Raw genomic sequence first — 137,365 nt, 5'->3', positions numbered from 1 at the left:
CACAGAAACGAAGACCCAACACAGCCATAAATAAATAAATAAATAAATTAAAAAAAAAAAAAAAAAAAAAAGAACCATCATGTTTTTGTTTTTTGTTTTAATCTTTTGTGTGACTTTACAAGGCCTGGAAAACACCTAGGTGTGAATTAACCAGATCATGTAATGAAATATTTTGTTCAGAGAAATAAAATCCTAATTTTATCAAAGTATGAGGAACTTGGTTTCTACTGATAGAAACCTATTTCAAGTACTTTTCAAGAATATTTTGCAAATCCAGCTACACTTGGAATGTATCACCATTTGGGGGGGGACAACTGTTAAAAGCAAGAAGTTGTGCTCTGCATTTTAAAAAAATGGTGGCAATGGGCTTCCCTGGTGGCGCAGTGGTTGAGAGTCCGCCTGCCGATGCAGGGGACACGGGTTCGTGCCCCGGTCCGGGAAGATCCCACATGCCGCGGAGCAGCTGGGCCCGTGAGCCATGGCCGCTGAGCCTGCGCGTCCAGAGCCTGTGCTCCGCAACGGGGGAAGCCACAACAGTGAGAGGCCCGCGTACCGCATTAAAAAAAAAAAATGGTGGCAATGGCTTTAAGATATCAATCACAAATGAGATGAACAATCTAAAGAGAATGGTTCTTACATATGAAGAGACTAGTGGGAGACAGTAGGTGAGAGGTCAAATATACATGCCAGCCGGTTAATGTGTACTTGGTTCTATTAGCTGTGTAAGAGCCCTAAGAGAGCAGGGACAATTACTTTGGTGGCTATGCGGAGAATAGATTTAAGGGAGTGTCTGAAATACAGCACTGAGGGTTGGCACGAAGAGAAAGGGAGAGATTCTGTAAGTATTGGGGAGGTAAACATTGTGTTTGAGTGGAAAAGAAGGGAGAAGCAGGGAGGATTCAATCCCGTTTCCTTACTGTAGGTGCTCGAGGTAGTTGCTATTAATCAATGACTACATTTCCCATAGCCCTTAGGGCAGCGCCATCTGCATTTCCCAGAGGGCTGTGCGATGCTCACGATGGCCCTGAGCGTTGGTGGAAACAAAGTTAAACAGGAGGGAGTGTACTCTTTATGTTGCTTTAAAACAAATTTCCCATCGTCATTCTCTCTTCTATCCCTCTTCTCTGTCTCCAACTCCTCCGTCCACGGGCTTCAGGGGCCCAAATACCCCGGGACTGGTCTCCTTGTCAACAACTCGATGTTACCTTTTCTGTGCCCCGCGCGAGCGTGCCCGGAGGCTCCTGGAAAATGTAGTTCAGCCTCCCGGCGGCCCAGACCCAGCCAAATGGCTGTGCCTCCTCGGGCTCCAGAATCAAGGGCTGGGTGGCGGGCGCGCGTGGCCGGCCCGTTTGGAAGCCGTGGGCGTAGAGGCTGTTCTGCATACGGCCACCCGGAGGCCCAGGCCACGGACAGTCTCAGAGCCGACTATCCCGGCCCGTCTCCGTGGTAACTGGCTGGCTGCAGAGGGCTGTGGGAAGTGTAGTTGGGCGGGGCCGGCCCGTGCGCAAGGTCTCTGCCTTTACAGCTCGCTGCCTCGGTCAGAGCGATTTTCCGGCGTCCGGGCGAGCTCCTCCCGCTTTATCTCGACCTCCGAACACCCCGACAGGTGGGCGGCCACCCAGAGAGGTAGGGTGTCGGCCCGGCCTGTCCCCACCGGCCCCGCTCGGTAGGGTCAAGGCGAGGGTTCCCTGGGAGTAAGTTTGACTGCGGTTCGCGTAGACTCACACAGTGGATCCCAGTGATGAGATGGGGATCCGAGTGAATCAGAGTGGAGCCTTTAGAGAGCATCTAGTCCAATCCTCTTCTGTTAGAGAAGCGGGTACTGAAGCCCAGAGAGAGTCAGTGATTTGCCTCAGATCTGCTCACGCCTTTATTTCCAGCACAAAACACAGTGCCTGGCACAGAACTGGCGCTCGAGCATTGTGTCATTCCGTTCTAAGGACAAACTGTTGAAATACTTCAACAAATTACTATATTAAAAAAAATTTTTTTTAAAGAGGGAAGTGGACCTGAAGAGACTAAACCAAATGCAACCTGTAGACCTTATTTGGATTATGATTCTAACAGCCAATTGTGAAATTTTTTAAAATCAGGAAAATGTGAACATGGACGATATTAAGGAATTACTGTTTAAAATTTTTAGTTGTGATAATGATATTGGGGTTATGCTTTAAAAAGGAAAAGCGTTTTAGAGACACATATTGCCGATTTTATTGGTGAAATGATGTCTGAGATTCGCTTGAAAAATATCCATTGTGGTGGGAGAGGGGAGAGCAGATGAAAGGAGATTGGCTGGGTGTCTACTGGAGGTGGAGATGGGTACAGGAGATCACTAAACTATTCTGTTATCATACATATTCCCCCAAAACGTCAAGTGTAATTTAATTATCTGCTAGAGATACATACTGAGTTACCTATCAGAAAAAAGATACACTGTCTGAGATTTACTTTAAAATACTCGACAGACACATACACACACAAAATGCGGTGAGGTGTGTTGGAAACAGGAATGGCAGTAAATGAATAGCTATGGAGGTTAGGTGATGGGAACATGAGAGTTCGTTGTATTATTATATTCTCTTTAGTGGGATTGAAAATTTCTATAATGAAGGGGTTTTATTTGATTTTTTAAAAAACATATTTTATATATTTCAGAACGTTTCTGAAATTAAGCTCATGAGGAGTTTCTTTGAAATGTAACCCTCCCACGGCACAAGTGAGCCTCCTTGGAAACTTCTCCAGTCAAGAATGACCCTAGCAATGATGGGGGCTGTGTCCTTGGCCCTCCAGATCCAGTCCCTTAGACCAGCATCAGGGAACTTCCCAGAGGGGAGGCCGAGGAGCTGCCCTGCCCCAGAGAAGAGTTTCAAGCAAGAGAGGGAAGAGAGAAGCTGGGAAGGTGACCAGAGTGACCAGAACTGCTGGCCAGGTGAGCTACTTATCCCCAGCCAGAAAAGTTGTCCAGGCAGAGACCCCATGGATGGAACACGCGTGGCTGTAGTTTCTGAGCAGACCCAGCCCTCATTACAAATCAGAGACCACGCAGAAGAGAACCCTCCAGTGTGAGCGTGTGGAATACACTTCCAGGTCACCCAGAACCTGGCGGTTGGGGCCACTGCGAGACCAGGTCAGGAGTGTGCTACTCTGATGGGAGAAGGATGAGCACATGAGAGAAAGGCAGAGGGGCAGGGACCCTGAGGCTGGGTGTGTGTGAGCTGAAGGACGCAGCTAGAGAGAAATGGCCAGGAGGGCAGCCTCCAGGAAGCCTGGTCCCCAGCACGGACCTTCTCAGCGTGGCTCATGCTCCGCAGGTGTGAAATGCCCAGGGCTGCCTGGGCAGCAGCTCCTCACCAAGCCACTCAGCTCTCACACTAGCCACCTGGCCTCCACTTCAGTACCCCCTTGGGGCACTTTTCTGTCACTTCTGCTCTTTTAAAAAAATAAAATAAAATACATTTTTTTCTCTTATCAACAAAAGTAATACATGACCAAGTTTTAAAATACGTATAAACGCATTGAAAAATTTAGTCACCTATTCCAGAGCCTATACCAGAATCACTGGTAACACTGAGTGTCTTTCTAGCATTTTCTTTCTAAGCATATATATACATTTTATCCGCTGTTCAGGTTTCTAAAAAAACAAACACAAAAACAGGTGGGAACCTCCTGGGATCCACAGCTCCTTGCAGCCCCAGCTTCATTTCACTGGGCTTCCCCAGCCCAGCGAGAACCTAGAGTCCGGCCTGTTTGGGAAACACGGGTGCAGTACCTCTTTCGGCCACAAGAGGGGGGTGCCTGCCCACGCACGTCCATCCCAAAGCTCTCGTGGGGCCCTTCAGGTCTGCCCTTCACGCACCAGATGTTTCCTCCTTGGGATCAAGGCAGCCGCACTCTGCCCTAGCTTTATTGCTCACTCAGCTCACTGCACCTGTTGGAAACCTCCTTGGTTCACGAGGAAAAACGACAGAACTCACAGGCTCTCTCTGACCACATCTGCCCTAATTAGACGAATCCTCGGACAACTCTCTCCTGGCAGTTGCAGCCCTGGGCTTCCGAGGGAAAGGATAAACTGCAGACCGCTTGGGGCCTCCCCGCGATTAACATTCTTCAGGGCTTCCCGTTTTTCTCAGGGTCCAGTCTGGGCTCCTTCTAAGGGCCCTGGGTGACCTGGTCCCTCCTCGCGCCCCTCCGTGTCTCGCGCTAGTTTCCTCATGTACATGACACTGGCCCTCTTTCGGCTGCGGCTCCTCCCGCCCTGCTCGTCACCCACAGCCCTGCCGGCGCGGTTCTCTCTGGAAGGCGCTTCCCAGCACACACCAGGCTGATGCTTATTCTTTCGGCTCTTACCTGACGTGTCAGCCCTTCCCAGAAGTCAGCCTTAGCGGTGCAGGTTGAGGTTAGGGTTCTCCTCTGGCTTCCCCTTCAAAACGCATAGCTTCCTGGATCGCCCGCCTCCTTCTAGAATAGAAGTCCCGTGTCCGTCTTCCTCACTCACATCCCCAGCACTGAAGCACAGCGCCTGGCCCTCCGTAGGGCTCTGTAGAGATTTGCCTAGTGGATAAAGGGAGGAGTGAATGAATGAGTGTGCCTTTCTCTGCTCCCTAAAGTAGAGTCTACCAAAGCCAGTCCCCTTCTCCCCTTCCATCCCCTTTCCTCCCGCTTCACCAGAGGCCTCCCACTGTCCCCGAGACCTCTGGCAACATCGCCCAAGGAACGGTGGCACTAGAGGACCCATTCTCTCTCTGTGGTGATGGGAAGACATTGGGATCAGGAGTGAGACAGACGTAGACCAGCTGTGCCACTTGCTAGCTATGCATATGCACCTGATTTCCTTTATTTACAAAGTGGAGACCATGGATGCCACGCACGCAGGGGGCTCAGAGACAGCACCTGCTAGCCTGTCACCTGGGAGGCAGTCATTAGATCAGAGTTCTTCCACCCTCCCTCCCCAGCGCTCTCTCCAAAGCCCAACTCTGAAACCAGGGACACAGACACCCCTGCAGTCTCGAAGGTGCTCCTGGTTTCCTGATTCCCCTCTCTCTTCCCCAGGGTGGCCTGAGCCCCTTGTGGCTGACACCTCCTTTTCCCCTGTCCTTTATCCCAACACAAACAATGTGCCAGCTACAGAGTAGAGGAGATGCTTGAAAGATATTTGTTGAATGAATGAATGAATGAAGGGACAGGTCACAGCAGCATCCCTTGCGGTGTGTTCGCAAGTTGTCAGATGTAATGGTGGTCATCACCCTCTTGGTGGGCAGATGGCCTCCTGCCCCCTGGGCAGCACCAGTGACAGGTGGGCACATGGCAGACACAAGGCTAGGACTTTACTGAGGGGAGAGGAAGGAGGAGGGACCGTGAAGAAACATCGACATCGAGGCCCTGCGGAAAAGGAAATTGCTGAGAGCTCCGGAGCCTGGCTTCTTCTCCCCTGCACAGCACTAGGTCCCTGGGCAAGTGGACCCCACGGGCTGCAAGCGAATGACCGTGTCCCCAGAGCAGACTCTCTCCCAAGGGGTGTCTGCATCCCTTCCAGCCCAAGTCTGTCGTTCCATTACAGGTGCTAAAAGTGCAAGTTCCAACAAAACCGTTTTCTAAATTTGCCCTTTCATCATGTTTTCCTCTTCCATGACCATTTGATACGATGTGTGCTCTGAGGCCCCTCTGACAGTCCTCCTGGGGCCCTGCATGGTCTCCGTGTTTCCTGAGGCCAGAGAACCCCCAAGAGCCCCCTCATTTAAGACAAGCATCTGCCCTCTCTCCAGTTGAAACCTTCGGGTGATGAATGAGGGCTGATTTCTCTTGAAATGATCACCACCCCTGATTCATTACACAAATGAATCTGCAGAAGGGCTTAGCCATTGTTGGGTGAGGGTTGTGTTTTCTCGGAGCGCCGTTGTGCTCATGAGGATGTAGGTTTTCTCCCGTGTGATGGGCTCCAGGCTGAGCTCTTTGTTTGCGCTGTCTTTGCTTCCCGTGCCCCCAGCCCTCCCCCTGTGAGTTCTCAACTGTGATAGCGGCTGCCTCGCTCAGAGGATTTTCCTACATTGGCGCCATTCATAGGGAATCTCTCTAGTATGAATTACGAGATGAATGGAAATTTCCCCTTATTCAGAATATCCAAAGATTTCCTCTGCCGAATGAATTCTTTGATCTTCTGCCAGAATCCGGTCCAAGTGTTTGGCCACGTGTGTCATGCCGGCGGAGCGAGGTTTGGGCTTAGAGTCTGTGGTTTCCCAGAATGATACCTTCAGCATAAAGGCTCCAGATCCTGGCCCCTGAGGAGCAGCAGTCCCCCACATGGCCCCCACCGTGCTGCTTTGGCAGAAAGGCTGAGCACAGGTGCTGACAGCATGTCCTTGGCCCTGGCCTCACGCTGTGATGACACCATAGGAAATGAGAGTGTCACAGGCCCCCACTTCGGCCACACAAAGCTCTGTGCCTGCGCGAACCCTCTAGCCTCTGGCTGTTGTGATTACAGCAGCGAGAAGAGGAACCACTGGCTGAATCCTCTGTTTCACAAGGGGGTGATGAGGGAACCATGTTCTGAGCACCCATGGTCATGGCTCCCCACTCCCCACCATGAGGGGCCCCAGCAGAGCTCCCCGTCAGAACCGCCACGCCAGCTCTTTCGATGGGGACTGGCAAGCGGCCTCTCCCTGCTGGGGCTCAGCCCCACTCACCGAGTGGGTGAGAGGCTCTGACTGTAGCAGTAACTCACGTGCGTTTAGTGTAGCAGTAACTCACGTGCATTTAGTGCTTCACGTGCAGCATCTCATTTAATCCTCCCAACAACCCTTAAAATGGGACGTTTCTGTCCTCAGATTGCAAATGAAGAAACTGTCTCCTGGAGAGGTGACGTAACTTGCCCAAGGTCATGCAACTAAGAAGTAAAGGAGCAAAGGTTCAAATCCAGGTCTGCCCATTATCCATGCTCTTGGAAGTTCTCATTTTCCCATTGCGGGCTTTTTAATTCCCTTTGCTGGAATCACCGGTCCATTTTCTGTCCCTGTTACATGGTCATCTTGAATTAGTCCTGCTTCTCCAGTCAGTCTCTTCTGTGGCCTGTCAAAGCCACAAAAGGGTTTCTAAGATACAAGTCCAGTAAAGTACCAAATGCTTCCAAGCCCGATTAAAGCCATGTTCATGAGAATGCCTGGCTTCCTACTAGCAGTCACTGGAATTTCTGCAGTAGGAGTTTGGGGAGATTCCAGGTGGTGGCAGACTCAAGAATCTGTGATTTATGCTCTCAATTCTGTAAGTCAGGTAACAGGCAGAGTGAAGCAGGAACGTCTTATTTCTGCTCCACCATGTCTGGACCTTAAATAGGGTGACCCGAATATCTGGATTCGGCTGGGCAGGTTCAACTGCGGCCATAAGTCAAGGGCCTTGGTTCTGTCTGCCAGCCAGGTTTCTCTCCTCTTCTCCACATGGCATCCACTAAAATGGGGCCGAAATGTCCAAAAATGGCTTTTTCCCTCCTGTGCCTGGTGCCTCCGTGTTCTGCCCTGTGGCGTCTCTCTGTGTAGAGTGGCCTGATCTTATCTTGTTTCCCTGGGCTCCAGGAACCCACTGTCTCTGCTCTTCTCCACTCCATTACACCTGCCCCCCCACACACACACAGCCCCTCCTGTGGGGAGCGGCCACCGCCAGGTGGCTGTGTTGTATCACATGACCCCCTCTCTGTCACCCTCCCCACACCACACACACAGGCAGGTCAGGGGACCAGGATCTCTATAGGCTGGCCAACAACTTTTGAAGCTACCCGACTCAAAAATGTAAAGGAAGCCAGTCAGGCCAGGCAGTTTCCCCTTTCAGGAAATTTGAACCCCCAAATCAGACCGTATAGGCAGCAGTGTGTGACACGATGTCGTGAGGGCAAGTAGGGCCATGTGCTGGCCAGAATTACACTGAGGAGGAAAATTGGAGACTGAAGAAAAGCAAAACAAGCTGTGACAGGGAGAAAATGCATTTAGAGTTGGGGGAAGAATGAGCCTCTTGTGGAAGAAGATAAAGGAGGGAATAACCTGAGCAGAGCTGGGACTCCGTGAAAAAGGCAGAGAGAGGAGCCAGCCCTGGAGCCGCCCTGCTGCCCGGGCTCACCAGGCCTGCCTTGCCCCGCTCCCCCACCCATGTGTTGCACTGCAGCAAGCTCATAACTTCTTCCCTTTGCTGTCTGTTGGCTTAGAAGTGGGCACATGACTTAGTTCTGCCAACAAAACTTACAGGGAAATGGCTGGGGGACCTTCTGGGAAGATTTTGCTTTCTGATTAAAGAAGAGAGTGAAGAGGCCTGTCCCGTCTTCCTGCTTTGAACAGGGATGTTTGAGACGTGATACTTGGAGCTGTAGCAGCCATCTTGAGACCAGGAGGCAACAAAACCAAGGGAAAAAGCCAATATACCAAGGTTGCCCAAGTAGACAGACAAAAAAAGCCTGGGTCCTTGATGATACCGTTGAGCCACTATACCTATCCTGGAACCACCTACTTCCAGTCTTATTGATCGCTAAATTGAATGTCTTTATTTTCTAAGCAGATTTCTGCTATTTGCAGCCTTTGGCATTCTTAACCAGTACAGCACTCCTCTGAACCTCTCTGTCATCAACTCCTTAGAGCCCCATGGCTCTTGGTGTAGCTCCAAATGGAAAACCAGCCCAAGTTTAGACATTGGAAATCTTACTTGTATGGTAGGAAATGCAAGTCAAGATTGGTCACAGCCTACATAGGCAAGCAACTTTAGCACTTAGTTCCGACTCCTAGGGCCTACAGTGCACCGACAAGGAAGGAAAGATTCAGGAAAGTTCAGGCATGTGAGCATGTCTTCTAAAATGGGGGTCATCTTCTAAAATGGGGCTTAATGATGAATTTTAGAACAAATCAGTGGGATAGTGGTAGGGGGGTATGAATCTCTGGGATGCAGAGCCTAAGCAAGGGCCAGAAGGCCATGGAAGGCACACGGAAGGAGCAGCAAGTTGGAATGGGCAAGTGGTGGGTTGGGTTGGATGAATTCTAGAGAAGGAGGCCAGTCTCACGTAGCAGGATTTTAAGAGCCCCACGTACTAGCTGGAAGAAATGTATGGCAGCTAGAACTAAACTGGTGCAAAACTAAGCCCTTTAGTTACTCTCCAGCCAGCCTTAGTGACATTGCATATCCTCTTAGGAATAAGGTGCCATGAGTTGTGGCCACTCCCCACTTTCTCCATTCTTTGTCCCTTCTCCACCTGTCCCTTTTTTCTCAACCTTTTCTTCCTGTCTTCTCTATGCAAAGCCAGGAGCTAGAAATGCACACGAACTGAATCTCTTCTCCCTCAACTGGGGAATGGATATAGTGGTGAGCAAGGATGTCTTCTAGGAGATTCAGAATACTAGGCTAGGGATAAGGAGTTAGGTTGGGAGGAGAGAACACAGTCGGTGGATAAGAACTAGATGAAGCTTTCTTCTGATCCAGCTTCCATCAAGCAATGTGGTTTTCGTGTTGCTTCAACACAAGAAAATGTGCCTGACCCTTCCCTCATGAAATGAGAAGTTGAACTCAAGAACTGTAGCCCTTCCTCTTTAAATGTCTAGTTTTAGATACAAAACAAAGAGAAACTGGCATCCTCCTAATGTAGCCTTCAAATACAAATGATTCCATTACATTTAAAACTTGAGAAAAATCACCACCCCCTTTTCCCATCACAAAATAGTCTTCAGCAGTAAAGAGATGTGGCCCGTAGAAGTTTCTCGAGTTAATGGGGCCTGAACATGGATATGTTGCAGTCATAGTAGAATTTGTAACCTCCAGATCCTGCCAGCAAGCCTCGCCCCCTCAACGCAGTCCTTACACGCCCCGCCCTACATGATTTATGGAGTCCTGACCCCAAAGGCCCAAGCCAGGCCGACTCTGCTGTTTACCTATTGCATTACTTCATTCATTCAGCAGAAATGTACTGAATACCTACTAGAATTAGAAGTTAAGCTTATAAAAGCAAGCTTATCTTCCTTACCTTCCTTAAGGAAGGTAAGTCATTAGAGACAAAAAAAAAACGTCTATGAGATAATCAGGGACAGAAATGAAAGCTTTGGTTGCAGTGGAAGAAGCAAAAAGTTTAAACCCCTTCTTAATGCAATTAATGCTTTAATGCGATACTTAATAAACCCTGAATCCCCGCCACCCCACCCTGGCAAAGTTTCCCCATATATCACTAAGGATTCTCTGAAATCCAATAAGGAAAAGAACTGAAGGCTTTTCCTCAGTCTCCACAATCAAGGTTTTTCTCCAGAATGAATTAGCCTGATTACTGACTAAAAGCTCTCCCACAATCTTTACAACGAGAGTGTTTGTTTCCTGTGAATTCTCCAAAGATGCGAAAGGGCTGCGCTATCCCCAAATGACGCTCCACGTTGGTTGTACTCACAGGCTTCTCTCCAGCATGAATGATCTGACACGTTCAGCATACTCCACGCTTCCCCTAGACAGCTTTCCACATTCACACACGCCCGCTTCACATCCCAAATGAATTAGCTGACACTGTCTAAGGCTAGAACTCCGATTGAAGGTTCTTCCTCATCCATTCTGCTCCCAGGGCTCCTATCCGCTCTGAAATCCCAGATGTCTAATTAGCTCTGAGCACTGTCTAAAAGCATTTTCACAGCCATTACGTGAATGTGGTTTTTCTCCAGTGTGAATTCTCTGACGTTGAATGAGCTTTACTTTTCCTGAAAGCCCTCACATTTATCGCATTTGTAGCATTTCTACTGCAAGCGAATTAGCTGATGCTGTGTGGTGTCGGAATGCTGCCAGATGCCTCCTGCAAACAGGGATTCTCTCCGAGATGAATGTTAGAATGTTCAGTAGGCTGGGAGCCCTGAGAAAAGTGGCCTCTGTACATAACAAAGATGTTCTCTCCAATATGCATACTGTAATATTGAATAAATTCTGAATTCTGTTCTAAGAGTTGGCCACATCTATCTTACTTGTGGGTTTTCTCACTCCTAAAAAACATGTGTATAGAATTGCAGATTTTCCCATTCATGGGACGGGGTCCCTCAGGGTTCTCTAGGATGTCTCTGTATTTACAGACCTCTCGAAACTCAGATCTGGTCAGTATCCCACAGGTACTTTCTCAATGCATCCACCTATGAATCTACGGCTGCAGAAAGTTCCTGTTCAGGCCAGATCGTTGTTCTTGGTCCCAGGCTCGCAATATGAAATTACAGAAAATGTAAATTTCAACTGTTGTCTCTTAAGATAAAATTTCTTGGACTGAGAATGAAAGATTTGGGGAAACTGATGATAAGAGTGCCTTTGGGCGAATATATAAAGCGATGGGTGTGACAGACTGCTGGTTTCTGATATTCTCTTTTTCTTTCTTAACCCGATTTTGGCCACAGTAAGAAGGCACCCATTAAAAATGCTCACCTTCTCCAGTGACTGGGAAGGAGCACGTGGGCAGTTGCAAGGAGGTGGTTCCCACTGTTTCTTGATCTGGGTGCGGGTCAGATGGGTGTGTTCACTTTGTGAAAATCCCTAAGTGGTATACTTTTTACTTTGAAAAGTTTTTTTTAAAATCACTTCCCCATCCTCCCAGGCAGCCCCAGGACAGTTCTAGCAGATGAGATGGGATCAGAATTGGGCTTCCAAGAAAACTGTGACAGGGAGCGAACTCTGGAGCAGAAACCTTTTGCCTTTCCCCTACCTGCCCCCTTCTTTCTGCTGGATCCTGGTCATGATGCCTGGAGGTGCAGCAGCCATCTTGTGAGCACATGCAGGAGGGCCACATGCAAAAGAAGGCAGTGAGCCTAAGGAAGGTACCCAGTCCTGGTGGCCTTAAATTTCTCATCTCCGGACTTTTCATTGTTTGTATTCTAGTGGAAGAGAAATGATTTACATTTGATTGTGAGTAAGGTTAGGCATCTTTTCCTATGTTTTCTGCCTCTTGTTTTATTTTCTGTTTGTCTTTCCCTTTCTTCCTTGCAAAACGTCTGTACTTATTGAAAATGTTAGCCCTTTGTGTGTCAAATGTGTTACGGATAGCCTTCCAAATGTGGCATTTGTTTTTTGAGTTTGTGTGTGTGTGTGTCTTTAAACCAGAGGTTATTGCATTTTTATTTTATGGCTTCTGAATTTTGCATAATTTTTATACTCTTCCCATTCCAGAACTGTTAAAATGCCAACTCTTTTTAATAGTACCTTTATGGTTTCATTTTATTATGTTTAAATCTTGGATCCAAGTGGAATTCAATACAATGTAAAGAATTAGGTCAAGATCCAGGTTTCTACTCCCATCACCTCGCAACACTGTCTAGGGAATAACTATCTTTTCCCAACTATTTTGAAATGCTACCTTTATCATGTGTTAAATTCCATTTGAATTTGGGTCTTTCCTTGAATCTCTGTTTATCGGTCTGTACCTCGACCAATACATCATTATCTTAATTATTTTACTTTATAAGTTGTTTCAATATCTGATAAGGTTACTTCCCTCATTGCTCTTCTTTTTCAAAATGCTCATGGGTGAAAATAAGGTGGGTCAGTTGGAGCTGGTGAGTGTCAGAGATGGAACACTGTCCTCGAGAGACTCAATGTGGCCAGTCGTGTGTATGACCAAGACATTCAATCAAACGGAAAAGGATGAAAGGAGAATAATGTAACATCCTCACAAAATATTCTGTTTATTATGACATCAGGGATTGCACAAAGGTTCTTTAACACAGGTAGCATTTTAACAATATCCTTATTTTAAGCACTTATCCTTTTCCTCTACAATGTATTCCTGGAACTGTTTTGTAAAAAAGTCATATTTTCTCTTAATAACTCCTCATATCCAGAAACTCAACATCAAACAGGTTATGGTTCTAATAAATAGGTCATGAGAGCCGAAACAGAAAACTTCGGATGGTCTTTAGTAATATAAAAGGGTAACATTATGTTTCAAGTCCTATTATATGGCCACGTGTGTACTCAAGATGATTCTTCTACGGGCTTCAATGTACTGTGAAGTCTACATAAAGCACAGACCATTCTATCTAGTCTAAAAATAGCCCCATCTATGACAAAAGGACAAATATAACATTAACAATTGTGCTTCCCTTTTTGGAATTTCGGAGAGTCATGAGGAAATTATATGTAAGATCCAAGACTCTTTTTAAAATAAGCTTTCCAAAGAAAACTGAAATGGCTCTATTTCTTCTGATAACTTTCCTTGAGATAAACAGAAGCATTCAGAATAATTCCACTGGTCTTATGGCTGCATATGGTTTTAGGTTTTTCCTAAAAATGGCTATTATAGTATTTAAAGACTTCCTTAGGACATTAGTTTTGAGTGCCCAGAAGTATTAAGAGAACTAGTCTCTCAAATCATGCCTTTTATTTTTCATCTTTTCTGTGTAAGTGCTTGATATTGGTGTAATGAATGTTAAAATGAAATGTTTGGGAAAATATGGGCCCAGTAAAAAAAAAATTTTTTTTTTTGGCTGCATTGGGTCTTCATTGCTGCGCATGGGCTTTCTCTAGTCGTGGCGAGCAGGGGCTACTCTTCGTTGCAGTGTGCGGGCTTCTCATTGTGGTGGCTTCTTTTGTTGTGGAGCATGGGCTCTAGGCACGCAGGCTTCAGTAGTTGCAGCACGCGGCTCAGTAGTTGTGGCGCACGGGCTTAGTTGCTCCGTGGCATGTGGGATCTTCCCGAACCAGGGATCGAACACATGTCCCCTGCGTTGGCAGGCAGATTCTTAACCACTGCACCACCAGGGAAGTCCAGACCCAGTAAAAATTAATGCCTCTAATAAGTCAGAATTTGTAAGAGGAAAACAAGATCTGATGTAAGTGTAAAAAATGATATTATAATGGCTGCACATAGTGACTTCCTTCCAAAAAGCACAATATGGAAACAGGAGGAGGGGAGAACTTCACAGTGGAGAAGACTGACAAACACTGCCTCTGCCAGGTGACGGTCAACATCACCAGTGATTAGACATGTTGATAGTAGGTACCCTTGATATGATGTGATGACAGCAGCACTTCGCCTCTGTCTGTGGTCTTTATCCCCCAAACCCATAACCCCAGTCTCATCATGAGAAAAACATCAGACAGATCCCAGTTGAGGGACGTTCTACAAAATGCCCGAGTCCTCAAACTGTCAAGGTCATCAAAAACAAGGAAGTCAGAAACTGTCATATCCAAGAAGAGTGTGAGAAACATGACAAAATGTAATGTTGTATTCTGGAGGGCATCTTAGAACACTGGGTAAAAACTAAGGAAATCTAGATAAAGTATGAACTTTAATAATATATTAGTATTGGTTCATGAATATGACAAATGTACCATAAAATGTTAGTAATAGGAGAAACTAGGTATGGGGTATATGGGAATTCTCTATCTTTGCAACTTTTCTGTAAACCTAAAACTATTCTAAAATTAAAAGTTTATTTAAAAATAACCTAAAAGTATTAAAAGAGGTCAATGATGGTTACAGACAAGATGACATAGACACAGTTTCCTCTATCCCTCCCACCAAGTACAGCTAAAACCCTGGACATAATGCATAACGTTATAGGAAGAGTCTGAAAGGTAGAGGGAAGAAGGCGACTATCTAGGAAACTTGAAACTCAGGTGATGACACAGCAATGAGTTACCAGATTTTCTTTTTGCTCCCTAGTCCTTCTGGACTAGCACAGAAGAAGCCTGCAACCCAGAAAAGCCAATATGTACAGAAAAAGAAAGAAAGAAAAAAAGCCCCAATCAAAGCCTGCTCTAACTAAAGGACCAGGAAAGGAGCAGCCTATCAAGACAAACTTATTTTGACAACGTCCACCCTACTCCAGACCACCGCCATGGGAAAAAACCCCACCCCACCCACCCCAGAACAAACAGAGAAGGAGTGTGCGTCTAGACGCCCCCCCTCACTTGGTACTGATGGGGAGCTCCTCCCCCCACCACCGTGCCATCAGTGGGGAGCCTAAGCTTTCATCTCTGCCCGGTGATACTGAGGCAGCATCCACTCTGCTTCACCACTATGGTGTCAGCAGAGCCACTAAGATGGAAGATTTAAATGAGATTCAGAGTCTTGTGATACCCCAATTGTCCAGGATGCAATAGAAAGTCACTCATAATACCAAGAATCAGAAAAAAGTCTTCAAAATAGCTATATTATTTCTTAAAAGAAACAGTGTACTACCTGTAGGTATCAAAATTTGTGGGACACAGCTAAAGCAGTCTGAGAGGGAAATTGATAACACTAAATGTTCACAAAAAGATCTCAAATCAATAATTTAAGCGACCACCACAAGAAACGAGAAAAAGAAGAGTAAAATAAGGGGACTTCTCTGGCGGTCCAGTGGTTAGGACTCTACACTTCCACTGCCCGGGGGCCCAGGTTTGATCCCTGGTCGGGGAACTAAGATCCTGCAAGCTTCAGGATGGGGGAAAGAAAGAAAGGAAAGGAGGAAAGGAGGAAGGAAAGAAGGAAGGAAGAGAGGGAGGGAGGGAGGGAGGGAGGAAAAGAAGGGGAGGGGAGGGGAGGGGAGAGGAGGGGGAGGGGAGGGGAAAGGGAGGGGAGGGGAGGGGAGGGGAGGAGAGGGGAAAGGGAGGGGAGGGGAGGGGAAAGGGAGGGGAGGGGAGGAGAGGGGAAAGGGGAGGGGAGGAGAGGGGAAAGGGAGGGGAGGGAGGGGAGGGAAGGGAAGGGAAAAGAAAAATAAGCCTGAAACAAACAGAAGGAAGGAAATAATGAAGAGCCAAAATCAATGAAGTGAAAAAGATAAAAACAACAGAAAGGCATTTAAACAAACAAAAAACTGGTTCTTAAAAAAACAACAAAAAAACTGGCTCTTTCAAAGACCAATAAACCTCTGGTAAGACTGATAAAAGAAAAGGAAGACACAAATTGCCAATATCAAGAATAAAACACTGAATGGCTGTGAACTGGTGAATCTAGGACGAGCAAGCAGGCACGTGAGGGTCCAGGCAGGAAACCTCACACTAACTCTATTCCAGGTTGCATGACGTTCCTAAGTTCCTAAGCCCAGGCCTGCCTACCAGGGAAATGGAAGTCCTCATCAGAAGAGACTGGTGGTGAGAATGATGTCCCACACCCAATGTTCATCTCCGATCTGCCAAAAGAAGTGGCTGAACACATAGCCAGAGAAGCAGCAGGTTGGGGCATACAAGACGGTGCCAAGTTAATGGCCCCACAAGGATGCACACAACACACCACGCAGCACCATGGTAATAATGCCTGCAGGGTAGTAGCGGAAAGTCTGTGTTAGGTCCCACCTATCATCCTTCTAGCAATTTCAGAGGAATTAGCCGCTTCTTCCAGACCCAGGGCCTCCAGCAAAACATTCTCCCCCATCTGCTGTCCAGAAAACCTACAATAAAATATACGCATCATCGCTAAAGCTCCTTAGGTCTTAGGTCTACCCCTTAAGTCTGCCCCTCACCTTGGATAGAAGAGAAGATCCACAAAACTTTTCTGAACAAACTACCTACTTAGTTCTACCCCGTAAGAGAAATTCCTGATAATTCTCATCACTTCACCAGTGCCAAGGCCAGGAAATCAATGTCCCACATTTCTGGGCACCCACGCCAAGCACAGCACAGAGCAGACCAAAGTATGGAGGAAAGTGGAAGACATCTGTATGGGTAGTTTTCCAGCCATTGTCACCCTGGTCAATCATCATCCCATCCAAGTTGTACTGAACCGGGTCATTTCCAAAGCACACACATGAGAATCACAGCCACAAACCCACCAGTAAAAACATAAGCACCATGGAGCTGATGCTGGAAAACCAATAGATTTCCAATGTTTGGGGAAAAAAACCACCACCGGCATAACCAAAACACCTGTTACTCCAACACTCCACTGAAGCCTCAGACCAGCACATGCTGTAAGTGTGGGTGAGGCAGTGACCCACCCAGGCTGTTGGGTTTGACGTCCCACACCGAGATACTGGCAAATGTAATTCAGTATCTGTGGAATTCTAAGTGGAAGTCCAAGAGGTCCAAAGCCCTATCTTGTGGTTGTGTGGCAGGAAACCACTCCCCTCCATGTAGCCCACAAAGCCATGGATTGTCAAGTCATTCACCACAAATTCAAAGCAATACAGCCTTGAAGGCCTGGCACAGCTGTGCCACCTCAAAGAGCCGGTCAGGAGTCAGACAAGGTCTCCTGAGGCATAGGCTTAAAGTAGGGTTGCTTAACCTCGGCACTGCTGACACTGTGGGCTGGATAATTCCCTGTTGCAGAAGGCTGTCTTGTGCATGGTAGGATATTTAGCAGCATCCCTGGCCTCTTCCCACTAAATGCCAGTAACCACCCCCAGTGTGACAGTCAAGAATGTCTCCAGGGGCTTCCCTGGTGGCGCAGTTGTTAAGAATCCTCCTGCCAATGGGACATGGGTTTGATCCCTGGTCTGGGAAGATCCCACGTGCCGTGGAGCAACTAAGCCCGTGAGCCACAACTACTGAGCCTGTGCTCTAGAGCCCACGAGCCACAACTACTGAAGCCCACACACCTAGAGTCTGTGCTCCGCAAGAGAAGCCACCACAATGAGAAGCCTGCGCACCACAATGAAGAGGAGCCCCCGCTCCCCACAACTAGAGAAAGTCCGCGCACAGCAACAAAGACCCAACATAGCCAAAAGAAAAGAAAAGAAAAGAAAATAATTTAAAAAAATAAATAATGTCTCCAGACATTGCCCAATGTCTCTTGGGGGACAAAATTTCCTCCTGTTGAGAACCACTGGGTTAGACTTTATTATGCTGGAGTCTCCAAAAGAGCAAGTATGATTTGACCTAGAGAAAGGAGAGAGGCCAGGAATAAGAAGGTCTGGAGAAAAATAAGCAAAAGATCTCTAAGATAGGATTTGCTTTAAAAAAACAAAACAAAAACAAAAACAAGCATGACATGGAAGGTTAGGTGGAGAATAAGACAGCCAGTTAAGAAAGAGCTGAGAGATAGGTATAGAATGAAACAGAACTACCTAGGAGTGATATCTGGGACCTTATTATCAACAGAGAAGCTTGAAGTCAGGAACCCTGGGCTCTAATATCAGCTCTGCAATTCCCTATACATGTAGTCTTCCTACAGAAACAGACTCATAGATACAGGGAACAAACTGGTGGTTGTCACAGGAGAGGAGTTTAGAGGGTTGGGCAAAATAGGTGACAGGGATTAAGAGATACCAACTTCCAGTTTTAAAATAAGTCACAGGGAAGTAATGTATAGCATAAGGAATATAATCAATAATACTATAATAACTGTATGGTGACAGATGGTTACTAGACTTATCATGGTGATCATTTTTTATTTAATGTATTTAAATGTTGAATCATTATGTTTTACACCTAAAACTAACATAATATTTTATGTCAACTACGCTTCAGTTTTTTTGAAAAAGTATGTTTCTTTCTCAACTCAATGTAAATAATACCACTTGTCTTGCCTGCCACATAGGGTTATAGTTAGAATTCCAGTCAGGTAGTTTTTCCATAAACGTGCTTTGAAAACAAAAAGAATAAAATATTGGCTATCACTACAGGCTCTGTAGAACATAAAAGGATAATAAGGGAATACTATAAACAACTCTACCCATATAAATTCAACAACTTGGATGAAATTAACCAATACCTTGAAAACCACAAACTACCTAAACTCACTCAATATGAAACAGATAATATAAAAAATTGATTTGGGCTTCCCTGGTGGCACAGTGGTTGCGCGTCCGCCTGCCGATGCAGGGGACACGGGTTCGTGCCCTGGTCCGGGAAGATCCCACATGCCACGGAGCGGCTGGGCCCGTGAGCCATGGCCGCTGAGCCTGCGCGTCCGGAGCCTGTGCTCCGCAACGGGAGAGGCCACAACAGTGAGAGGCCCGCAGAAATCCACAGGAGAGACGCCTCACTGAGACCAAGAGGGTCTCAGAGAAGATGCTTGAGCTGAATCTATGAGTTAATGGGCTAAAGAGGGAATTAGCCCTCAGAAAAGGGAGCTATCTGTGCAAAGGTCCAGAAGTATGAGAGATCCTGGTGTAAGTAGAACAGTTACGAGAGGTGAGACAGGACCAAGAAAACCTTAAACTGAGGAGTGTCAGGAACTGGTCTGCTGTTGAGAAGGTTCTTCTGGTAGCAGGGAGCAGACAGCCCGTGCGGTGCGGAAGGTAGTGACCCAAGACGAAGAGCAAGTCGACAACAGAAGTGCTGTTGAAGTTATTAATCATCTCTGTCCTGTATGTCAGTCTCTCCTCTGCTGGCACTTTCCCCACTGGTACTTGACCATGTGCACGTCTCTTTCAACTAATTATTAATGATAATAATCAACTAACTATAATAAATACATATATAAATCTGTACCCATGTGTCCTCCTCTATCTGTCACCTATCTCGTTTCTCCAAATGACTTCCTCCGTTCTGTCTAACTGAACCGCCACAGCACTTCCCTTTTTGCTAAATCCAAGCCATCCTTTTCTTACGTGACTTTTCAGCAGCCTGTGATAATAGGAACCCTTCCCTTCTTAAAACTCTCTTTCCTTGGCTTAGGCATACATATTCCTGGTTCTCCTCCCATCTCTTGGGCTACTCTTCAACCTTCACTTAAATGGGTTTCCGACTGTTTCCCTAAGCTCACCTCCTTCTCACTCTCCAGTCCAAGGGAGCAACTGCTTTCTTCCCATCCTGATGCTGATGCCGCTTGGATCCCCACACCCTGCACAGCACATCCTCCTGATTTTTAAGCCCATCATCCCCAGCATGTGGGTGTCTACTCTTCCTCCGCCACACATCCTGCCCCCTCGCTCTCTGCACCTGCTCTACTTAGCAGACCTGGCGATCCTACCATCAAATATCTCTGGCATCCATTCTCCACCCTCTCTGCTTAATCCAGACCCTCCCTAAATCACTCCTCACAGCATCAATGCATCGCCCCATCTTTCCCTCAATATCATTCTCCCTTGTGCTGCCAGAGTGATTTTGTTAAGACATAAATCTGATCATGTAAGACAAATACCGTATGCTAACACATATATATGGAATTTTTTTAAAATGTCATGAAGAACCTAGGGGTAAAACGGGAATAAAGACACAGACCTCCTTGAGAATGGACTTGAGGATATGGGGAGGGGGAAGGGTAAGCTGTGACAAAGCGAAAGAGAGGCATGGACATATATACACTACCAAACGAAAGGTAGATAGATAGTGGGAAGCAGCCGCAGAGCACAGGGAGATCAGCTCGGTGCTTTGTGAACGCCTGGAGGGGTGGGATGGGGAGGGTGGGAGGGAGGGAGATGCATGAGGGAAGGGATGTGGGAACAGATGTGTATGTATGACTGATTCACTTTGTTATAAAGCAGAAACTAATAAAAAAAAAAAGGAAAAAAAAAGAATCAAGCAAGTAGGGAGGGTGGGAGGGAGACGCAAGAGGGAGGAGATATGGGGATAACTGTTATGTATAGCTGATTCACTTTGTTACACAGCAGAAACTAAAACTAAGACACCATTGTAAAACAATTATACTCCAATAAAGATGTTAAAAAAAAAAAGAAAAAGAAGTCTGATCATGTTAGTCTCCTGCTTAGAACTTTCAACAGCTCCTTATTGCCCACAGGATGACGGCCCAGCTCCTTTAACGTAGCACACAGGCCCTGCATCATCTGGACCCTGCTGCTTCTCTAGCCTCATCCCTCATCCCCTGCCATTCCCTGATAACAGTCCTTTATGGAAACCCTTTATGATTTATTGAGCACCTATTTTTTTTCAGGTAGTGTGCATTATCTCATTTGATCCTCAAAACAACAGTATGAAATGGTTATTATTATTTCCATCTTAAAAATGATAAAAATGAGGCTAAGAGATGTTGAGAAACTCACTCGAGGTCATTCAGCTATTAGGTACTGGACCCGGATCCAACTGGGAGCAGGACTCCAAAGTCATATTCTTAGCTTTCACCCTAAACTGTGCTTGATCCCTTTCTATGCCTGGCCAGCTACTCCTCAGCTTTCAAAACTCAGTTCTGCCATCACCTCTTCAAAACTTGGCTTTAACTTTCTTGCATTCAAGACCCCTCCCCTCTGTGCTCTCATCATCAGCATAACTGAATGAGAACACTCTGCCCATCATATTGTAATAATTGCTTTACCATTTTCCCTCACTAAACAATGACTTTGTGTTGAAAAGGGTCTGGGTTTTTCCTTATCCTTGTAGTTCTCGCACTTGACATTATACCAGGCACGTAGTGGGTCCTAAATAAAGTTTTGTTGGGGGGGGTTTGCCTGCGTTGGGTCTTCGTTGCTGTGTGAAGGCTTTCTCTAATTGAGGTGAGTGGGGGTTACTCTTTGTTGCAGTGCACGGGCTTCTCATTGTAGTAGCTTCTCTTGTTGTGGAGCACGGGCTCTAGGTGCGTGGGCTTCAGTAGTTGTGGCACGCGGGCTCAGGAGTTGTGGCTCATGGGTTTAGTTGCTCCGTGGCACGTGGGATCTTCCCGGACCAGGGCTCGAACCCGTGTCCCCTACATTGGCAGGCGGGTTCTTAACCACTGCGCTACCAGGGAAGTCCCCTGAATAAAGTTTTACTGTATGGAATTCCTGGCTCTGCTACTTGCTAGCCTGTGGAAACCTAGCAAAGTTATTTCACCTCTTTGTGCCTCAATGTTCTCACCTGAGCTTATGTCTTTATCTGGAAAATGGGTATAATAATAGCCACCATGGAGAGTTGCTGGAAGGATGAAGGGAGAATTTATCTGCAGGCCGGTATCAGTAAGTGCTCAAAAAGTGATGCCTGTTATTAGATGGTAATATACACTTTCATGAAGGTTGGCTTCTCTACCCCACCCTTAGGGCTAAACACCTTTATTAACATTTCATGCGAATCATCTGGGACTGGGCTCCTGCCCCACCAGCCCTGTGAGGCTGCAGGGGGTGTGGTCAGAGGAAGGACCCTTCCCCACACCCAGAGCTCCCTGCAGGGCTGTCAGGGCCAGCTAAGGGGGCCGCTCTGGATGGTGAGAGCTGAGGGGAAGTGGGGTGACCCAGGTCTGGCCAGAGCAGGGGAGGAAAGTGCACTGGGGCTCACAGGTCTCCAAGTCTAGCCCCTCACTGAGCACAAGAACTACCACCCCGCGTGCTTCAGAAAGGACACGGAATGAAGCCCATCTCTGTGCTCCTCCCTCCAGCCCCTCCAGACTCACCAAGTGAGGGAGCTCCCCACCCCCTGTCCCCCGCAAATCCCTGCAGCGGAACACCAAGTAGAGTTTTTGGAATGGTGAGGGGCCACAGACCCCTGGCGATCATAGGAGGTGTGCAAAGACCTTTGTTTTAGTGCCTTCTGGAGTTAAGCTCCATTATCTGAAAAACTCTCTCTGCATTCCACACTCAGAGTGAATGGCAGAAGCCATCAGAGAGGCCAGGAGTGCACAAGGCTTGCCTGGGAATCAGGTCCAGAAAGCTCTGGAACAGAACCCAAGGGAGGATTGCATTGTGCACTTACCAAGGCTTCGTAAAGAATATTTTTGTGTAATTAGAAAAAGAAACGAGTTTTCTCATGCAAAATGACTTTTGCATGTTGTATTAGTTTGCCAAGGCTGCCCTAACAAAGTACCACGAACTGGGAAGGGTTCCCAGTTCTGGAGGCTAGAAGCCCAAGATCAAGGTGCTGCAGGGTTAGTTCCTTCTGAGGCCCCTCTCCTTGAGTTATACGTGGCCATCTTCTCGCTGTGTCCTCACACTTCCGCTCTGTGTGTCCATGTCCTAATTTCCTCATCTTCTGAGGACACCAGTCATATCGGCTAATGGCCTCATCGTAACTTAATTACTTCTTTAAAGATCCTATCTCCAAATACAGTCATCCTGGGAGACTGGAGGTTAGGATTTCAACACATGAATTTGGGGGCTCACAATTCAGCCCATAAAGCTCAGGCAATTCCACATTGAACAAAAAGCTTCCAAGCACATACAGATTTATCTAAACTTCAAATTTCTTTGGGCTTTTCCACTGCTTTCATCTTCTCTCAGCTGTTAAATCAGTAAAAGTCCCAACGTTTTAAAAATACCTTCACAATTTTGACATTTAGGAAGGTTCAATGCCTTAGCTGGCTCTCAGATTTGCCCAGCTTGATATGATCTCATTTTTTTTTCAGAAGAAGCAGCCTCTGTTCAGCTTTTAGTCACAGCTGGCCTTCTGGAACATCCTTTCTAGCATCTAAACACTTCCAAGTGGTGGGAGGGGATGTTTTTGAGACTGGAACATTTTGAGTAATCTAGCTCACGCAGACATTCTTCTTCAAGAATGACTTAGCTACCTAACTTTTTACCAGAAACAGATGATTGTGCATCAGAATTACTTTTTTAAAAAGCTGATCTACCACATATCAAAAGAAATATTAGTGCATAGGAAAACTGCTGTGGACCGAGAACCAGGAGACCTAGGAGCTCTGAGAACGTTACTTCACCTCTTCAATCTTGTTTTTTCACTTAAAACACGAGTGGCTGGATTAAAGGTCTTCAGCTCATTCCTGCTATAAAATTCTAAACGTTAGATATAAAACAAACATGCAGCTTTCATCACACCGGCATCCTCCCAATTCACCCTAAAACTACAGATTAAATTCTGACCTTCGGCAGAGTTACCCAGCTACTACTCATCTCAAATATTCCTTAGCAATGCAGAGATGTAGCCCACGGGAGGGGCCAGGTTTATAGGGCACAACCATGACCACGCTGCAGTGATTTAGAGTCAGCAGCCACAATTCTGTCATGAGGCCTCCCCAATTAACCAAAACAGATTCTTCTGACTTGGCCCTCATGCTTTCTCAGTGTCTTATGGAGCCCTGCCCCATGTCTTACAAAGGTCCTTGCTTTCCTATATTTATTAGTTTTAGGCTCTTTTGAAAACTATGAACACATTCTTCTCCCCCAAATGTATTTGCATATATGTGTATACATTTTTTCCCACATACAATTTTGTGGAGTTCACGAACTCTTTCAAAGCCCAAGTGTAGATACTGTAACCTACCCCCAGGTCAAGGACCCTGGATGTCTACTGGACTGTTAGGGAGCAAAGAGGATGGTGTGTTCAGTGACCAACTTCATTCTACTCTTATAAAAACAGAGCTCAGTTCAAAACAGATAACAAACTATTCTAACTATTAGAAGCATGGCTATTTCTTTGTCAAGCAATTTATGAAATTTTAAAAAATATTTTGGTTTTCAAACTATTGTACTTGTGTTATTTATTTATTTATTTATTTATTTATTTATTTATTTGGCCAAGTGGCCTGTAGGATCTTAGTTCCGCGACCAGGGACCAAACCCAGGCCTCGGCAGTGAAAGCACCGAATCCTAACCACTGGACTGCCCAGGAACTCCTTGTACTTGTGTTTTAAAAGGTGTTTTACAAATGAAATTTCACTTAACAAGAATACTGATTGTGGCTATTTAGCTCAGGGTATGAATAATTCCTGCAGTTCTTGGCAGATTATGGTTAGAAATCTTTTACCTACCCCTGCACTGCAATAAATATTTTTGCTTTCTTCAACAGTAGGTGTCAAAGCAGCTAATTTTGTTGCTCTATCATTGTGTAAGTTCATACTTATGAGGAGGAAATCACTGAAAAAGACTTGAAACTAACAATCATTTTCATGAATCATGCATAGTTTATTGAATAAATAAAATCTAAAAAAATAAAAGGTGTTTTATACTTTTGAATAATGTCTATAGAACAATGAATGTGTGAATACATGTGTAAAAACAATGACTGCTTTAATGAAAAACATTTACATTTAAAAATATACTTTGCATCATGTTTTGTTTAATCACTATCTTAAAGTAAATGTGACCTATGTCACCTCCTCCTATTTCCCCAGGGAATCAGAAATTGATGGTGCCTTCTCACTATACTACACAGGTTTCAAGGGAATAATTAAATTATTTAAGTGAGCTGACAACTTCCAAGCATCTTTTTTCATACTGATTTATCTACAAATAGTCACTACTTTAGTAAAGAACATTCCTATTACAAAATGACCCTCAAGGGTTTTTATTAATTAATACTAACCCAGGTCAATTTACAGTACTTGAAAGTGATAAAACTACACACTTTAAAAAAAAAGAAAAAAACTCACAACTTTTAGTGAAAGACCTACCATAATACTCTCCTCATACACTAATTAGTTTGAATTCATGTGTGAAATTAAAGTGTAGCAACCAGGAAAATAAAGCAATGTAAGTGAGAAATCGGAATAATAATCTAGAATATTAAATAAACTGGATTATTTTTAATATCATGCTAGTATTGTTTAGGGGAGTGTGAAATAATAGAAAATAAATGTATCGGTCTCTGCCCCCTATTCCTGGCACAGAGCTCCTAAAACCCTTGTAATTTCTTAATAAAAGCACTAGGAGCAGGCTTCCCTGGTGGCGCAGTGGTTGACAGTCCGCCTGCCGATGCAGGGGACACGGGTTCGTGCCCCGGTTTGGGAGGATCCCACATGCCGCGGAGCGGCTAGGCCCGTGAGCCATGGCCGCTGAGCCTGCGCGTGCGGAGCCTGTGCTCCGCAACGGGAGAGACCACAGCAGTGAGAGGCCTGCGTACCGCAAAAAAAAAAAAAAGCACTAGGAGCATAGGAGCTCGTTCTGATGTTTGGTGTTCGGCCCTGGTTCCTGACACAGGGTTCCTAAATCCCTTGGAATTTCCTGAGTGATAGAAGCGTCTTTTTTTCTAATAGGATGACTCTTGGTGGGTTCCTGAAGGAGAGGTTTGTTACCAGAAAGACCAAGACATGATGAGAAGCTTAGAATTTTCAGCCCCACCCTCATTCTCCAGAGAGGGGAGATGGGCTGGAAGCGGAGTTAATGATCCATCATGCCTACATGAGGAAGCATCCCTAAAAACCCCAAATGTTTGGGATTCAGAGAGGTTCTGGGTTAATGAACAAGTCCATGTGCCAGGAGGGTGGTGCACCCCCAACTCAAAGGGAACAGAAACTCCTGAGCTCAGGACCCTTCCAGACCTCAACTTACGTATCCTCTCATCTGGCTGTATTCTTTATTATATAATAAACCGGTAAACGTGTTTGCCTGTGTTCTGTGAGCTGTTCTAGCAGAGTCGAATCCAAGGAGGGATGCTCATGGGAACCTTCAATTTGTAACCAAGTCAGACAGGAGTTACAGGTAAACTGGGGAACTATCACTTGAGACTGGCATCTAAAGTTTGGGGGGCCAGTCTTGTGGGACTGAGCCTGTCGCCTGCGGGGTCTGTGCTAACTCTAGTGTCAGAACTGAATTGAATGGTAGGACACCCAGCTGGTGTCACAGAGAATTGCTCGGTGTGGGAAAACCCCACACATCTGGTGTCATAAGTGCTGCGATTGTGGTTGTAGCATAAGAGTAAAGGAGAGACCCAACAGGAAGAGTGAGTTTTACACAGGTTGTGAGCCTGGGACTGAGATTATAGAAGAAATAGATGACATAAGATATGAGGAAGTTATACTCTAGGTCTTCAGCAGGCAGAGAGTGATTCAAAAGTTTAGTGAAAATATTATTTCTCAACTACCCTAATGAAAGCATTATAATTTTAAAACAAATTCCATGCTAACAAGATAGGTCCTCTGATAATTGACCTGATTTCTTTGAAAACAAATGCCCTATGTCCAGACTGGGGCTTCCCATCTTTAGAGAGGTGCAGCCCTTTTATTTTCCCTATAACCGTGTAAGCTCGGTGGCATGTTGTCGGTCAAGATCAAGAGAATAGAGATAAGGGTTTAATGATTTAAATGTATAAAACGTTTTCACTCCTATAATGTGCCAATTTGTTACACTCCCTGCTGTTCAGATAATCCTGGCAAACTATACAGAAAAAGGCAGTACAGCAGTTGTGAGCCTGGAAATAGACAAAGTAAAGCCTTCAGATGACCATAAAGGGTCCTACTGATGAGAATATGTGGACAGTGTATCTTTCTTTTTATATATGACTGACTTATTTCACTTAGCATGCCTTCAATGTCCATCTATGTTGTCGAAAATGGCAGGATTTCATTCTTTTTTTTACAGCTGGTAGTATTCCATTGTGTATTTATCACATCTTCTTTATCCATTCCCCCATATCTTGGCTATTGTAAATAGTGCTGCAATGAACACAGAGGTGCAGATAGCATTTTGAATTAGTGTTTTTGTATTCTTCAGATAAATACCCAGAAGTGGAGATAGAAGGGTCACATGGTACTTCTATTCCTAATTTTTTTGAGGAATCTCCATACCATTGAATAAAAGTGGCCAAAGTGGACTTGTCTTATTCCTGATCTTAGAAAACAAGTTTTCAGAGACTTCCCTGGTGGCACAGTGGTTAAGACTCTGTGCTCCCAATGCAGGGGGCCTGAGTTCGATCCCTGGTCAGGGAACTAGATCCCACTGCCACAATTAAGAGTTTGCATGCCACAACTAAGGAGCCCGCCTGCTGCAACTAAGACCCGGCGCAACCAAATAAATAAATTAAATAAATATATTTTAAAAAATAAAAACCATTCGCTTTAAAAAAAGAAAAAGAAAACAAGCTTTCAGCTTTTCACCATTGAGTTTGGTTTTAGCTGTGGGTTTTTCATATATACAGGCTTTCTTATGTTGAGGTATGTTCCCTCAATACTCACTCTGTTAGAGTTTTATCATAAATGGGTGTTGAACTTTGTCAAATGCTTTCTCTGCATCTATTGAGATGATGATATGATTTTTATCCTTCATTTTGTTAATGTGATGTATCATGTTGATTGATTTCTGGATGTTGAACCGTCTTTGCATCCCTGGAATAAATCCCTCTTGATCATGGTCTATGATCCTTTTAATGTATTGCTGGCTTCAGTTTACTAATATTTTGTTGAGGATTTTAGAATCTATGTTCATCAAGGATATTGGCCTGTAGTTTTCTTTTTTTGTGGTGTCCTTGGCTGGTTTTGGTATCAGGGTAATGCTGATAAAATGTGCTGATGAAATGTAAAATGTGTTGGGAAGGTTTCCCTCCAACTAGATATTCCAGTTCTTCTTCCGGCATCTGGAATTCATTGCTGAATAAAAACTCACTGATCCAGAAATTTCTCTTGCCTCTTTCTGATTTTTGCCTCCTTCCCTTTTCCAAATCCTAAGACCAAAGTGGTAAACAGCAAAGGCAATGTGATTCCCAGAACAGACAAGTAGGAAAATCACACCTAAATAGTTTAAGGTACACCTGTTGTTTGGTGCGGGGGAACCTTTTGTCTGTTATTGCCCTCTGAAACTCACTCGTTTGGAAGAGGCACTCCAAATAAATTAAATGAAATTATTCATTGTCTAAATGAATGGCTTTATGGATAATCACCATGGCTGAGAGGTAACATTGCTGTGGTAACTACCACTGCAGCCCTGTCTTTTCCGCTTTAGTGGCCTGAAAGAGTAAAGTCATTTCTCCATATGCTTACCACACCTCCCCCCATTCCTCATTCCTTTTAAAGTCTTTTTCTGCCCCTGTCACACTAGTGAAATTACTCTAAGCTCTCTAGGCTCTGATAACTACTATAAAATGTTTACTATGTGTGCCAAGTGCTTTACAATCATTATCTCATGTTCCCTCCTCATAACAGATTCACTAGGAAGGCATTAGTATTTTCATCCTGGTTTTTCAGCTGATGAAACTGAAGCTTAACTAGATAAGGCAAATTGATCACAGTCACAAGTCTATAGAGAAATGAGGCTCAATTTGATTTTTCCGCTGTCCAGTGGTTCTCAAACTCCAGCGTGCATCGGAACCACCTACAGCATTTGTAAAAATACCGACTGCTGGCCTCCATCCCTAGATATCCTAATTCCACAGGTATGGAGCCGGGCTCAATAATTCGCATTTCTAAAGAATTCTCAGGTGATGCCCATGCTGCTAATCTGGGGACCGCATTTAAGTACCACTGTTTCGGGGGTTTCCCTGGTGGCGCAGTGGTTGAGAGTCCGCCTGCCGATGTAGGGGACGCGGGTTCGTGCCCCGGTCCGGGAAGATCCCACATGCCGCGGAGCGGCTGGGCCCGTGAGCCATGGCCGCTGAGCCTGCACGTCCAGAGCTTGTGCTCCGCAACGGGAGAGGCCAAAACAGTGAGAGGCCCGCGTACCGCAAAAAAAAAAAAAAAAAAAAAAAAAAAGAACCACTGTTTCGGGACTTCCCTGGTGGCACAGCGGTTAAGAATCTGCCTGCCGATTCAGGGGACATGGGTTCGATCCCTGGTCGGGGAGGATCCCACGTGCCAAGGAGCAACTAAGTCCGTGAGCCACAATTACTGAGCCTGCGCTCTAAAGCCCGCGAGCCACAACTACTGAGCTCCCGCGCCACAACTACTGAAGCCCATGCACCTAGAGACCCGTGCTCCGCAACGAGAAGCCACCGCAATGAGAAGGCCATGCATCGCAAGGAAGAGTAGCCCCCGCTCGCAGCAACTAGAGAAAGCCCGCGCGCAGCAACGAAGACCCAATGCAGCCAAAAAAAACCCCAAAAACAAAAAAACCCACTGTTTCACACCTTTGCTCCTCAAAGTGTGGTGGAGAATCCACAGCAACGTCCTCTGGGAGCTTATTAGAAACCCAACATCTTGGGCCTTACCCTAGACCTCCTGAATCAGACTCTGCACTTTTAACAAGATCCCAGGTGATTCATGGGCACGTTGTGTGCACTCATCACATACTTTCGAGCCAAGACAGACTCTAAAGGAGGCAACAGGTAAATTTTAATTTACAGTGAGCCTCGCTGGGGCATGGGTTAGCAAGTAGGACTTCATTCAGCCCGGGGCACAAGGGCGAGTTGTGACGTTCGGGGATCCCAGGCCTCGGCACCGCCCCCTCCACCTCTCAGTCGCGCCCCGCCCCAGGCTTCTCTCGGCTCCGCCTCCCTGCGGAGGGCGACTACTGCGCAGAGGCAGGCGCCGCGCTCTTCCCCCACGAGGCTCCCCGGGTCCTCCGGATCACCGAGCACTTCTCCTAGAGCAGCCCCTGAGGAGGTACCTGTACCCACTTCTCCCATCTAAACCGCTACCCGGAAGTGCAAACGTCTCCGAGGTTCTTAGCGTCTTTTTTAGAACGCCTGCCGTTACTCTTTCATTCACCCCACGAACGATTCTTGGGTGCCTGCCCTTTGGCAGAGAAATGAACAAGACACGGCCCCTGTCCACATAAAGGATTGTAGGACTGGGTGATAAATACTGTACCTCCTAGGGGCTGGAGGCGCGGGGGCCGGATAGAAGAAAGATGTCCCGGAGGGTAACGGCCCTGAGCCCGGCTGCTAGTTGCGGGCCATGTAGGGACTCAGGTGTTTGGTGGATGGAGATCTCCGGTTGGAGGACATTCCGGGTGGAAGAAAGGTGGCCGTCTCACAAAAACTCTCCGTGTGTAGGGCGCGTGGGTGCCTGGAGATGAAGCTGGAGAGGTAAGCAGAGGCGATCCTGAAGGGCTTCGTATGCATAAGAAATTTAAACAATGTCCTGAGTAGTCTAGATGGTATTTTAATCAGGAGGCGTGAAGTCTGATTTGAACTTTAAAATGCAGCTGGCAGCCAGGCTGGGTTGGAGGAGGAGAACACGTTTAGGCTGTTAGAGAATGACGACAGAACGGAGGCAGAGGTGATCTGACGTCATGTATTTATTCGTTAGCTGTCTTTTCTCTTCCACTAAGATGTAACTTACATGGGGGAAAGACTATGTCAGTTTAGTTCATTTCTCTTACCCAGCACTTAGAAGGGTGCCTGGTACACAGTAGACCCTTAACAAATGTTGGTTGGATGGATGAATAAATCAATTTGCGGTTGATAGGACTTCCTAACTAATTAAACAGTAGATGAAAGTGGGAAGTAGAAGAGACAGATCACTGAAGATTGGAAGAACAACAAGTAGTAGAACCCTGTTTAGTGGGTGTTTGCTGAGAATTTCTCCTGGGCTGACCACTGACAAGATGCTGTAAGGCAGAAGTCCAGAACAAGCTCCAATTTCTGGTATAGTCAAGGGAGGGAATCTGCCACCAAGTACCACTTCTAGGTTTTAGTTCCACCAACAAAAAATGTCCATTTCTTTTCTGCCCACTCACAGGACTGAATTTGAGAAGTACATACTTCTTTGTTTTGTTTTGAGTATTATCAGCCACATGCCTAGAATCCAGATGACTATGACTTTAAGGCTGTTTATTATTATATTGATGTAACGTAATATTGATGTGCCATCATTTAATAAAACCATTCCCTGGTGCTTTTTTTGTTTGTTTACCTTCGCAGATATGTAGGAATGAATATCTTTTTTTAAAATACATTTTCTTTATTCAGCATTACATTTTTTTAGATTTACCATGTTGACAAATGTGTCTGTACTTCATTTTCAATGTTCTATATTCAATTCTATGTGTATATACCATAAAGTACTCATTCTTAAATTCATATAAAAGGTATTTGGGTTGTTTCCAGTTTGAGGGGTTTTTTTCTGTTACTAAAAATGATCCTATAAACATTCTTAGACATGCTTTTTGCCCATGTGCAAGTTTCTCACTAATGAATAGCTGGCAGTGGAATTCCTAGATTAGAGGTATTCATATCTTTTTTTGAATTTTATTTTTTTATACAGCAGGTTCTTATTAGTTACCTATTTTACACATATTAGTGTATACATATCAATCCCAATCTCCCAATTCATCACACCACCACCCCAACCCCCCCGCCACTTTCCCCCCTTGGTGTCCATACATTTGTTCTCTACATCTGTGTCTCTATTTCTGCCTTGCAGAAGTTCATCTGTACCATTTTTCTAGATTCCACATATTCTAGATTCCACATATATGTGTTAATATACGATATTTTTCTCTTTCTGACTTACTCTATATGACAGTCTCCAGGTCCATCCACGTCACTACAAATGACCCAATTTCGTTCCTTTTTATGGCTGAGTAATATTCCGTTGTATATATATACCACATCTTCTTTAAGGAATAAATATCTTCATGTCTTTTCTTTCTTTCTTTCTTTCTTTTGGCTTTTGTTGAATGTTTTTTCCTCACAGGAGTAGATTACTAGTTAAATAATATTTTATCTTATAGCTCTTACTATATATATTGCCTGATTCTCTTCCAAAAAGTTAGTCCTGGCAACAGCAATATCCATTTATACAACAGTTACAAATTGAGTATCTGCTGGCGCTAGGCATTGAGCTCTAGGAGCATAAGAAGAGCAAGATAGACAGACCCTGCCCTCCTGTCGCTTCCAGTCTAGTACAGGAAGGTGGCTCATCACACAATAATTAGAAACTAACACATAGTGTGAACTAAAAATACAGGCCGCTTGCCAAGAGGCAGAAACCAGTTTTACAACAATCTCAGCAGCACTGGTGGTGGTTTGGGGGGTTTTGTTTTCAATTTTACTACCTTATTTTACTAAAAAAAAAATGGTTTGTCAGGATTGTTTTGCCTGTTTTGAATTAATCTGAAGTTTTCCTTCCTCATTCATCTACTGCTTAAGGGAAGTCCTCTACCGTGCAAAACCAAAAAATTACAAATTTACACCTACATTTTTTAAAGATGAAAAACTAGAGAGTACTTACAAACTTGTCATATCCTTTCTTTCTATTTATTCTTTAACTGACTCTTCATCTCTGAAGCTGAAGCAGCACTCGGGTTTGAATCCCAGCTCCTCCACTTATAGCTCTGTGACCTTGGGCAGGTGACTTAAGCTTTTTGAGCCTCTGTTTCCTTATGGATCAAATGGAGCTCATACCTTCCTGGTATGATTTTGGACCACAGGTCATGTGTGAGCATTCCTTTATGGGGGAAAAGAAGAGACGAGAGCAGGATAAAGTCTCTGGCTCCTGGCAGATGTTATTACCATACCCAAACCAGTACTTGTGTGGCTCACAAAAACACAGGGCAAACTAAGAAAGGAATGAGCGGGTTATAGTTTTATATTCTGAAAATGTAGGACTGGTAATGCTCTGCCTCTCTACAGGAGACCTCACCTAGTCTGGATGCCAGGGAAGGCCTTCCCTAAGGAAGAGCCTTAGAGCTTAGAACTGAGGGTCAGTAGGAGCTCACCAGGTCACTCAGGGCACAAACCTATCTGTCACCCTACCTCCCTCTCACACATCTGATCCATCAGCAGACCCTGCTGACTCTCCCTTCTGACCATATACCCTGAACCCCTTCACCCCCACTGCTGCCACAGTAGACCAGGTCACCACTGCCTCTTGCCTGGGCCGCCACAGCAGCTGCCAGAGGGATTCCTTTATGATGGATCATTTCACTGGGTTGCCCAAAACCCTCCAGTGCTTTCCCATCACTCATCAAATTAAATCCAGATTCCTTCCCAGAGTCTACAAGGCCCTACATGATCTGCCCCTGGCTACCTCTCTGCCCTCATTTTCTAAACAACTTGTGTGCGTTCCTTCCTTAAGCCTTTTGCACTTGCCCATTTGTCTGCTTGGAATGTTCTTCCACCATTTACCTGCATGGCTCATTCACGCCCTTCAGTTCTCTGCCCAGGTGTCTGTCACCTCTGCAGGGTGGGCTTCTTTGAGCTCTCCTCCAATAGTATCCTCTTCTCTCACAATCCTTTTCCCCTGCTTTATTTGTTTTCAGAGCATTTTCAACTCCTGCCATTATTGTGTTTTTAGTTATTTACTTGTTCAAGTATTTTTTCTGTTTTCCCCACTAAAACGCAAGCTCCATGAGAACAAGAACTTTATTCAGCACTGATCCCTGGCACTTAAACAGTGCCTGGCACATAGCAGGCGCTCAACGAGTATTTGTTGATTGAATTAAATCATGAATGAATGGATGAATGAATGAGCCATATAAACAAAGGGGGAGGGGAAAGATGTTCCAGATAGAGGGGACTGCATATGCAGAGGGCCTGTGGCCACTGGGGGTTTCAGAACTGAAAAAAGGCCTAACAGGGAGAGGCAGTGATGGAGAGATGAGGCAGAAAGGTAAGCACAGACCAGACTAGAGAAGACCTTCTAGGCTTTGCTACAAGATTTTGGCCTTTGTTCTAAGGACAATGAGAAGGCATTAAAGGGTTCCAGATAAATTGAGAATTGTGTTTTTATAAGGTCCCTCTGACTGCTGGGTGGTAAATTGACAGTAATGGGGCAAGAATGGATGCAGGGAACCAGTGAGCTGGCTGTCAGTGTCTCCCAAGGCAGAGATGACAATGGTTTGCATTTGGATGCTGCTTGAAGAAGACGGAGGAACATAATTTGGATGTAAAATGAACAGGCACTACTTCTTATCCCTGTGATCCAGGGTGGATGGCTATGCTAACTAGACCAGAGAAACACAAACTCAGACTTAGGATCTCTTCACTGGCACAGAATTGAGCCATGTGAGTAAGGCATTCCTTTTCCCCCCACAAATATACATTTAACAAACCCTGATGGAGCTTTTGCCACGTGCCAGGCCTGTGCCAAGAGCTGCAACAGATACAACACGGATAAGGGGCAGCAGGCCACCCGAAGGAAGTAACATCCTGATAGAAATAATGCCCTTTTGGCTTTCTTATATTCCCTGCCTTGCTAGTAGTTGCCCTTTGTGCTCGGTCCTGTTTTCACCCATCTGCTTCGTATTCTGTACATCTTTTTACCCTCTCTGCTTACCTCAAAGCCCAGCCAAAATTAGAAGCTCAATACATCTTTGAATGAATGTGAATTTTTCTCCTTGACTATTATGGGGCCAGTTCCCTAAACTGAGGTTTCTCTCAAAGTTTACTGAGCTCATATCACAATCATTTCAACTGTCCAAGCCAAATAGAGAAGAATAACTTGCCAACTTAACTCACAAGGCTATTATGAGGAAAGAAAAAAAAAATCAAGGGGTCTTGCAAATGTGAAAGGTGTTTGGATGATAATCCCCTGCACTTGCACTGCCGTCATTACTATTGTCGGCTTTATTTCCTGTTTATTCAACGAATATTTCTCGAACATTTACCTTGTGCTCGGAGCTGGAGATGCACGGATAAACAAGATACAGTCTCTGCTCTCATGGAACTTACATTCACATGTGTACTGGAGCACTGTGGGTCAAGGTAAAAAGAAATTTGAAAATCACTACCTACCCAGTCCCATCACTGCACAGAGCACAGATGCCAGAGTGGCATGCAGCATTTCCCCTTTCCATGCTTTGTTGCTTCACACTGCCAAGCTCCTTACTGGCCATGACCCCACATTGCAGGCCTTTCCCCCTTGGGTACACCCAGAGGATGCTTTATTAAATAATATTTAGAAGACTGGACCCTCTCTGCAAGCATTGGCAACTGCTTTTCTTTAAATTCCCATTGATAGCATCCCCCAGTCCTGGGTGTATGTATTCCAGTCCTGGGTGTATGGTTAACAGATCAGTTTTCTTTCCTCTTGCATTATAAGAGTCAGCCGGGGCCCTGGAAACCCTGGTACCAGTTATGATTTTCTTGCAGGCACTGAAAAATCACGTAGCGTCTAGGGTCCTAGCTATCTGGGAGGGGAGAACTGGTGGCGGGGGGAGCGAGGGAGGGTTACACTGGTCCCTAAAATTATGTGATTCATGCCCAGTTCCCCACCTTCTCTTTCCGCTGTTTTCAGTCTGGGGGCTAACCACCAAGACATAGTCTCAGAGTTTAGGGAGGCAGCCTCCGTACACGGAGGCACACGCAGGGTACCCAGGAAGATGAAGACGGGATTGAAGACAGGTCTGGCACCGTGTGCAGCCTGCGAACCGTGGGAAAACGAGAAGGACTTGGAGCATGCGCATCAGTGATCCCCGCTGCTTCGCGGCGGCGGCGCGGGGGACGGGGTGGGGGCAGGCTCACGGCGGCTACGTGAAGCGATTGGCTCTGCGCAGCGGAGGGCGATCCCGCTTCCGCCGGACGCCGGAAGTGACTCTCCGCCCCGGTCAGTGGGCCATGGAGAAGGTGGCACAGTAGCGTCTGAGTTGTGAGCATTGCGGGGCCGGCGGCCATGGAGGCCGTGCTGAACGAGTTGGTGTCTGTGGAGGACCTACTGGTGAGGCCCGGCCTTGAGGGAGGGAAAAGGAAGATTCGGAAGGGCGGGCCCTGAGGAGAGCCCGGGTAGGGGCCAAACCCTCTTCCCAGCATCAGCTTTACCTAGGGAAGTCGAACTACGGCTCCCGGCAGGCCCTGCAGCGCCCGGCTCCTGCCTAGGGGTTCCACTTTGCCCCAAACGCTAATGGGAGATGTAGTTTCCTGCGCCACCACGCCTCAGCTTGGGGGCCTGGAGTTTGACGGGTGCTGAGTGCATGCAGGAGCTAGGAGGTCAGGGTGAGGGCACCCGATTTTGAGTGCTCCTTCAGTGGCAAGGGGAACACAGTGACCACCTTAAACTTTCATATATTAGTCACAATCCGGCACGGTGCTAAGTACCTTTCAGGGGAGATCTCAATCTTTGTAGCTCTAGTAGGAGGTAGGCACTATTTTTATTCCCGTTTTTCAGATAAGAAAGGGTCCAGACCGGCAGGGTGGGGATGGGAGAAGCAGTCTCCGACGAGGGACCGCGTGGGCTGTTGTTGAGCAGTTCTGACAGCGTGTTTACTGTTCAGCCTCTCGGGGTCAGCTGCTCCGGGCGCGGTGCCTGGATCCGCCAGCAGGTGGCATCTCCAGTCGGTACCACTAGGGGGAGGGAAGCAGAGGGGGGCCAAGACAGCCCGCCACTAAGAAGCAGAAAGCCTGGGTCCCAGCGATGGAGGTGGCAGAACCTGGGGTACCAGACCCCAAGACCCAAAAGGGAAATGTGGCAGAGGGGAAGATGCAGAGTAACGGGGAAAGGGACACCCAGGTCCTGCTACAGTATGGCTTGCCCCCTTCACCTCTAAATGACTCCTCTCCTCTCCTATGGCAGAAGTTTGAAAGGAAATTTCAGTCTGAGACGGCAGCAGGCTCAGTGTCCAAGAGCACGCAGTTTGAATATGCCTGGTGCCTGGTGCGAAGCAAATACAACGATGACATCCGTAAAGGCCTTGCTCTGCTGGAGGGTGAGGTGCTAGGCTGGCTCCCCAGCTCTCCCCTTCCCAACTGCCATCGTCCTCAACCACCGTTGGCCTGGCTCACTCCATCCATCTCAAGTTCGCGGATCCTTTTTCAACATGGGACCTCATAGTGCAGTCACCTCACAGTTATTTACCAGTAAACACACTGCAAAATAAGGGCTATACTTAGCCTGACTTCTCCCACTGTGCTTTTGGCTACTTGCCACCTCATCGATGGTTGTTTTGCCAGACAGAGTCATAGCATGTCAGTCCCCACAGAACTTCGGCGTTCTGGTAGTCTAGACATAAGGAAAGTGACTTGTCTCAGGTCACACAGCTGGTTGATTTTTGGCTGAATTGGGACTAGAAGCTCCTGCTTGTGTGTCCCAGTCCCATGCTCTTTGCCCCCCACCCCCACCGTGTTGCTTATTTAGCAGCTGTTGTTGAAAACCTTTTGTGGGGGTGGGTGTGGAAGAAGTACAGAAAATGGTTCCCAAAACCTGTGAGCACATGGTGCTGGTTTTGGATGGGTCTGGTTTTGGATGGTGCTGGTTTTTCAGAGGCCATAATACTTGACCTTTAAATTTCTCTGTACCCCCTTTCTCTTGGTTAAGTAATGGTGTATAAGCAATCACTGTACTAGCCAAGGATGCCTGTTGTAAATCCATAAAAGTAAGACTCTTCCTTAGTGCAAATCATCTCTGCCTCCATTTGTCTATTTCTCAGGTTTCCTCTACAGCAGGGCACAGCTGTAGAATTGGTCTCTAAACATTGCCAGTCTAGTTGAGGAGGCAGTACAGACACGTGGGAAGATGTGTAAACACCTGCAAAACCACTTAGCAGCAAATTCGAATGCAGAGTGCAACTGAACACATGAGCCTCTGGGAAGTCACTGAACTAAGAAAGTCAGGTGGGGTTTTTCAGGGAGGGGTAACTGAAGGTGAGTTTGGAGCTGTTTTTTTAAAGGGGAAAAGAGTGCAAACTGATTTTGAACACTATTCTGGTCAGCAAGCTGCTATAGTTAAAATACACAGCAGATGCCACAGCTGAGTAGAGATGCCTTTTGGCTTCTCCAGTGCCTTGATTTCCTTTCAGTTCACTTGGATGAACCAAAGTTGACTGTAGTGTTGATACCGGGGTGTGGATCACTGGGGCATTGGGGCAGCTGGGGTTCATGCTGCCCCAGAGCTCTGGCTGGGAAACCCGGAGTGACCGGAGCCGAAATGGAGGCTCAGGACAGTGACTTTCTCCCAGGATCTTATAGGTATTCAGGGAGTGGAGGGGGTCTCTGGGACACAGGCACTGGGAAGGGAGAGAAGGGGTTTTTACCCTCTTCCCTCCCCCCCTCCCTAGAGCTGCTGCCCAAAGGGAGCAAAGAGGAGCAGCGGGATTATGTCTTCTACCTGGCTGTGGGGAACTACCGGCTCAAGGTAAGGCGGGGAGCCCCTCCACCCCGCCTGGTGGCCAAGCTCCCTCGCGTCTCTCTCCTCCATCACAGAGCCCAGGCCCTCTGGAAGGCTGAAGAGGGCGGTAAGCAGGGGGTGGTGTTGGGTACCGAGGTGCAGGGTGATAGCAGGACGCTGAGGGAAGGTGAGAGACAGAGGATCCGGGCGCTGAGGGTGTGGGGAGCAGTGTGACATCAGCAGTGGGGTGCAGCCCCGAGCCTTGGGCTGTTATCTCCCTCGGCTTATCAACCCCACACAGTTGGGGTGGTTTGTGGACTCTGCTCCACTGGGTCGGGCTGGAGGGAGGGAGGGGGTGGAGGTGGAGGGAAGAGCCCTGGGGCCCGCGGAGGGAAGGCCCTTCTGATGGGTAGGAGGAGGGATAGAATTCTGAGGGGCTGTGTCATTCTCTCTGAGTGTAGGAATATGAAAAAGCCCTAAAGTATGTGCGAGGGCTGCTGCAGACAGAACCGCAGAACACCCAGGCCCAGGAACTGGAACAGCTCATTGACAAGGCCATGAAGAAAGGTGAAGGCCGTCCTGTCCGCCCTTCTCCCTCCGTCTCCGTCCACTCCCCACCCTCGTGTCTCCCTGGGCCCCAGCATCCCCGGGTCCCTCTCAACTCTTTTAAGTCCTCCTCCTTCCCTCGTGCCTGGGCCCTCTGGTCTCTCTTCAGATGGTGCCCTCCAAGCAGTTCCTCCCCAAACCCCCTTCTTTCTCCATCCCTCAGGGGTCCCTCACCCCGTGACTCCAGATAAAGAGGCACATCCTCTGTTGAGGAGCAGCGGGCAGCAAGATGGTGGCCGAGGTCCCTGCAGGGACTAGGGTTTTGGACTCATGACGGTCTCCCTTTTCCTCTCCCCAGATGGTCTAGTGGGCATGGCCATTGTTGGAGGCATGGCCCTGGGCGTGGCGGGACTGGCTGGACTCATCGGACTTGCTGTATCCAAGTCCAAATCCTGAACGAGATGGCATCTCTGCCTCTGCCTGGGGACAGACACGTGGAGCCCATGGAGGACACTGGAAGAGAGGCCCACCCGTCCTCACCGTCCCTTTCTTCTTCTGCACCTGTCACTGTCCTCTGTGACCTTCAACCTCCTCTCCCCTGAGACCTGTCCCCTAGCCCCAAATCATGTGTTTTGGGATGAGTGTAAATAAAATTGGGCTTTGGCTTGGGAACCTCTGTGTCTATGTTGAGGAAGGGGCAGGTTCTGTTGGGCCCAGGGGTGGGGGTCGTGCATGGGCCTTCCCTGCTCTGTGCCCTCCTACTTCTGCCCCCCAGGCTGTGGGGTTCTCCTTTGTCCGCTGAGCTGCTCAGACCCTACACCCTTCCTTCCTCCCCCACCAGCCCAGCCACGTCCTTGAGCAGTGGCAGGCAGCATAGGGACATGCCCTTTGCACGGCCGTAGAATCCTGAGAAAAAGCAGTGACCAGAGGCGGAAAGGGCAGAGCTGAAGGGACAGGCAAGAATTGACGTCTCCCATCTCCTCTGACCCACTCAGCTGCCTCTCAGCGTGTGGAGTTTTCCACACCAGGGGGGCCCCCACTCAGTTTCCTCCAAAACCTCCACCCTTCCCTCCCTTTGTCTTCCTGCGCCCTCCCCTTCCTCCCCACCATCCCACTCCTTAGGGGAGGGGGGCCACTAGTGGGGGGAAGGAAATGGGCATTTGGCATGGAGTCGGCAGAGGTCTTGGGAGAGGTCAGGAACCCAGGACATCCCAGTTGCAGAAGAAAGGTCGGGACCCAGTCCCCACACAGCCTGCTTTGCCCAACACCCGGCCCGTGCCAGGCTCAGCGTGGGCCTGCCTTACTTCACTGCATACTTCTCGTTCCTCAGCCCAGCTTGCGGGGGGGATTGGGGCAGAGGCGCCTGGGGGAGCACAGAGGAGCCTGACACGGCGAGGAGGGGATGGGGGACCACCTCAGCGCAGTGATGCCCATGTGACCGCCTGGGTGTAGGACGGGCCCCTTGGACTGAGCCCCAGCCTCACCTGCCAGAAGAGAACCGGAGCTGCCCCAGCCGTGGCCTTGGGGCGGGAACTGAGACCGTCTGTGCCGGGACAGGTGCTCAGCTTCAGTTTGGGGTGGGGCAAACCCAGAAGTTTCTAATCTCTCATAATTAATAGAGCTGGTGACAGTTCTGATAACTCTTTGCTTCTTAGTTTATCAGAGGATCATATCCTGGGCTTGTGATTTATTCCCCTTGAGGCCCCTTAGCAGCAAGATCAAGCTTTTTGCCGAGAGTCAAAGATCATCCCAACAAGGGGGGGAATTCAAGTTCAGGAAGTTGAAGTTTGGGGGAAAGCAACCTCCTTTGGCCTCACCCTGGCCCTTGGGCGTCCAGACCCAGGGCATTCACCAAGTATTGAGCAATTCATACTTGCAGGGAGCTTTGATCTGTAGTCACAACTCTCATGAAGTGAGGAGTCGTAGTTCTAGTTCACAGAACCGGAAACAAGCTCAAGGGGCTCAAACTTCATGCCCACATCCCTTTGGTAAATGATGGGACCTGGTTTGAATCCAGGTTGGTTGGATTCCAGAGCCATGGGTTTCTCCCAGATTCCCCATTCCCTTTTTCAACCTTCATCTTCCTTGGAGACTCAATGCCTCAACCCCTAGCTCTTTGAGTTTCTTGAATTGTTCTCACCAACATTCAGAGAGGGTGGCTCCGCTCCCTTGGTCCTTCCCCACTGAAAGGTGCAGGGGACCTGTCTGGGGTCAGTCTCCATCTCTGTCTCTTGTCCCTCTTACTCCATTCTCTGGCCCCCGATTAAAGCTGAGTCAGAGGCGGATGCTTCCCCTCGGTTCCCAGTGCCTCCCGTGGGAGCCCTTCCTTGGCGGCATCCGTTAGTCCCTCCCTGGTAAGTCCTCTCCCCACACCCTCGCGGGGCGGGGAGCCCAGGGCAGCCCAGAGACTGGCGGGGAGGGGGTGGACTTTTGGCCCGTTTCGTTTATTCCGTCCATCGCCTCTTCAACAGCTGCCGTGCACACTTGTCTCACTCCTCTGACCGACCTGCAGGGAAGCGGAGAGACCCGGAGAGAGGGAAGAGACCAACCAGAGACAGACCTGGGCCAAGAAAGAGGCAGAGGCTGCAGCCTGCCTCCCGCTCTCTCCCCAGCCTGCCTTAACCGCCCTCCTTAGCCAAAGCCCCTTCAAGTTCCCCTGTGGCTCAGCCCCTCCCCTCCTCTGGGGCCCCAGTCTCCCCTCGGGGCCTGTGTCCCACCATGTCGGTGGCTGTGGAGATCTTCGGCTTCTTCATCTCAGCCCTGGGACTGCTGATGCTAGGGGTGACCCTGACACACAGCAGCTGGCGAGTGTCCACCGTGCACGGGAACGTCATCACCACCAGCACCGTCTTCGAGAACCTCTGGTATAGCTGTGCCACCGACTCCCTTGGAGTCTACAACTGCTGGGAGTTCCCGTCCATGCTGGCCCTCTCTGGTACGGGGTGGGGAGAGCTGAGGGGAGCAGAGGGAGGCGGGAGGTTGGAGAGACCTTGGGCACCACACAGATATGGGAGGCCCAATCCAGCTGGGAGACCTGGGTTTCTGAAGCCGGGAGTGCTGGGGGCAGCCCTCTGGAACTGCGGTGGAGGCCTCACCACACGTGGCACCCTGCTCTGACTTGACCCTCTGTCTTTGTGGCTACAAGTGCAGGCACTGGGGCCAGAGTGCCGGCTTCAGCACCTGCCTTTGACTAGCTCTGTGCCCCGGGCAGGTGACAAAATGAGCTGCATTTGACCCATCTGTAAGATTACGGTCATAACAGCACTGGTTCACCAGGTGGTCGTGAGGATTATATGAGATAAAATGTGCAAAATGTTAATGTGATGTGAGCATCTATATTCGCTCAATCAAATTCAGCATTTTAGTTTCAGGGTGGGAGTGCTGGGGCTCGTGGGATGAAGAGGAAACCTCGTCTTGGATTCTTGGGGGTTGAGATACTTAAAAGTCTCAGTAGCTTCGCCAGGCTTCCACTGGGGCATTGGTTTCACCACTATGGTGAGTCCTAAAGGACTGTTTTAAAGGGAGTCCTACTTGCACATCTCAGTGTCCACTGTAAGCAGGGGTGTGTGTGTGTATGTGTTTGGGGTTCTCGGGTCAACGTACTTTTTTGAGGTTCTTGGCGGGCTGGAGCCTACAGCTCTTTTGGCCCAGAAAGTTTCTCCCTGGTGGCTGAAGCATCATCCTGCTCCCTGCCCACCTATGAGTAGCACCCCCATTATTCCCCAGGAGAGTCCTTCAGTCGGCCCCTCACCAGGCCAAGAGGGGATGACAAGAAACCCTATGCAGTGCAGCTCCCATGCCCTCACTGGGTGCTCACGGAGCCGTCATGCTTTTCCAGGCCCCCTGCTGCAGGGGCCAGAGGGTAGGGGAAAGAGCCGAGGTCAGCATGCCATGAAATCGCCCCCGTGTATGTCAAAGATGCTCTGAGCCATTAGGGAGTCCAGGTGGGTCTCTCGTGCCCCCACTATTCCCAGAATCTCCTGAGGCAGCTGCAGGGGCTTCATGCTCTCATCCCATCCAGGATGCTGCCCCCCCCGAAAAAAGCCCTCTGTAAAAGTTGAGTACAGTCTGGGCTAGACATCCAGAATGCTGGGTGGCCAGAACGGACATTGGCGGCAGCCACTCAGCAGCCCTGGCCACCCCCTTCTGACTTACCCCTCAACCACACCATGGTGTAAGGAGGGGCCCCAACTTGGACTGCTGCTTGAAACCTCTCGTGAGTGTGCACGAAAGACAATGAAAGACGGGGGTGCGAGGGCGTGCTGAGGGGGAGAGCAGAGAGTGCAGCTGCCCAGGTTGAGGTTCCAGGCATTGTGCTGCATGCTTCACATGCACCATTTCAGTGCTGATAACAGCCCCGCTGTTGGCGGTGTTAGTAACCTCATCTTCCAGAAGCTGGAAAACTGCAAGGTGGCCTGCCCAGAGCCACGCAGGTGGTAGGGGGCTGGAATCCAGACTCGTGTGTATCACGAGCCAGCTGATACTTCCTTCCCAGGCTGGTTCTGGTCCTGGGAAGGTTCCTATCAATTATCCACCTCGCAGCCACCCCGCCCATGCTCTTATGGGCCCTTCAATAATCTCTCTTTGTCTACGAGAGCTACCTGAGGATCCGGAGCTGGTCTGCCCCAGGTGGGGATGGCTGGATGGCTGGATGGGGAGAGGGTGGGAACTCCGGAAGGAGTGGCTGGGAATAAGAGAATGCTCCCAGAGAACTTGGTCGGTCTTCCCTGCCCACCAACTCTGGGCCGCTTCACATCCTCCTGGCAGGGACCCAGCCTTTCCCCTTCAACACAGGTGGCACTGCCCCACCTGGTAAAAGGGTGCAAGGTCCTTGGGAGTGCTTGGCAACTATCAAAGACAGAGAAGGAGGAAGGGGGGCCAGAAAGGGAGTTTGAGAAAGGGGAAACAGGCACTGAAAGCATATGAGCTAGACTGACCTGGATTGGTCCTAGGCCCAGGTATCCCACGTTCCAGATAAGAACCTGCCCTTTACCCAGTGACCCATAGGCCACTGCTGCCCCCTATCGGTCACTCCAGGAAGAGGCTCAGTTCAGGATGTCAGGCCCTGCGCTGGGCAGTAAATGGGACCTAGTAGATGTGGGGAAAGGGAGGGGGTGCTTGGGTGCAGTGTCTGTAATACCCGGCAGAGCACGGCGGTTCTCAACCAGGGGTGATTTTTTGACGATGTCTAAACGTTTTGATTGTCCTGTGTGGGGGGACTGCTACTGACGTCTAGTGGGCAGAGGCCAAGGATGCTGCTAAACATCCTACAATGCAGAGAATGCCCCCCAGAACAAAGCATTATCCGGCCAAAGTGTCAGTGGCTCCGAGGAGAAGCCCTGTAACGGAGGTAGAGGCGAAGTGCGCCTGCGCAGGCGGGGGGGTCAGGCGGCGCTGAGCCTCGTTGGCACCGAGGTGAGCTCCTGGGATGGAGGGGGGTGTGACCCCTCAGCCTGACCCTTTAGGCTGGATGGGGCCTGAAGGACAGGGAGAGGACTTGAGGGCTTTTAGGGACTGAGACCTGAGCAGGTTGTATAAGGGGCTGACTGTCGTAGCCGGGCGAGCAGATGGAGGGGAAGGGGCCGGCTCCGGGACCCATGGCTGCCTCCCACCTCCCTAGGGTACATCCAGGCCTGCCGGGCGCTCATGATCACCGCCATCCTCCTGGGCTTCCTGGGCCTCTCCCTAGGCATGGTGGGGCTGCGCTGCACGAACATTGGAGGTCTGGAGCCCTCCAGGAAAGCCAAGCTGGCGGCCACCGCAGGGGCCCTACACATACTGGCTGGTAATTGGGGCAAGTGATGGGGGGACGCTGTGCCGTGGTGGGGGTGGGGTGGCCCGTGGCCCAGACTGCAGGGTTGCCTCACCTTCCCCTTTGCATTGACACCTGCCCTCTCTCCCTGCTCACCCCACTCTCACCCATACTCACCAGATCCCTTGGTTACAAATCAGTCCATCAGCAATATTTCTTGAGCCCGCACTAGGAGCCAGGCAGGAGTGAGGTGTGGGAGGGACTCCAAAGGTGAGAGTTTCTGCCTTCCAGAGCTTACATCCTGGATGGGAAGCCCAGAGTTAGGACATGTGCACACACACAGACACACACACACACACACACACACTGTACACAATAACAGTACCATGTGACTCACCACCCCTTTTCAATTTGCAAAACATTTCTGCACGCATCACCTCACAAAAAGCCTGTTGGCAGGGCAGGTCTTGTCCTGTTCTCCAGATGTGGAAACAGGCTCAGAAAGGCCAGGTGGCTTGCTGGAAGACAAGCCCCAGGGGGCGGCCAGGCTGGACCCGTAGTCCGGGGGCCCGGCTGGCTTCAGGCCTTCATGCACCGACTGGTGAAGACCTGGCACAGCGCTGAGGGCTCTAGGAGGCCAAGGAAAGGGGAGTCAGAGCAGGCAAGGATGATGGGGAAGACTGCTTGGGCTTTTGAGGATGGGTAGGACTTGGATGAGCAGATTCCCAGCGAGGAAACTGTGGTCCAGGCGCTAGAGGTAGGAATGCCAGGGCAGGTCGGGGATAAACAGGGGGAAGAGGGGCTGATGAGCAGAGTGGAGACAGACAGGAGAGGTGGGCGCGGTAGGGTCCTGGGGGCTGGATCGAGCAGCCTGCAGTTGACGTAGGAAACAGAAGAGTCATGAGCTGGAGAGGGGAAGCGAAAGGGATCCAGTGAAACTTGCTCTTGGACTTCATGCCCACGTCCTGCTCTCTGGGCCGCCCTTCCTCCGCAGGGCCTAGTGCGGTTCTCCTCTCCCTCCCCCAGGTGTCTGTGGGATTGTGGCCATCTCCTGGTACGCCTTCAACATCACCCGGGACTTCTTCGACCCCTTGTACCCCGGAACCAAGTGAGTGTGGGAGCCCCACCCACGGGGGTAGTGGGTGGGCCTCTGCCCCACCCTGAGCTAGCACCACCTGCTCATCGTTCTTGTCCCCAGGTACGAGCTGGGCCCCGCCCTCTACCTGGGCTGGAGCGCCTCCCTGCTCGCCATCCTGGGTGGCATCTGCCTCTTCTCCAACTGCTGCGGCTCTCGGGACGAGGACCACGGCGCCAGGTAAGGGAGGGCGTGCCGCGAGGGGCGGGGCGCGGGGCGAGGGCCGAGGGCCGCATCTCCCTCTGACCCAGGTTCTCTCCCCTGCCAGCATCCGGCTTCCGTACAAGGCCCCGGCAATGCCCGCCAAAAGCCTCGCTGCCCGCCTGCCCACCTCGGCCTCGGATGAAGAAGGCGACAGCAGCTTTGGCAAGTACGGGAAAAACGCTTACGTGTAGGTGGCCTGGCCTGTGGACCCCATTCCCTTCCCACTGCCCCCAGTGGAGAGGGGTGCCCGTAAACCCGGGGCTGCAGGCGCAGGCCCCTACTCGCGGTAACAAGCTGAGGGCCAAACCACGCTTCAGGCTCCGCCCCGTGCCCGGAAGCCGCGCCCAGCTCTGACCTCAGGCCCCGCCTTCCCCGTCGGAGCTCCGCCCTGGTCACGCCTCTTTCGTCTGGCCCCCTGGATCTTCTCAGGCCAAGAAACTGCTTCCTGAGAACTCACCTCTGGCCCCTGAGGCTGGAAGCCTCTTAACCTTCTGAGTCTGGGTTCTGGGCCGTTAAGGGGGCGGAGGCATCCCCGAGTGTTTGTGGTCTGTATAAATACTTGCATAAATAAATTTGTATTGCGAACTGTTCAGGGGTTGAAGGGGTCATGAGGCAGTTGGCCCAGCAAGGGACCCTGGGTGCCGCCTCAGTTCCTGGACCCCAGGCTGTCACCTGTTCTCCTCTCCATCGCCTTTGGGCTGTCCCATCCAGCAGACGAGGAGAGGAGTGGCAGGTGATTTCTAGAGTGTGGCACTGTTACAACTAACCGATAAGGGCCATCAAAGAGCAGATAAGGAATATCCAGCTCTAGGAACCGGAATAGCTACCCTCTGGCCAGACTGATAACAGGTCACTCCTTTTACTCTGGACCTTTCTCACAGCTGTACAAGGAGACAGTTGGTCTAGAGCAGAGTTTCTTTACCTGGGCCTGAGAGTGGATATCAGAAACTGAAAAGCCCTTTGAAACTGTGTCAAATCAACCAGACCTGGTGCAAGTACAGTTTTCTGGGGATGGTTCAATAACTTCCAGAGGGACTTCCCTGGTGGTGCAGTTAAGAATCCACCTGCCAGTGCAGGGGACACGGGTTCAAGCCACAGTCCGGGAAGATCCCACATGCCGCGGAGCAGCTAAGCCTGTGCGCCACCACCACTAAGCCTGAGCTCTACAGCCCACGAGCCACAACTACTGAAGCCCGCGTGCCTAGAGCCGTGCTCCACAAGAGAAGCCACCGCAGTGAGAAGCCCGCACACCACAATGAAGAGTAGCCCCCACTCGCCGCAACTAGAGAAAGCCCGTGCCCAGCAACAAAGACCCAACACACAGCCATAAATAAATAAATAAATAAATTTATTTTAGAAAATAATAACTTCCAGAAAAGGCACTGGAGTTCTGTTCAGAGAGGCTTGCGTGTTGATGGTGTGTGTGTGACTCAGTATCCAGCTCGGGTGTGGCACGGGGTCATGGGCATGCCTGGCACAGGCCCAGTGAGTACTGAACAGAGCAGTCAGTACCCACTTGAGACAGGAGACTGAGGCCGTGAGAAAGAAGTCTGGCATCCAGTGGAAGGAGGGGGGACCAGGGCCCTGTCCTGGCACCTATCCCCTGCCGTGCTGAATACAGCGACCAGTCACTTGGGGGTGGCTTGGGTTCTGAACTTGGCCCCCTCCCCTTTCTCTTTCATCCATCTGCTCACCTGCACCCACTTTCTCCTGGGTTGTAGGGACCTCCCACATCTGCATTCTAACTGGGTTCTCTCTCCGGAGCTTCAGAAGTCATGCACCCCCTGTGTGTTTTCACCAGGCTAGGTAAATGCATCACTTTCCCCCAGAGCCACAGTTCCTGTCATGCCAAGCTCTGAGTCTCACAGACTGACATCCTCAGTCATCTCTGGCTTCTCCCTTCACTTCCTCTTTGCCACGTCCCCTCAGTGGGCTGCCAAATCCTATCAATTCTCCTTCCACAGAGTTCTTCCACATCCACCTAGTTCTCCCCCTTGACCGCCTGGTGTTGGGTCCGGCCCTCATCCTCTCTTGCCTGGACTCATTACAGAATTCCCCTAAGTAAGCTTCTCATCCCATCTTTGTGACTCAGTCCCCATTCCTCTACTGGAGCCCTGTTCATTGCCCTGCCCTGGCAGCTCCCCGGTGCCTCAGAAAAAACAGAACAAAAAAGACAGTTATACCTTGACACACTGCCTGGCCCTAGCCTGCCTTTCTGTCCCCATTTCTTACTATTCCTCCATACAACCGTGCTCTCTCAGCAAGCTGGACTGCTCACTTGGACACACATTTGAATCAGGGCTTCCTACTGGGCTCCACCCAGAAACACTTATGCTTTTTGCGCTGCTCCCTACATAAAGGGTTCCGTGGCCTATCCCTGCCCCTCCACCACCAATACTCTGCTTTCGTACCATTTGCGGATGTCCCCTGGCCAAGTCCAAAGTCCACGTGGAATGGACTCTCCAGGAGCGTAGACACTGGCAAGTGTATTTCATGCAGGCCCTTAGTGTAACAATCTACCAGGAGCCCTGGGCCACGTGATGCTGACCTGCCTCTTCTCGTCCCTTCCCCCCTTTTAGGAAAACGAACCAGAGCCGAGTTTCATATTCGAGCATTTACTATGTGCCTGAATATGATCATGGGGTTAAATTTTGATTCCTTTGTCCATTGCACCAGGGTCACATGGCTATAAAGAGCTATCGACACATGTACCTTTTTTTTGTAGTTTTTAAAAAATTGAAGTATAGTTGATTTACAATGTTGTGTCAATCTCTGCTGTATAGCAAAGTGACTCAGTTATACACATATATACATTCTTTATATCCTTTTCCATTATGGTTTATCACAGGATATTGAATATAGTTCCCTGTGCTATACATTAGGACCTTGTTGTTTACCCATTCTAAATGTAATAGTTTGCATCTACCAACTATGAGGAATCTAAAATAAGGCACAAATGAACTATCTACAAAATAGAAACAGACTCATAGACACATGTACCCTTTTCAACACTATTTTCTTCTTTGCTAGAAGCTACAGCAGCAAGACCGGGCCCCTGCCCTCAGAGAACTCACAGGCTGGGAGCAGAAATGCAGACAGCTAGTTACCATGTAATAGGCAAGGTGCTAAGGCTACTCCAGGAATCTTCCAGTTTTTGAGGAACTAGCTATGAGAAAGCTCAGCAACAAACTGCTTTAGGTCTTGGGCAATGATATCAACAGCTGAGTACTTACCAGATGCCAGGCACTGGGCTTGGTACAGTCTCATTTAATCCTCACAATTTCTGGGAAGTGGCTGTAACAGAGTCAAAGAGGCAAAGTGACCTGTCCAAGCTAGTAATAATTGGTAGTAAAGTAATTAGTAAGTAGGCCCAAGGTTTGAGACTGAAGACCCAAATGGCCTGTTTCCCAGAATCCCTGGTTCTCCAAACTAATCCATGTCAATTATTATTATTATTAATATTTTATTTATTTAGTTAGTTAGTTAGTTGTACCAGGTCTTAGTTGCAGCAAGTGGGCTCCTTAGTTGCAGCTCGTGGGCTCCTTAGTTGCAGCACATGGGCTCCTTAGTTGCGGCACATGGGCTCCTTAGTTGTGGCATGCAAACTCTTAGTTGTGGCATGCATGTGGGATCTAGTTCCCTAACCAGGGACTGAACCCAGGCCCCCTGCTTTGGGAGTGCGGAGTCTTAACCACCGCACCACCAGGGAAGTCCCTAATCCATGTCAATTAAACTTAAAGCTCATTGAGGTCTTTAGGTGGGAGCGCCCCGGTCTTCAGCCTTCCAGATCCTAGCATTAACCTCTTCTGCCCCTGTGGGCCCAGGAAGGGTCTGTACTGCCCTATCACATGACACTGGATCTAGAAGCTTCTGGCCTCTAGAAGCTTTGGCATAGTGTAGATTTCCCAAAGACCAAGGTGTTTCCCAAGGTGGGGACCAAGTCTCCACTAGTACACAGGAAGCTGGCAAAAATTGCTCAAAGTTTTCCTTGAGGAGTTAAGGTTTCAAATGGGGGTCTGGAGATCTTTCCTAGAGAACATCAGTGAATGACTTGGGGACCCAATCAGCATCAGAGCATCAGGAGCCCCTGGCATCTGGCTATGTCCTATCAAGGTCAGTTGGGGAAGACTGAGTGTGTCACTGAGTAGACAAATCTTATAGCAAGCAGAACCTCTGTGATTCTTTTTATAGCAACAAAATAGGAAACAAAGTCAGTAAATTTAGGGAAAAACCAAAGAGATTGTGCTGACTCAGTGGAAATCTGACAGGAATTCCGACACAGGTGATCACAGTGAAGCACAGGTTTCTCAGCCCAGAAATGGTCTTTTTTTTTTTTTTTTTTTGCCATGCCTGTGGCTTGTGGGATCTTAGTTCCCCAACTAGGGATCGAACCCAGGGCCCCGGCAGTAAAAGCACCGAGTCCTAACCATGGCACCACCAGGGAATTCTATTTACTTTCTTGAGTATACTTCTTGGTGGAGAGAAAAATAGAAAGGTTAGGATCTAGGAAAGTTTTCGTTCCTGAGAGCAAGGTAATTAATCTAGGCCAAGAGTTAGCAGCCAGCAGACTGAATTCCTGATGTCCCAGTTACTATTGCTGTATAACCAACCATCCCAAGACTCAAAGGCATAAACCATTTTATTATACACAGAGATTCTGAAGGTCAGGAATTTAGACAGGACACAGCAGAGATGGCCAGTGTCTGCTCCACGATGTTAAGGACACGGCTAGGAAGACTCAGATGGCTGAGGGTAACTTGATGTCTGGGGGTTGGAGTCATCAGGAAGCATCTTCACTCCTGTGATGGAAGCCTGGGCTGGGATGGCTTGAAGGCTTGGCTCAGCCGGACCTGTCAATGGGAGGACCTGCACGTGGCCTCTGGGTGTAGCCTGGGCTTCCTCACAGCATGGCAGCTTCAGGATGGTTGGATTTCTCACATGGTAGCTGAAGGCTCCAAAAGCAAGTGTCCTGGGGACAAGGCAGAAGCTGCACTGCCTTTTACCACCTCGCCTTGAGTGTCATGTGATCGCTCTTCTACCATTTTCTACTGGTCCAAGTAGTCATAAGCCTGCCCAGATCCCAGGGGAAGGGGACCAAGCACCACCTTTTGATGGAAGGATAGTAAAAAATTTTACAGCCATTTTTCAAAACCACCACACTGAGGATTGTCTCTAAACGCTGTCCTCAACACGAAGATGTCACCAACACCACTTGCCCAACCAAGTCTCCAGAGAAAGAGCAGGAAGCTCCTCAGGAAGACACTGGGAATATTTGGGCCAACCCCAGGAAAGTCCCCAAGAGCCTAAGAAGTTCCCTAACACCAACTTGGCTGGATCTCATTAATATCTTACTGAAGTAATTTGTGCAACAAATATTTCCTAAGCACCTGGTCTGCTACATTGCAACAGGGTACAGGGTCTTAAGACAGCAACTCCAAGGCACTTAAGAGCTCACAGCTTGCAATCCACTTAGAGAAGGTGTGGGTGTAAGAAGCTCTAGTACCACAGAAGTTACAGCATCCAGGGACACCAAGAACAGGAGCCTCTACACCGTGAACTTCCTGACGCTTCCCAGAAATTTCTGGGTTCTCTCTGCTGCTAATAATTTCACACACCACAGCCCCTGGTAAGAGGGGCTTCCTAAGGACAAGTGCTCCCTCAGACGGGCAGCACCAAGAATGAGGTCCCAGTCTCTCTCGTTTGGTTAAGAACCAGAGGACAAAGACAGGGCTGGTGCCTTCTGTGGTGCCCTTCTATACCCCCAGCCCCACCCCTCCCCTCACTCCACTTCCCCATCACCAGTCCTGGGAGCCAGCGGTACTCAAAAGATACCCAGAGTAACTATAGAAACAAAATTAAAAAAAAAAAAAAAAGAACTAGATCAATAACCCAAATAGCGACATAAAGCAGCCAAGGGACTTCCCTGGTGGCGCAGTGGTTAAGAATCCGCTTGCCAATGCAGGGGACACAAGTTCAACCCCTGGTCTGGGAAGATCCCACATGCTGCAGAGCGACTAAGCCCGTGTGCCACAACTACTGAGCCTGCGCTCTAGAGCCCTCGAGCCACAACTACTGAGCCTGCGTGCCTAGAGCCCATGCTCTGCAATAAGAGAAGCCACCGCAACGAAGAATAACCCGTACTCACTGCAACTAGAGAAAGCCTGTGCACAGCAATGAAGACCCAACACGGCCATAAATAAATACATAAATAAATGTATTAAAAAAAAAAAAGAAGCAGCCAAGAAATGCAAAGACCTGGGGATGGCAGGAGAATGGGACATAACCTTTCACAGTCAGGGACCATGAGGGGCAGACAGCAGGAGTAGGAAAAGACACAGAGCAGTGAGTTCGAGAGACAGGAGACCCCTCAGCGTCACCCCCAAAACCCCACAGGACCACACAGGCAGGCTCCTCCTCACGAGACCTTTTATTACAACAGCACTCTGAGGGCTCAGCCCACTGCCCTGCCACAATCCCTGGGAGTAAGACTGGTCTTCCCTGGAGGACAGGACACGAGCTTTGTTGGGCTCCTCTATTGACCCAGGGGGAGCGCCCTTCCTTTCGGTGATGCCCTCTCCAAGGCCAGGTGATGCACGGAAGGCCTTCCTCTCTGGGGACGCCTAGGGTCATACAGTCCACTTCAGGCACCTGCAAGGCAGAGGAAGCCCAGGATGAGCAGAGGGTCCAGGAGGCTGTGGGGGGAGGAGGGGGAGGGTGTGGACCCGGGGGAGGCCCCTCTCACCTGGTCTCCTGGTGGGTGCCCAGGCAGCGCACAGTACAGTACCGGGCGCCGCAGCTGACACAGGTGTAGGGGGAGGGGAAGCCACAGACAGCACAGAAGGGGCGCTGGGGCCGGGATGGGGGTCCTGCACAGGCCGTCAGGTAGTTGGGGCCCTCAGCCACACTCAGGTTCTGCAGAGACAAGGGAGCTGGTCCTATGACCCCTCTGTCCCCTCCCAGGAACACGCGCCGGGGCCAAGGATCTCTGCAGGTGCATCCCTGCCCTGTGAGGTCCTCCCCAGCCAGCTCCTCTCACCTGCTCCTCCAGCAAGGCCTGAAAGTTTTTTCGGAAACGAAGTTTAAAATGATCACCTCGAGTTTTCTTCTTTTTCTTTCCTAGAGGTCAAGAGCATTGAGTTACTTGGCACGTGCCAAGGAAGACACTGGTTCTTTGCTTCACCGTTCCGATCCCCCGTGTCCATTCATTGCCCAGGTGCCCACCTGGGTTCTAAGCCGGCCTCTCTCTACCACCCTTCCCCGCCCCCCACTTCTCCAAGCCAAGCCTTCCTCCATCTCCACCCTCCCTATATCTAGAGCTTTGTGTCCGAGCTCAAGGGATCTCAGAGCTCATCGGCTCCAGCTTCTTCATTCTATTGATACATACAGGAAAGGAAACTGAAGCACAGAAAGGGAGAGCAGCTGGCTCAAAGGAGCCAGAGGAGCTCCTGGATCACCCATCCCCCAGCCCGGTGTCCTTACACACCCTGACCAGGGCAGGCTCTTCCCTCCTCCTGCAGCCTTGTCTCCTGGCACCTGGCCCCCGCCTCCTCCTCCACCCGACTCACCAGTGTCTGCATCATCATCAAACTGAGGCAGCCGCTTGCCGAGCTGTGGGAGCCCTGCGTGGGGGTCGTCCTGGAAGTTGTCATTCTCCAAGGCCTCGAGCTGCCTGTTGATGCGGCGTTGCCGGGCCGCCCGGTCCAGCACCCGCCGCTGTCCAGGATCCTGGGAGCGAACTAGATGGGACGGGGCCAGAAGAGTTATGGGGTCAGAGAAGAGAGAAGCTGGGGCGGCCTTGGCTCTGGGCCGCGTGTGGAAGACGTCCAGGGGTTGGGGAGGCACAGTTCTCTGATCTCATCCTAGTCCCCAAGCCCTTGGCCCCTGCATCTTCTCCCAATATATCACCCACTCTGGCTGCTTCCTTCCCAGCTACCTAAGACTGCCGATTCAGTCACTCATGCCTGTTTTCTTTTCTTTTTTAAAAATATTTATTTATTTACTTATTTATTTATTCGGCTGCGCTGGGTCTCAGCTGTGGCACGCAGGATCTTCATTGTTGCATGTGGGATCTTTAGTTGTGGCATGCGGGATTCTTAGTTGCGGCACGTGAACTCTTAGTTGCGGCATGCAGGATCCAGTTCCCTGACCAGGGAACGAACCTGGGCCCCCTGAACTGGGAGCGTGGACTCTTAGCCACTGGACCACCAGGTAAGTCCCCATTCATGCCTGTTTTCTATCCTTTTGGCCCCAGACTTTCCTCCTAATCCCAGACCCAGGCAATGAAATGCCTCCTGGAGACCTCTCACTGCTGGCCAAAATCACACAACCATGCTGACAGAGACCACGGTACACTCGGGGCTTCCAGGCTCCACTGGGACCTTGATGCACTCAGCCTTTACACTCAGCAATCTCATTTCCCACCTAAAAGGAAATGAGCCACCATGGAGAGATGCTCATCCATCAAGTGGATGCATCCCCAAGTCCCACTGCTAAACCCAAACCCTTTACCTCTAGCTCGAGTCCTCCCCGCCTCTTGCATCTTCAACCCCTCCCACTCAACTGGTACTTTCCCCTCCATAGAAAAACGTGCTAAATTCTCACGTGTCTACCCAACTTCATACCTACTCTGCTTTGAGAGCACAGTCCATGGTAAGTTTTATTTCCTTACCTCCCATCCACTCCTAACCAACCCCCGGCAAACCAACTTCCATTCAATGGGAACCACTCACACTCAGGACACCAGTGACCATCTAGGGCCAAATCCAGTGTGTTTGCTTGAGTTCTCCATAGCCTGAGACTGTGCCTATATGTCACATTTTAGTAATTCTTGCAATATTTCACACGTTTGCATTATTATCATCTTTGTTATGGTGATCGGTGACCAGTGATCTTTGATGTTACTATTGTAATTTTTTCGGGCTCACAAGTTGCACCCATACAAGACGGCAAACGTGACTGATAAATGTGTGTGTGTTCTGACTGCTCCAGCAGTCAGCTGTCCCAAGTCTCTCTCCCTGTCCTCGGGCTTCCCAATTCCCTGAGACACAACAATATTGAAATTAGGCCAATTAATAACCTTAACAGTGGCCTCTAAGTGTTCAAGTGAAAGGAAGAGCTACATGTCTCTCACTTTAAATCAAAAGCTAGAAATGATCATGCTTAGTGAGGAAGGCATGTCAGAAGCTGAGACAGGCCAAAAGCTCAGCCTCTTGCACCAAACAGTTAGCTAAGTTGTGAATGCAAAGGAAAGGTTCTTGAAGAAAATTAAAAGTGCTAGTTCAGTCAACACCTGAATGACAAGAAAGCAAAACAGACTTACTGCTCATATGGAGAAAGATTTAGTGGTCTGGATAGAAGATCAAACCAGCCACAACATTCCCTTAATCCAAAGCCTAATAAAGAGCAAGGCCCTAACTCTCTTCAATTCTACAAAGGTTGAGAGAGGTTAGGAAGCAGCAGAAACAAAGTGTGAAGCAAGCAGAGGTTGGTTCATGAGGTTTAAGCAAAGAAGCCAGGGACTTCCCTGGTGGTGCAGTGGTTAAGAATCCACCTGCCAATGCAGGGGACATGGGTTCAATCCCTGGTCCGGGAAGATCCCACATGCCGCGGAGCAACTAAGCCCGTGCGCCGCAACTACTGAGCTTGTGCTCTAGAGCCCGCGAGCCACAACTACTGAGCCTGCACGCTACAACTACTGAAGCCCGTGTGCCTAGAGCCCGTGCTCCACAACAAGAGAAGCCACCTCAATGAGAAGCCCGCACACCGCGATGAAGAGTAGCCCCCGCTCGCTGCAACCAGAGAAAGCCCGTGCGCAGCAACAAAGACCCAACGCAGCCAAAAATAAGTAAATAAATAAGTAAATTAAAAAAAAACTTAAAAAAAAAAGGAAAGAAGCCGTCTCCATAACATAAAAGTGCAAGTTGAAGCAGCAAGTGCTGAGGTAGAGGGACTTCCCCAGCATCCTATGGCTAAGACTCCACACTCCCAATGCAGGGAGCCTGGGTTCGATCCCTGGTCAGGGAACTAGATCCCACATGCTGCAACTAAGAGTTTGCATGCTGCAACTAAAGACCCGGCACAGCCAAATAAATAAATAAATATATTTTTTAAAAGTGCTGTTGTAGGAGCTACAGTAAGTTATTCAGAAGCTCTAAGGGAATTCCCTGGTGGTCCAGTGGTTGGGACTGTGCGCTTTCACTGCTGTGGGCCCGGGTTCGATCCCTGATTGGGGAACTAAGATCCCGCAAGCTGCATAGCATGGCCAAAAAAAAAAAAAAAAATCAGAAGATCTAGCTAAGATAATTAATGAAGGTGGCAACACTAAACAACAGACTTCCAATGTAGACAAAACTGCCTTCTATTAGAAGAAGCAGCCATCCAGGACTTTCACAGCTAGAGAGGAGAAGTCAATGCCTGGCTTCAAAGCTTCAAAGGATAGGATGACTCTCTTGTTAGGGGCTAAAGCAGCTAGCTGGTAACTTTAAGTTGAAGCCAATGCTTATTTACCCTTCTGAACATCCTAGGGCCCTTAAGAATTAAGCTAGATCTATTCTGCCTGTGCTCTAAAAATGGAACAACAAAGCCTGGATGACAGCACATTTGTTTACAACATAGTTTACCGAATATTTGAAGCCCATTGTTAATACCTACTTCTCAGAAAAAAAAGATACTTTTCAAAACATTACTGCTCACTGACAATGCACCTGCTCACCCAAGAGCTCTGAGGGAGATGGACCACAAGATCAATGTTGTTTTCACACCTGCTAACACACATCCATTCTGCAGCCCATGGATTAAGGAGTAATTTTGACTTTCAAGTCTTATTATCTAAGAAATATATTTCATAAGGCTATAGCTGCCATAGATAATGATTCCTCTGATGGAGCTGGGCAGTCAACTGAAAACCTTCTGGAAAGGATTCACCATTCTAGATGCCATGAAGAACATTTGTGATTCATGGGAAGAGATCAAAATGTCAACATTAACAGGAGTTTGGAAGAAGCTGATTCCGACCCTTATGGATGACTTTGAGGGATTTAAGACTTCAGTGGAGGAAGTAACTGCAGATGTGGTGGAAACAGTAAGAGAACTACAATTAGAAGGGGAGCCTGAAGATGTGACTGAATTGCTGAAATCTCATGATAAAACTCATGGATGAGGAGTTGCTTCTTCTGGATGAGCCAAGAAAGTGGTTTCTTGAGATAAAATCTACTCGTGGTGAAGATGTGTGAAGATTGTTGAAACAACAACAAATGATTCACAGTATCACATAACAGGGAACTCCCTGGACGTCCAGTGGTTAGGACTATGAGCTCCCACTGCAGTGGGCCAGGGTTCAATCCCTGGTTGAGGAACTAAGATTCTGCAAGCTGTGTGGGGACAGAAGGAAGGAAGGGAGGGAGGGAGGGAGGAGAAGGAAAGGAAAGGAAAAAACAAAGACTTTTAAAAAATAGAATATAGGGCCTCCCTGGTGGCGCAAGTGGTTGAGAGTCCGCCTGCCGATGCAGGGGATACGGGTTCGTGCCCCGGTCTGGGAGGATCCCATATGCCGCGGAGCGGCTAGGCCCGTGAGCCATGGCCGCTGGGCCTGCGCGTCCGGAGCCTGTGCTCCGCAACGGGAGAGGCCACAACAGTGAGAGGCCCACATACCGCAAAAAGAAAAAAAAAAAAAAAAAAAAAGAATATTATATAACTTAGTTGATAAAGCAGTGACAGGCTTGAGAGGATTGACTCCAATTTTGAAAGAGGTTCTACTCTGGGCAAAACGCTATCAAACAGCATTGCAGGCTACAGAGAAATCCTTCACGAAAGGAAGAGTCAATCAATGTGGCAAACGTCACTGCTGTCTTACTTTAAGCAACTGCCACGGCCACCCCAGCCTTCAGTAACCATCACCCTGATCAGTCAGCAGCCATCCATATCGAGGCAAGACCCTCCACTAGCAAAAAAGGTTACAACGCGCTGAAGACTCACACGATGGCTAGCATTTCTTAGCAATAAAGTATTTTTAAATTAAGGCATGTACATTTTTAAAAGACATAATGCTATTGCACACTTAACTGACTATAATGTAAAAATAAAAAAGATTTCTTTTTGGCCGCACTGAGCAGCATGTGGAATCTTAGGTCCCCAACCAGGGATTGAACCTGTGCCCCCTGCACTGGAAGCGTGGAGTCTTAACCACCAGATAGCCAGGGAAGTCCCTAAACATAATTTTTATATGCACTGGAAAATAAAAAAATTTGTGTGACTCACTTTATTGCGATATTCGCTTTATTGCAGTGGTTTAGAACCAAACCTGCATATCTCTGAGGTCTGCCTGTACTAAGCTCTTTGCATAAATGGAATCCTTTAATCTTTACATCAACCTTATGAGACAGGTATCATTATCATCCTCAGTTTACTGGAGTTCAGAGGTTAAGAAATCTGTCCAAAGTTTACACAGCTAATAAGCACCTGGGTCAGAATTCAAACCCAGAACTGCCCAGCATCAAAAGAGATCCTCTTGATCGCTGTACTATACTGCCTCCCTTCCAAGTACCAGGCGGTACTTGGGAATACAACCAGAGCTTACAGTCAGGTGGGGAATATAAATGATCAAATAAACAAGCACAGTACAGGATAGTACATGCTAGGACAGGGAAGTACACAGTACTACAAAGCACATGACAGAAACACATAACCGGGGCTTGGGGTAGTCAGGAAGATTTTCCAGAGGAAAGTAAGTCTAGGTTCAGGCCTGACTGATGAATAGAAGTTAGCCTGATTGGGATGGGGGTGGGGTGTCTTAGGCCTTGGTACCAGCATGAGAGAAGGCCTGGATGAAAGACTGCAGTGCCTTCAATAAATTTTTTAAAGTTCTGTATGGCTGGTATATAAAGTATGTGTGTGTGGGGGGGGATGGGGCTATGAAGTTAAGCAGACCATTAAGAATCTTACCTTTAAGTATCTAAAGGAATTTGGCTTTGGGACTTCCCTGGTGGTCCACTGGATAAGACTCCGAGCTCCCAATGCAGGGAGCCCGGGTTCGATCCCTGGTCAGGGAACTAGATCCCACACGCATGCTGCAACTAAGAGTTCACATGCCACAACTAAGGGGCCCGCCTGCTGCAACTAAGACCCAGCACAACCAAATAAATTTAAATTTTTTTAAAATAATAAAATAAAGGAATTTGGATTTGGGGATTTTATGGTGAGGGTGATGGAGATCCAGTGAGGGGTTTAAAGATGATATGACTGGATTTATTACAAGTCAATCTGGCAGAGTGTTCTGACCCTCATCTCTTTTTATCTGGATTCCTCAACAGCTTCCTAACTGGCCTTCCAATCTCTGAACCTGCACTACACAATAGAGCAGCCACTAGTCACATGAGGCTACTGAAATTTAGATGTAGATTAATTAAGATGTAATTAATTAAGATACATAAAATTTTAAATTCAGTTTCTCAATCTTGCCACATTTCAAGTGCTCAATAGCCACATGTGGCTACCAGCTGCCATACTGAATAGCGCTGATTAAGAACATTCCCATCATCCCAGAAATTTCTACTGGACGGGGCAGCTCTAGTCACTCCAATCCATCCTCCGCATTGAAGCTAAACTCCCTTTCTAAGAGATAAATGTGTCTGGGTCACTCCCCTGCCTTAAGAGACCTTGATGGGGGCTTCCCTGGTGGCGCAGTGGTTGAGAATCCGCCTGCCAATGCAGGAGACACGTGTTCGAGCCCTAGTCCGGGAAGATCCCACATGCCGCGGAGCAACTAGGCCCGTGAGTCACAACTACTGAGCCTCGCGTCTGGAGCTTGTGTTCCACAACAAGAGAGGCCGCGACAGTGAGAGGCCCGCGCACCGCGATGAAGAGTGGGCCCCGCTTGCCGCAACTAGAGAAAGCCCTCGCACAGAAACGAAGACCCAACACAGCCAAAAATAAATAAATAAATAAATTAATTAATTAAAAAAAAAGACCTTGATGGCTCTCCACCGCCCTCTCCAGAGTTCAAACTCTTCGGCAGTGTATACAATGCCTTTCAAGGGTACCTTTTCCTAGCCCTCCAGCCTTTCTCCTCTGCAAGCCCCAGAACTGTGAACTTGGCTTCCTAAGCGATTTGCTTTTTCTTGCTCTCCTACCTTGGCAGGTGCGGTTCCCGCTGCAGGGAAGGAGTCCCCACGCACCTGCACGGAGCGAAACTGTGACTTTCAGGACTCAGTCCAAGCGTTTTCCTTCTCTCCAGTCCCCTCCTTCCCAGAAGCTGGGTTGGATGCCACTCCTCCCCGAGCCCAGGCACTCTGCATCCCTCTACCATAGCACATATCACTCTGAAATGCAGTGGTAAGTCTGCGCGTCTGCCCAGCTCCCGGAAAGCGAGTTCTTGGATGCTAAGGATCTTTTTTTCTTTCTCCATCCCCAGGGCCCGGCTTGCAGCAGGCATGAATAAAACGTGAACGGATGGTTTGGGGGTCTGCCCCGACGTCAGGACCCGAGGTCCTGGGTAGGGATTTAAGACTAATAACTGGTTGAGGGAATCCTAGGCCAGGTTCGATTTTAGAGGAGGATAGGGGGCCAACAGCCAGGAGCTCACATACCCGAAGTTTTCTTCTCCACCATTTTCACAACACAGCCGCCAGATGAGCCTACTGCGCACGCGTTATAAATCACGCGCTGTGGTAGGGGCATCACGACTTCCTGTGGTGCGTGCCCCTACGCGTGCGCAGTGTAATACACCGCGTGACTACGTAATGTTCCCTTAGAGACCAGAAAGCTTTCCGCCATATTTTATACGGGCAAAACTACTTCCGACCTCGGTGTAGTTGTGTATTTTGCGGGACCCTCGAAATGGGTCATTTTAAAGAGGTGTTGCCAGTGATCTTTCAAGAAACGCATTTTCCTTTGGTCCGTCTGAAGATACAGTCATCACAAAGGCATCCCCTGGAGCTTCTCCCCTGGGCAGTGAAGATGATGGGCCGGAGTACCAAAGAACTTGGCTTGAGTGGGCAATCCCAGAGGTCTCCGGTGACCCTCTGCCAAAACCTCAACCCCCAGATCCCTTGGGGCCGCAAACTCCTCGGCCTTCTCCCTCCCTGCCGTCAAACCCGCTCCGCGCGTCCCCACCGCCTCTCTTTCCGGGTCTTCCGCCCGGCTGCTCGAGGCAGGGCTGTGGCAAAGCCCCGCCTCCGCATCCTGCCGGACCCGCAAGGGGTCACTTTCCTCAAGTGTTAGGCTGGCTGTGGGCCGAGCTGGCTCTAAAAGTCCTTTGCTCGGGATCGCCAGCCCTAGTCCCCGCCCCTCCCCCGCCTCCGGGCTGGGCGCCCCCTCCGCTCGTTCAGTTCTGCTCACCGCCCGGGACAATCCTCGCCTTGTCTAAGGCCCGGCATCTCGAGTTTTCTGTAACCTCCGGGTACGATTTTTTTTCCCCAGGGCGGAGCCCCAACCCGGCTCCTCCTAGCTGCGGGCCGCACAGCAGCCCCCATCCTTTTTCCCAGAGCCCCTCTCCGGAGTTGGGGTCCAGGCGCACAGCCAGAGCCCGGTGCGGGCCTGTGTGCCGCTCGGCCAGCTCCCCGTCATGGCCTCGGGCCCGGGACTCCGGCTCCTGCTGCTACTGCTGCTACTGCTGTCGCCGCCTCCTGAGGCCTCGGCTTCAAATCGTCCCCGGGGCAGCGACCCTGTCAACCCAGGTGAGAACCCCGGGAGGGGCGAGTGGCGCCAGGCTGACCCCGGGGAGAAGGTCGAGGCCGGCCTCTTCCACTCCCAGCGGGCTCCCTAGGGCCGAATCACAGGGCCCCTCGCCCACTCCTGGCTCTGAACTGTTTCCACCCTCCCCATGGGAACTGACCCCGAATTTCTGGGTGTTACTCCCATCCCGCTTTCACTGGGGTCAAGTTTCCCTGGGTTGGAAGAGTTTAAGAGGGAATGCGGAAAAGAGGTGAGGAACAGGAGCAGAGTCAGAGGGAGGGGAAGGGGGCCTGCGGTGAGCGGAGCGCGCGGGGCAGCGAGCTGGGCGAGTGGGTCCTGAGTGCCAATTCCTGGCTGGTGACAGAGAAGCTGCTGGTGATCACCGTGGCCACAGGCGAGACAGAAGGATACCGGCGTTTCCTGCGGTCAGCGGAGTTTTTCAACTACACTGTGCGGGTGAGGAGAGGAACACCCTCGTGGCCTCTAGAAGGGGTGGGGGTGGGGTCTAGCCTAGGAGTGGACTGAGGGCTGGATGCCTGGGACCCCACGGTGAGCCTGGTCAGGGCGGTGGGACCACCTGGCCGCCTGAGCCCCTTCCTGGCATTCTGGGTCTCCTCCACAGACCCTGGGCCTGGGACAGGAGTGGCGAGGGGGCGATGTAGCCCGAACGGTTGGTGGAGGACAGAAGGTCAGGTGGCTAAAGAAGGAAATGGAGAAATATGCAGACAGGGAAGATATGGTCATCATGTTTGTGGACAGGTAAAGGGGCTGGGGCTGGGGAGAAAGAAGAGGGGTGGACAGAAAGAGGGGGTGAGGATACTGAGGTTCCTAGTGGCTGTCCTGCTTATCCTCCCCTTCCTCCCCCAGCTACGATGTGATTCTGGCTGGCAGCCCCTCGGAGCTGCTGAAGAAGTTTGTCCAGAGTGGCAGCCGCCTGCTCTTCTCTGCAGAGGGCTTCTGCTGGCCCGAGTGGGGGCTGGCGGAGCAGTACCCTGAGGTGGGCACGGGGAAGCGCTTCCTCAACTCTGGTGGTGAGTGGCAGAGTGTCCAAAAGTGGTGGGGCATGGAGTGTTCCAGGTGCCTGAGGGCTGGAGACGGAGTGGGGACAGGTCCTGGGACCCTGGGAACCTTGGAGTCAGCACCTTCCCTCCCCCCACCCAGGATTCATTGGCTTCGCCCCCGCTATCCACCAAATCGTCCGCCAGTGGAAGTACAAAGATGACGATGACGATCAGCTCTTCTACACTCGGCTCTACCTGGACCCAGGACTGAGGGTAGGGAGGGGCAGAGGAGGGGTCCCGACTTGAAGCTCTGGAGGTGGCGGGCCTCTCAGGCTGAATGGGAGGGAAGGGGTAAAGAGGCTTCTTGAAAGACATAAAGAGAAAAGAGTGGGAAATGATATCCCACCCCCTTTTTAATTAACTGCCCCATCTCATCCCATCCAGGAGAAACTCAGCCTTAATCTGGATCATAAATCGCAGATCTTTCAGAACCTCAACGGGGCTTTAGGTGAGGAAAAGGCAATCAGAAGGGGTGATGGGAGGCTGCTGGGGGTCCTGAATGTGGGAGGGGCTCCTGGAGAACTGGGGTGATCTTCAACTCACCTCGTTGTTAACTTCATCAAACGTCAGAATGGCTGATAGAGTTAGTTGCACTGTGCTAAATAGTAACAGAAGCAGCAGTTGTCGTACCTAATGTCTGTTTGACATACTGTGTGGCAAGGCTCTGGGCCAGGGCTTTACTTCTGTAATTTCATTTAACACAACAATTCTACAAAGGGCGGGTCTGTGGTTATCCACCTGTTACAGATGGGGAAACTGCCTCCTTGAGGGGCCAGTGACTTGCCCAGGTCGCACAGGTAGTAAGTGGTGGGGTGCCCCAGGGTAGCAGCAGCCTGGTCAGTGCCCTCGGAGAGAGAAGGTGTCCCATCCCTGCCCCATGGGTCACAGTCCTTCATCCTCTAGAGAAGCTGGGCAGCCCCCCTCCCCATATTTAGAAGCACGTGCTGTTTGGCAGCTTTGGGGGAAAGGGAGTCTGAAGCCTGGCCTTTCTTCCCCAGATGAGGTGGTTTTAAAGTTTGGTCGGAATCGCGTGCGTATCCGGAATGTGGCCTATGACACACTTCCTGTTGTGGTCCATGGGAATGGCCCCACTAAGGTGCCCCAGTTGCTTATACCCTCAGCCCCAGCCCCAGTCAGTCCTGGCCGCACAGCCCCTGCCCCAGACCTCACCCCAGCCCCCAGGTTCCTCCAGCCCTTCCAAGTAGTGAGTCCTCCCCAGCCCCAGAAGCACAGGTGCTGGGATGGCCACCGCTCCCCATCCTGCCCTGTCCCCTGCCTGTCTGCCCCACTTCCCTCACCTCTGGCCCTGGACTCCTCAGCCTCAGCTTCTCACCGTCTCTCCCAACAGCTCCAGCTGAATTACCTGGGAAACTACGTCCCCAATGGCTGGACTCCTGAGGGAGGCTGTGGGTTCTGCGACCAGGACCGGAGGCCACTCCCGGGGGGGCAGGTGAGGAGGGGGTGCCAGCGTGGGTGGGAGAGCGCTTGGAAGCAGGGGGTGCAGGGAGGTCATTCCAAGGGCAAAGCCCCTGGAGACCCGCAAACCTGCCAGGGTTGTGGAGGACAGACTAGCGGGCTTTCCTCTGAGCCCCATCACGTTGTATCTTCCAGACTCCCCCCCGGGTGCTCCTGGCAGTGTTTGTGGAACAACCTAGCCCGTTCCTGCCCCGCTTCCTCCAGCGGCTGCTGCTCCTGGACTATCCGCCCGACAGGGTCACCCTCTTCCTGCACAACAATGTGAGACACCCCGACTGACAGCCTCTCCCTCCCAAGGGACCCCACCCCTGCCCTCATCAGAACTCCCACTCCCTATCCCAGACTCCTTCCTGCACCCTTTCCGCTCACCTCCTTCCCCGCTCCTGTCCCTCAGGCACCATCTTTTCTGCCCTCTCAGTCTCCCCATCTCCCCCTTCTCCCCCCGCCATCTCCAGGAGGTGTACCACGAGCCCCACATTGCTGACTCCTGGCCCCAGCTGCAGGACCACTTCTCAGCTGTGAAGCTGGTGGGGCCCGAGGAGGGCCTGACACCAGGCGAGGCCAGGGACATGGCCATGTGAGTGAGCCTTGGGCGGGTGTTGCGGGGGAGGGGTGAAAGCAGTGGAGGAGGAGCTGCCACCCACTGCACGCCCCTTTCCCTCTCCTTCCCCATCCAGCCTCTCCTCGGCCTCCACAGTGGCGCACTCCCAGCCACTACGTGTGCTGTCCCTCCCTTGCCCCGCACAGATGGAAGAATCTGGGGGTCCTGGGGGAGGAGGCACAGAGGCCTCGGCCTCCCCCTTTCCCGCCCTCCCCTTCCCCCCCAGTCTTGTTCTCCCTCCTGTCCTCTTGCTGGTGCTTCTACCCACTTTCCTCCTCTTCTCAGCGCGTAGGGGGAGTTCCACCCACTCTACAGTCCCCTCTCCCCGCCACCTGCTCCCGTTTCAGCTCACCTGTCTGTTGGTCTGTCACCTCCAGGGACACTTGCCGGCAGGACCCCAAGTGTGAATTCTACTTCAGCCTGGACGCAGACGCGGTCATCAGCAACCCGCAGACCCTGCGCATCCTCATCGAAGAGAACAGGTCACTCACCTGGTTCGGCCAGAGGGCCCCCAAATAGTCCCCAGGGAACCCCCACCTCCTCCCCTGGGCGTGCGGCACAGCTCCACCCGGCCCTCACCTCTGCTCGTCCACAGGAAGGTGATAGCTCCCATGCTGTCCCGCCACGGGAAGCTGTGGTCCAATTTCTGGGGAGCCCTGAGCCCCGATGAGTACTACGCGCGCTCCGAGGATTACGTGGAGCTGGTGCAGCGGAAGCGAGTGTGAGTCCTGAAGCCCCGCCCCTGCCCCTACCTGGGCCCTCGGAGAGCCCTGCCTCCTGCCCCAGAGCCCCAGTCTCGGGGGTCCAGTGGCCACCCATAAGACGCGCTGGGGGCTGTGGGCAGGGACTGACCGTGCAGCAGGGCATGAGAGGGTTGCGACCAACAGGGCTTGACAGGGGAAGCCAGTGGGACCTAGCAGCTCATAGCCCTCGAGGGAAGGGGCCCCTGGGAGGAACAGGGCAGGATTGTGGGGCTCGCCCACCTAGCTGACCCCGGTGTGGGTGCCTCCAGGGGCGTGTGGAATGTGCCCTACATATCCCAGGCCTATGTGATCCGCGGGGAGACCCTGAGGACGGAGCTGCCCCAGAGGGAGGTGTTCTCAGGCAGTGACACTGACCCAGACATGGCCTTCTGCAAGAGCCTGCGGGATAAGGTGAGTGGGCCTGAGGCTCGAGGCGGGGCAAGGCCCTTGTTCCCTGTCACCCTTCTCACACCCTCCCCCCATGCCAGGGCATCTTTCTCCACCTCAGCAATCAGCATGAATTTGGGCGCCTCCTGGCCACTTCCCGGTATGATACAGACCACCTGCACCCTGACCTCTGGCAGATCTTCGACAACCCCCTGGTGAGTAGGCGGCCCCTCGCTCAGAAGGTAGTTTCCCCTCCTTCACTAAAGGAGGATGCCCCAGACCCACCGCACGTGCATGCGCACTGTGCAGGCTCTCCTATTGCCTGGGGAGGGGGCTTCCTGGGTGGGAGCAGATGGAATGAAGAGGGCCCGGGTCAAGGTGCACCTCCCCCCATCCCCCAGGACTGGAAGGAGCAGTATATTCACGAGAACTACAGCCGGGCCCTGGAAGGGGAGGGATTCGTGGAACAGGTGAGCCCCACTCAGGACCCCGACCCATCGCATGGCCATCACCCCCTGGGTCCACCGCCTGGATTAGTGGTGCCCTAGGGTTTTCTGCTCAGACAAGATGAGGGCAAAGGCTGAGCAGATAGGCCTGCAGCCCCCATCCTGGCATTAATCAGGGTGGTCCTCTCTTGTCTGTTGGGTATATTGGTGTATGGGTGAAATGATACTTTTTTTTTTTTTTTTAAAGAAGATGTTGGGGGTAGGAGTTTATTAATTAATTAATTAATTTTTGCTGTGTTGGGTCTTTGTTTCTGTGCGAGGGCTTTCTCTGGTTGTGGCAAGCGGGGCCACTCTTCATCGCGGTGCGCGGGCCTCTCACTATCGCGGCCTCTCTTGTTGTGGAGCACAGGCTCCAGACGCGCGCAGGCTCAGTAGTTGTGGCTCACGGGCCTAGTTGCTCCGCGGCATGTGGGATCCTCCCAGACCAGGGTTCGAACCGTGTCCCCTGCATTAGCAGGCAGATTCTCAACCACTGTGCCACCAGGGAAGCCCTGAAATGATACTTTTTTTTTTTTTTTTTTTTTTTTTTTGTGGTATGCGGGCCTCTCACTGTTGTGGCCTCCCCCGTTGCGGAGCACAGGCTCCGGACGCGCAGGCTCAGCGGCCATGGCTCACGGGCCCAGCCGCTCCGCGGCATATGGGATCCTCCCAGACCGGGGCACGAACCCGTATCCCCTGCATCGGCAGGCGGACTCTCAACCACTTGCGCCACCAGGGAGGCCCTGAAATGATACTTTTTAAGACGAGTTTGAAAACCACTGTCCCAGGGGCTTCCCTGGTGGCACAGTGGTTGAGAATCTGCCTGCCAATGCAGGGGACACGGGTTCGAGCCCTGGTCTGGGAAGATCCCACATGCCGCGGAGCAACTAGCCCCGTGAGCCACAAATACTGAGCCTGCGCGTCTGGAGCCTGTGCTCCGCAACGAGAGGCCGCAATAGTGAGAGGCCCGCGCACCGCGATGAGGAGTGGCCCCCACTTGCCGCAACTAGAGAAAGCCCTCACACGGAAACGAAGAGCCAACACAGCCATAAATAAAAAAAAACAAAAAACAAAAAAAAAAAACCGACTGTCCCAGAACCTGGGGCTCCAGGACCCCAGTGCCATTTGCGCCATGTTTTCAGCACTGCTCCCAGCTTCTCTGGCCCAGTGCCTCCTGACCCATCGCCACACTCAGATCCCCATGCCTGCAGATTCTCTCATCTCCTGGCTTTCCTTTCTGCTCCCTGCTTTCTCTCCCTTCCTTTGGCTGCCTGTCCACTCCCCGAGCATGACCCAGCCCTGCTGTTCTTGCCCTGCCCTGCCCATCCTCAGCCCTGCCCCGACGTGTACTGGTTTCCTCTGCTGTCTGAGCAAATGTGTGATGAGCTGGTGGAGGAAATGGAGCACTACGGCCAGTGGTCAGGAGGCCGGCATGAGGTGAGGGGCTGGGGCAGGGGGGAGGGGGGACCCCAGGAGGAGGGAGGTGAAACTTCCCTGATTGAGGGAAAATGGAATCCAAAGAGTGGGAGCAAAGAGGGGTCCCCAAGGGGGAGGGGCCCACAGGAGGCACAACTGTATTCATTCATTCATCCATTCGTTCAAGAAATACTTACGGGGTGGGTCCTAGATGCCAGCCCCTGACCTGGGTGGTGCAGGTCGAGCTCTGCCCTCCTGGGTCTCACCTGCTGTCAGCAGCAGCAGCAACCCAGCTTCTAAAGGCTGTGATGGGCAGCCCAGGTGCTGCAGGAGCCTCAGGAGGGACCCTTGACCCAGACGTGGGGGGACCGAGGGGCTTCACAGAAGAGGTGACATCTTAGCTGACACTTAGAGGACAGGAGGAGTGAGTCAAGCTAAGAAGTGGTCGAGACTTCCAGACAGAGGGAATATAGGCTTTAAGGCCTGGGAGCAAGAGGAGGGGGAGGCTGGCACTGCCCTATCGGCTCAGTGCCCACTGCCCACAGGACTCAAGGCTGGCTGGAGGCTATGAGAACGTGCCCACCGTGGACATCCACATGAAGCAGGTGGGCTATGAGGACCAGTGGCTGCAGCTGCTGAGGACGTACGTGGGGCCCATGACTGAGAGCCTGTTCCCCGGCTACCACACCAAGGTGGGCCACTGCACTCGCCACCCCTGCACCTCCGCCTTCCCACACCCCGTCCGGGTTGGACGTCTCCACACGATGCCTTTTTGGCCCCCGTGGTGTTTGGGGCCCCATAAAGTGAGATCCTACAGGAGGGCAGCCCTGGGGGAGGCAGCCCGCAGTTACCAGTGAGAACCCCTCCCCTTCCCCGGACCTGGTGGCCACCCCTCCAGCCTCTCCTCCCGTGGCCCCACAGACCCGGGCGGTGATGAACTTTGTGGTCCGCTACCGGCCAGATGAGCAGCCCTCTCTGCGGCCACATCACGACTCATCCACCTTCACCCTCAATGTTGCCCTCAACCACAAGGGCCTGGATTATGAGGTGAGTCCCTACTGCCCTCCAGGGTGCCCCCAGGGCCCCTCCCCACACGCAGGACCCTGTGTCCCACCCCCTCACAATCCCTACACACACCCCTCAGTCACCTCCCTCCCTCTTGTCTGCCTTCTTTATATTTCTCAGTGACTTCGTGGGTATCCTCTTCTGGACCCCTTCCGGGCTGGCAGCCTCACCCTTTCTCCTGGGTCTCCCATCTGCTGATGCCCAAACCTCCTGTGTCCTCCCTCCCTGATTCCCCCGGTCGGGCTCTCCCCGCTCTGTCAGCCCGCCGCCCAGTCCCCACTTCCGCTCACTCTGCACTCCTGGCCCTTCTCATCTTCCCAGGGAGGTGGCTGCCGCTTCCTGCGCTACGACTGTGTGGTGTCGTCCCCCCGGAAGGGCTGGGGGCTCCTGCACCCTGGCCGCCTCACCCACTACCACGAGGGGCTGCCCACCACTCGGGGCACTCGCTACATCATGGTGTCCTTTGTCGACCCCTGACACTCCACCACTCTGCCCAAGCTTCCCTGCCATTGTGCCTTCTTTTGCCCCCCTCCTTGGAGGGGGTCTGTCCGGCTCCTCGCCTCCTGGGTGTATGTTCCGTGTGCCTGGGACTGAATGTGTCGCCTCGCTCCCTACCACACGGCCCTCAGGAAGCTCAGGGAGCCCCCTTGCTCCACCCCTCAGCCCCCAAGAGTTCCCGGGGAGAGGGCTTCTGGGTGTTCACCACGTGATAAATTATTGTTTTTCAGTCTCCCTCTCAATAAAAGAGGATTTGTAATTCTTGAGTCCATTTATTCTTTCATCCACCTGTGGACCCTGTATCCCTCCCGCCACCCAGTGTAGAGGGGAGACCCAGGGTTTTCCAGAGGAAAAGAACAGAAGAAGAAAAGGCGGAAACATGATTTGAGAGCAGAATGGGAGCCTGGAAGCTTCCCTGCCTCCCATGTCTAACTCCCTGTCATTGCCAGAGCTGGGGGAGGACGTGAGGAGGGCCAGACCGAAAGAAGGACTTCCCTTCTTGGGCTGAGGTGAGAACCACCCATCCCCACCCCCGCAAAGCCCCCAAGCTCTCCTCCCTGATTCTCTCCTCACCTGATGGCATCTTCTCCAGTGCATGACGTGTGGGGTGGCACAGCCCTAAGCTGGGCTCCAGGGACATTGCTGGGGAAGTAAGTCCCCCTGGGGGCGTGTGTTCTTTGAGGGAAGACAGGCTGGAACCTTACTGTGGCTTCTTCCATCTAAGCTGTGAGGTGGAATCAGGAGAGGGGAATCCTGAGGGTCAGCCCAGGAAAGCTTCCTGGAAGAGGGGCGATGGGAAGCAGCCTTGAAAAAGACAAGACCGGGGACTTTTTTTTTTTTACCAGGACTTCTAGTGGTCCAGTGGTTAGGACTCCTGGCTTGCACTGCAGGGACCATGGGTTCCACCCCTGGTGAGGGAACTAAGATCCCACAAGGCAAGGTGCAGCCAAAAAAAACCAGAAACAAGTGACGTTCCCAGACCTGGAAAAAGTGCTGGCTCTGCAGGCCTCTGGTCAATATTAAACAGGGCCACGGTCACAGTGAGGACTGGCCCCAGCCCACTGGAGGGTGTGCCCACAGATCAGTGGGCTCTCTCTTGGAGGGGTTCCCCAATCCGTAGCCTTTCCCATAAAGCCTTTCCCTCTGGAGGTCTCCCCACAGAAGCCTAAGCTACTCCTTAGGGAATATATCCTCCTGCAGGTCACCTACCGTTCAGGGGCCAGGCCCGGGTGACAAATGGGGAGCTCTGCTCTTCAGGGTACACACACATGGCAACCCCTGCCGGCCCAGACCTCTCCCAGCCCTGCTCCTCACAGGGAGCCAGTCCTGACCTCCACAAAGTCAGACACCTTCCTCACCCCGAGGCTCCAAGCCACAGCCCTGGTCTTTCCTTTTGGTCCTACTGGTCACAGCCCTGTGAGCCCAAATAGTGGTTAACCCTTCCATGCCGGGGTTCACAATGCTCCAATGTGCAGGTCAGCAGCGGGGGCGGAAGCGAGGGCAGAATCCAGGCCAGGGATCAGGACCAGTGGGTTGGGTCAAAGAAGGTACGCTTCGGGCTTCCCTGGTGGCGCAGTGGTTGAGAGTCCGCCTGCCGATGCAGGGGACACGGGTTCGTGCCCTGGTCCAGGAGGATCCCACATGCCGCGGAGCGACTGGGTCCGTGAGCCATGGCCGCTGAGCCTGCGCGTCCGGCAACGGGAGAGGCCACAACAGTGAGAGGCCCGCGTACCGCAAAAAAAAAAAAAAAAAGAAGGTACACTTCACAGCCATGGTGGCCCCTGAGTGACTCCCTTCTGCATCCTCCTCCAGCCACCTCTTCCGGGGCCTCCAAGTGTTTGCCATCCTGCAATGGGTCTTCCCCTTCTGGGGGCTCACTGAGTCCCTGAAGACCTGAGGAGCTCTGCGCCTGGCACTCTGCTTCCCCATCCCAGTACGGGAGGGAGGGAGGCAGGGCAGGCGTCTGTTGGGTGGGGTCCTTCAATGAGGGAGAAAGATGTAGATTGGTCAGATGGGCCTGAAACCATGGAACAGGGAAGGGGGCAAACGGGGGACCTGGGACTCGAACCTCTGGATCCTGAGTCCCCACAACACCCCACGCACCACCACCACCTCCTGCCCAGGTGTGCCTGGCTGCCTTGCTCCTTGTATTCCTGGGCCGGGTCTGGATCCTAGCGGTCCTCGACCTGATCTGGCTCCATGGAGATAGAAACACACCTGGGGCAGGGGGCCGCTGCTCTGCCTGGGTCCGCAACCGGGCCATCCAGAGACATATCCGTGACCACCTCCCCATCTCGGCAAGGCACTCGGGAACGGTGCGCTGGCTGGGAGCAGGGCTTCAGAATGGACTCTCGGGACCTTCACCCCCAAAGTCCAATGTCAGCTCCCCAGTGGGGTATGCACCCTCTGTCCCCCAGCTGGTTAAAACCGCAGATCCGGATCCCTCCTGGAACTACCTCTTTGGCTTCCACCCTCATGGGGTCCTGGTCAGCGGGGCCTGCAGCAACTTCTGCACAGAGACCACTGGTTTCTCTCACCTCTTCCCTCACCTCCAGCCCCACCTGCTCACAGTCCCCTGTTGGTTCCAGCTCCCTGACTTCCGGGACTACATCATGTGTGCTGGTGAGGAGAGCGCTGGGTCTCAGGAGCCCCAGTCCCTGCTGTCACCTCCTACCTGCCCTCCTCCCGCATGCCGGCACTTGGTCCCACCTCAACTTACTTTCCCAGAGCCCTGCGCCCTCTTTTCTGGAAGAATCAGGCGTCAGGTCCCCCGGCCTCCGCCCTCTCTCGCAGGATCAGTGTCCTCGGACAAGGCCAGCACCTCCTATCTCTTGTCCCTGCCCGGGGGCCTCCTGGCCGTGGGAGGGCCCCTGGAGGCGTGGGAGGCAAAGCCCGGAGCGCTGAGCTTGCGAATCCGGAATCAGAAGAGATTTGTCGGGCTTCCCTGGTGGCGCAGTGCTTGAGAGTTCGCCTGCCAGATTCAGGGGACACGGGTTCGTGCCCCGGTCTGGGAGGATCCCGCATGGGCCGTGGCCGCTGGGCCTGTGCGTCCGGAGCCTGTGCTCCGCAACTGGAGAGGCCACAACAGTGAGAGGCCCGCGTATCGTAAAAAAAAAAAAAAAAAAAAAAGAAGAGATTTGTCAAGTTGGCGCTGGAAGAGGGCAGCGCTGCCCGGGAGGGAGCGCAGCGCGCCGGGCAGGGTCCGGAGTCAGTTGCTACCCCAGGGCCTCCCTGGTGCCAGTTTTCTCTTTCGGGGAGAACTAGCTCATCCAGCAGTTTCCTAACCCGCCCGGCTCATGGGTGCGAAGGACAGAGGAAGCGCTGCAGCCACTGCTGAGAGTGGCCCTGCCGCTGTTCCACGGCCCCCAGGGCCTCCTCGTGCCCTTCCGCACGCCCATCCACACCGTCGGCGAGCCCCGGCCTCTAACCGCTCCGCTATCCGGCCCGCCCGCCTGCTCCTCCCGGGCTGAAGGCCCCTGCACCCTCCCCGCGCCGGGAGGTGAAGGTCCCCCGGGTTGGGGCCTGAAATCCTGGATTCCGGCCATGCCCCCAGGCTGCCTTTGGCAACCGCGCCAGCCCTGAACTCTGTCCCAGTTAATCGCGGCGAGCGCGAAGGTGACCTGCGGGCGGCTGCTAGCGACCACCCCTCTGGCCTCCTGTTCCGCCCTCAGTGGGGGCCCCGATCCCGGCGCAGGTGGACGCGCAGCACGAGGTCTACTTGGAGCGGCTCAAGCAGCTGTTGAAAGAGCACATGGCGCGCTCTGGCGTCCCCGCCGACAGGCACCTCCCCCCACCTAGACGCGCCGCCGGCCCCCACCGGTGCCCTCGGTGACTGCGGGTGAGGACTGAAATTAAAGGTGGGTACAGACCTGCGGTGTGTGTGTGTTTGTACTTAGCGGGGCAAGTCCGCGCGCCTGGCCGGGCCTCGGAGGGGACCAGACACTCCCGGAGACCCGCAAACACACCCGGGGCGCGCGTCCAGGATCTGCTGGCCGCGCGTCCAGGATCTGCTGGCCGCACTCGAGATCAAAGAGTCTCGGCTGGGACCCAGTCGGTGGGCTCTCCGGTTTCTTCTGCGACCGCTCCCCACAACGATTCCTAATACACGCGGGGGTGGACCTCCATCGCACGGCCCCTACCCCGGCTCCCAGCCCCGCCCAGCGGCCAGCCCAGACCTACCGTCTGGAGTTCAAAGATCAGTGTGTGAAGACCTGTGGCGCTCCGGATCCCAAGGTCTCCCCATCCGCACAGCCCTCTACAAGCAACCCTGGGAGGCCCCAGGGGCGTGGGCACTCAGACGAGAAAGGCTTCCCCGGCTCATACCGAAATCTTCATCGTTTGTCCTCCGGGTCCTGGAGCCCTGCTGGCAGAAGGGGAGCGAATGGGAGTCTCCACAGCCCCGCCGCCCTCCCGCAGTATGAAAACCCTGAAGAAGCAGCGGCTAGAAGTCCTGAGCGCCTACTGCTACGTGCTCACTTTCCTCTTCACGGGTGAGTGGTGCCCGGGGTCCACGGGGGAAGGAGGCAAGGGGGAGGGTGGGGGGAGAAAGGCTGGAGCCCCACCCGCCAGGATGTCCGAGGACCAAGGGAGGGGGAAGGAGCCAGAGGTCCAGCTGGGAGATGACCAGTGATCTCATTGGTGAGGGTGTAGGGGAGGAGCCCCCCGAGTTTCAAAAGCTAGTTCATTTTTCTTTCTCATGTTTCCCCCAGGCCCCTTCTGTTCCCTTCTTCTCTTCCTCCTCTTCACGTCGCTCTGGTATTTCTCTGTTCTCTACTTGGTATGGTTCTTCCTGGACCGGGACACACACCCCGCCCCCCAGGTGAGCACTAAACAAGGACCCAAGTAGTGAGAGGTGATAAATGGTGCCTCCAGGAATTCTCCCACCCTTATCTGTCTGCCCAAGGAGGAAGGCGTTCTGAGTGGATGAGGAACTGGACCACTGGAAGCACCTAAGGGATTATTTCCCCATTAAGGCAACAGGTCACCCTCCAAGGAGATGCTCTGGTTCCTCCCTTTCCCCTATGTACCCCACCTACTCACCCCTCCCTATGCTGGAGTCTGAGCCCCCCAGCTGCCTAAGTTCAGGCAATGGGGGAGGGGTGGGATGGTGTACCAGAGGGGGCCCCTTGTACCCTTGACCCCATCGTAGGACCTTGAACTCTAACCCTAAGTTAAGTCTGTTGGTGTGGAGGGAATTCTGTCCAGCTGGTATCCTGCTGTCTATGCTTTCTTCCCCTCATCCTGCCCACTGCCCCCAAAACTGGTGAAAACAGTAGAGCTGCCCCCTGACCGGAACTACCTGCTGGTCGCTCACCCACATGGGATCATGGCCATGGGAATCCTCTGTAACTTCTCCACTGAGAACTCCAGCTTCTCCCAGCAGTTCCCCAGGCTTCGGCCCTTGACGGCCATGCTGAATGGCCTCTTCCATTTCCCAGTCTACCGAGACTACCTTCTATCCTTTGGTGAGTCTTGAGCTAAGGGGAGGAGGCAGCCACCCCCCACCCACCCCCCCACAGTGGCCCCCATCCACCATTCAGCCCAGGGACCTGGCTTGAACATTGGCCAGGCTCACAGTGGGCATCGGTGAATGGCTTTGGAGCAAGTGTCCTGCATCCTTGCTGGGAGAGGTGCTGTAGGGCACACTGACATGGGCACAGGGGTAGGGGAGCTTGGAAGGAAAGGGATGGGGGGCCCACCCTTCCTAGGCTAAGGGGTGGGGTAAGGCACTAGGGAGTCAAGGACGGGGTAGTGACTGTTCCCACACCTCCTCGTGCCTGCAGGAGGATGTTCCAGGAATGGCCAGAGCCTGGGTTTTATTCTGTCGCAGCCTCAGGTCGGGCAGGCTGTGGTCGTCCTGGTTAGGGGGCCCACAGGTCCCTGTATGCCATCCCAGGGGAGCACTGCCTCACTGTCCAGAATCGGAAATGCTTTGTCCGCCTGGCACGGAGGCATGGGTGAGTGGGTGCCCAGGGGTGCTGCCTTGAATTCTCAGAAGTCACAGTGCGTCTGGGAGTCTACACTCTCTGTCCTTACACACCCGCACCCCTGTAGGTGGGCCTGTGTGTTCCCAGAGCTTACACTGTGACCACACCTAGAGGGCGCTCTTGCCCCTTTAGTGTTTCCTCTGTGCCAAGCACCGGTGCCAGTTTCTCAGGCTTCCTCCCAGGTGGAGAGAGACAGGATCACAGTGCAAGTCACAGGACCCCGGGGCTCAGACGCCCTTGGTTCACATTCTTTTATGACACTCTCTCAAAGGCAAATGCTTGCACTCTTCCTTACTTGTGAAATAGGGTTAATACCTACCTGGCCACCATGTTGCAGTTGTAGACTGTATGAGAAGATGTATATAGGAAGGCCCAGTACACAGTCTTTCCTCAAGAAATGTAAATCCCTCTTTCAGATCTCTTTTGTAGCCACTGTCATTTGCTTCAAATGGCCTTGGGAAGTGGAATCATGTGAGAGAGGAATTTGGGGCACTCCTTGAGACACTGATCTGACCACCCATCTTCTCTCTTGCCGCCCCTTCCCAGCACTTCTCTGGTGCCCGTGTACTCCTCTGGGGAGAATGATATCTTCAGAGTTAAGGCTTTTGCCCCAGACTCGTGGCAGCATCTGTGCTAGAAGATGCTGGGCTTCAAGAAGCTCCTGGGCTTTTCTCCTTGCATCTTCTGGGGCTGTGGTCTCTTCTCAGCCAACTCCTGGGGCCTGGTGCCCTTCTCCAGGCCCATGACCACTGTGGGTGAGTGCCCGTCTCCAGGGAAGAAGGTTGCCATCAGCTTCATGAGCAGCACCTCACCTGTGTCTCCCCTCTCCCCTCAGTGGGCTGCCCCATCCCGGTGCCCCAGTGTCTCCGGCCCACCGAGGAACAGGTGGACCACTCTCACATGCTCTACATGAAGGCTCTGGAGCAACTGTTTGATGAGCACAAGGAAAGCTGTGGTGTCCCAGCTTCCACTCGCCCCACCTTCATCTAGCCCCGGCCTTACCCCTCCCCCCACACTCACCAGCCCCACCAGCCTCTGATCCCAGTGCCCTGAGACCCCCACCTACTGCCATGCTACTGCGCCAATAAAAGGTAGTTCTCTCACACCACTACTTCATAGAATCGGATGCCCACCATCGGATTCTCAGCTCCACCAGCAACTGACTGTAGCCTTATCCAAGTCACTTAAGCTTTTTAAACCTCAGTTTCCTCCTTATAACATGGGGCTACCTACTTCAGAGTTGCAGGGTTTCTAATTTTTATTGAAATACAGCACAGAGAAGTGCACAGATCACAAGGGCACGGCTTGATTTTTCATCCACTGAACATACACGGGGTTGTCCTGGGAAGTGAATGAGATGTACTCAGGCTCATGGGACAGCTGCACTGGCGTCCTTGTGTGTGGATTGAGGAGAACTGTCAGCCATCGTCTTCCCACCCATCTCTACCCTTGGATTTCTCTGCTGGGTGGGTGCCCACTCACCCAGGATGGAGCCAGGAGGAAACATCTGGAAGCCTTTTCAGAGAAAGAAGAGAGGGGTCAGCACTTAGATGGGCTGGGCTGGAGACAAGCCTTTTGAATGGGTAGAGGAGTCGACCCAGCAGGCTGGAGGAGGTTAGGGTCGGTTAGGGAATCTTTACAGCTGTTTTGGAAGCTCCAGCCCCTGACAGTGAGAATCCCACTGGGTCAGACTTCAGCCCTGCGCCCAGGGCTATCCCCACTCACCTGCCACCCATGCAGACCCTAATGTGGGCTCTTCTACAGACCTATTTCTGGTCATTCTTCCAGAGCTCCAGCCCCAGTGGGTCCTTCCCTACTGCTAGTCCCTGCAGCCCTGAAAAGCGACCCATCTGTAGACAAAACACAGCATCTGCGTATCCAAGGAGCTTAATATTCTGCACTGCCCGCTGCCACCAGACATTATCATTCCCCGGTAACATGATAGGGATGCCAGAATCACCTTCACCTCCTTCCTCTCTCCCCACCTTCCAGAACCCCAGTCACACTTCCTGGCCTCCTGTCTTCTAAGTGCTTCTTAGCTTCTTCTCTTACTCCAGGCCTCCATCCCTCCCGTGGACGTCCTCTGGGACCACTCCTCAGAGAGTAGGGGTCTTGCCTCTCATCTCCCATCTAACACCTTCTCACGCTGGCAAGATGCTCTCCCTAAAACACTGTTTTCATCATGTCATTCCTCCTGTTCACTGGGACCGGGTCCTCATTGTCAGAAGGTGTGAACTCCTCAGCACAGCATTTGAGGCACCTCACAAACAGAGACCTACCCTGTAGACACACAGGGTTACCAGACACACAAAAGTGCTGTCTGCTTTTGCCTGGGGGCTGCATCCACCGAGACGTGGTCTTTGTGCAAATTAGGCAAAGAATGTTCCAGGTTGGGTGGTGACAAACATTTGCTATGGGTTCTTGTCTTTGGGGAAGTGCCGGTGCCACGTGCACAGAGAGAAGATGGATCACTAAACTGCCTAAAGGATCTATTGTATTTTCAAGAGCTCTGGACTCCACAGTACAGAGCCGTCAAGGTTCCCTGTCCCATTTCTCCTGCCGTGTATCTGGATAATAACCGCCAACACTGTGTGGTTTCTCCTCCTATCTGGAAGAGTCTAACTTACAAATATATGAATATATGCCTTAGGAGCACAGCTCATTGCCTCCTGGCAGGCCTTCTTCCTTCCCTGCCATTGTCCATGTGTCCACCAGAGGGCAACCTCTACTCACAAGGCCAATCTGTCACTCTCCTGTTTAAAGCCCTCCCCTAGCTGGCCAGCCCCTGACTACAGGGTGGGTGCAACCCAGAATTGCTTGTTCTTGCAAAGCAGGCTGCTTCTCAGCTCTGGGCTTTGCTCAGGCTTCCCCTTGCACAGGAGGGACCCTGCCCTTCTTTGTCATCTGGAGGGGAATTTTTTTTCTTGCCTCACCCCGTGGCATGTGGGATCTTAATTCCCAGACCAGGGATCGAACCAGCTCCCCCGCCCCGGCATGGGAAACGCGGAGTTTTAACCACTGGACTGCCAGGAAAGTCCCCAGAGGGGAATTTCTAAGACGCACTTGGGGTCTCACTTCCCTTGACCAGCCAACGTGCCAGGCTGGTCCAGGGCATCCTCTCCTCTGCATCCACGTAGTGCTTCCTGAAGATCTAGCACGATCCTCTGTGTCGCTTTAAAACATCAATTTATCAAAAAAGTTGGCTAGCTTCAACATTAATAAGGGCAATAACAGCATTGGATTGCACCATATTAAACCTGTTTAAAATCAATGAGTTCATAACGGTCTGAAAGTAATAATGGATCACTACTGAAGGATGCTGAGGAACCACCACATTATTTGAACAGTTAACAAACAAAGGGGAAAATGTAAGCATTTATCCGGTCTTTCCTTCAACAAACTATCTCTAAGGGTAATCATAGTAGAAGAGAACAAGTTTCCTTTTATAGGCATATTCCAGCTAGGGGGGAAAAAAAACCCCAGAATGACGGATTAAGAATATCACCGTTTTGTAACCCCTAATAAATGATTGGATTTAGATCGAACATCAATATTCGATAAAATTTCTGTAAGACAACCGTATTTGAGCCTTTGAGGGAAGAATGCAACACCGCCTATAGCTTGGACATGAAAGAACTGGAACTTTGGGAAACTTTCGATTCTGATTGGTTGAGGAAACTAGAGGTGGGTGAATGTTGGACCAATCCAAGCGTTTCTGGTGGCAGAGGGGAGTCTTCTGGTGAAAGAGAAGGAATTAGAGTGTGATCACATCTCCTTTCGGCCACTAGTGACTTTTTCCTCCAACACCTTTAACTTTTGAGGTCCTTTCCCACACTGGAATGTATTCCACCTTGACTGCAGCTTTGTGAGATGCGCAGTGTGTTAACTGTTTCAAAAAATCAGAAATGGTGGGAAGTCTTATTTTTGAAAAAAGGTCGAGTGACTTACTTATTGACCTATTGGCCTTGAACAAGAGATGACTCTGATCCCTTTAACTCTTGGGGTGGCTTTGTGTGTGGAAGTCCAGGAACACGATTCTCCATCTTTTCACATTAGCACAGCCAGTGGGATTATCAGGTTATGGAGCGATTACCTTGGAAAGTATAAAACTGGGATGAGGTAGGTGAGAGGTCAACTTCGGTGGGAAGCGGGGGGTATGGGAGCTGGGCAGGAACGAGAGTGGAGACAAGGGGGTGGTGTCCCATCCTCCGCAGCACTTTACAGGTTTTAAAGGACGTTCACATCCATCCCTTTCCTGGTTCCTTGCAGGTAGAACTGCAGGTGTTTTATCTCACTTTACGGGGTGGGGAGCCCCCAGGAGTTAAGAGCCTGGGTCACCAGCTTGTTCAGAGTCAACAGCAGAGCTGCAGCCACTCCGGTTCTGGGTCTGCACTGCGCTCTCCCTCCCACCCTTCGTCCACCCACCGGGTTAGCACGGGTGCCCAGTCGCGTGCACAGAGGTATGTGTTCTTGTACTCGGGTGTCCCCAGGTGTACATTGAAGTCTCTCTCTGCGTGCTGCCCCGCGGGGGCCTTGCTGCCTGACGGCGGGTGAGATGCCCGCAGCTGAGATGTCCGCGGCTGAGTGGAGCTGAGCCTGCCAGTGCGGAGGGCGGGGAGGGGGGCGTGAGGTTGCTCGGCGACCCCCGGGGAGTGGTGGCCCGTCTGACCCGTCTTGGCCTTGCTCTGCTCCTTTCAGCTCTTGGCTTCTGCCACTTGGTGTCTCTACCCTTCCTGATCTTCATGGGTTTCCAATTTCCTCTATCAGTTTCTCCGACCAGGTCCCCAGGGTGTTGGGCTCCGCGTCCCCTTTCCAGCCGCTGTTACTTGTCTAGCAGCCGGAGGTCAGAGAATGGGGCTGACGTTGCGGGGGGTAGGGGCGTGGCCCCCGGAGAAGGGGGACTGGGCGTGGGGGGTATTCCCGGACCCAACATAGAGATGCTGCGGGCATGGGGCCATAACTAAGCCAGCAGTCAGGCCCCTCCACCGACGCTCAAGACGCCTCCCCACCCTCAGTCCCGCCCCACACCGGGACAAGGGGCGGATTCTCGTCTGCAAGGCTAGAGGCCACCCAGCAGTGCCCACCTCACCGCCCAGGGGCAACTCCGCTTTCCCAGGCGCCCCGCCACCCCACCGCCTGCCCCCAGCGCCCGCCAGCCCTCGGTCGCAACCTAATCCGCTCCAGATCCGCGCCATGTTTCCTCTGCATCACTGGGGTTTCCTCCCCTCGGCCGAGCCCGAGCAGAGCAGCGGCCGCGCGTACCTCCCGAATCCCGAAGCTCTGGGCGCCCGAGCCCGCGTGCAGGACTGAGCAGACCCGACCTTCGCATCGGAACTCCGAGTCGGGACCGGACTGCGGCGGCCGGGTCCCCGCGCGTCATCGGAATCTGACCCTCGGAGCTCCGAGGTGACCCCGCTCTAGGTACCGTTCGCTGTCTGCGCGACCGGCCCCGATCGGCTTCTCAGCAGCCAGTCCCTGGCCCTGGCTTGAGAGAGGTAGGGGGGCAGCCGGGCCTGGGGGCGGGGGGCTGGCATGCTCCTCCCCCGCGGAATGGGGGCAGCAGAAACCACGCCCCTCAGGGGAAGAGAGTCTCTGCGCCCCCTACCGCCCAACCCATCCCAGCCCCGCGTCCCAGATAACTTGAGACCCGACTTCGCCCAGGTGTTCAGAGGCGCTTTCCCTCCACCTCCCATCATCATTTGGCTCCCACCTGTCCCAGGACTGGTGCCCAGGGGGACCCCTGCCTAGTAGACAGCTTTCTTCGGATCTCCCTCCCGCCTGCTTCCCCAAAAGACCGGGGACCACCATCCAATACAGCCGCCCCTTCTCCATGATCGTGGCCCTCTGAGGCACCCTCTCTCCCCAGTTCGTTGGTCCATCTTCCTCATCCCCTGCCCCTGCCTCACTTCATCTTGTCTCCCCTGCCTCTGCTCTCAAGTCTCTGTTCTCTTCCAGCCTCTGCTGATTTTCTCCTCCCCGTGACCCCTTTCCCCACCACACACCGCGGGGAGAAGGGGGTGTGTCAAGCTGCTTTCTATTTCTGGTCTCCTTGGGGAGGGGGCGCGTGCTAGGACTTGATGGCATCTGCTGTGCCCTGTGTCACGAGGTGTCATGTCTGTGACTTGGTATCCGTGCCTCTCCCCCACCCCCCATCATCTCCAGGTTGCCTTGGTCTCCTTTCTGCCTCGGCTCCAGTCCTTTTCGCTCTCTTCTTTGGGCGCTTTGTGTAGCTGCGGTCTCTTTGACTCCGCCTCTCCTCTCTCAGCTTCCTCTGCTCCGTGTTCCAGCTCAGAGAAGCTGCGACCTCAGGGCCATCAATATTTCAGGTGTGTTTGGTGGGAGAGAGATGGGGTAGGGGATGGGCTCCCGGCATTACCAGCGATGACTCAAATCATCCTCTCGCCAGAGTGGATCATTCATATTTATGAGATTGAGAGAAAGGATACAAGGATGATAAGGAAATGCTGCCCCCTTTCCTGGAGCCTGGTCCAGGGGGTGCTTGGACTACATTTCCCATAGTGCCCAGGGGCACAGGGCTGCCTCTGTCTCTGCCTAGACACCTAATGGGAGTTAGAACTCAAGGAGCCACGTTGGAGGGTGGGAAGGGATCAGAGTGTGGAGCAAGGGCTGTGGGGCCAGCTGGCTGCTTTCGCTTGGCCTGTTACCCCTGACCTGCTTTGTTCCCAGCTCCCAACTCCTCCAGGGTTGAAGGACCTTAGAACGTTTACATCTCCCCCAAAGCGAATAGGAGGAGAATGCCGGGGAAGAAAAGATGCAGGGTGAATTAACAAGTTCCCCGTTCTTTCCTGTGACCCTGGGAATCCCCTCCCCTTACACACATCTTTATCTGAAATGCAGACACACTCTTTGGCAATAGTCTCCCCATCTTGAAAGTAAGAGGGAAAATGGAGCCTAATGTTTGCACCTAGTAGGATGTGTTCCGGTCTACAAGTTGCTCACATTCTGCCCCCTTATGGGGGCAGTGGGGAATTGCTGGAATATCCCTGAAGTACCAGCTTGTATGTTCCAGGGACCTGTGAACAGCTGATGAGGTTGTCTGGAGATCCAGATGGGAGCCACAAGCTAACCTGCTCCTCTCTGGGACTCATCATCCCCAGAACCTGGTTCAAGTAATCTGACTGAGCTCATTTTTGGCATAGAAATTATTGATGGTGGGGAGAGGGCAGTGGGGGCTCCTCCCGCAATCTCATCTCTGCTTCTGAGTCAGCTTAACCCTTAGCACTTGGAAACTTTGACTCCTGCCAAGGACCCAGTCATTCCTATCCTTGCTCTTCAGGCTGGGGTCGGAGATCTCCCCACTGGCCTGAGATCCAGGAAAATTTAACTTTTAGCCCGACTTTGTCCAAGCTGACTCACCTTAGGCAAGATCTTAACCATCTAGGGCCTTGATTGATTTCCTTTCTGTGAAAGGAATGGGTTGAACCTGATGGTCCCTAGTGGCCATAGCAGGGGCTCTAAGATCCTCTGAGCCTGTGCTTCTCCCTGCCCTCTGATGATACTGGCCTGAGCTGTCTTACCTCACCCCAGCTTACCTGGGGAGCCTTAAGCCTTAAGAATTAGACTGAAAAGAAAGAGGGAGATGGATCCCTTGTTTTGAAGCTTGTTTGTATCGGACCCACTCTGTGCTTACATAAGCCATGTTTGTGATATGGAAGCTAAAATTATCCCTAACCCACCCCTTGGTGCCCCTGCTGGTCCCATCTCCTAAACCTAGGTCATGTTCTTGTAAAAAAAAAAAAAAAAAAAAAAAGTCTAATCGTCCCAAAATCACCCTCCTCAAAGTAGCTGGTATGTGTGTCCCATGGGATGTTGGTTACTGAGGCTTATGTAGGTTATGTGAGTGGAGAATTCTAATTGGCTGAAAGAGAGAAGAGGGGATTTGATTGGTTGATTTGGTTGGTCTGGGGGAGAGAGATCTGGAAATGAGGAGTCATCCGGACTTGGGGACGGGCCTGTCTCTTTCATCCTGTCTCTGGGCAGGGGAAAAAGAAGAGCTGGATGCCAAAGGGGTACCAGATCCACAGGCCATTGACCCAAAAAGGAAACTCTGAGGAATGGGAAGAGCAGGGGTACCCTGAGTGGGAGACGAAGCAAGGATTACAGGAAGAAATTTCCCAAAAAGAAGAAAAGAAGAGAGAGAGAAGGGCGTGTGGATCCAGGGGCCCAGCCAGTAAGGGTGCGTGGCAGATGTGTAGAACTCAGAATAGCGGAGGAACCTGACAGCTTCTGTAATTTAGGATTCCTTTGATGAGTTTCTGGGGGAAGGAGCACAGAAAGAGGGGAGCAGACAAGAGGGGGTAGTCTGGGGTTGGGAGCAGCTAGAATGGGGTCTGGACCCCTGGGTAGACTGAACTCTAGCACCAAGAGGGCCTGAATGCAGGAGCAGCTAAGAGATGGGCTCCGGGGCGGAGCTAAGAGGAAGCTGGGAGTAGTAGGCTCCTGGGAGTGGAGCCAAAGAAAGGGGGCGTGGCGAATGGGCAAGGACCTGAGGCTCAGGGGTCTGGAGCATCTCAAGAGGTGGAAGAGACGCCCGTGAATGATCTTTCCGCAGGCTCTTGAATCCAAGACCCAAGTGCTGAGGAGAGCTCCTTGGGCAGGCCCCGGGTCTGGTCCAGCGCCCGGGGTGGTGACGACAGAGTGCTCAGCGTGTGGGAAGAGGCGAGCCCTTTGAACGGAGAGCCCTGGCAGGGGCGAAGGCGGGGCGGGGGCCCCCTAACGGCCTCGGTCCGCAGATCGCCCTGGGGTCGGTGCACGTGATCGACGCCGGGGAGACGGCTCTGGTGGAGGGGCTGCGCGCGGCGCCCTGGGAGTGCGGCAAGGGCGTGGCTAGGATGCTGCAGCGCTTCTGCTCGCAGCTGGTCAGGCGAAGGCACCCGGGGATCAAGGTGGCACGACTCACCCGGGACGACCAGCAGGGGTCCCGGGAACTGAAGAAATACCACCTAATCACCAAGCAGGTGAGAAGGACAAGGGAGCTCGGATGGGCGGCCCTGTCCCCGAGGGGCCTCCGGGAGTTGTCACCCTACATGCAGCCAGTCACCGGCTTTCCTTCGCTGCCGGCTCTGCCGAGTGGGGGCGCCCATGAGCCCTGCCCTGGGACTCCCAGTCCTTACCCAGGCCCTTTTGCCCAAGGAAAGTCAAACAGCTCCCAACTTCCAGTCTTTAAATCCTCCATCCTTACTCCACGAGGCTGGAGCCCAGGCGTCCGGACTTAGTGTCCCTGCCTCCCCTACATCGATCCCGCCTCTCTTCAGGGACCCAAACATCCTAATCTGAGCCTTTGTCCTTCCCCTCCGTCTCCCCCATCCTACTGACTGATCAGCTTCCCTCGCTTCCACTCTTGGGGTCCACATCCCCACGACCCTGACTACTCCACATTGATCTCCACTCTCCGTGGGGACCCAGGTTTACGGAGGCCTTGCCCCTGGTTCCTGCATGCTCTCACATACCCCACTCCACCCGGCCCCGCACGGTCGGCCCTCGAGGGGCCCAGGTGGGAGCCTGTGGGTGTGAATGTGGGAGTGACGATGCCAAGAGGCGCCGGGCTCGCAGCCCTCCCGCCGCCCGCCCCGCGCTCACTCGTGCCCCCCGCAGGGCATCCTTTCGGTCCAGTTCAACGTGTCGGCCCTGCTGGAGGGGCTGGGCGCGCGGCTGGCGGCTCTGCGGGCCTCCGGCACCTTCTCGCCGCTGCCCACGGAGGCCGTGTCGGAGGCTGGCGGCGACGTGGCACGCCTCTCCTGCTGTCGCCCTCTGTGCAGCACGACGTGCTTCCGGGCGGGACCATCATCCAGGACTGGCAGCCCTACCGGCCGAGCGAGAGTAACTTGAGCCTGCTGGCGGCCAAGGGCCTGGAGTGGCGCGTGGACAGCCGCGCGCGCCCGCGCGTGCTCACGCTGTGCACGCGCCCCTTCCCCATCCCACCTGGCGGCAACGGCACGTGGCGCTACCTCAACATCTACACCTTCAGCAGCGACGGCGCGCAGGTTCAGAGCCAGCTTCTGTGGCATCTGCAGCGCCAGGCCCCGCGTCTCGTCGACCTCAACGTCATGTGTCAGCTCTTCCTGGCGCCCCAGCTGTGGTTACGGCTGGCTGATTTCTGCCAGGCTGGTTGATTTCTGCCAGGCTGGCTGATTTCTGCCAGGCTGGCTTGGGGCTCGAGCTGGTCAAGGGTTATACCGAACAATACCTGCTGGAGGCGGACATCTAAGGCCTCTCCAGTCGGAGGGGAGAGAAGATGCTCTTTAGACCCACCTCCTTCCTCGGATCCCCCAAGAGCCCCGCCCCTGCTGTTTTCAAGCTCCGCCCCCTCCCCCCGCCCTCGGTCATCGGCTCTGCTGCCTACACTTACCAGCTGTCCATCCTTCCCTTCCCTTTTCCCCTTACATCTCTGTCTGCCATCTTGACTCTAGCGCCCCCAAACGCAGTTGCCCACACCCAGATCTGAACCGCCGGGTTTGGGGGAGCCACTCGCGCTTCTGTTGTCCACCCATTCCCTTTCCCTGCCAAAGAATGGGTCCCTTCACAGCTTCAGAGCCTTTCTCTGTCCGTGCCCCAGCCTGGGAGTGTACTCTGCGCTTTGTGACTTCTCCCTTCTGCCCTGTCGTGGATGGAAGCTGGCAGAAGTGTGTGCAACGCCCGATACCCGGCCAGGAGCACAGTTGCCCAATACGTATTACTTTTCTTCCTCCCGATCTTTCTCAGGCCCCCAGAGCTTGCCCTCTGCTCCTCTCCTCACCGTCCTCTCAGTCTCCTGTGCCTGGACGTCTCTTAGTTTTCCGTTGTCCATTTGTCTGCCCCTCCATTCCCCTTCCCCATGATCTCTTCATCACCCGCCCTGTGTGTAATATGGAGAAGGACCTGTAAAGGAAATAGATTTATAATGCCCCACCCCCATTTGGCCCCTGCTTACGCTCTGGTGATACACTTTTCTGAGGCTGCCTCCTCTGACTGGGTTTTCCTCCAACTTTGCACAGTGGTGCTATTTTGCAGGCTCCCTTCCCTATGCCCCCAACCAGGGGCCCAAAGCAGGCCCGTGAACCAGAGTGTTCTGGGTGGAGAGCCTGGTGTAGTGGAGGGCAGGTCCCTCAGCCTGGTGCGAGGCTGTCTCCTGCTTCCACGCGGGCTGCCTTCTAGTGTGACTGGAACCCCCTCCTCCAGATATTTCTGGAACCCCTCCCATCCTCTTGCTCCTTTATGCTTTTTGTGGACTTTGACAGTCTTCTATTTAAATGCAAGTAGTAACAGCTGCATTTGCACCGCGATGTCTCCTACACGGGATCCTCACATCTCCCGCAGAGGGAGGACAGAGAGGCTCAGAAAGACTCAAGTGCCTTCCAAGTGGCTCACAATAGCTGGGAGCCTGGCAGAGACTAGGAACCAGGTGTCCCCAGCCCAGAGCATACCTCAAACCTCACTGTATCTGGAACTTCTTGTTGGACAATGGACAGCAAGCACAGGGTTCGCTGGGGATGGAATCAAAGACATGGACAGAGGAGGGCGCCAAGAGGTGGAACAAGGTGGACAAAGAAGACAGCCGCTGCTCCCCTCTTTCCCCCATTCCGGCTGTGCTGCTGTGCCTTGCTCGGCTGCCTCCTGCACCTGACCAAGCTGCCCTCCTCCCTGTCACTTCAACCATGGCTGTATTGCAATAAAACGGGCCCTTGGCCCACCGTCTGTGTCTGTTTCACTTCTTCTCGGTGGGGAGGGATGAGCTGCATTGTCCTCTCCCCCTTCCCCAGCAGCCTGTATCAGAGAGGATCTCTAAGCCCTGTGGCACTGGGGCTAATGACTTCCTGGAGGGGAGCTGGGGAGGGCTGCTGGCCGTTGCGCGCCCCTACCCCCCACACCAGCCAAGCGGCAGAAAGAATTGATTGCTCAGAACCGAGGCGGGCAGCGGCGCGGCGCTTGGACTAGCCCCCGGCCTCGCTTTCCCCTGGACCTGGGAGTCTGCTGCTGCTCCAAATTCTTGCTCTCTCGCAAGTTCCCCTTGGCATCCAGAACCAGCCTGCCTCATTCCCACGATCCAGGCGTCTAACTCCCAGCTCTCGGCTCTCTCGCGGCCAGCGCCCTTGCTTTCTCCCCATTCCTGGGTGGGCACCGCACGGAGGGGGAAGAGGTGGAGGGAGCCTGGGCGCCGCCCCGCGGGAGCCGAGCTCCGAAGCGGCGGAGACTGCGATCCCGAAAAGTACCACGCGGGGGCGCCAGGACGTGTGCGGACGCGGGCAAGGCAGCGCAAGGTGGTTTCCGTCCGTGTGAGTGTGTCCGTGGGCGTCTTTGTGTGTCTGTGTTTCTGTACATGTGTGTACGAATCAGGGGGTGTCTGGGTGGGATATATTCGGGGCTACGGGCCTGGAGTACCCCAGAATCAGGTACTCCAAGTGGCTTCTTGACGAGGAGGCGCTTGATAGGTTACTATGTACGTGTGGACGGGGAAGCAGGGGACTGTGTATCGTCGCATGTGCAAGGCATAGCCTGTGAGTCTTGGATTTTTGAAGTTACATTCCTTTAGCGCTTTTATGCCCTCCCACCATCCTGTGTAAAAGGAATCGAGGGCTCTCAACCTGAACCTCCATTACACTTGTCACATCTTCAGCATGTGCCTGGACAGGTGACTCTGCTGGACTAGGTGTGACATTGTGTTTGTGTAAGTGGATGTGTCTCAGGATATCAGTATAACTCTGAATGATAGTGTTGTGTGTGTGTTTGTGTAACAGGTGGATGCTGGAGGAGGCTGGTCCAGGATTATGGAAATACAAAATTTCCTTTCTCCTGTTAGCTTGTGGATACCACCTTCATGGTTTGTGTGTGTGTGTGTGTGTGTGTGTGTGTGTGTGTGTGTGTCCCTTTCTCAGTCTTTCCAGTGGCTGTCTCTGTGTCTCTCCTCATCTCTGTCTCTTTCCCTCTTTCTCTTTTCCTTTCTTGGTGACTCATCTCTGCGGTTTAGCCCTCCCCCATCTTGCTGGGTCTCCCCTCCCCCACCCAGGAGAGGGTGGGGGTATGAAGGAATGGGACCCTGGGACTAAAAATCAGGGTGAGCACCCCTTTATTACTCATCATTCCCAGACCCACCAGTGGCCCGTAGCCCTCTCCCAGTCCCCTTCCCAGGACTCCCCACTCTCCTGAACTGGGGTGGGCAGGGGATAGGCAATGATGTGTTCTCATGGGGCCATTTCCACGGGGTTCTTCAGCACCTTCTTTCAATTCAAGGTGGAGACCCCTGCCTTTCTCATAAAGTGCCCCTCCCTGCCTGTTCCCCCCATAGCTGACGCATTGAAAGGCTGCAGAGGTGAGTCACCGGTTGGGGGGAAGGGAGGAAGAGAGGGGAGGTGAGCTGCGGGGACCCCCAAGCCCCTGCCCTCTTTTTCTTTCCCAAACCTTCTCAGGGAAAAGACCCAGTGCTCTGACCCCCCCCCCCACCTTGGTTTTCCAAATCTTCAGCTTGGATCACTACTTGGTTGGACCCCATCTTCTCTTACTACCCTCCTGGAGAGTATGAGAGATTCAGAAACCAAGATAAAGAGACGGATTTATACAAACATCTCAGAGCAAACACCAGGCATCCCCTCCTGGTCCCCATCTCAGCTTTGCCTTTCCCAGCTCTCTCTCATTCCTTTTTCTTTCCTGCCATCTCCCTCCTCTCCCAAACCCCAGGAACCTGTCCCCAGTCCAGCTCTTTTCCAGAAGCCCCTAGAGGCAGCCAGGTATGAAGAACACAGCACATTTTTGAGAGGTGGGTTGCGTGTGAATGAGCTGACCCAGGCAGGGAACTGGGATAGAGAGAGGCAGAAACAGACCCAGAGATTCAGAGTCCATGCAGACACAATCCAGATTGTGGAATCACCAAACCTATTGCCCTGGCTTCCATCTCACTGCCCCCTCCCCCATGTCATAATGGCTGAGACTCTTGGGATGTCGATTTCTGAGACGCTCCCCTGGACTTCTGGGCGGAGTGGAGGAGGAAAGCGTTGGGGAAGAATGCAGGAATGAGGGAACACTCTAAAAAACGCGGGGCAAGACTTGAACTTGGAGGCTGCAGATGAGTGGCTAGGATACTGAGGCTTTTCTGCACAGAAATCTAGAAGTGAAGGTAAGTGGGGAGGGGCATGAAAGATCAAAAGCACATAGCAGTCCACATAACCTGTAACATATATCAACTGACATGGAAGGATCCAGATAAATGCACAAAGACACACGGGTACACACATATTATTGACACACCAAGCCAGGCACAATTTTCAGACACCAGCAGATACCCAGACTGGATGCACTCAAACTCCCAACCGCACAGGTATACAGGCACTCAGAGGGATCAGGACCCACACACACTCACACTTACAGAGACACCTGGAAACAGGCAAAAACACAGCTCCACAGATTGGAAGAGAAAATTACATATTTAAATTGGAACACTACCATGCCCATCCACTCTCTAGCTGATTAAATACACAATTGGTTCCCCCATTTTCCTCTTATTTTTCTTTCCCCCATGTTTCATTAATCTCTGGACACACACAAACGCAATGCTCACGTATGTACATGCATGTGCACATATACAAGCCCACAGGAACACAAACAATCTCTCTAGATGCCCATCTCCCTCATCTCATACTTGGTCTCTTAGCCCCATCAGCCTCTCAGGCTGCCCCCCCACCTCGCCTCCCTCCCTCCCTCTTTCCTTCTCTCTTGGATGGCTTCCCCTCCCCCCACCAGATGTCTGAGCCATCTCTCTCTGATTCATCCTCCTCAGGAAGGTAACGTGACCCCCCCCCCCCCATTCCACTGCTCTCGGTAACCAGGCAGGGAAGATATAGGGGAGTGGGATGAGGAGGAAGAGGAATGAGGGGAACCCATAGGGGCAGAGGGATGTCCTAGATAGTTTGGGGAGGGAGATGAGGCACAGTCTCAGGTCTGTTGCCCCCTCCTCTCCTTCTTTGGCATCTTCACTGTCACCTTGGTTCTCTTTTTTTTTTTTTTTTTTCTTTAGCCTGATGCTTTACCTGTTCCAGATGCCTGCCTGCCTTCCTCCCTCTCCTGCCCCCATCTCTCTTCTCTTTCCTCTCTCTCTACTTCTCCCCACCTCTTTCCCCGCAGAGCTGATGGGGTTTCTTCTGGGAAAGTGGAGCCACTGATGGAACCGAGAAGCCACTGCTGGCTATAGAGGGAAAGCACGTGAGCGTGTGTTTGTGTGTGTGTGTGTGTTTGTGTGTATGTGTGTGTGTGTGTGTGTGTGTGTGAGAGAGAGAGAGAGAGAGAGGGTTTGAGAGAGAGAGAGGAGAGGATGAGGGTCAGTGCTAGGAAGAGATGAGGAAGGGGTTGAGGACTGACTCTGAAAGAGTCTCTGAGCTCCTGACATTCAGCTCTGATCCCGGTTTCCTGAGTCTTAGGGCGCGAGTGCCCTGTGTGTGCCCACAGGCACCCGTGTCTGCAGTCCTTGTGTGTCTGGCATGTGTCATTCCACTCCCCCCTTTCCCTGCCCACGCCCCCGCACAGCTCTCTGCCTGCACCGCAGCCCCCCTCCAGCCTCCCTCCCTCCCGCTCATTTCTGCAGTGGCTGCTCCCCTTGCCTCCCTCCCCTCTCCCCTGCCCCCCTCCTCATTTCCGTCCTCCCCCACCCCCGCCCACGGCTGGTCTCCCTTCACTGGACCCGGCTCGCTGATGGATTCTCTTTGCGCAATCTGTGCGTCATCGCCCCCCATCCCCCCGGAACCTCTAACTGTCCAAGCCCCCAATCCCAACCCCTCTGGCAGGAGATGCGGACGAGGGGTCTGGTGGCAGAGAGGGGCGATCTCTGACGTTGCACTCCCACCCTCCACCCCCCCCCCATCGCGTTTAAATCTTCCCTTTAAGCAATGGAGAGAGATGGAGTTGAGTCAGCCCCCACCTGCGCACCCCCCTCCCCACCTGGTCTGCTCTCGTCCTCCAAACGTCCTTTGGGGGGTAGCAGCGAGAGGGGAAGAAGCAGGAGGGTGGTGGGGAGAGGTGGTCTGAAAAGGGGCCAACAGAGTCAGCTGGACAGAAGGACAGACACACATTTTTTCTCGAGACACGCACAGACCATGAACAGACACGACACAGAGGCACACACATCCTCAGTCTTTTCCCTATCTCTTCCAACTCGGATCCTTTCCGACAGGATCACCCAAGCCTCAAGATCCACCCATGTGCCCCGGCCCAGGGCCCGCATCCCGCACCGCAGATCCGCGGACAGCGCCCGCAGGCGCGCAGAACCATCCCTCCTCTCTCAGGTTCACGCCGTCCTTGGGCGTGTTCCCCACGCACCGTGCAGTCGGGGAATGGGGAGTCTTGCCCCCTCCTCAGTTTTGGAATCCTTATCTTCCCCCTTCCCAGTGTGGACCTCCTATGGGGCCCAGTCAGACGCTGGGAGAGCCCCCACCCTATTCCGCTCGTCGGGCTCCCGCCGCTCCAAGTTGCTCTGTAACCCACCCTCCCGCCTTGCAGCGTCTCTGAATCCACCCTTCCATTCATTCTGCCATTCATTCATTCATCCTTTTCTCCTCGTCCCTCCTTCATTCATTCATAGCCCCCCTGCCCCGCCCGCCTCAGCATTTCATTCATTCATTCCTTCATTCATTCATTTCCCTGGTGCCAGGATAGCGCACACCCCTCCAACCGAGGCCTGCAGCGCGCAGGCGCGGGCCGGGAGAGGCACACATCCTCCAATCGCTGGGCGGCCTCCCGCCTCTAGGCGCCCGCCCGCTTCCCCATGAATGAACATTGACGTCAATGGGGCGGGGCGATTCCCACGTGACCCCGCGCGCTCCTCTTTATAAGGCGGTAGCGGCGCGGGCGCTGTCCAGCGTGCTGAAGCCTGAGCGAGCGAGTCTCCCGGAGCCGCGCGGACCCAGCTGAGCCCAGCCCACTGGACGCCAGACCTCGACCATCGCTCGTATCCTAGCCACCGCTCGGAGCCGAGGCGGACGAGTCCCGATCTTCCCCTGTCCCCACCCCGCCCCGACCCTCCTCTCCACCTCCCGCGTCGTGGCACCAGCTGGTAAATACTCTGCTGTCCGTCCCTCAAACCCTCAGCAGCCGTGGGCGTGAGGGAGGGTTCTCTCTCCCCTAGTTGGGAGTGTTGAAAACACAGCGGGGAGCCCCCGGGAAGGGTCCCTGGTAAATGGGGGAGTCGCCGCTCTTCTTTTGCTGCTGAAGTCGCCCACGCACCATCCGGGAAGTCCTGTGGGGAGGGAGCAGAGGTTTTTTTTCCCCCGTATCCTTGCTGCTTAGTACGTGGGCGCTGCCAGTGAGCTGGCTCAGGGAAGGGGGCGAGGAGGCACCGGGGGAGCAAGGGTTGCAGGCGTTTTCCCATTTACACGACTCCAGAGATCGGCACAACATCTTCCTCCTTTGCTCCTAAACGTCCCTTTTCAGGGTAAGGTTAGGGGGATAAGGGAAGCCCCGGCTTTCCTGATTAAAGGTGGGGGAAGGGAATATAAAATCAGAGAGCGGAAAATTCTTACAGAAACCCTCTCTTTCTTTGGTCACGTCTATTTTTTCACAGTCTCCGGCAGCCCTTCGGTCATGAAATCGCTCAGGTTGCTGGCTCCTGTCCTCCTCTGCTTCCTTCTACTGACCAAGGGGTTGGGAGCAGCGCCCCCGGGGCACCCTGAGGCTCAGCCACCTCCCCCCAGCTCTGAGCATAAAGAGCCTGTAGCTGGGGATGCAGTGCTCGGGCCGAAGGATGTTAGCGCCCCAGAGGTCCGAGCCGCTAGGAATTCAGAGCCGCAGGACGAGGGAGAGCTTTTCCAGGGCGTGGATCCCCGGGCGCTGGCCGCGGTGCTGCTGCAGGCACTCGACCGCCCGGCCTCGCCCCCAGCGCCTGGCGACTCCCAGCAGCGGCCAGAGGAAGAAGCAGCAGAAGCTCTGCTGACCGAGACCGTGCGCAGCCAGACCCACAGTCTCCCAGCGCCAGAGACCCAGGCGCCCGCGGCCCCGCCTCGCCCTCAGACTCAGGAGAATGGTCCCGAGGCGGCCGACCCCTCCGAGGAGCTCGAGGCGCTGGCTTCCCTGCTTCAGGAACTGCGAGATTTCAGTCCGAGCAGTGCCAAGCGCCAGCAAGAGACGGCGGCAGCAGAGACGGAAACCCGCACGCACACGCTGACCCGAGTCAACCTGGAGAGCCCCGGGCCGGAGCGCGTGTGGCGGGCTTCCTGGGGAGAGTTCCAGGCGCGCGTCCCGGAGCGCGCGGCCCTGCCGCCGCCTGCTCCTCCGCAATTCCAGGCGCGTACGCCCGAGAGCGGTCCCCTTCCCGAAGCCCACCAGTTCAGGGAAGGAGTGTCCTCCCCCAAAACACACCTAGGTGAGGCACTGGCACCCTTGTCCAAGGCGTACCAAGGCCTGGGCGCTCCCTTTACCAAGGCGCGCCGGCCGGAGACCTCACTCCTGGGCGGCTCTGAGGCGGGAGAGCGCCTTCTACAGCAAGGGCTGGCGCAGGTGGAAGCCGGGCGGCGGCAGGCGGAGGCCACACGGCAGGCCGCGGCCCAGGAAGAGCGGCTGGCCGACCTCGCCTCCGACCTGCTGCTCCAGTATTTGCTGCAGGGCGGGGCTCGGCAGCGCGGCCTTGGGGGTCGGGGGCTGCAGCAGGAGGAGGAGCGAGAGACCGAGAGGGGGCAGGAGGCGGCGGAGCAGGAGAGACGCGGCGGGGAGGAGAGGGCGGGGGAAGAGGATGAGGAGGCGGCGGAGGCGGAGGCGGAGGCGGAGGAGGCGGAGAGGGCGCGACAGAACGCGCTACTGTTCGCCGAGGAGGAGGACGGGGAAGCCGGAGCCGAAGACAAGCGCTCCCAGGAGGAGACGCCCGGCCACCGACGAAAGGAGGCCGAGGGGGCAGAGGAGGGCGGGGAGGAGGAGGACGACGACGAAGAGATGGACCCGCAGACAATCGATAGTCTCATTGAGCTGTCCACCAAACTCCACCTGCCAGCGGACGACGTGGTCAGCATCATCGAGGAGGTGGAAGAGAAGCGGAAGCGGAAGAAGAACGCCCCTCCCGAGCCTGTGCCGCCCCCCCGGGCCGCCCCCGTCCCCACTCACGCCCGCTCCCCGCAGCCCCAGCCCCTGTCCCCCGCCCCGGCTCGGGACGAGCTGCCCGACTGGAACGAGGTGCTCCCGCCCTGGGATCGGGAGGAGGACGAGGTGTTTCCGCCGGGGCCCTACCACCCTTTTCCCAACTACATCCGGCCGCGAACACTGCAGCCACCCGCTGCCTCGCGCCGCCGCCACTACCACCACGCCCTGGCGCCTTCGAGCCACTATCCCGACAGGGAGGCCCAGGCGCGGCGCGCTCAGGAGCAGGCGGAGGCAGAGGAGCGCCGGCTGCAGGAGCAGGAGGAGCTGGAGAATTACATCGAACACGTGCTGCTCAGGCGCCCGTGACCGGCCCCGGCCCCGGCCCCGCCCCCGCGCGCCGCCGCGCGCGCCGCCACCCCCCTCCGTGTCGCTCCTTTCCCCTCTCAGTGTTTGCATGCGCCCGGCCCCGCCCTCGGCCACCGCCCAGTCCCGCCCCGGCCCACCCCTCCGCCCGCGGGCCGCCCCGCCCCCGGGCTACGCCGGGACCTGTCAGACCTCTTCGTGCGCCGGAAGCCCGAAATCCCAAACTCACTCACGGATGTCTCGGGGCCAGCACAGGCGGGCGGGTAGTTTGTGCGAGTTCCCTGCCCCCGCGGGGCCCCGTCCCCACCTAGTCCCTCTCGGGATGTCCCGGTCTGAAACCGGAAAAAGGATTTCCAGTTAACTGTGTGAAGAAGTGTCTGTCTCCCGCCCTTTGGGCCTCCCAAGAGCCTCTCCACCCTCTCCGGATCGCTGTGAATTTATCCCTTCTTTCCCTACTCTGTTGTAAATACCCCTCACGGAGGAAATAGTTTTGCTAAGAAATAAAAGTGACTATTTTATTAGGACTTTGTTCTCGGTTATTCACCCGTCCCCTTGGGCCTGCGTGGTCCTACCCAAGGGGCGGTGAGGGAAGCGCCATCCACAACACCCATCTCCTCCTGCTCAAAAGCGAAGGTTGAGTGATAGAACCTCTCTCAACCGTATTCGGCGCGGGCGGGGGGGCGTAGAATAGGCTCACATCCTTTAGGAAACCCTGAATTCCACTTCCAGCTTGGGGGTTAAAGTCACAGGTCCCCAGGCCCTGGCAGAGAGATGCAGAGCGGATAAGGTGCTGCAGCTCTGCGCCACCTAGTAAATTCTTCTTTGCACGATCTCAGGGCCACCTAGGCAGTGCTGGTGGCTCCCACCACCCCTACTCTACCTTACCCACCCACCTCCCTTAACTGCTCTCTAAATTCCCTGGTCCTATGTACCTCACAAGATATATGGGGAGAAGGGGTTGGCGGCCACAGAAACATCCTGCTTTTAACTGCTTCTCAAGCCTTTTCTAAGCATAGAGGATGGGATATATCCTTGAACTCTTGAGTCTCCTCCCCAAATGAAACTAAACCAGGTGAATGACCACAAAGAAACCTCAAAGGAGTGAAACCACGTCCCCAGGAGTTGCTCCTCCCTGTCTGAAGGCAGCTCAGGGAGCTGGAGGCACCTTGGTCAGTGGTCACTGAGGTCGGAGAGACACTGAGCTCACAAGTCTGTTTGGGGGGAGGGCGGTGCCAGGTAAAATACAGGACACTCAGTCAAATTTGCATTTCAGATAAACAATGAATACATTTGCACAGGACACACTTATCCTAAAAACATTATTCATTATCATAACAAGTTGAACTGGGTATCTTCCTTTTTTTTTTTTTTTGGCCTTAAATCTGGCAGCCCTAGTTCCAAGGATGAGTGGAACAGGCAGTGTTGCTTTCCCATCCTGACTGATCGCAGCAGCCCTCCTTCACAGAGCCTAAGCCAGGCAAAGTCCAGAAATGCTTTTCCTTTTATTTTGGAGGAAAAGAAAAAAGAAATCGGACACTTTCCCCACCCCACCCACTTAGCTCCTGCCTCACCGGGAACTCGGGAGTGAAGGAGGGACAGGGCCCAGTCTTCTGTAAAGCCTACCCTTCCCCCAGCCCTCCCTTCCCTCAAAGTAGCAAGGTTAGAAAAAAATTAACTATGTTGCTCCTCCCCTGGAACTGAACGGAGGCCCCACTGCAGCCAAGAAGGAAGGGGAGGAGACAGATGAGGGAAAAGGACTTCCCTCTGGAGACACGGAGGTACCCCTCCCAGGCAGAGAAGCTGCCCTGGCTGGCTGCGGGGAGGGCTGGAGGTAGGTTATGGGGCAGGGAGAAGAGAAGAGCCCTGAAAACCTTTTCCCTTTAACCTGACATATTTATATATTTACAGTTATAAGGGTGGGGGGGAGTTTGGGGTGACATTAGTTCTTCAAAGGCAGGGGATGAAAGCCAAATAGCACCCCCGACTTGGTCACATTTTCCTGCCTCCTAGGTCCTAAAACCTTCAGTGGGAAAGGGGAAACAGGAGGTAGGGGGTGGAGGGAGGGAATGTTTGAGGGTCCTGAGCCCACAGCTCACTGCAAAAGAAGGTGAAGCAGCAGACGAGGGACAGCTGGGTCCCACCAAGAAAAGGGCCACCGATGCGCCGCCTCTCCGCCAGCTCCCCACATCTCCACGCGGCCCCAGGTGGAGGCTAGGCCAGACCCATCTCCTCCAGCACACTGCGCGGCGACTCATCCTCCTAAGGCAGAGACAGACAGAGGGTGATGTGGAGACACCAGGAGAGGCAGACGGGGTAAGGGAGTGGAGGGTGGGCAAGACAGCAATCGTAAGGACAGACAGAGGGGGGGAAGCACAGAGAGACACGGGGAGGGAAGAGAGAAGCCAACGTGAGCCCAAGGCTGGAACAGCTGGGGACCCTTCAGGGGAGCTCTCCAGTCTCCCAGGAGTGCCTCCCAGGTGCACCCCCCAGAGCCAACCATGGCAAGGAGTGGGGTCCAGGTTGAGTCCACCACCACCCAGAGAACCCAAAGCCAGGAGCTTGGCAAGCAGGGGGCTCGGCCTTAGTATCCGAAGGGGAGGGAGTAAAACTGGGACTGGGGGCTGGGCAACTGGCTTTCCCAGGGCTGGGGGTGGCAGATGGTTGGGTGCGGGGAGGGAGTAAGAAGTTGGCATCAGGTCCCCGAGGAAAGGTGGACCAGACTGCAGAGAGATGAGTCATTAGGGTCTGAGCAGAGCACTAGCAACAGGGTGGGTGTGTGAATGCCAGGGCACGTGTGTATGAGTGTGCATGTGTGTGTGTGCGTGTGTGTGTGTGATGGAGCTGGACCAGTGAGGTGGCAAGTTGGATTCTGCCCTTTCTCCTTCTGCAGGGATGAGCCCCCCCGCCCCCCATCTCTCCCCCTCCTCAGAGCCAGCTCAGGCCGGCTTGCTCATCATTGCAGGTTCCGGTGACTCATCTCCCTGCACCAAGGCTCAGCAGTGGCACAGCAGAGAGGGGGCAGGCAGTAATGGCGTGAGGGCGGGGGTGCCGGATAGAAGGGAGAATCAACAACCAGGCGCCCTCAACCCCAACCCCCAAATCCCCATAGCAAAATTTTGCTCCTGAGAAGCAGAGGCTTTGAATATGTGTGTGTTTAAAAAAAAGAAAGAATGACCTATCATGTGCCCCTTCTCCAATTCTCTGAGCAACCCTAAATGCCAAGAGAAGCGGGGGACAAAGGCGATTTGGCTGGGATGAGATACCCTGGGTCTTGGGAGAAGGAGGGGGAAACTGGCACAGGCGGCCGTCTGCCACCCCCACTACCTCCCACCCCGAGCAGTTAGGGCTTGAGGGCCAGCTGGCCAACCAGGCGCCTTGGGGGCCAGACGCCACAGGGAGGGTGGGAACGGGCAGCTGGGGCCCGCAGGCAAGGTGTCCAGGGCAGGGAGGGCACCCTTGGCCTTGGTCCTCTTCCTCCTCCCCCTCACTGTCCCGGCCCGAACCTCCTGCAGTAGGTCCGCCTGCTCGATAGCCTTCAGCACACTCTTCTTGGAGGTGTCCTGGACGTCGCCCCCCATCAAAAACTCATCCAAGATGAAGTAGGCCTTCTCAAAGTTGAAGATGATGTCCAGCTCACAAACCTGGGAGGAGGCGGGGAGGCAGAGCTGAGCGTCAAGGTGCATCTCGACCCCACTTTTTTCTCATCACGGTTCCATGGCCTTCGTGACCACTCCTCCCCGCCTTGGGTTCTTGCCCCAGGTCTATGTCCTCCCAACCCCTAGGCCTTAGTCCTTGGTTCGGCTTTTCCTTCTCCTTCTCTTGCCTCTTTCTCTGTGATCATGAAATATTAGTTGCTCTAGTCTACTCTTGACCTTCACTCCTGTTGCCTTCCCCCCACATCTGTGACACAGCTCCTACCAGAGGCTGGGCTAGCTTCCCTCCCTAGGCACTGTGTGACAGGGCAGGGAAGGAGATTCTGGATCATGAGGTAAATGACTTCAGTTCCAAGCAGCACTGTGAAACTAACCAGCTAACTCTACATGTCATTTAATTTCTCTGAGTCTCAGTTTTCTCATCTGAAAATGGAGACACCAACACCTACTCATAGGACGGAATGAGGAGCAAACAGGAGAACCTGAAAGCACTGTGTAAATTATTATGTGGAATACAAATTATGGAGTTATTACTATTCCCCACCTAATATCTGAGCTCACTGCCAGTGCCCAGACTATAGCCCAGATCAGTTAATTCAGAATCTCCGGGGGTGAGACATAGGCATCGCTATTTTTAAAAAACCCTCCAGAAGATTCCAAAGCAAAGTCAAGGTCAGGAACCACTGATAAAAATCTGAACATGGCCTCTGTCCTTGTGTGAGAAGTTTGAGCTGAGCTCTAGATGGATTGACTAAGTGGCAGATTCTGGTCCCCACCCTCCTCCCCCGAGCTGATTAAGGGGCATGGCTAATAGGCTTAAGGCTTAAAGAGGAAGATTAACTACTGTTCTCACTGTTCCAACTTCCCCTCTCCTGAGTCTTCCAGGGCAGAGATCAGAAGGATCCCAGAGTTTGGTAAAAAGAGGGGATTGCTGCGTATGGAAATGGGTGGATGGGGAGACTTACGCTGCCGAAGTATTTGTCCAGGAGCTCCACATACCGGTGGATCAGCTCCAGCGTGATCAGCTCATTATCTTGGCCCTCGATGGCACAGCAGAAGTAGAGGCTGGCATATCTGAGGACAGGGGCACAGGAGGGATGGCTGGGACGGCTGCTGGGGCTGCTTTGGGACCCAGGCATCTTGTGCCCAAACCTCTCATTTCCCCCCATTCCCAGTCTGTGCCCCTACTGGACACAGGCGGGGTGGCCCCAGGGTACGCAAACAGTAACTCACTCTGCCTCTAAGTGCCTCTCACAGACGCATGCTCTTTCCCTCTGGACCTCTGACCTGTTCAGTTTGACTCAGCAAACACCTGAGCCACGAATTCACCTGCTCAGAGGAGGAACTGGAAAGGGTTGGTGCACATATGTGTGTGTGTGTGTGTGTGTGTGTGTGTATGTGTTAGGAAAGTGGTGCAGGATCTATGACTGTTGAATGAGGCTGCCAGGGACGTGTGCAATAGACAAGATGGGGCCTTCGGGGCAGAGGTAGGTGCATGAAGTAGGTGTCAGGCTTGAGCAAAGCCAAAAGGGAACAAGAATTTCTTCAAGGTGAATTTGGAAAGTAAAGGCAGCTGGAGTTCATCGCTGCCCTCCAGACGTCCTTAGCTCTAAGCTCTTCCTGACCTAAGGGACTGCCTATTTCTTGGCCAGGTGAACCCATCCCAGACCCCAATCAAGCAGGATCCAGGCAGGTCTGAAAGGAGGTGGGGAGTCACCTCTTATAGACAACTTTGAGGTCCCTCCACTCCAGGAAGCTGCACATCTTGGGCTTGCGAGCCAGAACGACCTGCATGAGCTCACGAACCATCTTCTTTCGCTCCTTGTCTGAGGTGGCCAGGTACCATTTTTGTAGCCGCAGCTTCCCCTGCCGGCTGAACAGCAGCATAAATCGCATCTGGGGGTGGGGGGGAGTCAGAGCCAAGGGTCAGAGATTTGCCTCTCTGAGCTGGTTTCCTCCAGAAATACACAGCCCCAAACTCATCCCATCTAACTCTTCTCTACTCACGGCTCCTACTTTCTTCAAAACATCAGCCCTTGCTGTAACTCTGGCTATTCCCACCAGCAGGTGCCTTTCCTTGTAGGGGGTGTCAGAGCTTCTGAGTCTGTCATTTGGGTTCAAATCCTGGCTCTAGTAGTTGAGTAATTTGCCTTGGGCAATTACTTTATGTCTCTGGGCTTCAGTTTCTTGGTGTGCAAGATGGAAATAATGAAAGTACCTACTTTCCCGAGTTGTTAAGTGGGATTGAAGGAGTTGATACGTGAAACAGTGCCTGGCACGTACGAGGCACTATAACACATTAGGTATCATTATTATTATTTCCTGACCTGTTTCCTAATCCTGTTTTCCAAAGGTGGGTGAAATGCTATCACGGTGACAAACAGCCCACAGCTGATGTCAGAGACGTCTGCTTTCTTTCCTGCTCTTTCTATCCACCACCGCGCTGAAATCAGGTATTTTGTTCTCAAGAAGCTACCTCAATCCTCCACCCCATCCTAGCCATACACCCTTACTGATGTCCCCAACACACTGCCCTCCAGTGCCAGTCCTGTGCCCAGGGGTATCCTTCACGTTAGCACATGGTATTGGGAGCCCCGGATTCCACCCTCTGCTCTCCTCGGCCCTCCAGGCATTTGGCCAGCCATATTCCTCTTTTCCTCCTTTTAGGGTGCCTCCTGCTGAATGCCCACACCTCCCCAGATACCAGGTGACCAATTTCCCTTTCAGTCCCTCAGTTTGGACACAGCCATTCAGGGTGGCTCGCCTAGGGAATGTTTGTGGAACAAGCGCAGGGGGGTGGACTGGGGCGTGCAGAGCCCTCACTACCCCGTGCAACCACAGCTTCCCAGTTCGGGGGGGTGGGCGGGTCCGGGCCACATCCTGGAGTCATCTCCCTCTCCCTGGAGCTCTTCTCTCCGTGTACATTACCAGGGCCGGAGTCCTGGGTGTGCGGAACAGCACTAGTTTAGACGGCTAAGGATCAGAATTCGAGAGAACTGGGTTTTTTTGGTGGCGGGGAAGGGGAAGCGCTGCTAGCGCGGCGGGTGGTCAACAGAGGGGCGCAAGGGAGCCGTGTGCGGCTACGATGCGGGGTGGGCCAGGAGCAGGAAGACGGAAGGCCCGAGTTCCGGAAAGAGGATGGGGTGGGGGCCGGAGAGCCAAGAGCACCGGAACCGGGAAGCCAAAGCCTGGGTCCCCGAGAGCAAAACCTCGAGCCCACATGGCTTCCCCACCTCACCCCCGCCTCTAGGTGAGGCAGGACGTCCACTCCTCGGACCCGGAAACTATCCCCTCGCACACACCGCCCCTCCCGCCGGCCGCCGCTGCTCTGGGCTGCACGTGGACAGAGGGTCTCGGTGACTTGCGACCCCCGCTGTCTCCCTCCGCCAACAGGCCCCGGAGCCCCCATTCCTCGGGCGACTTCCCTGCGGCAGTGGTTGGGACCCCTTGGATCGCGACCCGCGCGCTCCCCCTGGCCCCGGACGGTCCCACCGCCCCCTAGTCACCTCCCTCTCTCCCCACAAATGCGCCCCCTCTCCGCGCCTTCTCCCTAAAGCCATTTCCAGCTGGTTTTCCTTCCGAGGCCGGCTAGCCCACCCGCCCAGGTAAGTGAGGGCCTCTGAGGACCGGAGGGAGAAAGAGCGGCTCACACCGAGGGCGGCCCCAAGGACCCCTGCAGGTGCAGCCCACGCCCCTCGGTTCCCCCTCCCCTCCCTCTTTGCACAGCCTACCATCCTGCAGCCTCCGGCTTTGCGCGTCCCTCTTCGGCCACCGTAGGCGCCAGCTCCACTCCCTTTCTTATCCTTTCGCCTCCTTCCCTCCCTCTCGCTTGAAGCCCCGCCCTGTCCGCCGCGGTTCAGAGAGCCAAGGCTTTGAGTACTGCGCAGGCGCCAACGCTGCGGAGCGCGCGGGCGGGGCTGGAGGTGGAGAAGCGGAAGCCATGGCAACCAGGTCCTTGACTTCAGCTTTGAGTAGCCCTGTCGTCATGGTAACAAGGCTGTCTTGTGGGCTGGTTGGAGGATGGGGGAGGAGGACAATGAGGTCCTCGCGCTTTGGAACCTTGGGGGAGAAAGGCGGGTAAAGGGGTGAGAGGTGGATGAGATGACCGCTGGAGTTTGTGAGGAAGTAGGGTGGTTTAATGGAAGGGGCGTGGGCGATTGAGAGGGAGCAAGGTGGGAATTGTCTGTAGGGAAGGAGGAATGACGAGGAAGGCAAAGACAAAGGGTGGTGGGGGGGCAGGCATGAGAGAAGTATGGAGCTCAGAATAGATATCTACTGGGAACCTGCTAAATGCAACAACACTCAAAGTAAGAGAAAGGTGTAGGTAATGAGGCAGACAAGAAATAAAAAGAGAAAAGGAGGGGCTGATAGAAAAGTGATGTAAGGAAGAGGAGGAGAAGCATGATTAAGGCAAAAGAGGAAGAAATAAAGAGAATCTTAAAAAGTTGGCATGGGTCAAAGCTAAAAAGGGACAGTCGTAACCCAGACACAAGTGTAAAGATGAGAAGGATGTAAATTGTAATACAAGCTTTTTGACTGAGGATGTGCATGTGTGAGTGTGTATATTTGTGTGTGTGTGTCCACGTAGTAAAGGAGTTTGCATATAAATGGATAAGAGAAAAATCTTAAATTTTGTCATGCTGAAAACTTAATGGCATATTTCTAGGTAATTGTTGGTAACTAATGATGCTATTGTTTTTGAGTAGCACTTGAAGCAAATGTTGGTAAGGCTCTCCCTGCCTCCGCTTTGCATTCTTTTCTTCTTACTCTTTGTTATGGAGGTCATATGCTTTAGTTGCAAGGGGGTGGGCCTAATCACCTGGGATGCAATCTAGTCTCTGATCTCTACTTGATGTATAGTCTCAGATGGGTCCTTTAACCCTCCGTTTACTCATTTAAAAAATGAAGATAGCAGGGCTTCTCTGGTGGCGCAGTGGTTGACAGTCCGCCTGCCGATGCAGGGGACACGGGTTCGTGCCCCGGTCCGGGAGGATCCCACATGCCGCGGAGAGGCTGGACCCGTGAGCCATGGCCGCTGAGCCTGCACGTCCGGAGCCTGTGCTCCGCAACGGGAGAGGCCACAACAGTGAGAGGCCCGTGTACCGCAAAAAAAAAAAAAAAAAAAAAAAAAAAAGAAGTAACGAGCAGTGAGGTAAAGATGTAAAGCAGAGATCTAGGCAACAGCCCGAGGAAGTGTGGAAGATCTAGAGATGTAACCTCCTACACGCCTTGGAAAGATGACACTTTCTAGAATTCCTTGTCTCAACATGCCATGCCTAGCTGCAGAGAAGATAAGATCCATGAGAGAATTGTGAGAAATAGGGGTTTTGCTCACATAGAATCATAGACTCAAGTGGTTTAAACTAACTAGAAGATGACAGACCGCATTTATCTCTTCATGGTTAGTGAATGATACACGTAGAGAATCTATGAGTTAGTGGGTCCAATAAGCTTTTGTCTGCAGATGAATTCGGATTTGATGCAGTGGGCAGTTAGGAGTCATTATAGTTGTCTGAGCTGCTGAATAACTTGGTGAAAACAGCTTTGAAAAAGTTAATCTTATAGTAATATGGGGGATGATTTGAAGGGACAAATGGAAGGCTGGAAGATCACCTAGGAGGCAGTTTTGGGAATCTAGGCACAAAAATGAAATGGAGAGGGACAAATTGGAGAGATACCTGTAATGGGCCAATCACCTGAATTTAGAACTCATCTAAGTAGAGAAGGAAGAAGAATCAAAGATGAGTCTGGAGAATTAGTGGTGCCATTTGTATAAATGGAAAAATAGAAGAGGTGAGATTCTCCTTCATTAGTGTGGATGGTGTCTTTATTGTTATCCTGCGAACCCCATGCTGACACCTCCCCAAGCCTTCCCTCTTCCCTCATCTGCATGGAGCGGTGGTTCCTGCGGTGGGTGGAAGGGTGAGCCACATGGCCTCCAAAGCCTTTCATTTCTGAGTCTATGATCTGTGTTTCTCTCTCTTGTGATGATGCTCCCTGCCACCTTTCTTAAAAATTTATTATTTATTTATTTATTTTTGACTGCATTGGGTCTTCGTTGCTGCGCGCGGGCCCTCTCTAGCGCAGCGAGCCGGCGCTACCCCTCGCGGCGGTGGGAGGGCTTCTCATTTGGTGGCCTCTCCTGTTGTCAAGCACGGGCTCCAGCAGCCGCAGCACGCAGGCTCAGTAGTTGTGGCTCGCGGGTTCCAGAATGCAGGCTCAGCAGCTGTGGCGCACAGGCCCAGCTGCTCCGTGGCATGTGGGATCCGCCCGGACCAGAGCTTGAACCTGTGTCCCCTGCATCGGCGGGCGGATTCCCAACCACTGCGCCACCCGCCACCCGGGAAGCCCCCCGCCACCATTTTTGGTGTATTCTTTTAAGTACTCATTGTTCCCTGATGATGTCATTTGCACTCATCGATGGGTTTTGTTTTTGTTTTTGTTTTTTGCGGTACGCGGGCCTCTCACTGTTGTGACCTCTCCCGTTGAGGAGCACAGGCTCCGGACGCGCAGGCTCAGCGGCCATGGCTCACGGGCCCAGCCTCTCCGCGGCATGTGGGATCCTCCCGGACCGGGGCACGAACCCGTGTCCCCTGCATCGGCAGGTGGACTCTCAACCACTGCGCCACCAGGGAAGCCCTGGGGTTTTTTTTTTTAACTAAGCAGTTGGGACCTTATCGTATGCTATTCCTAAGGGTCCTGAATACTTTCTGTGGTAGATGTTTGCCATTCTTTTTCACTTCCCTGGCTCTAAACCCCCTTCCTAGGGTTTCAGAATCCCCACCTTACAAGTCTAGGGGGAGATAGAGCAACCTCCCAGTGTAGCATTCGAATTTCCCAGATATTCCCTTTGGCAGCCCTCTTTGTGCCCACAGCATGGGCATGTCCGCTGGACTCGGCCAATCTTTACTCTCACCTGGACTTTGGTCCAGGAGGGAATGAGGGGGGATGGGGTGATGAGGATAGGTAAGACTCTGGCAGAGGGTCAGAGGACAAAACCTAGGGCGCAGGTGGAGTGGCGCCAATGGCAGTGTCCCATACCAGTAAGAGGTAGGGTGGGGGTACCTGGTGATTTGTGATTTGGGGCTCTGTCTCTCGTGTGAGACCTCCTGCTAGTTCTCTGGCCCTCCTGGCAATTCCCTGAGCTCCCCAGTTTCCTTTTCTGCTTCATTTAGCCAGAGTTGGTTTCAGTTCCTGGTAACAAAGGACTCTGACTGGTAAACTAGGTAATCATGCCACACTGTCTGTTGATGGCACATGTGAGTTGTAAGCTCTTCTTGGGAAAGTGTCTTACTCATGTTTTATTTCTTTACAGCACCTAGCACAGTGCTTGTTGATTGGCTTCAATTATGATTGGTATACATGGTTACCTAATCGAGATATTTAAATCTTACATCTCACCCCAAATATGCTAAATTCTAATTTTCTATATAATAGTACATATTTAATATCTATTATTCCTGCTAGAGGATAAACTGCCTTCTTTTGCTGTTTCTCCTGTGCCTAGCACAGTGCCCGGCACACAGCAGGTACACAAGAGTTGTTGAAGAAAGGTACACTGGATCCTCCACTTGAAAATTTCATTGTCATCTCAAACTTCACTCGCCCAAAATGAGTAACTTCCTTCCACCTTCCCCTGAAACCATCCCATTTCTTGGTTTCCCACTGTGGTCAGCTTCGCCACCTTTTCCTAAGTTTGCAGAGTATCAGCCTGGGACATGAAGGATCACAAAAAGCATGGCTTATTCAAGGGACATAGATCAGACCTGCCTGATAGACTAGGAGAGAGTATGGAAAAAGGGGAGACTGTCTGGGTTATCAGGGGAGGGAGGCAGCAATCTGAAAACCAACTTGATGACTTGGGACTTCATTCTCAGGCATGTCCCTGGAACCTGCCTTGCTATTATTTTTCCTTTGTGATTTTGTTCATATTGTTTTCTGGAATGCCCTGCCATTCCCTCCCCACAGACCCAAATCCATCTTATTCATCCTTTAAGTTTGAACAAAGCAGCCGTTCCTGATGACCCCTTACACTCCAGTGATAATTTCTAGAATGTTTCTTTCAACCATTTTTGCAGTGATTCCCCTAACATTTCAGCTTTTTGGTGAGTATTCTCCGTAGATGCTGGCAGACCTCATTTAACTGCGCTTTGCTTTATGGTGCTTCACAGATACTGAGTATTTTACAAATTGCAGGTTTGTACTGCAGCAGCCCTGCACTGAGCAAGTCTACTGGCGCCATTTTTCCAACAGCATTTGTTCACTTCATGCCTCTGTGTCACATTTTGGTAATTCTTGCAATATTTCAAACTTTTTCGTTATTATTATCTTTGTTATGGTGACCTGTGATCGGTGATCTTTGTGACTACTGTGGTAACTGCAGATGCGGTAGAAATGGCAAGAGAACTAGAATTGGAAGTGGAGCCTGAAGATGTGACTGAACTGCTGCCATCTCGCAATAAAACTTTCACGGTGAGGAGTTGTTTCTTCTGGATGAGCAAAGAAAGTGGTTTCTTGAGATGGGATCTACTCCTGGTGAAGATGCTATGAAGACTGTTGAAATGACAAGAAAGGAATGAGAGTATTACATAAACTTAGTTGATAAAGCAGCAGCAGGATTTGAGGGAATTGACTCCGATTTTGAAAGAAGTTCTACTCTGGGTAAAATGCTATCAAACAGCATTGCAGGCTACAGAGAAATTGCTTGTGAAAGGAAGAGTCAATCAATGCAGTCAGTCACTGTTGCCTTATGTTAAGAAATTGACACAGCCATCCCAGCCTTCAGCAACCATGACCCTGATCAGTCAGAAGCCATCCACATCAAGACAGGACCCTCCACCAGCAAAAAATTACAATTACGGGCTCAGATGATGGTTAACATTTTTTAGCAGTAAATTATTTATAAATTAAGTGTATCTCCGAGGTATGCCTGTACTTGAGAGTAAGAAACATCAATCACTTACATTATTGTTGTTTTTTTGGCCTGCGCTGAGCACCATGAGGGATCTTAGTTCCCTGGCCAGAGATGGAACCCACACCCTCTGCAGAGTCTTAATAACCACTGGACCGCCAGGGAAGTCCCTCACTTACTCTGTTTTAAAAGTGCTTCACCTCCCCCAGTATACAGTTACACGTTTAAAGAAAAACTTGTTAAATTGGAGTTCAGACTTGGCAAGATTTTGGTTGAAGCCATAGCTGCTCTGCTTCAGAAGCTTTCCACTGGCGCCAAAGCGACCTCTGGTGGTCAGGGGAGAAAAGGCTACATTCAGTATGCTGGTGTTCAAGCTGGTAAGGCACAGGTGTGCACACAGGATGCCAGGGTGACGGGCACGTGAGGGCAGCACCTTTGCTCCTGACTGCGTCTGAGCCCTCCTCTGTGTTCAGGGAGACCTGTGTTCACAAATGCCACAGAGAGGGTGGTACAGTGTAGAGGCCAGGAGCACAGGCATGGCTGGGGCAAGTGATTCAACCTTCCTGTGTCTTACCTTCCTCATCTCTACAGAAGTGCATGCCATGATTAGTACAATGAAACTTACTTGAGGAACCGCCTGGGGAAAAAAATGATTTGAAAAACAAATGGTGTCTCCTTGACAAGTTTCATTCTGATAGAATCTTTTTACCCTTGAGGGATTTACAAAATCCATACTCATTGCCCACACCTGGGCAGATAAATAATTCCAATGGGTGAGGTGAACAAGAAATCTGCAGTTATGATAGATGCAGGCAGATCTTGTGGAATTTTCATCCCTAGAAATAGAGAGAGGAAGAGTGGCCAAGGAGGGCTGGGTGGGCTTCACACTGTGAGGCTGCATCGCCGTCTTTGTCCTCAAAATATCTGAGAAGAACAGAAGGTACTGTTAAATGGGGCACTTCCTGGGGCAAACTCCCTTGGTGGTGAAGAGACCTTCTGAAGAACTCTTTTCTTCTGAGCCTTCTCAGCATGTATGGACAGTGTTTGAATTACATCCTGCAGAATTAAGGCTATAATGTGTTCTGCTTTTGGAAGCATCTTGTGCAAAAAGGAGGCTCTTTTGGTCTCTAAGCAAAATTGTCACAGATGGGTAGCTCCTCAACAACTAGCCCAGTGCCTGACATTGGTCATATTTTCAGGGTATAAGGAGGACAAAAGATAAATCTGGATCCTGGTGTCCTAAATTCTTGGACTTTCGCCTTCATGAGCCAGCTACCCTTTATGAGCCCGAAGTGGGATCTGTATGAGAGGAAGGAAGTATTCCTGCAGGAAGAGGAATCCTTTAGCCCCAGCTGAAGTTTTGGCCATAAATCTCAGCATAGAAGTATCTTGTGAACTGGCTCAGGCTACATCTAGTTTTTGTGTACAGGCTCTAAGCCAGCTAGGAAGAGGCAAAGTGGCCTCTCTGGCCTTTTTCCCTGTAGTTCTACAACCATATCTTAGTCCTTCAAGGCTTGCCAGTTGCACAGTGAGAATAGGAAAGGAAAGACGGAGAAGTCATCGAGGTTAAAGGAGAGCATCTCTCTCTAAAGCTGAGAGTAGCTTTGGGAAGCTACTCATTCTAGGCCTCGTTCCTCTGGGTCTTGCCCTGGTTCCCACTGGCTTTCTAAGGGGAGAGGAAGACCTTCCTTCCAGGCTTGATTGCACTTTGGGGCCCCTCTTACTACATCAGCCTCGTGGGAGACAAGAAATCCTGAATGTAAAGAGAGGAAACCATGAGGAGGAGGTGTAACAACCACATCTCCTTGGAACATCCTAGTGCATCGTGTTGGAGGCCCCAAGAATGCCCCTGGACTGACCCTTGAGAGGGATACAGGGGCGGAAGGGCAGTGAGAAGGCCTTAGTACGTGTTGAATGACTGAAGAGGGAGTCAGTGAATGGAGACCTTTTCTAGATTTACTCTCCAAAACATTATAATCAAAATTTGCTCCAAGGAAGTCTAACATAATTTTAGGGAAAATTATAATGTGAAGCTTCTTTCAGTTCAAGGTCTAAAAATCTATCTTTATTCAAGGCAGTGGGGTTATTCAGGAAAGTTGTGAAGCCTTTTTTAAGCTTCAGAAAAGGTAGAATTCTTACCAGGCAAGAGGATCACCTTTGATTGTTTTGTACCATTTGAAAATGTTGGTGTTACCAACATAATCACATTCTTGCGGGATTAGGAAATTCTTAAACAATACTTAGTCCCATTGCTAGGAAGTTATCTTATGCATATTCGAGCACATGTGCACTGGGATAAATGTACAAGGATGTCCGTCTCAGCATTGTTGGTAAAAACAATGACATTTTTTTTTTAAAAGCCATGAAACAACCAAAATGTCAATCAGTGATCCACTTTTACCCTTTCAAACTGTTTGAATGTCTTAGTATGAGCAGGCGTTCCTTGTCATTTAAAAAAATCACCTCTACCCTGACTGCTGACTCATCCCCACCAAGAGGTCATCCTGGCTGTCCTTGAACACTTCCAGTGATGGAGAAGTCACTACCGCTTAACTATCAGACAATGTTTTGATCAAGAGCCTCTGGACAATAATTAGTTCCTATTAAGACATGATCTAGGTTTCCAGGGGTGGGGCTGGGTCTATCAATCCCATCTTCAGGGCTCTGGAGCTGGATAGCACGCAATTTTGACAGCTAGTTCTTGGTATTTTTTCCATTTAAAAATTATATTTGAATATATGAATGGAAAATAATTGGGGGAAGTATGTCCTCTGGCAAAAGCCTTCAAGATACTGGGAGAAGACAATAAAGGACTATTCAGGATAACATTTTAAGGAGGATATTAAGCATCTATGTAGGGGCTTCCCTGGTGGCGCAGTGGTTAAGAATCCGCCTGCCAATGCAGGGGACACAGGTTCGAGCCCTGGTCTGGGAAGATCCCACATGCCGCAGAGTGACTAAGCCCATGTGCCACAACCACTGAGCCTGCGCTCTAGAGCCCATGAGCCACAACTACTGAGCCTGTGCACCTAGAACCTGTGATCCGCAACAAGAGAAGCCACTGCAACGAGAAACCTGTGCACTGCAACAAAGAGCAGACCCCGCTCACCACAACTAGAGAAAGCCTGTGTGCAGCAACAAAGACCCAACGCAACCAAAATAATTTTTTTTTTTTTTTTTTTTTTTTTGCTGTACGCGGGCCTCTCACTGCTGTGGCCTCTCCCGTTGCGGAGCACAGGCTCCGGACACACAGGCCCCGCGGCCATGGCTCGCGGGCCCAGCCGCTCCGCGGCATGTGGGATCCTCCGGGATCGGGGCACGAACCCGTGTCCCCTGCATCGGCAGGTGGACTCTCAACCACTGCGCCACCAGGGAGGCCCAATAAATAAAAATTTAAAAAAAGAATCTATGTAACCTAGGGGCAGGACAGGAATAAAGATGCAGACATAGAAAATGGACTTGAGGACATGGGGAGGGGGAAGGGTAAGCTGGGACGAAGTGAGAGAGTGGAATGGACATATATACACTACCAAATGTAAAATAGATAGCTTGTGGGAAGCAGCCGCATAGCACAGGGAGATCAGCTCGGTGCTTTGTGTCCACCTAGAGTGGTGGAACAGGGAGGGTGGGAGGGAGACGCAAGAGGGAAGGGATATGGGGATATATGTATAGGTATAGCTGATTCACTTTGTTATACAGCAGAAACTAACACACCACTGTAAAGCAATTATACTCCAATAAAGATGTTAAAAAAAAAGAATCTATGTAACAAAAGAGCTTTGTTTTCAAGGAACCTGATGTGTCAATGGGGGTGGGGAGGATAACATGCACACTCAAAGAGCATACATACATGCACGCACTGTTACACACCAGGAGAAAGAAAGATGGGTACATGCCAAGCAGAGAGCGATGGTGTTGACTGGATCCATGGTGGGAGAAATGGATCTGGTCTGGGTTTTGAGAAATGGGGAGTGGGGTAGGCATGGGGGAGGGTGGGGACATTTGGTGGGGGAAGGAAATGGCATGAACAGAGATGGGAAGTGACAGGGACAGTGAGCAGGTGTGTCTGGGCAGGTGGCAGGTGTTTGGGGAACCCTCTTTCCTTTTTGAGGATGATGCCCAAAGGGAGAATCATGTCCTGCACAATGTATCCCTAGGGGTCTTGCAGAGCCCCGGTGGCCAGCCCTGTGGATTCGCCCATGAGAGGACAGTGTGCCTTGAACTTGTGGTTGTGTGTTTCATAAAGATCCCTTTCACCCTAGAGGTCTGTGAACTGACAGGGTTTGGATTTTGTACCGTGTGAAACATGGAAATTCAAGGCCAGGGACGATTTTGGAATATTCTTTTTATTTATTTATTATTTAAAAAACATTTTTTAGTTGCTTCTATATCAAAAGTGAAAAAGCATAGAATTCAACACACTTTCAAGAACGTTGGACCCCACATTTGGGTATCCTTGAGGGTACTGTGTGTGGCTGTCATTGTCCAGTGCATCATGAAAAAAGAAAAAAAACACACAAAGAACGAAGATTTTTCACTGAAGGGTGCAGTGGGATGATTAGGGTTCTATTAGGTTACATTCATTCGACATCTATGTGCAATTCTTCAATAAATTGGTCTTCATGACTTACCCACCAGCTAGTTGGCTTTCAGAAAGATGATCTAACGGGGGTAATTGAGCCGGAGCTTCTTGCTGTCTCTCTCATTCTCTCTCTCTCTCTCTCTCTCTCTCTCTCTCTCTCTCTCTCTCTCACGTGTCCACAGCTCACACACAGCAGCCGGAAATGACACACTGAAGTGAGTCACCAATGCGGCTGTGAGTCACCCTGTAATTGGGGAAAGTTCTGTCCTGCTAGGTCGTGTAGCCCCTTGCACTCCTGCTTCTAAGTATATTGGAAAATTTTGAAACAACAGCTCTGTCTGCCTTCACCCACCACATCCTTTTGGTCCCTAAAGTGGGCTGAAGTTGGACAGTCCTGGCAGGGGTCCTGCTCCACGGAGTGGAAAGGCCAGGAGAGGAGCGATGGGGTTCAGGCAGCCACCAGGTGGCAGTGTGGGCCCTATCACTCCTGCTGCCAGGAGGGGAATGACAGGCAAGTGGCCACTCCTGAGGTGCAATGACACAGACCACAAAGGAACACTATGAACAAGTTTAAATAATAGGTTTTCTCCATAGTCCTTTCTCTCTCACAAGCACACAAGGACGAGGATGTGATAAATGCTCAGGGACACCCCTGGCATCCCACCCTCCCCATCAGGATATTGGCGCCAAGAACGAGGCATACATCTCATCTCTCTCCCTCCATTTCTGCAACATAAAGTTTGTGGGAAGCAGAAACCTGCTTCTCTGAGTAAACAAGTCACCTACACTCCAAAATAATATATGCACACTGTTTCTGGGGAGGGAGCAGCCAGGCCTGGGTGGGTCTCGTGCCTCTGAGCTGGGGGAGGACGGACCTGGACATGAAAGGGTGTTTCTCCTATCGGCCTTCTTTGGCCTGCAGCCAGCTTTCTCAGCAGTGGCAGACAGTGCAATAGTGACGGCAACGTGACCGGAACACAAATTATTTCTAGCAAACACACAAAAGCTCCTTCCCGTGAGCCTTGCGGTGCCATCCTGCCAGGGCCTCAGTGGGATCCAGGTCTGAAAACCTGAACGGGCAGAGCGATGGGCAGAAGCAGCTGTGCAAATGATCCTGGGAGTTCTGCAGTCTTGTTGGGAGACCTTCGGGGCGTTGTGCTTCCGAGATCTCTCCCAGAGTCTCCACTGGGGAGATTAACTCAAAGGTCCTCTTTCCCCTTCCTGGGAGAGCTGGAGGTCTAAGAGGCAGATTCGAAAGATTTACCATTTATAAAAAAAAAAAAAAAAGATAAATATCTTCTCTTTCTCCAGAAAAATGAATTAAAATAACAGTTCTTTGCTCCGGACTTTCTTCTTCTTGGACATCTCCAGTTCCGTCCCAGATGAGGGCTGCGTTTCCCATGGTCAGGGTTCCATCACTTGGCCCATGAAAAGGATAGTTCCTGAGGATGGAAGAATCATGGGAGATGAGAAGTGGGGGGAAGGGGAACAGCACAGCTCACCCAGCTGGGTGTTTACGGATGAACTGAGATACGGGGAGATGAGTGAGTGTCTGGAGGCACAGCTGCTCTAGTGACTAAGCTGGGACTGGGGGACAGACTGAGCACCCCGTCCGGACAGAGCACTGCCTCCGAGGAGGGCAAGGGGAACAGAGCTATGATTCCTTGCCTGGAGTCCTCTTGGGGGGAGTGGGGGCGTCTACACCTGCCCGGACTAGTGCCCGAGTCCAGGAGAGCAGGGGGGGTGGGAGGTCTTCCGGGCCCCTGGCTCACCTGTGGGGTTGTGTCGCACCACGAAGAGGAAGGGTCTGTCCATGATGATCTCCTCGGGGGCCATTCGGGCTGAGACTGTAAGGGCTGGAAGAGAAGGGACCATGTCTTAGAGCAGAGGGACGTGGGCACGGGAGCCTGGACTGGTCACAGGTGATCCAGTGACAGCGGCACTGGGATGGGGCGGTTTTAGGAGGCTCAGTTGTTTCCTGGATGTGAACCCTAAAAGTGTTGGGATGTCCTCTGAGGCCTGGTTTCCTCCAGGAATCGGGTAGAGATCTCTCAGGTAGTCACTCGCAGGCACGTTTCTCTAAACCCTTTTAGGGCATATTGGAAGCAAGTGCCTTTAAGTTGACTGACCACTCTGAGAGCAAGCCAGGACCTCACAGTCAGAGGACCTCAGAGCCAGTGGGGAGGGAACGGGGTGCTGGGGAAATCAGGCCTGTATTCTAGTGGGATCGGGGTGATGCTCTCCACACGGGAAGCGAAGCTCTACCAGGAGAGACCTGGTTGACATGGGCAGTGGGGTCTTCCCGGTTCACCCAGGGTCTGGGTGCCAGACTGTGGCCCCTCCTGGAAGCCTGGGGCTGAGACTTGCCAGGCCTCACCTGAGCCTGACTCACCTGTGGAGGAGGACGCCACCGTGCCGCTCTCATTCACCTCAATCTTCACTTTCTGCAGCGCCTGCGACACGTACAGAAGCTCTTGATCTGAAACAGAGGTGGATACCAAAACACATCAGCTTTGGTTCTCAGAAGCTCCTTAGTCCTCTTAGCGACCCCACTGTCCACCAGGGGAAGAAAGTGAAAGGAAAACCTCTTACCTGAAAGTCTTGAGAAGTCCGCCCGGGTTGGCCTAAACATGTCGGTCATTCCCAAGTTCTCCAGGGGCCTCCTGAGGTCAACTTCACTCTCCAGGGAGAACCTGCAGACAGGAGCAGGACACAGCTCAAGCTCAGGCCACCTCTAACCCTACCAGGTATCCCCATCCCCACAGACCAACAGGATGGGGACTGATGTGAAAGTAGAAGTGGGGGGCTTCCCTGGTGGCGCAGTGGTTAAGAATCCGCCTGCCAATGCAGGGGACACGGGTTCGAGCCCTGGTCTGGGAAGATCCCACATGCCACAGAGCAACTAAGCCCATGCGCCACAACTACCGAACCTGCGCTCTAGAGCCAGCGAGCCACAACTACTGAGCCCACGCGCCTAGAGCCCGTGCTCCGCAGCAAGAGAAGCCACCACAATGAGAAGCCCGTGCACCGCAACGAAGAGTAGCCCCTGCTCGCCGCGACTAGACAAAGCTCGCACGCAGCAACGAAGACCCAACGCAGCCAAAATAAATAAATTAATTAATTAATTAATTTAAAAAAAAAAGAAAGTAGAAATGGGAAGCTTGTTTTTTCAAATCCGTTTGCAAGGTCTCCTCCTTGCTCGGGGATTCTAGTACCAATGAACATTTTCCTGCAATCTCCCCACCCCCTTGAACCTATGACTAATTACTTTCCTCAAATAAGGCAGTAGTTTCAGCACAATTATATTCAGTCTGACTGGGGAGGGAGGGGGAAGGGCAAATTCTTCTGCAAGGATATTTGAACAAAAACCCGGTCTGTAGATTGTGTTCGAGAGCTGAGCCTGAGGAGGACTCCAGCAGCGAGGCTTTGGGGCTCTCGCTCTGCTTCCCATCAGGGCACAACTAATTACCTCTATTTTTTTTTTTTTTTTTTAAGAGAGAGAGAGTGCGTGCTAACCAATTAAATTATCCTCTTTCCCTAAGCCTGGCATTATGCTATCTGGAAATTTGGGGTAAGCATGGTGGGAAGCTTCCCCAAAATTCTGGAATTATCCAGTCTCAGCCTCCGGCACCCTCTTTGCTTCTGCAGAAGGATTTTTAAAACTCTGCTTTGTCGGAAGCCAGCTAGAAGCTGTAGTTCTGCCTGTTTCATCTGCGGAAGTGATTCCTTTTGTCTCCATTGTTTGGATGCTAACTTGAAGAGATGGGGGTAGGAGTGAGGGGCATTCCTAAAAGAGTGTAGATCAATGTATTACCCTCCACCCCAACCCTGCATCATTTATCTCTCTGGCTCTTCCTTTAGCCAGCTTTTGCTGGGTATTCAGAGGGTGGTAAATGTGGGGCATGGCCTAGAAAACTCCCCTGCTGCCCTCCAGCAGAAGAGGGATGATGAGAGGAATATTAATCAAACCCAGGCCGGAGTGTTTCCCATCAGCCACCCACACATGTCCCTGTCCCTACCCTGCAAATGTCACGTTTGGGAAACTCCACATGGGGGTGGCACTTTCAGGGAGCCAGGGGAGAGGGGAGGGGGTAGGCAGAGGGGACTAGAGCATTGGCAAGTGTGGCAAGAGCAAAGGGTGGCTTACTTGGGCAGAACCAGGAGGCGGGTCAGTCTGGTCATATTCCCTCTCCACTGGCTGATGAGCTGGGCATCCAGAATGCTGGTGAGGGCAGAGAGAGGCACCTCTTTTTCGTAGGGGGCAGCAATGAACATGCTGAGAGTGTTCCCATGGTAGGGCAATTCCAGGATGTCGTAGTAATGGCCATCAGGAGTGGTGAACTCAGCTGTGAAGACACCAAGATGGCGCATTGGCAATGGCTCCAGCTCTTGTTGATTCTAACCCAGCACTGGCTTTTCAACTAGTCCTCCTGTCCCCGCCACTCTTTCTGGAAGCCAGCTCTCCATCCTAGCTTTTGAGGCTCCCCCACCCCACCACTCCCCTGTTCAATGTCTTTATTCCCATTTCCCTTCTCTTCTGCTAAATCACAGTGTCTTCTGGGTTCTCTGTCTCTTGTTGGCCTTCTTTACCTTCACAGCCTTCTCCCCAGGACCCAGCTATTAATTCATTCCAATCCCCATCTCCTTAACCTCAACTTTTACATCACTCTTCCCTAGAAGGATTTGTGAACCCCAGGTTATCACACTAGAACCACATGAAGATGAGAGATGGGGTCAAAGTGGTCAAATATGGGCCTGAGGGAATTTCTGGATTTCAGCTTCATCTTGCACAAGGTAAAAGCTACTTTCTGCTGCTCTGATAATCCCAGTGTCTCCTACCTGGGGGGTCTTTGTCACAGCTGGGGTGTATTCTAGGGTTTCTCCTCCCTTAGAGGGAATGCCCCCCAGGGATGAGGTGCACTCACTGTGGGACTTGGGGAAGGGAGGGTCTTGCACTTACTGTAGTTGAACTTGTTGGTCTGAGCCATCATGGGCACAGAGACAGTGCTGCCATCGGACTTGTGGAAGAGGCGGTGGTGGGTGCTCGCCTCTAGAAAAGGCATCTTCCACTGGCCGTTGAAGTAGAGGGCGTTTACCAGCACCAGGCGTGTCAGCTGGTCCACAGACCCTTCGCCAAGTAAGTCACTGATCATGCCTGTGGGAAATCGAAGTGATCAGGAGGCTAGATATTTTTAAATCCTTTTAGATGGTCCTCTTTAGTGCCCAGTCCTCAAATGGATGTGTGTCAGAAGGGATTCCATCAGAAGACAGACTGGGTAAGGTTTAGTGAACCTATCTAGCTGCTTTCAACCCCTTTCATCTTCCTAAGAGTCTCAGAAAGCCTTCCAGGTCACCACACTTTCGTGGTCTTGGGATCCTGTCCAGGATCAGACCTGGAAACATAAGTCTCCCCTTACTTTGCTCCCTAAGCTGCGGTCTTGACGGGTTGTGTGTGCCCCTTGTCGTGGTTATTACTGTTCTTAGAACACCTTGCAATACTTCTTAGGGATGACTTTAGAGTTGGTTCACGGGGAAAGCCTAATTATGGAAAAACATGATGCTTTGATTCTTAAAGCACTTGACCTTCTGTCTACAGAGCAGAAGATGCTGGAAGGGAGAGGTTAGGACACTTGGGGTTTGAATCCCCTTTCTCTGCAGGCCCTTGGGACTGGCCTCCTTTCCCTGCCTGCTCACCTTTTGTGTGTCTTTTCACCCAGTCATTGACGATGAACCTGGCTCTCTCTATCTTTGAGAAGTCCACCTGCTTGACTGTCGTCCGGAACAGCCTGAAGAAGTGGGGCATGAAACCCTGGACCAGCTTCAGATCCCGCTGCACAAAGATGGCATCAGCTGTGCTGATCTCATCCTTATTCCATGGCCCCATGAGCTCCTTGTACAGTTGATGGAGGGCAGGGGCCATGCCCTTCTCTGGGACAAAGCAGGGAGGAAAGGACACATTAAGCTCATCTCAAACCCAGAGCTCCCAGTGGGGCTAACCTCCCCTAACCCTGCCCACATGCACAGGACCCTTCTGCTCCCCCTGAGGTCTCTGGATGGAGATTTCATTCCAAACCTTAATCTTTCCTCAAAAATCTTAGGTCCTAACCCTTTCTTTAGCTTGGAATATTTTTCTCTGTTTTTAAGTTATAAACTCTATTTTTTTCTTTTAATAATAACAATAGCTATCAGGCATTTCACATGCATCATTCTAGTTGACCCTTACAACAGCCTCACGTGGTAGATACTTTTATTGTCCCCATTTTGCAGATGAGGACACTGAGGTTCGGAGGGGTTAAGGTCACACAGTATTTGAGTGGTGGGGCAGGGCTGTTTTATACCAGATCCACTGGCCTGTCCACCTTGTGACTGCCCAAGAGCCAAGTGACACAGGGTGTGGTGAGAAGAAGATGCAGTGGTCCATCCCTGTGGCATGGGAGGGCAGGAGTTGGCTCAGCTAAGCTGGGGTCAGCCCTTCCTCTGCTTCTGGTCAGTTACACCCCTGTCCTGGGAAGACCACGTGAATGCCCGCCTCCCACTCTGCCCCATCTCTCACCATCAATCTTGAATTGCATTGCCTCTTGGATCTGCCGCTGGGTTTCTCCTCCTGTGGTCAGCTGTAACATGGCCATGACTGAGGCTACCCCATAGGGTGAGAAAACCACGTTGAGGTCCTTGGAGGCCTGCACCACCTGCTGAAACACTTTCACTCCAAAATCTGCAGCGAGGTGGGCCGCTGGAGACTGGTAATGGTAGGAGGCAGACCCTTCACCAAAGATGAGGGCCAGGCCCAGCGCGAGGCAGGCAAAGACAGGAGACATCTGCATCCTAGAGCCAGTGGAAAAGGATCAGATGAGGGAATAGTTCTGGAAGGATGGTGAGTGGGGAGGGGTGATGAGACCCCAGCCATGGCCAAGTCCCCCATGTTTGCCGCTGGCAGATGATACGTGAACAGGAGGGCAAGACAGAAACCATGATGAGTTCAGATCCTGAGTCTTTTCCCCTCTGTCTCAGCCCCAGGGAGTCTTAAGTGCGTTTTCACCTGTGGGAATCTTGGAACCCGCTGGCACCACCCTCCAAGAGATCTCCTTTCCCTTCCAGGAGGCTGAAAGGCGAAATTATAATAACATCTGCGATTTACACGATACTTTTTAATTCTCTTGTGATGCTTTCACAATCATTGCTTCATTCAAGTTAGCAGGCATCAAAATCCCCTTTCCTGCGCTGGGAAAGGGGAATGTCTCAATGGAGAGGGTCCAAGAGAGGTGAGACCCTTGCTTCTGGGTGGGGGTATTGTTGGAGGGTCCTGCCCATCTTCCCCGCTCTCCTGTGATCACTGATATGACGGGGTCAACTCAGGGCTGCAGGTCTCCGGGGAAAGAAAGAGGAACACTGGAGATCATGGACAGAGGAGATTCTGCAGAGTTGTGCTCCCTGCCTTAGCCCGAGGTCCGGAGATGGAGAGAGTTTGCTTTTCTCTTACCTGAAATTCTCAAGGTGCCTTGTGACTGGAAGTTTGTTCCTGCTGCTGCTGGGGCTTCGGGTGTTGATGGTGGTGGCTATTCCTCTGCTGGGGAGGGGGTGTGGCTCTTTGGACAGTGCTCTTGGTGCTTTAGCCAGATGCAGCTGTGCTCTTCTGGAGGCTGCTGCTTCCCTTTATACCAGATGTGAGCCGGAAGTAGATTAACTCATGGCCCGGCCCCGCCCACTTTCTGGCTCTGGAAGTCTGTCTGAACAGTGGCCGGGCCCCCTCAGCACCTCCCTCTGTGGGACTTGCTGAGGCATCTGTGTGTGTGTGCGTGCTGCCCTGTGTCTGTACATGTGAGAGAGAGGGCTTGGAACAATTGAGCAAACCCTGGTTGCCTTGACCCCAGGGCCTCCCTTGATTTTGCTGCCCTCTGCCTCGGGATGTTATGCCAGCTTGACCCCTGGCACCCAGTGCTTCCTTTCCCCAGTGCTCAGTGTAGGGAAACGACTTACACTTCCTCCTTTTCCTTTGGAGAAACAGATCACTGCAAAGTTATCAGAGAAGCTAAAGATCCTGCAAACTTTTGTCCACCAGCTCCATGCACTGGCCAAACTGGGAAGAACACCCCTCCCTCTTCCTGACCACATCCCAGCAGCCAGAGGGCACGGAGCGTGCCATGTGATTGTCTGGGTTTTGACTGTCTAGGACATGAGCCTGGTGGAGAACTCCCTCCTCTCTTTCCGTCTTCCCTGCCAAGCGCCTGCCAGCCCGTCCATCGGGTGATGTGTGGCTGACTCCCCCACGTGTCCAGACTCTGGTGGTGTCCCCAGGGCTCTCTTTGTATCAACAGTCCTGTCTGGCTGGGGTTTGAGGTGTGCTGGGCGGGGTGGTGGCAAACCGGGGTAAAGGGGTAAAGCCTTGGCTGGAAATTAGGAGCCCAGTGTGTAGGTTTCATTTTTCTGAGCTGCCTGCTGTGACTGGGGAGGATTACATCTTATCCTTTTCCTCCAGATGCAGACATTTGGAGGGCTGGAGTGGCGGCAGTAGGGGTGGAAGTAAGGCCATCAATTCATGGCGGGTTTACGGGGTGTGCTTCTAGGGCACTGGCATTAGGGGTGGCAAAGTGACCAAAGAATTCTATAGATGGTGGACTTTGGCTAGAGGCTAGTTTGTAGGACTGGGCTGGTGCATTTAGGGGTCTGGTGGCACCCTTGGCTGTGTAGCCTGATGTTGTGGACAGGGTAGTGCCAGAGGGGTCCTGGGGGGGATGGTGCCCTTGACTTGGGTGGGGGAGTCCACACACTGTCATGTTTTGTGTAGGTGGTGGGGTTCAACTGGGAGTATCCATGGAGACAGCCGGTAGCAGAATCACAGGAAGTTTAAGTGGGTGGATGTGTCAGGATGTTTGTTTTGGATTTTTTAAGTAAACAGATACCAAGGGCAACTGCAGCTGGAGGACTTTCCCATTTTCACTCTGCCTCCACCTTTGTTTTCCCTGTTGCCCCTGGGAACCAGGTGGGGATGTGGGGTGGCACGGAGAGAAGGGGAAGCCTCCAAGCCATCTCCTAACCCCAGAAAGGCCCCAATGCCTTACTCTTCACCCTTGGGGGCCACAGGGGGACAGGGACCTGGGAGTCTGTGTTGAGAGTGCCAAGCCCCAAGTTGGAAGAGCAGTGGGTCAGGAGGTGGCTGGACCTGCCCTCCAGGTGCCCCACTGTCCGGCCTCTCCAGCCACTTCAGCTGAGCCTCATCCCTTCCTCCGTGGGCTATTCCAGAAGCTGTTGTCTCTCTCCTCACCCAGCCTCAGCTATAAAAGCCCTGTTGTTTTCTGGGACCGCCTGGGTCCTGCCAGGGCAGTGACCACTTCTGTCCCCACCCCTGGACCTGAATGATCCTGATGCCATTCCAGAAAAAGCCCCCTGTTCCTGGGCACAGGAGCACCTGGGAGCAGCTCTATGTCCTGTTGGGGAGAGAAGGGGTACGCTTTACCTTGGAAACAGAAAGGGCTGACTTACTAAGGGGTCTTTTCCCAAACTGGAGGAGACTTGTAGGTATCTGGTGGGTGTGGATTAGAAACTGAGGCAAAGCCTAGTGTAACTGTACCATGCTGGGTTTTCTGACCCTCCCTTTGATTTTCTGATCACTTAGGGCCGCCAGATGATCTAAACCCAGACTTGATCATGGTCCCTGCCTCTCCTCTCCGTGAAATGGCCTTGCCTCCCCCTGGTCTGCCCTCAGGAGATCTTCTCCACACCAGGGTGCAGTCCGATCGCCCGCTGCCCCAAAGCAGACCTCCCTGCAACGTCCTTCTCAGAATCCAACCTGACTCAAGGAGCTGTCACTTTCCCTGAACACCAAACTAACAGTCTTGACCCCGTCACCTCTTTCAAGTGTTGGCTCTTTTTTTAAGGGGTCAAAAGTCCCTAGTGTTGAAATAACTGGATCTCTGACTCCCGGAGGGTCTGAGATAAGAGGGTGAGTTACAGGGCTGTGGATTTCTGGGGGAAGTTCCGGTTCTAGCCAACTGGGAAAGATGTTTTCATCTGCCCTGAGCAGGTGTTTCATGACGAGATCAGACTCACACTTTCCGTGACTGTCCCCCATCCCTGTCCCCATCCCACCCACCCCAGTAGCCCTGGTTCCACTGGGGCCTCAGCTATGCTGGTCTTCCCTCCAACGCTTTACCTCCTGCCCTCCAGTTGCCCTCTTGCTCTCTGCTCTTCCTCTTTGCTTCCCCTTAGCTCTCCAAGCCCCAGGTACCCACCCTCTTTTTCTCTTTCCTTTTCTCCCTCCTAGACTCCTCTTCTTATCTCTTCTACTCATCCCTCCATCCACTGGGAATCTCCATCCCTTCCCGCCCGTGTCCTCTAGTCCCAGCCATGTGAGCTCTCTCCCCGTTTTCCCCCTCTCTCTCTTCTGCTCTCCGTGACTCAATCCCTCTTTCCCTCTCCTCTCCTTGTGCAGATTCCCTTTTACAGTCAAATGCTCGGCTCCAGGCCTTCCTGTGGGGAGGAGAGGCTGCCTCCTATCAGTTACACAGGCTCCCTGGAATGCTAAGAGCCGGCCTCCTGATTCTTGGTAATTCCACTGGGAGAGCCGGAGGTGGCAGAAGGCCGGAGTCCTACTAACTCACAGCGCTATTTCTGGCCTGGTGGCTTTCCAAAGAATACAACGCCCAAAATAGCCTGTGTTTGGGCTGGGCTCTCGGCCCCATCTTGTAGGAGTGAGCCGAGGCCTGGGCTCTGTGCCAGCTTCTTCTCATTGAAGATCACAGCCCTGGGACAGCCCGACAGACATGGGCCACCTCGGCCTGTCCAAAGTCCCTCCTCACCCTGCCGCCGAGGCTGACTTCCCCCTAATCTGCCACCATAAGCCCCTCTCCTTTACGCCTTCTCCAGCCGCCACCTCCAGCCATCTCGCCTTAAATTCCCGTAACAGTAAAACCTGCATCCCCCAACGTGGGATGCTTTTTTCTCCAATCATGTCATAGAGTTTCAGAGCAGGAGGGCTCTAAGAACCATCTGGTCCGGTCCTTTGAATTTTCAGGTAAGAGACCTGAGGCCCAGAAAGGCCATGGGATGTGCTTGAAAACACACAGCGACATACCCTAAATGGGAGAACAGCGCGCATTGAGCCGGCCTGGTCAGGGCTCTGACACTTAGCTACTTATGTGTCTTTGGGCAAAACCAAACTTTGTGGGTCTCAGTTTTTGTATGTGAGGTAGGTATGTAGATGGACACTCATTCCCACCCTTCAGGGTTTTTGTGAGGATTAAATGAAATATTGTAAGCGTCTGGCATATTCCAGGCTCTCACTAAGTGGCAGCCATTCTCGGTTGGGGCAGAACCAGGACAGGAACCCAGACAACTTGAGCTGTTAATTTTGACATAAGGCAAGCGCCTTGTTATATATTTTGATGTCTCTCGGTGATTAGCAGAGTGGATGAAATGCCTTGGGAAGCGGACTGGCTGGTCACCCAAGAGAATGGTTGCCAGCCCCTCTGTCCATTTCAAGCCAGATCCTCTTGATTTCACTCTGATCCTGACATGCTCCCGCTGGCCGACTTCGCAGACTTTAGATCCTGGGAAGGTTTTCCTCTCTGAGGTGTGGGGTCACATGTGGAGCCACTGACATTTGACACGTGTCTTGAACCCTCCAGCATACCAGGAAGGACGGAGGCTTGTTTTATCAGCAGGTGAAAGTGGAGTAGAGTGTGACCTACTCTTCTGGTCTTGGCCCTTTTGTCCCCTTCTCTGCCACCCACATCCCCTACGTCTTGTTGATTCCCCTATAACACCCTCTAACAGTTGAACCTCTTTTACAAACATCCCCTTCTCTTACAGTCATTTCTGTGCTTATCCTTCACTTTACTGTGTCCATCGCCATGTCTTATTTATCCTTATTTCTCGGAGGGGCGTTGGGGGCCAGTATTCCCTTGGGGGTGGCCTCTCATAATGTCAGTGTTCAGTGAGCACCAGAGACCCCTCACAGCCCCCAGGCAAGAAAGAGCCTGTTCTCTTGGGAGAAGGAGGCAGAGGGAGAGAAAGGGGCCCAGTGTGGCCACAGGGGGAAGTATGGGGCAGATGGCATGTGTGACTTCTGGGGTTGGTGTGACCGCAGAGCCTGCCGGTGGCAGCCAGAATGAAGTAGTGCAGGCCTGGGAGCCTCCCACTCCCACCAGGTCTACCCCAGTCAGATCCTAACCCTGCCTCCACTTCTCTCTCCACGTACATAGGTTGTCTAACTCTGATTCACTACTTTCCTGTTTACCAGAACTTGTTCCTCATTCCCAGCGTTCCTGCATCTCCCTTTATCACTTTCTCTGGACACATCTTCTTTCATTTTACCCTGGCTGTTGCGTGAATCTTCCCCCAAATGGCCAAATGGTTATTGACAATCAACGCCCGATGGTGTGATTCAGAGAAGCATAAGCTTCTCCCTTCTCTGAAGGCACAGACACATGTCCTGGGACAGAAGATTAACATCATGCAATGATTAGATTGAAACCATCTGTCAAACTCTGTATACAAAGTTGTAAGACTCGGGCGATCGGGGTGTAGGCCCAAATGTGGAGGGAAGTCTTCCCGGAGGAAGAGATACTGATGCTGGGTTGCAAGGGAGAAGCAGAGGGCAGCATGGATGGGGCGGGGGAGCGGGGGAACAGGTCACAGATCCCAGGACAGGGAGGGGAGAACATGCTTCCATCCTCTCTCCGCCTGTCTCCATCTCTGGGCAGCAATCCTTTCTGCCTGAGGCAGCCCAGCTCCGTCTTGCTCTCTTCATGGGCTTTCGTGTTCTAGGTCTGCTCTTACTGCAGCTTCTTCCCACGTTCTTGAAGTAGAGGCTCCTGCTCTAGTCTACATCCTGGCTCTGGATGCAACCAGTTTACTGAGCTGGGCAAACGCCCAGATAAACATCCACGGGTTCGAACTCGCAGATACGGAGGGCTGACAAGAAGGGAAGGGGAACCTCCTGATGGCGGTGGTGACCCTGGGTCAGTGGGGAGCTTGTGGGTGGCAGAGGTCCCAGGAACGAAGCAGCCTGGTGATGCAGCACAGATGGAATTTGCCAGTGGGGAGCCAGGGACATCCCGAGTCACTGACTATTCCTTCCCTCTTACTTCCTCGCCATATGGAAGCAGGCCTTCTCTGCATGTCTGTTTATCTGAGTCACCCCGGGCTGCCTCAGCTGGCTTGGTGAGCAGGAAGGCAGTTGGTGCCTGTCTTGCTGGCTTGCTTGGATCCTCGGGGGGCCCAGAACTCTTCCTATGCCCCTCCACGTCGTGTGGCGGCTGAAAGGGCCTGGGAGAGGAGTGCAGTGTGTGAAGGAAAGGGAACAGGAGGACCTCAGCTTGATCAGGGGAGTCACAGGACGGCTGCCTTCCCCTCATCCTCCAGCTCAGTTGTTCATAAAGGAGCTTCTCTGAATCTCTTCTGGGATGAGTTTGATGTGACATTCAGAGATGCCTTCAGAGACTGCACCGCAGTCGCTGTCCTAAGCAGCACCCTCTACCCCCTGCAGGCTGGAGGCCACATAGAAACACTTTCCCCGACTCCGGCCACACCCACCTCCTGATTCCTGGCTTCCTGGGCCCACTCCCTTCTCCAGAGCACCCAGCTCTTCCTTGCAACTGCTCCTGTCCCTTACGTCATCCTTGTCATCCTCGGAGACCTGCTTTTTCTCTCCAGGATTCCCATGGCTGCCTCTTCCTGACCTCAGAGACCCCACCCTGATTAGGAAAGGCATCCCAAGGAGACCCACCACCAGAAGGTTCCCTTTCCCTTCTTGTCAGCCCTCCGTATCTGCGGGTTCGAACCCGTGGATGCAACCAATCTATCATATCCTCAGTCGGTTGAATCCCCCGATGCAGGACTTGTGGCTACAGAACCTGCGAATACGGAGGACAGAGTATACTATACCATTTTATATAAGGGTCTAGAGTATTTGTGGATTTGGGTACCTGCGGGGGTTCTGGAACCAATCTGCAGATACCAAGGGAAGACTGTATTCAATCAGACCTGCTTACTGAGCCACATGTGTTTGCTCTCAACATGTCAGGATTCTCCGGTGGTCATCACTGTGACCAGACATTCTGGCTCCAGTTATCCACATGGTCATGAGCAAATCATTTTCCCTTCCTAATGCTTCAGTCTCTATAGACAGACACCATGGGCATGAACAAGATGTCTTCTGTAGAAGGAGGCAGATGTGGCCTGAGGATTAGCAGGAGACTCTGGGTAACTTTTTTAATCCCCACAGCCTTACTTTTCTCTTCTGCAAAATGGGGAGAATGATGCCACTTCCATAACTATCTTGTTAGGGTTTCAAAAGATGGCTTGAATGAAATGACCAAGTGTATCTATCTATCCATAGGAAGAAAGCAATCAGTAGCCTTCAGCTGACTTTAAAAAATGTGTGTGTGTCTGTGTGTGTGTGTGTCTGTGTGTGTGTGTGTCCTCTCTTGAGCCCATTGGTTTCCTGAGTGTAGAGGGTAGAGACCAAGTCTCCTGTGATAGAAGGGATTAGCTAATCAGGTCCTCAGGTAAGGAACCCCAGAAATTCAGCAGGTGGGGCCGGGGCACTGGGGCAAGGAAGGCCCATGTCTGGCACTGGACCAGGCTTCCCGCAGATGCTTGAAAAAGACATCATTACCAAGTTAAGAAATTCAATCTAAAGCAGATGCTCAGAGCTGGCAATGCCTGCTGTCCCTCCTATTCCCAGGACCCAGAATTATAACATGGCTTTGTCCTGAGTCCCTTGCCTGGTGGTGCCTTGCTGTGCCCCCCACTCCCATCAGTGTCAGGAACTAACAGGGCTGTGTGATTAAAGGCTGATTCAGGCAAATGCATAACTGTCATTCACATCGCAGCTCTGCCTGGGGAGACAGGGGTGGAGGAAGGGCTGGGCTGCTGGAGTGAGGGGAGCTGAGGTGGCAGGCGTGAGGTAGCCCAGACCTGACAAAGGTCTGGGGCCCCTTCTGCTTCATGGCTGGAAGAGCAGGTTGACCTGGGCTGCATTTAACACCCAGGAATCAGACCTGGGCTCTTTCCTGGAACTGGCCTGTGGGCTAGGGTCCAGGTCAGGAGAGGGGAAGCATGAGCCACCCCGTCTCCCCACCTTCCACAACCCCACAGGAAGTGCCATGGGCAGGCGAGTTGGCACAAGTTGGGCAGTACTGCCTGCCACCCCGCCGCGCCCATCCCTAACCCCTGTCCTGAGACCACACTGGAGATTAGCCTCAATCTTGGCCTGACCGTCTGGGCTCCCTGCCTGCCTGAGTGCCAGGCGGGCCTTGTACCCAATCCAGGGAGGAACTAATTTGGGAGCGGGAAGTCCAAGGTCTGTCCCCATCCGTGTAGAACCTCCCCATGTGTCCACCCCAGGCTTGCTCTCTGGGCCTCACTGCCCACTGCAGGGGGGAGGGGTTGCCTGCTCATGGTGGACACATCACCCACTGTGGACACACCGCCCATGGTGGATATGCTGCCCACAGTGGACATGCCACCCACAGTGGACACACCACCCACTGTGGACATGCCACCCACAGTGGACACGCCAACCACAGTGGACACACTGCCCATGGTGGACACACCACCCATAGTGGACACACCGCCCACGGTGGACACACAGCCCATGGTGGACACACCACCCACGGTGGACATGCCACCCACAGTGGACACGCCACCCACGGTGGACACACCACCCATGGTGGACACACCGCCCATAGTGGACATGCCACCCACTGTTGACACACTGCCCATGGAGGACCACTGCAGGCCCTGCAGAAGAGGCCTGAGATTCCAATGAAGGAGGAATGATCAGCTTCCCACTTCCTGCCTCCACCCTTTGCTGTCCTCAGCCCTTGTCCTCTCCATGAATGGCCGAGGTCCTGGCCGATGGCCAGCGCTGTCTGGACAGGAGGAAACCAGGATGTGAGGAACGGCTGCGGTGGGAGGAACGCAGAACGCTGAGTCTTCAAGAGCAGAAATTCCACCGGAAAGAAAACAATGCACAAGGGACAGAGTCACCTTCCAGGGAACAAGGGGGAAAGGAAAGGGACTGGGCCTTCCTGCTCCAATCAGGTAAACAACCCTGGGGATGCCCCAGCGTGAACTGGCTTCCAGGTATGGGCGCTGGAGTGGAAGGCTGGACGTCTGAGTCCCGCTTTGTAGTGACTGGGAGAAATGGTCCCTGCCCCCTTTGCTGGCCTTCTTAGGCAGATGAGCTCCTAGGGGGGGAAAACAGGGTCCCCTGCCAAGGTCAGGCGGACCCCGGGAGAACCAAAGGAGCATCTGGTAAAGAAGCCCATCTATGCTGGGACCATCACAGCCCCCGAATGGCCAGTTGGCTGCTGGAAATAAAGTAAGACAATTCTAGGTTCTAGGGCAGGATTTGCAGAAGCTGGAACCTGCAGAAACTTCATTAGAGATGAATGAGGTCATGGCCGGAACAGGGTGGAGGCCTGCCCGGGGTCCCCCACTGTGTGCAATACCAGAGGGGAAAGTTCCGTCCTCTTTCAGGACCTTTAGAAGAGCAAGAATGTGGCAAATCCCAGAGCTAGAGAAGAAGCCTACATCCGAAAGGGACAGGGAAAAGCAATCCCCATTCAGGGCTGCAGGGCCCCTAGCCTCCCAGACTCCCATGCTGGTAAGCCTGGAGGAAGGATGGATTCTGAGCCTCTGAAAACTCATGCCAGGCAGCCTGGATTTGTGACTGCCCCTGTTAGTGTGTTGAGGCAGCTTTTGATCTGCAAATCCATTCTTTTCTAAGGTGTTGGGGTCTGCATGCCTTTTCTTTAGGGTTTTAGGAGTTGCTCTCTTCCCCAAACTACAGCAGTAATGATGGTTAAGGTATGCTGAGTGGTTGCCATCTGCCAGGCCCTCTTTGGTACTCATCACCTTAGTTCGTTCTCCTGTGGCTCAGAGTTGGGGAGTGGCGATGTCCCCATTCTACAGATGAGGAAACCGACACAGAAAGGAGTCAGATTTCTTGCTCAAGCTCACTCAGCTAATGAGAGGAGCTGGCTCCAGAGCCCTCAGCTCTTAACTCCATTCTGTTTTTCAGTGCCTCACCTGTTCACATAGCTGTCCCCTGCACAGCTGTCCCCCTTAACCTCCCTACCCAGGACGGGTCCATGCCCCTCCCTCACTGCATGTCCCACTGCCCCCTTCCCACCACCCTTGACTCTTTCCTTCAGAACTCTTCTGACCCTGGTCTCATCCCCTCTCCCCTCCCTGCAGCCCCCCAGATCTGCTGCCCAGCAAGGAACTGATTCCAACTCAGGTCTTAAGGATTCACTCTTTTAAACCCTCCCGAGTCACACTCACTTTGGAATTATGACATTCTGTGCCTTGATCCAGTGGTTCTCAGCCCCCCACTGCACCTGAGGCTCACCCAGGAGCATTTGTTTTGTTTTAATTTTTTTTTTAATTTTGATTGAAGTATAGTTGATTTACAATGTTGTGTTAATTTCAGGTGTACAGCAAAGTGAATCAGTTATACATATACATATATCCACTCTTTTTTTTTTTTAAGCTTCTTTTCCCATATAGGTCATTACAGAGAATTGAGTAGAGTCCCCTGTGCTGTACGGCAGATTCTTATTAGTTATTTATTGTATATATAGTAGTGTGTATGTTTCAATCCCGATCTCCAAATTCATCCCCCACCCCCGCCAAGAGCTTTTGAAAAGTCCTGAGACCCAGACTCACCCCTGATGATTGGAATCTTGAACTGGAATCCTGGGATACTGGGGTTTGTTTTGTTTCTACTAGCTCTTTGGGTGCTTCTAGGATTGAGACTATGACCTTAGACCCCATGAGCCAGTGATGTGAAATGTCAGGCACTTGCTGCCCTGGGGAGGCTGTTGGAGGCAGAGCCCCCTTATCACACTTGAAGGAGTCTACCTGACAGCTGGTCAGTGTTCCCCTAGGCCTGGAGGCTGGGTCACCTGGCGACAGGGAGCTGCAGCCTCTGGCGGTGAGCTGGGGAGGAGGATGGGTGTGCTGAACTTTGACCCAGTTGCTCCGTGAGCACTTTTCCTGCCCTGTTCATGTCTGTGAGCTGGTTTTCTGCTGACCTTGTACTTCAGGCTCAACTCTGAGATGAGTGGAGAGGGAGAGGGGAGATGAGAAGCTGGTTCAGGGCTGGAGGAGCCAGAACGTGCCTCGAATGCCTTGAAAGAGCCACGCTGTGAACTGCTCAGGAAGGCTCCCTGTGGGGCATGGCCTGTGAAGAATGAAGGTCACTATCATAATTGTCATCTGCTGGCATTCCTGCAGAGCTGCTTTCAGTGTGTTTTCTGCCTGCTGGGCATATAAAAGTGCTGGGGCTGGAGATATGGCTCCAGCCCTGGAGGGACTCAGGGCTCTGGTTCCTGAGAAAGACAGGCATTTCTAAAGATAAGCAGTTCCAAGGAAGGTTGGGCCAAGTGCCTCTTGAGTGACACATAAAATCAGGCATACAGCCATGGCCTGGGGCAGGTGGGGAGAAGTCCAGGGCCCCAACCTTTGGGATAGGGCAAAGGGACATGCAGGGAGGATGAGTCAGCCTGGAGAAGCAGAGAGTTGTGTGGGTAGAAGGGCCTGGAAATGAAGGAACCCAAAGAGCAGGCCGGGAGATTTGCTCGTGTGTGTGTGTGTGTGTGTGTGTCTGTGTGTGTGTCTGTGTGTGTGTGTAGCCTGACAGAGCCTCCCAACTCCCCTGTCATCGTCCACCGGCCCGGACCTGCTCTCTTAGTCAGTCCCTGTGCTGGGTGCTTCTGCCCCGTGGTTCTGGGGTGCTGATGAGGCCTCTGTTATTCACAGCCTAGACCAACAACTGGCTCCCTGGGGCCCACTCCCTCTTTCCCAGGGTGCAGCCCAGCCTGCCAGCTCACCATTCTGTGAGGCTGGTCCCAGACGCAGACAGCCTCAGTCATGCCAGGGTTGGCAGGAGCCGTGGGCCTTGCAGGCAGAGACCTCGCCCTCCTGAGTCCTCAGCTCCACACTGGCCAGTTCTGTCTAAGGATCAGGCTGTCTGGGGAAGCAGAGGGGCTGTTGTCTTGTTTCCAGGGTCTAGCTCCTTCAGAGGGGACACCAGGAAATTGGGGGTCAACCCTTCTCATTCTGAGCTCCTGCTTTAGACTAGCACTAATGGAAACCACTCTGCTCTGGATGTCTCAAGGGTCTGGTCCTGAACCTAAACCACCAGAATGGGGCTCTGTGGGGGTTTCTCCTCCAGTCCTCCCTCTTTCTGGAAATGGCATGGCAAACTCCATCCTGCCCTTGTCTGCCTGTGCTGGTAGCTTACTCAGGGAAATGGGGGTGGAGGTGGGAGCCAGCAGCAGAGCCCAGATGGAAAGCCCCTGACTCGGGAACTCCCTGTTACCACTTCTGAGAATCCCAAGGGGCTGGCAGGAAAGGGGAAGAGGTCATGTTGTGTCTAACACCTGGGGCTGGTTTTCAGGCTGAATCAGGCTGTGATCAGTGCAGCAGGTGGAAGGCCCAGGGCTGTCCCTCCTGGCCTGGGGTGGAGGTTCCCTGCACTCTGACAGGGCTTTCCTGTCCAGTAGACCGTTAGTTCTTCTGCATCTGGACACGCGTGTGTTTGTGTATGTTGGGGAGGGTGGGGGAGATGGGCCTCCCTGACTTTCTCCGCAAGCCCAGCTCATGGACGGGGAAGAGGAACAGGAGCAGTGGGGGTGAAAGAGGGAACCGGGAAGCCATTCATCACAGGGGCAGGATGTGAATTGGTCACATCTGTCCCCCTTCCATCTGGACCATCTGATTTCCATTTTTCCCACCCATTTTTTGCCTTTGGAATGTTCCACCTCCCCTGCTTTTCTTATGTAAGTCAGCTGTCCACAGAGCCTCCCAAGATGCCTTAGCTTCTGCCTCTTCCCCAAAGCCTTCCCGGCCTCCTCCAGGCCATCCTAAGCTGTCTGTCCTTTGAACTTGATCCCGTTTATGATCAGACCCACACAATCACACATTCAGCACTGGATTATTCGTCGACTGCATTACATGTGTTTGTTTTGTTTTCCCTACTGGATTTGTACATCGTTTAGAGGTAGGAAATGTTTGGGGGTAAACTTTCTTCCTGTGTCCCTTAATACTGCCCCATGTGGGCGGGACCTGGGCCTGACAGCCAAGTACCTTGAAGTTAACATCGCCTTCTGAGAATTCAATTAGGAAGAAACTCAGTTTAGGAGAGGATATTAGCGCTCTGTAGAAATTACCTAGGAGACTGTCTGTCTGTGAATATCCCAAATCCAATTAAGGAGACATAGAGGAGCAGATAAGATTGTGATTGCATTTGAGCGAAGTAACTGCATTGTCTTCTGCCTGAGGGAAAATGCCAAGACGAGGGGAAAGTTCCTCTTCATCATAAAGGGGGATCCAAGGAGACCCAACTTGGTGCTGGGCCTCCAGGCTGTGCCGGACATTTGGTGTCCCGTCCCACAAATGTCAGTGGCTAGGACCAAGATGGGTGTATCTGGAGGTGCAGAGGATGCCTCAGACAACCATCCTGCCATTAATATCATCCAATGTCCCGACTTTGTTCTGATTCCACACTAAAGCCACATTCCGAGGCCCCCAGGAGAGATGTGTCCAGGTGCCTGGGGATGTGACTCTGTTTGTAAGTTAACAAGCCAGCATTTGGGGTCTGTAAGCTATTCTCTGTGCGTCCGGTTCATGTTAATTGGACCTGAGATTTTGTCCAAGGTGTGCACATGTAACTGAGAAGGAGGTGCTGGGCTGTGATGAAGCACCATGATAAAGCTGCCTTGTCTGGGAGACCGGCCACCTTCCACCCCAGCCGTGTCTTCCCTGGACACTTTTTTTTGAAATTAATTTATTTTGGTTTTGGCTGTGTTGTGTCTTCATTGTTGCGTGCAGGCCTTCTCTAGTTGCACCAGCGTGGGCTTCTCATTGCGGTGGCTTCTCTTGTTGCAGAGCATGGGCTCTAGGTGCGCAGGCTTCAGCAGTTGTGGTGTGCAGGCTCAGTAGTCGTGGCTCGTAGGCTCTAGAGTGCAGCCTCCGTAGTTGTGGCGCACAGGCTTAGTTGCTCTGAGGCATGTGGGATCTTCCCAGGCCAGGGATCGAATCTGCGTCCCCTGCGTTGGCAGGCGAATTCTTAACCACTGCACCACCAGGGAAGTTCCACCTGGACATTTTTGCACTTGCTGTTTGCATTGGTTATTTAGAGGCAAGGTCCAATAAATGCCTGCTGCATGGTGGAGTGAGTGATGGGTGCCTGGGGTGTTTTGCCTCTAAAAGGATGGAGAGAAGGCCTGTGGTCCCAAGGGCTGGGTGAGGGGAGGAGTGAATGGGTGGCCATGGACCGAACATCTCCATGTGCCAGGCACTGAGTGTGCTTGTGTTCTTCATCTTGTTTATTCATCTGGGAACCCCTGTGCTGTCTTACTGCATCTTTTTTACAGATGAGGAACAGAGGCTCAGAGAGGTGAAGGAACCTCTGCACAGGTCACCTGCTTAGGGAGTGGTGGAGCTGGGACTGAATGTGGATCTCTTCCCTGTGACTCCCTTTCTTGAAGGAGAGGGAGGAAGAATCCAAGAGGGAAGGCACATGTGCTTCTGTGTTAGGAGACGGGCCTCTGGCTGGAGAGGCGGACGGGGCACGGAGGCACTCCTGGAGGGCCCTGCTCCCCGCCCACACCCAGCATCTGCCCTCGGAGGACAGATACAGCAGCTCTGGTCCTCCTCTAAGTAGTAAGTGGTAGGAAATGAGCTTCAGGGAAATTCCAGTCTTGATTCTTTAATGAGGCAAAAGTTGGCACGGTGCCCTGCCTGGGAACACCCTGACAGCAAGTCCCTCACCCCTGTGCGCTTTGCAGAGCATAGAGATACACCTCATCTAAACACCAGCAAAGATGCCTGGCCCTGGCCACAACCCACAAACCCATACGTAGGGTGTAACACTGCTTCTCGACATCTGGACACAGATTCTCGAAGACAAACCCCAATTCAGCTTCCGCCTCCCCGATGGACCACTTCCAGATGATGCTCAGACACCCCAGCATCCTTCTCTTCCTCTCCTGCTGCCTCCCCGAGGCCTCGGATGGAGATATATGGTGTCGTGTCTCCCTGATCTTGGATGTGTGTGTCTTCAAGTCTCTGCAGCCTTCTCCCTGCTTCCTGGTGTTCTTGGGTCTCTATTCTTTTCTCCAGGGATCACACAGGAGCAAGTGGTTAGGCAGAGGCCAATGCCAGCCGCGGCCAGCCTGGAGCTAACTCTCCAGCACTCCCTGGCGAGGTGATGCGCACAAGGCCTTTCCGAGAGCCACAGCCCAGTTCATCTTTCCTGGGTGATGTTTTTCTTTATAGCTCCCTTCCCGCCAACTTCCCACACGACCCCATTCCACCCCCAAGAGACACCTCTGCCCCAAAGTGTACATTCTCTTTGGCTGGAAAGACTTTTCCTGGCGAGAGAACCACGGAGGCACGGGAGCCAAGAAGGGAACTGGGGAGCAAGGCAGAAGGTAAGGGGGCCTGGTTCTCCCCGCCTGGGCCCTGCAGGGCTGGTCTGGAGAGGAGACAGCGTCTGGAGCCTCGCGTCTTGAGGTGGGCAGGGACCTCCTTAGGTTCTAGCTCAGCTCCCAGCAGCAAGAAACGCCAAGAGTGATGTGGGGAGTTCTTCCTGCCCTCAGCTTGGGCCTGGGAGCCTCCCACGAAGTCTGTGGGGTGGGGGGAGGGAGGTGGGGGGGAGCAGGGCCCGGGCAGGGAGAGCCAGGCCCAGGCTCCCCGGCCCGCACTCTGCTCCCATGTCTCCGTGGTTCTCCTGCCAGGAGAAGTCTTTCCAACTGACAAGAAGCTGTACTTTGGGGCAGAGCTAACATTTGGCGGGTAGAGTGGGGTCGTGTGGGAAGTTGGTGGGAAGGGAGAGAAAGAAAAAAGGCCTTGGGGACTTCCCTGGTCGTGCAGTGGTTAAGACTTCGCCTTCCAATGCAGCGGGTGTGGGTTCCATCCCTGGTCTGGTAGCTAAGATCCCACAGGCCTTGTGGCCAAAAAACCAAAACATAAAACAGAAGCAATATTGTAACAAATTCAATACAGACTTTCAAAATGGTCCACACCAAAAACAAACAAAAAACATCTTTAAAAAAAGAAAGCAAGCCTCACCCAGGAAAGCTGGACTGGGGTGGGGCTGCTGGGAAGGCTTCGTGCGCATCTCCTCGCCAGGGAGCTCTGGAGAGTTAGCTCCAGGCCGGCCGCGGCTGGCGGTGGCCTCTGCCCAGCTTGTGGTGAGCCTGTTCATGTCACATAACCTTCTAACCTCACTGTCCCCATAATTAAACCAGAGGTGATAATACTATGCACCTCCTGGACTTTAATACACGTAAATGCATAGCGGGGGGAGAGGGACCTGCCTCCAAGTAAATGTTCCATAGATACCATTCATTCACTGCAAATCTACCGTATCCCAGGCACTATTCTGCAGGCATAGGAGGTATTAGTGCACAAAACAGGCAAAATGCCCCATCCTGGGGCTTGCATTCTACCTGGGGTAGAATTTGGAGAAAAGACAAATTATAACAACAAGTAGGACAAATAATTCAATGGAATAGTATGTTAGAAGGTTAAAGTGCTATGGAACATAGGAGAAGTACAGCGGAGTGAGATTACTATCTCTTTTTCCAGATAACTTCACTTTTACTCATGTTCCCTTCTAAGGAAAAGGGATGAACCCTTTTTGCCTCCGGGCCTGCACCAGCAATGTTTCCAGCTCCTCTCGGTGTTCTATCTGACATAAGTGACAGGGACTAGATTTTAGCCCCAATTCACTCATTCGTTCTTTTCACTCACCGGTATTTATAGAACACCTGGTTATGGAAAATTCAGTGTGAATCAGAGGTTCTTGTCCTGAAGGGTTTTGCAGGTGAGGAAAGAGCTGCGTATGAATAATCGAGGTGAGAAAGTAGTCAGGGCCGTCAAGAGATGGGAGGGAAGGAGGCGCTGGAGGGGAGAAGCGGGTCTGTGCACACCCGCCCTGCACGTTGACCTCTGGCCTCGGTGCCCTGGCCCCTCGCTGGATTTGGAGGCTGTTCCATCTCTCCTTGCTCTGGCTCTTTTCTTCTGGTGAGACTGTCCCTAACTTAGTGTTCAGGGCAGAGGAAACAGACGCTGCCCTTTCTGATGGGGAAAAGACATTTTCTGAGTTGACCCTGGAGCAAAACCAAGACCCCAGAGCCCCCTTCCCCTGACCTCAGTGATGAGGAGGGATACAGTGAACATCTGTCCAGCTGTGTGCCCAGCCTGTGACATAGCCCTGCTTCCCCACCCCTACAGTGTGGCCTCTGCTGCCCTTATTCGAAGGTGGCCTGACCCCAGCAGGGCAGCGAAGAGGAGAGAGGCCTGCAGAATCTGTGGCCTGGCAACTTGCTGCAGACCCCATGGCTGTGAGCAGAGGCAGTGGGCTTGCCGCCTCCAGGGCTGCGACTTCTCCAATGCAGAGGAGAGAGAGATCCAGGTGTGAGGGAGGAGGCAGGGCCGCATGGCTGGGAACCGAGGACGCATGTGCCTGACCACAGGGGCTGACGCTTCGCCTTGGGGTCTGGAGCTAGAACAGGCCGTTCTCCCCACAGCCACCGCTCACATGGACCCACAGGCTCTCCCGCGCCCGGCCCCCTCAGCTGCTGAGTCACCCTCCCCAGGGTTCACAGAGGCTCTGGTCCAAAGCCAGGCTGAGTCATTAGATGATGAATTGCGGAATTCTTATTCAGGCTGTCACCGCAGCAGTGGTGGGTCCTCATCCCCACCCTCTGCTTCCCCACCGAGCCACTTAGAGCATTCTCTTGTGGCTTGTCATTCCTGCTCCGTGGGGAAGCGGGGCCGCTCTGGCACTGAGAAGATGGTGGTGGAGGTGCGTGGGGCATCACCGAGCTTCCCTTCCTGCGTCTAGATTCTGGACCTGTTTAGGGATAGGTCCTGGCCTGTTAGCTCGGGGAAGAACCTCAGATCTCATTTTGTTCAGCTCTCTCATCGATGAATGAGGCTCAGGATTCAGAGCTGGTCGGAAGGGCAGCTTTTGGAGTCAGAAACGAAATCTACTTAAAATGAGCAAAGCTTGCAGGCCTAGGTTTCTGTGTCTGTAAAATAACGTTGATGGTGCCTATTTCCATCCCGGAAGTCGATGGATGTGAAGCACAGGTAGGTGGCACTCAATAACTGTTGCTTGACTCCTGTATTTGATGGGGAGGCCGGAAGCTGAGTGAATTAGAAATAAAGACCTGAGATCTTTTCTCATCCTGCTCAGGACTCAGAAGAGAGGATCAGGAGCTCCTGGAGGGGCTTTGGAGAGTAGGTCAGAGGGGGTGGGTTTGGCCAGTAGGTAGATATTCCTAGAGCCTGGGTACCTCCCAGCCCTGCAGGGGCCACTGTGGGATCACAAATGCAGCACGTTAGATGGAGCCCACAAACCAGAAAACAAGCAGAGACCAGTGATGGGCACAGCCATCCTGACCTGGGCCCCTGGCCCAC

At 52.3% G+C, this 137,365-nt stretch overlaps 10 protein-coding genes and 2 long non-coding RNA genes across 13 annotated transcripts; 8 read left to right on the top strand and 4 right to left on the bottom strand.

The window, feature by feature from the left end:
• The first annotated feature begins 35,813 nt into the window (after positions 1–35,813).
• FIS1 (fission, mitochondrial 1) lies at positions 35,814–39,559 on the top strand. Its single transcript, XM_060077803.1, has 5 exons — positions 35,814–35,959; positions 36,812–36,944; positions 38,292–38,368; positions 38,803–38,908; positions 39,246–39,559. The coding sequence occupies exons 1-5, from the start codon at positions 35,915–35,917 to the stop codon at positions 39,341–39,343; spliced, it is 459 nt and encodes a 152-aa protein (XP_059933786.1). The 5' UTR covers positions 35,814–35,914; the 3' UTR covers positions 39,344–39,559.
• Positions 39,560–41,557: 1,998 nt separating this feature from the next.
• CLDN15 (claudin 15) lies at positions 41,558–46,181 on the top strand. The gene is made up of 5 exons (XM_060078816.1): positions 41,558–41,822; positions 44,508–44,672; positions 45,666–45,747; positions 45,838–45,954; positions 46,043–46,181. Exons 1-5 carry the CDS (start codon positions 41,606–41,608, stop codon positions 46,167–46,169), a joined length of 708 nt encoding a protein of 235 aa, XP_059934799.1. The 5' UTR covers positions 41,558–41,605; the 3' UTR covers positions 46,170–46,181.
• On the bottom strand, positions 41,580–45,229 carry LOC132476692 (uncharacterized). Its single transcript, XR_009530161.1, has 3 exons — positions 45,077–45,229; positions 44,817–44,940; positions 41,580–41,839 (listed from the first exon to the last, which is right to left on the bottom strand). It is a non-coding gene; the product is annotated as an uncharacterized LOC132476692 (long non-coding RNA).
• A 6,206-nt stretch (positions 46,182–52,387) lies between the features above and the next one.
• ZNHIT1 (zinc finger HIT-type containing 1) lies at positions 52,388–61,040 on the bottom strand. Its single transcript, XM_060120153.1, has 5 exons — positions 60,561–61,040; positions 53,544–53,714; positions 53,015–53,094; positions 52,721–52,890; positions 52,388–52,626 (listed from the first exon to the last, which is right to left on the bottom strand). Exons 1-5 carry the CDS (start codon positions 60,649–60,651, stop codon positions 52,605–52,607), a joined length of 534 nt encoding a protein of 177 aa, XP_059976136.1. The 5' UTR covers positions 60,652–61,040; the 3' UTR covers positions 52,388–52,604.
• Positions 61,041–61,160: 120 nt separating this feature from the next.
• On the top strand, positions 61,161–69,638 carry PLOD3 (procollagen-lysine,2-oxoglutarate 5-dioxygenase 3). Its single transcript, XM_060120152.1, has 19 exons — positions 61,161–61,649; positions 62,012–62,103; positions 62,270–62,406; positions 62,515–62,678; positions 62,809–62,921; positions 63,093–63,156; positions 63,707–63,804; positions 64,057–64,158; positions 64,320–64,445; positions 64,640–64,761; positions 65,163–65,267; positions 65,381–65,506; positions 65,798–65,939; positions 66,017–66,130; positions 66,317–66,385; positions 67,733–67,837; positions 68,362–68,508; positions 68,738–68,863; positions 69,203–69,638. The coding sequence occupies exons 1-19, from the start codon at positions 61,538–61,540 to the stop codon at positions 69,356–69,358; spliced, it is 2,220 nt and encodes a 739-aa protein (XP_059976135.1). The 5' UTR covers positions 61,161–61,537; the 3' UTR covers positions 69,359–69,638.
• A 165-nt stretch (positions 69,639–69,803) lies between these two features.
• On the top strand, positions 69,804–73,211 carry LOC132476936 (putative diacylglycerol O-acyltransferase 2-like protein DGAT2L7P). Its single transcript, XM_060079198.1, is given in 7 exon segments — positions 69,804–69,842; positions 71,503–71,676; positions 71,797–72,001; positions 72,173–72,317; positions 72,604–72,878; positions 72,974–72,994; positions 73,051–73,211. Coding segments are annotated over 7 exon segments (1,020 nt in total).
• A 549-nt stretch (positions 73,212–73,760) lies between these two features.
• On the top strand, positions 73,761–76,356 carry MOGAT3 (monoacylglycerol O-acyltransferase 3). Its single transcript, XM_060079084.1, is given in 9 exon segments — positions 73,761–73,869; positions 74,089–74,184; positions 74,274–74,315; positions 74,318–74,348; positions 74,636–74,844; positions 75,163–75,240; positions 75,243–75,336; positions 75,913–76,121; positions 76,202–76,356. Coding segments are annotated over 9 exon segments (1,023 nt in total).
• A 3,124-nt stretch (positions 76,357–79,480) lies between these two features.
• On the top strand, positions 79,481–87,037 carry NAT16 (N-acetyltransferase 16 (putative)). Its single transcript, XM_060079197.1, is given in 6 exon segments — positions 79,481–79,485; positions 80,382–80,664; positions 84,024–84,344; positions 84,982–85,119; positions 85,122–85,471; positions 85,510–87,037. Coding segments are annotated over 6 exon segments (1,182 nt in total). The 3' UTR covers positions 85,595–87,037.
• Positions 87,038–92,218: 5,181 nt separating this feature from the next.
• VGF (VGF nerve growth factor inducible) lies at positions 92,219–94,789 on the top strand. 2 transcript variants are annotated; one of them, XM_060078236.1, is made up of 2 exons: positions 92,219–92,398; positions 92,906–94,789. In XM_060078236.1, the coding sequence occupies exon 2, from the start codon at positions 92,926–92,928 to the stop codon at positions 94,774–94,776; it is 1,851 nt and encodes a 616-aa protein (XP_059934219.1). In that variant the 5' UTR covers positions 92,219–92,398; positions 92,906–92,925; the 3' UTR covers positions 94,777–94,789. The 2 variants fall into 2 exon arrangements, with proteins under 2 accessions (XP_059934219.1, XP_059934220.1); XM_060078237.1 differs by lacking the exon at positions 92,219–92,398 and adding an exon at positions 92,730–92,776.
• A 1,467-nt stretch (positions 94,790–96,256) lies between these two features.
• On the bottom strand, positions 96,257–102,255 carry AP1S1 (adaptor related protein complex 1 subunit sigma 1). Its single transcript, XM_060120593.1, has 5 exons — positions 102,158–102,255; positions 100,144–100,322; positions 99,392–99,500; positions 98,277–98,414; positions 96,257–97,032 (listed from the first exon to the last, which is right to left on the bottom strand). Exons 1-5 carry the CDS (start codon positions 102,158–102,160, stop codon positions 96,985–96,987), a joined length of 477 nt encoding a protein of 158 aa, XP_059976576.1. The 5' UTR covers positions 102,161–102,255; the 3' UTR covers positions 96,257–96,984.
• Positions 102,256–102,341: 86 nt separating this feature from the next.
• LOC132477047 (uncharacterized) lies at positions 102,342–106,953 on the top strand. Its single transcript, XR_009530176.1, has 4 exons — positions 102,342–102,414; positions 106,395–106,531; positions 106,623–106,714; positions 106,810–106,953. It is a non-coding gene; the product is annotated as an uncharacterized LOC132477047 (long non-coding RNA).
• A 4,714-nt stretch (positions 106,954–111,667) lies between these two features.
• On the bottom strand, positions 111,668–119,566 carry SERPINE1 (serpin family E member 1). The gene is made up of 9 exons (XM_060120079.1): positions 119,400–119,566; positions 118,473–118,744; positions 117,614–117,847; positions 116,880–117,074; positions 116,067–116,265; positions 114,512–114,612; positions 114,312–114,398; positions 113,692–113,775; positions 111,668–113,361 (listed from the first exon to the last, which is right to left on the bottom strand). Exons 2-9 carry the CDS (start codon positions 118,741–118,743, stop codon positions 113,324–113,326), a joined length of 1,209 nt encoding a protein of 402 aa, XP_059976062.1. The 5' UTR covers position 118,744; positions 119,400–119,566; the 3' UTR covers positions 111,668–113,323.
• Between the last annotated feature and the right edge of the window lie 17,799 nt (positions 119,567–137,365).

This window comes from Mesoplodon densirostris, chromosome 16 (assembly GCF_025265405.1).
Source record: "Mesoplodon densirostris isolate mMesDen1 chromosome 16, mMesDen1 primary haplotype, whole genome shotgun sequence".
NCBI classification, from domain to species: domain Eukaryota; kingdom Metazoa; phylum Chordata; class Mammalia; order Artiodactyla; family Ziphiidae; genus Mesoplodon; species Mesoplodon densirostris.
This window is presented reverse-complemented; position numbering and strand designations above follow the sequence as displayed.

Coding starts and splice junctions, on each gene's coding strand:
- FIS1 (XM_060077803.1), top strand. CDS start 35,915: ATGGAGGCCGTGCTGAACGAGTTGGTGTCTGTGGAGGACCTACTG. Junction 36,945..38,291: donor AGGCCTTGCTCTGCTGGAGG/GTGAGGTGCTAG, acceptor CCCCCTCCCTAG/AGCTGCTGCCCAAAGGGAGC. Junction 38,909..39,245: donor TGACAAGGCCATGAAGAAAG/GTGAAGGCCGTC, acceptor TCCTCTCCCCAG/ATGGTCTAGTGGGCATGGCC.
- CLDN15 (XM_060078816.1), top strand. CDS start 41,606: ATGTCGGTGGCTGTGGAGATCTTCGGCTTCTTCATCTCAGCCCTGGGA. Junction 45,748..45,837: donor CCCTTGTACCCCGGAACCAA/GTGAGTGTGGGA, acceptor TCTTGTCCCCAG/GTACGAGCTGGGCCCCGCCC. Junction 45,955..46,042: donor GACGAGGACCACGGCGCCAG/GTAAGGGAGGGC, acceptor CTCCCCTGCCAG/CATCCGGCTTCCGTACAAGG.
- ZNHIT1 (XM_060120153.1), bottom strand. CDS start 60,651: ATGCCCCTACCACAGCGCGTGATTTATAACGCGTGCGCAGTAGGCTCA. Junction 53,095..53,543: donor TGATGATGATGCAGACACTG/GTGAGTCGGGTG, acceptor CTTGACCTCTAG/GAAAGAAAAAGAAGAAAACT. Junction 52,627..52,720: donor GGCACCCACCAGGAGACCAG/GTGAGAGGGGCC, acceptor TCTGCCTTGCAG/GTGCCTGAAGTGGACTGTAT.
- PLOD3 (XM_060120152.1), top strand. CDS start 61,538: ATGGCCTCGGGCCCGGGACTCCGGCTCCTGCTGCTACTGCTGCTACTG. Junction 62,679..62,808: donor GCGCTTCCTCAACTCTGGTG/GTGAGTGGCAGA, acceptor CCCCCCACCCAG/GATTCATTGGCTTCGCCCCC. Junction 67,838..68,361: donor GGTCAGGAGGCCGGCATGAG/GTGAGGGGCTGG, acceptor CACTGCCCACAG/GACTCAAGGCTGGCTGGAGG.
- VGF (XM_060078236.1), top strand. CDS start 92,926: ATGAAATCGCTCAGGTTGCTGGCTCCTGTCCTCCTCTGCTTCCTTCTA.
- AP1S1 (XM_060120593.1), bottom strand. Junction 98,415..99,391: donor TGGACAAATACTTCGGCAGC/GTAAGTCTCCCC, acceptor GCCTCCTCCCAG/GTTTGTGAGCTGGACATCAT. Junction 97,033..98,276: donor AGGCGGACCTACTGCAGGAG/GTTCGGGCCGGG, acceptor TCTCTGCCTTAG/GAGGATGAGTCGCCGCGCAG.
- SERPINE1 (XM_060120079.1), bottom strand. CDS start 118,743: ATGCAGATGTCTCCTGTCTTTGCCTGCCTCGCGCTGGGCCTGGCCCTC. Junction 114,399..114,511: donor GGACTTCTCAAGACTTTCAG/GTAAGAGGTTTT, acceptor CCTCTGTTTCAG/ATCAAGAGCTTCTGTACGTG. Junction 113,776..114,311: donor GGTGGCGTCCTCCTCCACAG/GTGAGTCAGGCT, acceptor CTTCTCTTCCAG/CCCTTACAGTCTCAGCCCGA.